This window comes from Chiloscyllium punctatum, chromosome 41 (genome assembly GCF_047496795.1).
Source record: "Chiloscyllium punctatum isolate Juve2018m chromosome 41, sChiPun1.3, whole genome shotgun sequence".
Lineage (NCBI taxonomy): Eukaryota > Metazoa > Chordata > Chondrichthyes > Orectolobiformes > Hemiscylliidae > Chiloscyllium > Chiloscyllium punctatum.
The window spans coordinates 18,531,847-18,668,717 of NC_092779.1; the positions used below are offsets into that span (position 1 = coordinate 18,531,847).

Here is a 136,871-nt window from a genome sequence, read left to right on the forward strand (position 1 = left end):
ATTTGGTGTTGGAGAGACTGTTAGGTCTGAAGGTTGATAAGTCCTCGGGGCCTGATGGTCTACATCCCAGGGTACTGAAGGAGGTGGCCCGAGAAATCGTGGATGCTTTGGTGATTATTTTCCAGAGTTCGATAGATTGGGGATCAGTTCCTGCGGATTGGAGGGTGGCTAATGTTGTACCACTTTTTAAAAAAAGGTGGGAGAGAGAAAGCAGGAAATTATAGGCAGATAGTCTGACCTCAGGGGTGGGAAAGATGCTGGAGTCTATTATAAAGGATGAAATTACGACATATCTGGATAGTAGTAACAGGATAGGTCAGAGTCAGCATGGATTTATGAAGAGGAAATCATGCTTGACTAATCTTCTGGAATTTTTTGAGGATGTAACTCTGAAGATGGACAAAGGAGATCCAGTAAATATAGTGCACCTGGACTTTCATAAAGCTTTCGATAAAGTCCCACATAGGAGGTTAGTGAGCAAAATTAGGGCACATGGTATTGGGGGCAATGTACTAACTTGGATTGAAAGTTGGTTGGCTGACAGGAAACAAAGAGTAGTGATAAACGGCTCTATTTCGGAATAGCAAGCAGTGACCAGTGGGGTACTGCAGGAATCAGTGCTGGGACCGCAGCTTTTTACAATATATGTTAATGATATAGAAGATGGTATTAGTAATAACATTAGCAAATTTGCTAATGATACTAAGCTGGGTGGCAGGGTGAAATGTAAGGAGGATATTAGGAGATTACAGGGTGACCTGGACAGGTTAGGTGAGTGGTCGGATGCATGGCAGATGCAGTTTAATGTGGAAAAATGTATGGTTATCCACTTTGGTGGCAAGAACAGGACAGCAGATTACTACCTAAATTGAGTTAATTTAGGTAAAGGGGCAGTACAAAGAGATCTGGGTGTTCATGTACACCAGTCAATGAAGGTAAGCATGCAGGTACAGCAGGTAGTGAAGAAGGCTAATAGCATACTGGCCTTCATAACAAGAGGGATTGAGTATAGAAGCAAAGAGGTTCTTCTGCAGCTGTACAGGGCCCTGGTGAGACCACACCTGGAGTACTGTGTGCAGCTCTGATCTCCAAATTTGAGGAAAGACATTCTGGCTATTGAGGGAGTGCAGTGTAAGTTCACGAGGTCAATTCCTGGATTGGCGGGACTACCTTACGCTGAAAGACTGGAGCGACTGGGCTTGTATACCCTTGAGTTTAGAAGACTGAGAGGGGATCTTATTGAGACATATAAGATTATTAAAGGATTGGACACTCTGGAGGCAGGAAACATGTTTCCGCTGATGGGTGAGTGCCAAACCAGAGGACACAGCTTAAAAATACGGGGTAGACCATTTAGGACAGAGATGAGGAGAAACTTCTTCACCCAGAGAGTGGTGGCTGTGTGGAATGCTCTTCCCCAGAGGGCAGTGGAGGCCCAGTCTCTGGATTCATTTAAGAAAGAGTTGGATAGCGGTCTCAAGGATAGTGGAATCAAGGGTTATGGAGATAAGGCAGGAACAGGATACTGATTAAGGATGATCAGCCATGATCATATTGAATGGTGGTGCAGGCTCGAAGGACAGAATGGCCTACTCCTGCACCTATTGTCTATTGTCTATCCTTTGGAGGACAGTTCCAGATTTTCACCATGTTTTCTGTAAAGAGGTATTCTCAGACTCTCCTCCTAAATGACATAGCTCAGATTTTAGGATTGTACCGTCTTTTTCAAGAGGTCACCCCAGCCGAGGAAATCGTTTCTCAGGGTCTTTCCTATTCAATTTCTGATCTCCTACCTTATAGCCATTTGTAGCTTCTTTTCAAAGCTCACCCAGCTGACTGGATTTCAATCTTCCATTCCAGTTTTATGAGCCTTTTAATTTAGCTTGATGCAGTCTTTTTCCTCATTATTCACTGCAGTGCATTAACTACACAGGTAGAACTTTTGCCCTGTAGCACAGCTGTAAAGGACATGTTGCTGGTACAGTTGTTAGCACTGCTACCTCACAGCCCCAGGAACCCAGATTCAATTCCAGCCTCAGGAAAACATATGTGTGGAGTTTGCACATTCTCCCCAAGTCTGCATGGGTTTCCTCCCACAATCCAAAGATGTGCAGGTTGGGCGAGTTGGCCATGCTAAATTGCCCATAGTGTTAGGTACATTAGTCAGAGGGAAATGGGTCTGGGTGGGTTACTCTTCAGAGGGTTGGTGTGGACTGGTTGGACTGAAGGGCCTGTTTCCACACTGTAGGGAATCTAATCTGCAATAACCTTTTTGAGTTCTTTCAGATTGACACTGAAAGTGGTTGAGGTCAAATCATTGAATATTTTCAGGAAGGAATTAGATATAGTTCTTAGGACTAAAGGGATCAAAAGTTGTAGGGAGAAAACGGGAATACGATACTGAGTTGAATGATTAGCCATGATCATATTGAATGGTGGAGCAGGCTTGAAGGGCATCTAATTTCAATGTTTCTATGATTGTCTGAGGCCTTGCCATGGAGAAGGCAACTGCCATTCTAAATCCCCAGGTAATTCAAAAAGCAACCTGTTCCTTGTTCTCCTGTAGTATACATTATTATGATCATTTGAAATTCAGCATTCTTGCATTTGTCATAACAAGTGCAAGACAAAAAGTTCTAATAACGTGCCTCTCTTTTTGGCAACAATTAAATTCTGTGCTCCCTTTGCCTCTTAGTGTCACACTGGTTCTTTATTGAATAATTTATATTTGTACAACTAATTCTTTGAATACTTCCCATTGTTGATCTGTAAATTACTCATTACAGTATTGCTCATCTTACTGTGGTTATAATTGATTACTCATCCCTTCAAAGATTGTCTCACTTAAATTTTGATTTTGTGTATGAATCTTCCTTCTCCCTCAAGCTTGATATCAAATTCACTCATGTTCTGGAGAGTATTTGCATGATGTTCTTATACTGTCAGATTAAAGAAAGCAAGTCTTGCATCTATAGCATCTTTATGATTGCAAGATGTCTAAAAACACTTAACAATCAATTAAGTACTTTTTGAATGTGCTAGTCAATTTGCATACAAGTTCCCACAAATAAGCTATGTGACAATGGATAGATAATCAACTTTTTGATACTTGCTGAGAGATAAAATGGTCAAGACACTGGGGATAGGTTCATGGGATCTTTTACATCAATTTGAGGGGATAGCTGGGACCTTGGTTTAATATCTCATTTGAAAGATGACATCTCTAACAGTGCAGCACTCTCTCATTGGAGTGTCAGTCTTTACATTCATATCCCAGCCTCAGAGTGGGATATGAACCTGGAACTTGTGAGTCAGAGTAGTGCTATATCCAATAAGACCCATATCCACCAGTTCTAAAATGAATTGGAATGGAAATTGCTGGATAGTTTCTGAAAGTCTTTGCCTTTAACACTTGAGCTGCTCCACTTGTACCAGGAGGTGGGGATACTGAAATTTCGCATCACTGCTTTGTTCTTGCGACATGTCTCCCTGATCACTGCATTCAAACATCTCTCACTGCACACCAGCACAACTGTAGGTAACGCATAGCAGAGTACGGCAACTTTGCTCTTCATTCACTCAATCCATGGGTTACCTTTGTCTGGCCGCTCTTACTGAAGTTCTGTATTTTCACAGTGGTAATTTGTACCTATTGATCCTCTTTCTTGTTTCTTCCCTCTCCTGCCCCTCTGGAAGATATTACAGCCTGTGAAGTTACAACTATCACTCTCTCTGATAGTTACTAGGTCAGCAGGGTGGGTGGAATGCACAGCTTCTCAGGTATCACGGAAAATGATGCTGGTTCTTGCATCCCTGTAATAAAGCACAGTGTATAATGCCTCACAACTTACTCAACTTTGCTTCTTTCATTTCCTCATATCCTACATAATGAAGCGCAAGAAAGAGTGAAGTTGGAAAAACTGAACAAAGGCAATCTCTGGTGCTCAATGTACTGACAAGAGCAAGTCCAGAGCAGAGACAGCACTTTGAGTAATCATTCAGGGAGATTGCTCAGCAACTTTTCTGCCCACAGCCAGACAATTGTGCTGATGGTCGGCTCCATTTGAGCAGTATTGCAGGCTGGCAGCTTCCATCGAGAATAAGAGGGTACCAAAAGCTTTAAATGGTGCCTACCTTTTTGTTCTGCGTGGCCACTCAAGCTCTTGGTTCCTGTGAGACTGAATCAGAGCAGGACGGTGGGATGTGTCACTGTCTCTGAACTTGCACAGCAGTTGGGATAAGCCTAAGGTTACAGCTTATCCAACGTTCTGGGTGCAGTCAACTCTGCCTGCATTCCCAACATCTCATGTGGAATAAGTAGTATGACACTGGTGGAAGTGTGGTGCTCTGAGGAGAGCACATCAAAGCCCAATCTGTTTCATTCTGTCATTCAAAACTGCAACTTCCTTACATTGGTAAATGAATAAAGTGACCAAATTTAAATGATTTCAGTCTTTATAGTGCATGAGCAATATAACAGGAAATTTGAAGTAGTCAGGATTTATTATTTACATTCATTATTAATGTTACAACATGCCCTGATTTTTTTCCCCCCAAACCTTGTATTAAATCAGAAAAATAATGATCACCCCACAGAATCAATTTTATTTCTTGGCAATTCAATATCATTAAACATTTTCATTTATTTCTCCAGTAAAAATCTGTCAAAGTCTCATTCGAGTTTTTAACCAGTTTTAAGGGCAGAGAGAAAACTACGAATCTGTGCAAATGAATCTCTACCTCATAGTTTGATTTCTTTCACACAAACCCAAAATGGCTCCATGGTTGTAACATTGGTTATTTATCAACTTGCATCAGTAAAAAGCGAAAAAAAAGACAGAAGTGTTAGCTTCACTTACAAAGTGGAAAAAGACATCCATATTCAATAGTCATCCACACAAACTGACGTGTCACACCAGATCAGTAACACATTAACCATTCAGGTCATGCATGCCAAGACTGTTTATTGAAAGCTTCTGGAGAAAGTTGGTGTAAGCTGTGGTTCCATTCAAAACAGGAGTGTCCACAAATTGCACAGCACAGACTGTGTTATGCTCAGCTCCACACGGTGCATTCTCCAGCTCCAGCAATGTGACGTTGTTAACTGCAGAGGTGCTGAGAATATGAGCAGGAACATACAGAGTGATTTGGGGTCCCCTGGCTGGCCAGTAACGACCTAGGTTAAAGCCGTTGATCCACACTTGACCCTGGGGCAAAACCAAATAAAATCAATTACGACAAACTTGCAGATCAACAGCCTTACAATCCAAAGATTCAGCACTAATTTTATTACTAAGGCTGGGGGAAGAAATATTTGATTATTTCATTGCAATCATTTCATGCATTTCATTCATGTTGAAACGATTGTCACAGATTTGAAGGACATTATTCCTATCTTGTCACAGAAAACCCAAATTAAACCACATTTTACACAGGAACAGGAGTGGGCCAGCACACTGCCACTGATTTAGCTGGCTATCAGTATGGCTGCACTGTTTCCAATTCTAGGTAAAAGCAATGACTGCAGATGCTGGAAACCAGATTCTGGATTAGTGGTGCTGGAAAAGCACAGCAGTTCAGGCAGCATGCAAGGAGCAGTAAAATCGACGTTTTGGGCAAAAGCCCTTCATCAAGAATACAGGCCTATATTCCTGATGAAGGGCTTTTCCCCGAAACATCGATTTTACTGTTTCCAATTCTGGGCACTCTCTCTAAAGGAGAGACATGGGAGGTTGAAAGTGTCATTGCAATGTTCAGTGCACAGCTATGAAATAGGAGCAGGTTATGTGGCCTTTAAAGCTTGCTCAGCCATTTAATAAAATCCATTACCTCAGCTTCATCTTCCTGCAGTATCCCTTTCATTCTCTCAGCACCAAAAATATTGACCTTTGCCATTAATACAATCAACTATTGAGCATCCTTTCTGAGGTACATAAATCCAAAGGTTATGACTCAGAGTAAAGAAATTCCTTTTCCTAAATGGTCAAATACTCATTCTGAGGCTATGTACCACATGCTCAGCTCTCCAACCAACAGAAATACTTACTTAGCATCTACTCTGTTGAACCCCTTAAGTTTCAGTGAAATCAGCTTACATTTTCCTCAACTCCAGGGACTATGGACCAGTTCCTCTCACTCCAACAATCACTTCAGCGAACTTCCACTGCACTCCCTCTTGGACAAGTTACATCCTTATTTCAGGAAAAAAAGGACCAGAAGCTACACACAGTACTCCGGATGTGATCTCATCATAAGAACATCCCTGCAGTCTCTTTCTGCTCTCCTTACCACGTATTTTCCAACATAACTTTACACCAAATTTGAATATGCTACTCAATTCCCTGATCTACATCACTAATAGAGATGGTAAATGGAAACAACTCTGGACCAAGTACTGCTTCCAGTCTACTTATCAATCTTCAGCTCTTGTCATTCTATTAGCCCCCCCCCCCATTCTAAAATATCCTAATTCTGTGCAGTAACTGCTTGAATGACACCTTATCGAATGCTGTTTTAAATCCAAATAATTATAACTTGTGGGTGGGTCTTCATCCATCTTACTACTTACCTCCTCAAAAATACATTAATCAAGGGTTTGTCAAATACCATTTCTCTGGTCATAGATCTTTGTGTACTCTGCTCAAAGATTCTCCTTAATTATAGTGTGTGACATTCTGCATGCTGCTTATGTTAAGCTGACCAGTTTAGAGTTTTCTGTTTCTTCAGTTCTTCCTTTCTTAAATAGGGAGGTTCCATTTACTACCTTTTAATGTTTGGGAGCAGTCCAAGTAACAAGGGAGTTCTAACTGATCAGAAGCAGTACGTCAACTCAATCTGCAGCTGCAACTGCAGTTAGAAGATTTATAAAACAAGTCCCACCTCTTTTCTCAGCATAACATACATTCTTGCCTAGCTTTGTATCATCTCCAAATTTGGTCCCCATATACAAATCACTGATATACATTGTGAATAGCTGGGCCTCAAGTACTGATCCTCACGGTACCTCACTAGTCTGCCAATATGAGAATGACCCATTTACTCCTACACTGTTTTCTGTCAGCTAATCAACTGTAACCCACTGCTGAACATTATCTCCTATCTCACCTATTTTTAATTTTGCAAACAAAGCACCTTCTAAAAGTTAAATATCCTATATCCATTGACTGTCTTTTATTGAATGTGTTAGTAGAACCTTCACATTCTCCACATGTCTGGATGGCTTTCCTCCGGGTGCTCTAATTTCCTCCCACAATCCAAAGATGTACTGTTTCGGTGAATTGGCCATGCTAAATTATCCATAGTGTTCAGGGATGTGTATTAGCCTGGTGTAAATGTAGAATAATAGGGTAGGGGAATGGGAATGGGCGGGTTATTCTTCGGAGGGTCAGTGTGGACTTGTTGGGCCAAAGGGCCAGTTTCCACACCGTAGGGATTCTATTCTACTCTCTCTCAACAAAAGACCATATTAATCCAGGGAGTCATTCTGCCTGTACAGAAATGACTAATAGTTGGGTCTGTATTTCACTGTGGAGCTAGTCACTGAAACCCGCCAATTATTCAGCCTTAACGCTAACCTCTGAATGGCACAAGTACTGCATTGTCACTGACTGTGAAGGTAACCATGGTTATGAACTTTAACGTTTCTGTCTTCTGGGCTGTTGTGGGTGACATTAACAATGCATCACAGTTTGCAGTGCAATGCTCTACGTGGAACTCTATAACACAGGCTTTATGTTCAGAGATATAGAACCCAGAAACAAAACAGCAAGAATGTTTAGATTAGTGAAGACCGAAAAGATAAACTGACCCAAATAAAGTGTTTAATGCAAAATAAGCGCTATCACAAAATATCACTTGTACATTGACACTTCTTCCCAACACAAAGCATTCAGCCAAACAGCTCTCATTTGTGGCTTCAAATATCAATCATAGAGTTTGAAACGTTCACTTGAAAGATTTTCTGAAATACCCTAGCAACACGATAGCTGAGATAGCATTAAGCATTAGGGCGGAGAAATTGAGGTATGACTAATTTCCCCCCTCACACCAAAGGCAAAGCAAACTGAATCAGGCACCAATTAGGTACTCAAATGCCAGCTGGCAATTTTCTCATCCAACGAGGAGACCTGACACTGAAGTGCAATGACAACTAGTCAATCAGAGGCTATAGCCACTGGGAGCTGAAGAACAGTCACTTTGGGCCCAGACTATGCAAATACAAAGAGCTGTGTCAGTGGGTGTGCATTCCTGGGGAAAGGGAAATTACAAAAGGGGAGGGGGAGGGAGCTTTGAGGCGAGGGTCAGACTTGGCTTTCATCAGTCATCCCTCTACATCAACCACTGTCCCTCTTCCCCAGCCTCAAAACTCATCCCTTCCTAAATTGGGGCAGATTAAGGGCCACCCAATCACACCCTCCAAAGCAGCTGGCAGGTTGCCTCAGCTTTCCTGTTGGAAGCCAGAACGGTAGCTGATCGAGGCTGGTGGTGAGTCAAAGCCCTAAAATCGCCACTAATGGAACACCCTAGCACTTCAACTGGTGACGGGTCAGAAGCATGCCCCAATACATCTTCTCTCTCACAGTTGAATTGCCAAGATGGAGGGACGGGCATGAGCATCTCCCTAGGGCCAATATTTTGACCCCTCCACCATTTCCAGTGAGAAGTAGATCATGCCCCATGCAGCTGCATAGTCTGTTAACCACGTGCAATTGAGACAGGATGAGCATTTGACTGTAATATGTACACTCTGAAAATTCACAATTCTTCAACACTAATTGTCCCTTTACAGAACTCACGACAGAGGGGGAGTTGTACGTGAGAATTTCCGCTAATCTAACATCACTAATGGAAGTCAAAGAGGCAGATTTAATCACCTGTAACAACAATGATGTGGATGGCGAGGTTGCATAAAATAAAGTCAGAAGATTTCCCCCTTTCTATTGGCTTAAGGGCTTTATTGTACCCTCTTTCTGGGTTCTTTGATTTCCACTCACTCATTTACAGGTTAGCAATGGTGTTGCAAAGTGCATTAATGTGGTAGCAATGTGTGAAGCAGCTTTCTCCACCTGTTTCATTTCTGCTTCAAAACAAAGCAGTAAAAATAACAGCTCACGAAGAAAGTGTTCTGAATAACAGTTATACAGGACTCAAAACATTAACTCTATTTCTCTCTCCACAGAAGCTGTCAGACTTGCTGAATTTTTTTATTCACTTGAGGAACGTGGCTGTCACTAGCTGGGCCAGCATTTATTTCTCGTCCCTAGTTGCCCTTGAGAAGGTGGCGATGAGCTGCTTTCTCAAACTGCTGCAATCCACATTCTACAGTTTGATCCACAATGCCCTCTTGGGAGGGAACTCCAGGATTCTGACCCAGTGACACTGAAGGAACAGCAAAATTATTCCAAGTCAGGATGGCGAGTAGCTTGGAGGGGAACTTCTGGGTGATAGTGCTCCCTTATATCTGCTGCCCTTGTCCTTTTGGATGGAAGAGGTCATGGATTTGGAAGGTGCTGTCGAAGAGTCTTTGGTGAATTTCTGCAGTGCATCTTGTAGATAATACACACTTGCTACTGAGTGTCAGTGGTAGAGGCAATGGATGCTTATGAATGTGATGTGATGCAAGTGGGTTGCTTTATCCTGGATGGTGTCAAATTTCTTTATATTTTTGGAGCTGAGATGATACCACTGTGATAGACAGTTGAGAGGGATTCCCCAACATTGACTGTGACCCCAAGAACTCTCATAGCAACAGGTTTGGCTCACAATGGGAAGTAACATGTGCATCACACAAATGCCAGGTTACAGCCATTTAACAATAAGATACTATGAAACCACTGCCCCTTGACATTCTATGGTGTTGCAATCACTGAATCCCCACTATCAACTTTCTGGGGGTTACCATTCAGCAGAAACCCAGCCAGGCTCAACGTTAGACAAGAACTTTCGAAAGCTGATTGGGCACAGATGTTCACAGGTAAAGGGACGGCTGGAAAATGGAAGCCTTCAGAAATGAGATAACGAGAGTCCTGAGAAAGTATATTCCTGTTAGGGTGAAAGGAAAGGCTGGTAGGTGTAGGGAATGCTGGGTGACTAAAGAAATTGAGGGTTTGGTTAAGAAAAAGAAGGAAGCATATGCAAGGTATAGACAGGATAGATCGAGTGAATCCTTCGAAGAGTATAAAGGCAGTAGGAGTATACTAAAGAGGCAAATCAGGAGGACAACAAGGGGACATGAGATAGCTTTGGCAAATAGAGTTAAGGAGAATCCAAAGGATCTTTACAAATACAATAAGGACAAAAGGGGAACTAGGGAGAGAATAGGGCTCCTCAAAGATCAGCAAGCTGGCCTTTGTGTGGAGGCACAGGAGATGGGGGAGATACTAAACGATTATTTTGCATCAGTATTTACTGTGGAAAAAGGACATGGAAGATATAAAATGTGGGGACATAGTTGATGACATCTTGAAAACAGGATAGGCCAGTATCAGCAGCCCTGGAACAAGTCTGCTGAGGCTTTATTACACTCCCTCTATGCCAATAACCTTTTTAAAGTAAGGGGTCCTTATCTTCTCCATGCACGTGGAGAAGGAAATGTAGCTATATATTCCGAGTACAAGTCATAATGGCAATTTCAGCTATTACGTTGATAAATTCTGAAAATTAAGAGGGTGGGGGAAAATTGACAATTCCTAGGACTTTGAGTTTGACCTTAGAAACAAAAAAATCAAAAAACGTGGTTCTATAGTTAGACAATTACAAAAATAGCGATTTCCTGAGTTCTACACAGATGCTAGACTGAAATGCAAAAACAAAATTAGCCGCTAGTACCAATTTCTTTCATTCAAAATGACTGCTTTTAGAAGAAAGCTGCCTTCTAAGAATGAGTGAAAGTCCAAGGTTACATGAATATTCAGGTCAGTCACAACAGGAAAGATAGTTCATTTTACCAGTCATCATGATGGTGGCCTTTTAAACTTGTGTAAATTAGGTTACGTATCAGCCTGAGTCTGTGTAAGAGACCATGTGACTAAGTTCCTTCACGGATATTGAGCATGTAATTCAGGCTGCGTATCAACACAGCCTCCTGAGGTATGATTAGAAACAACTTAAACTGCTAGCCTCTTTCTGCACTGTGACAATTCTGTGATTTATTTTTATTTTCCTGGTCAATAATCCACCTTTGAGCAATGCTACAGAGAAACAAACTGTGTGTAGGATTGTGCTAAACATTATTGGTTGAAGTTTCTAACCTCACTAAAAAAAGACAGAGAGAGAGAGAGAGAGACAGAGAGAGGGAGACAGAGAGAGACAGAGAAAGACAGACGGCGAGAGAGAGAGAGAGAGAGAGACACAGAGAGACAAAGAGAAGGAGACAGAGACAGAGAGATTGACAGATTGCGACAGAAAGAGAGAGAGAGAGAGAGAGAGAGAGAGAGAGAGAATTAAAGAATCACAGAATTATTACAGATCAGAAGGTTCAGCCCCAGTGTACCTGCAACTGTTTTATTATTTAGTCCATTCATAGAGTCATAGAGATGTACAGCATGGAAACAGACCCTTCGGTCCAACCCGTCCATGCCGACCAGATATCCTAACCCAATCTAGTCCCACCTGCCAGCACCTGGCCCATATCTCTCCAAACCCTTCCTATTCATATACCCATCGAAGTACCTTTTAAATGTTGCAATTACACTAGCCTCCAGCACATCCTCTGGCAGCTCATTCCATACACATATTACCCTCTGCATGAAAAAATTGCCCCTTAGGTCTTTTTTATATCTTTCCCCTCTCACCCTAAACCTATGCCCTCTAGTTCTGGACACCCCCACCCCAGGGAAAAGACTTTGCCTATTTATCCTATCCATGCCCCTCATAATTTTGTAACCCTCTATAAGGTCACCCCTCAGCCTCCAATGCTCCAGGGATAACAGCCCCAGCCTGTTCAGCCTCTCCCTATAGCTCAAATCCTCCAAACCTGGCAACATGCTTGTAAATATTTTCGGAACCCTTTCAAGTTTCACAACATCTTTCCGATAGAAAGGAGACTAGAATTGCACGCAGTATTTCAACAGTGGCCTAGCCAATGTACTGTACAGATGCAACATGACCTCCCAACTCCTGTACTCAATACTCTGATCAATAAAGGAAAGCCTACCAAACGCCTTCATCACTATCCTATCCACCCGTGTTTCCACTTTCAAGAAGCTATGAACCTGCACTCCAAGGTCTCTTTGATCAGCAACACTCCCCAGGACCTTACCATTAAGTCTATAAGTCCTGCTAAGATTTGCTTTCCCAAAATGTCGCACCTCGCATTTATCTGAATTAAATTCCATCTGCCAATTCTCAGCCCATTGGCCCATCCGGTCCAGATCCTGTTGTAATCTGAGGTAACCTTCTTTGCTGTCCACTACACCTCCAATTTTACTCTCATCCACCAACTTACTAATTATACCTCTCATGCTCACATCCAAATCATTTATATAAGTAATGAAACGTAGAGGACCCAGCACCGATCCTTGTGGCACTCCACTGGTCACAGGCCTCCAGTCTGAAAAACAAGCCTCCACCACCACCCTCTGTCTTCTAACTTTGAGCCAGTTCTGTAACCAAATGGCTAGCTCTCCCTGTATTCCATGAAATCTAACCTTACTGACCAGTCTCCCACGTGGAGCCTTGTTGAACACCTTACTGAATTCCACATACCACATCTACCACTCTGCCTTCACCAATCCTCTTTGTTACTTCTTCAAAAAACTCAATCAAGTTTGTGAGGTATGATTTCCCACACACAAAGCCATGTTGACTATCTCGAATATGTCCTTGCCTTTCCAAATGCATGTACATCCTGTCCCTCAGGATTCCCTCCAACATCTTGCCCACCACCGACGTCAGGCTGTCTGGTTTATATTTCCCTGACTTGTCCCTACCACCATTCTTAAACAGTGGCACCATGTTAGCCAACCTCCAGTCTTCCGGCACTATACCTGTGACTACAAATATCTCAGCAAGAGGCCCAGCAATTACTTCCCTAGCTTCCCACAGAGTTCTAAGCTACACCTGAACAGGTCCTGCGGATTTATCCATCTGTATGTATTTAATGACATCCACACTTCCTCCTTTGTAATATGGACATTTTTCAAGATGTCACCAACTATGTCCCCACATTTTATATCTTCCATGTCCGTTTTCCACAGTAAATACTGATGCAAAATAATCATTTAGTATCTCCCCCATCTCCTGTGCCTCCACACAAAGGCCAGCTTGCTGATCTTTGAGGAGCCCTATTCTCTCCCTAGTTCCCCTTTTGTCCTTATTGTATTTGTAAAGATCCTTTGGATTCTCCTTAACTCTATTTGCCAAAGCTATCTCATGTCCCCTTGTTGCCCTCCTGATTTCCCTCTTTAGTATACTCCTACTGCTTTACACTCTTCGAAGGATTTACTCGATCTATCCTGTCTATACCTTGCATATGCTTCCTTCTTTTTCTTAACCAAACCCTCAATTTCTTTAGTCACCCAGCATTCCCTACACCTACCAGCCTTTCCTTTCACCCTAACAGGAATATACTTTCTCAGGACTCTCGTTATCTCATTTCTGAAGGCTTCCATTTTCCAGCCGTCCCTTTACCTGTGAACATCTGTGCCCAATCAGCTTTCGAAAGTTCTTGTCTAATGTTGAGCCTGGCTGGGTTTCTGCTGAATGGTAACCCCCAGAAAGTTGATAGTGGGGATTCAGTGATTGTAACACCATAGAATGTCAAGGGGCAGTGGTTTCATAGTATCTTATTGTTAAACGGCTGTAACCTGGCATTTGTGTGATGCACGTTACTTCCCATTGTGAGCCAAACCTGTTGCTATGAGAGTCTTGGGGTCACAGTCAATGTTGGGGAATCCCTCTCAACTGTCTATCACAGTGGTATCATCTTTGCTGGGTTTGTCTTGTCACAGAGCCAGGATGTGTCCAGGGATAGTGATGATGGGGTGTGTAAGGTATGATTCTCTGAGTATGACTAAGTCAGGCTGTTGCTTGATTAGTCTGTGAGACAACTCTCCCAAGTTTGGCACTAGCCCCCTCGTGTTAGAGAGCAGGATTGACAGGACTGCCTCTGCTGCTGTCGTTTCCAGCGCCTCAGTCAATTCCAGGTGATCTGTCTGGTTTCACTCCTTTGTTGAGACTTTGCAGTGATTGATACAACTCAGTGTTAGGCTATTTCAGAGGACAGTTGAGAGCCAACCATAATGCTGTGGGTTTGGAGTTAAATGGAGCCAGGCCAGGTGAGGATGGAAGACATTAGTTAGCCGGATGAGTTGTTACAATGGTTTCATGGTCGTCAGTAGATTCTTAATTCCAGATTTTCTTTTGTTGGAATCAAATTCCACAATCTGCCATGGTGTGATGTGGATCTGGGTCCCAGAAAATCAGCTGAGTTTCTGGACTAATATTTGCGCAATAATAGTAATAGATCATCATCTCTGCCCATTCATATCTCTAGTATTCTCTGTGTTTGATTCAGATGTCCAGCATCCACACAATTTTGCTTTTGTAACAACTCTTAAAGGTTGGGTTAGCCAACCAAAGGTTCTCGCATCACTGCATCCTGCACCTCAGCTGCTGCAAGTGTGAGAAAAGGTAACTTCACTCTGAGGCGTTTAGACTCAGATTGAGTGAATGGAGGTACAAAGTGAAAGGGGTAATGGAGGATTTTTCCACATCAGGAACATTTGTCAATTTGGATATCATGGATCCTGCTACTAAATACCTGCTCAATAACACATGGTGACAGTGCTGAATATTTTGTGGCATTGTGATCTCCCATTGAACAAGCGAATCTGCAATCCAGCCCTTATGGTAAACAGGAACATTGGAGAGGCCGTTCAGCCCATCAAGCCTCCTCTGCCATTCAGTTGGATCAGGGGTGAGCATCCAGATCTATGCAACTTTCTCAACAACTTCCTTTATACTTTTGTGTCACTTGTTTCTATAAATCTGTCAATCTCTACTTTAAATACACTCAATAACCTAAGCTTCTTCAAACCCACTGGGGTTCAGAGTTCCAATGACTCACAACTCTGAATTGAAAATAAAATTTCTCATCTCAGTATGGTCCCAAGTGACTTCCCCCTTATTTTGAACTGAATCCTCTGACTCTAGTCTACGCAACCGGGGGGAACAATTTACCTGCATCTATCTTGTCTATTTGCTTAATATTTTATATGTCTCACTGAGATCACCTTTTATTCTTTAAAACTCCAGAGAAAACAGGATAGGCCAGTATCAGCAGCCCTGGAACAAGTCTGCTGAGGCTTTATTACACTCCCTCTATGCCAATAACCTTTTTAAAGTAAGGGGTCCTTATCTTCTCCATGCACGTGGAGAAGGAAATGTAGCTATATATTCCGAGTACAAGTCATAATGGCAATTTCAGCTATTACGTTGATAAATTCTGAAAATTAAGAAGGTGGGGGAAAATTGACAATTCCTAGGACTTTGAGTTTGACCTTAGAAACAAAAAAATCAAAAAACGTGGTTCTATAGTTAGACAATTACAAAAATAGCGATTTCCTGAGTTCTACACAGATGCTAGACTGAAATGCAAAAACAAAATTAGCCGCTAGTACCAATTTCTTTCATTCAAAATGACTGCTTTTAGAAGAAAGCTGCCTTCTAAGAATGAGTGAAAGTCCAAGGTTACATGAATATTCAGGTCAGTCACAACAGGAAAGATAGTTCATTTTACCAGTCATCATGATGGTGGCCTTTTAAACTTGTGTAAATTAGGTTACGTATCAGCCTGAGTCTGTGTAAGAGACCATGTGACTAAGTTCCTTCACGGATATTGAGCATGTAATTCAGGCTGCGTATCAACACAGCCTCCTGAGGTATGATTAGAAACAACTTAAACTGCTAGCCTCCTTCTGCACTGTGACAATTCTGTGATTTATTTTTATTTTCCTGGTCAATAATCCACCTTTGAGCAATGCTACAGAGGATTGTGCTAAACATAATTGTGTGTAGGATTGTGCTAAACATCATTGGTTGAAGTTTCTAACCTCACTAAAAAAAGACAGAGAGACAGAGAGAGAGAGAGAGACACAGAGAGAGAGAGAGAGAGAGAGACAGACGGCGAGAGAGAGAGAGAGAGAGAGAGAGAGACAAAGAGAAGGAGACAGAGACAGAGAGATTGACAGATAGCGACAGAAAGAGAGAGAGAGAGAGAGAGAGAATTAAAGAATCACAGAATTATTACAGATCAGAAGTTTCAGCCCCAGTGTACCTGCAACTGTTTTATTATTTAGTCCATTCATAGAGTCATAGTCATGTACAGCATGGAAACAGACCCTTCGGTCCAACCCGTCCTTGCCGACCAGATATCCTAACCCAATCTAGTCCCACCTGCCAGCACCTGGCCCATATCTCTCCAAACCCTTCCTATTCATATACCCATCGAAGTACCTTTTAAATGTTGCAATTACACTAGCCTCCAGCACATCCTCTGGCAGCTCATTCCATACACATATTACCCTCTGCATGAAAAAATTGCCCCTTAGGTCTTTTTTATATCTTTCCCCTCTCACCCTAAACCTATGCCCTCTAGTTCTGGACACCCCCACCCCAGGGAAAAGACTTTGCCTATTTATCCTATCCATGCCCCTCATAATTTTGTAACCCTCTATAAGGTCACCCCTCAGCCTCCAATGCTCCAGGGATAACAGCCCCAGCCTGTTCAGCCTCTCCCTATAGCTCAAATCCTCCAAACCTGGCAACATGCTTGTAAATATTTTCGGAACCCTTTCAAGTTTCACAACATCTTTCCGATAGAAAGGAGACTAGAATTGCACGCAGTATTTCAACAGTGGCCTAGCCAATGTACTGTACAGATGCAACATGACCTCCCAACTCCTGTACTCAATACTCTGATCAATAAAGGAAAGCCTACCAAACGCCTTCATCACTATCCTATCCACCCGTGTTTCCACTTTCAAGAAGCTATGAACCTGCACTCCAAGGTCTCTTTGATCAGCAACACTCCCCAGGACCTTACCATTAAGTGTATAAGTCCTGCTAAGATTTGCTTTCCCAAAATGTCGCACCTCGCATTTATCTGAATTAAATTCCATCTGCCAATTCTCAGCCCATTGGCCCATCCGGTCCAGATCCTGTTGTAATCTGAGGTAACCTTCTTTGCTGTCCACTACACCTCCAATTTTACTCTCATCCACCAACTTACTAATTATACCTCTCATGCTCACATCCAAATCATTTATATAAGTAATGAAACGTAGAGGACCCAGCACCGATCCTTGTGGCACTCCACTGGTCACAGGCCTCCAGTCTGAAAAACAAGCCTCCACCACCACCCTCTGTCTTCTAACTTTGAGCCAGTTCTGTAACCAAATGGCTAGCTCTCCCTGTATTCCATGAAATCTAACCTTACTGACCAGTCTCCCACGTGGAGCCTTGTTGAACACCTTACTGAATTCCACATACCACATCTACCACTCTGCCTTCACCAATCCTCTTTGTTACTTCTTCAAAAAACTCAATCAAGTTTGTGAGGTATGATTTCCCACACACAAAGCCATGTTGACTATCTCGAATATGTCCTTGCCTTTCCAAATGCATGTACATCCTGTCCCTCAGGATTCCCTCCAACATCTTGCCCACCACCGACGTCAGGCTGTCTGGTTTATATTTCCCTGACTTGTCCCTACCATCATTCTTAAACAGTGGCACCATGTTAGCCAACCTCCAGTCTTCCGGCACTATACCTGTGACTACAAATATCTCAGCAAGAGGCCCAGCAATTACTTCCCTAGCTTCCCACAGAGTTCTAAGCTACACCTGAACAGGTCCTGCGGATTTATCCATCTGTATGTATTTAATGACATCCACACTTCCTCCTTTGTAATATGGACATTTTTCAAGATGTCACCAACTATGTCCCCACATTTTATATCTTCCATGTCCGTTTTCCACAGTAAATACTGATGCAAAATAATCATTTAGTATCTCCCCCATCTCCTGTGCCTCCACACAAAGGCCAGCTTGCTGATCTTTGAGGAGCCCTATTCTCTCCCTAGTTCCCCTTTTGTCCTTATTGTATTTGTAAAGATCCTTTGGATTCTCCTTAACTCTATTTGCCAAAGCTATCTCATGTCCCCTTGTTGCCCTCCTGATTTCCCTCTTTAGTATACTCCTACTGCTTTACACTCTTCGAAGGATTTACTCGATCTATCCTGTCTATACCTTGCATATGCTTCCTTCTTTTTCTTAACCAAACCCTCAATTTCTTTAGTCACCCAGCATTCCCTACACCTACCAGCCTTTCCTTTCACCCTAACAGGAATATACTTTCTCAGGACTCTCGTTATCTCATTTCTGAAGGCTTCCATTTTCCAGCCGTCCCTTTACCTGTGAACATCTGTGCCCAATCAGCTTTCGAAAGTTCTTGTCTAATGTTGAGCCTGGCTGGGTTTCTGCTGAATGGTAACCCCCAGAAAGTTGATAGTGGGGATTCAGTGATTGTAACACCATAGAATGTCAAGGGGCAGTGGTTTCATAGTATCTTATTGTTAAACGGCTGTAACCTGGCATTTGTGTGATGCACGTTACTTCCCATTGTGAGCCAAACCTGTTGCTATGAGAGTCTTGGGGTCACAGTCAATGTTGGGGAATCCCTCTCAACTGTCTATCACAGTGGTATCATCTTTGCTGGGTTTGTCTTGTCACAGAGCCAGGATGTGTCCAGGGATAGTGATGATGGGGTGTGTAAGGTATGATTCTCTGAGTATGACTAAGTCAGGCTGTTGCTTGATTAGTCTGTGAGACAACTCTCCCAAGTTTGGCACTAGCCCCCTCGTGTTAGAGAGCAGGATTGACAGGACTGCCTCTGCTGCTGTCGTTTCCAGCGCCTCAGTCAATTCCAGGTGATCTGTCTGGTTTCACTCCTTTGTTGAGACTTTGCAGTGATTGATACAACTCAGTGTTAGGCTATTTCAGAGGACAGTTGAGAGCCAACCATAATGCTGTGGGTTTGGAGTTAAATGGAGCCAGGCCAGGTGAGGATGGAAGACATTAGTTAGCCGGATGAGTTGTTACAATGGTTTCATGGTCGTCAGTAGATTCTTAATTCCAGATTTTCTTTTGTTGGAATCAAATTCCACAATCTGCCATGGTGTGATGTGGATCTGGGTCCCAGAAAATCAGCTGAGTTTCTGGACTAATATTTGCGCAATAATAGTAATAGATCATCATCTCTGCCCATTCATATCTCTAGTATTCTCTGTGTTTGATTCAGATGTCCAGCATCCACACAATTTTGCTTTTGTAACAACTCTTAAAGGTTGGGTTAGCCAACCAAAGGTTCTCGCATCACTGCATCCTGCACCTCAGCTGCTGCAAGTGTGAGAAAAGGTAACTTCACTCTGAGGCGTTTAGACTCAGATTGAGTGAATGGAGGTACAAAGTGAAAGGGGTAATGGAGGATTTTTCCACATCAGGAACATTTGTCAATTTGGATATCATGGATCCTGCTACTAAATACCTGCTCAATAACACATGGTGACAGTGCTGAATATTTTGTGGCATTGTGATCTCCCATTGAACAAGCGAATCTGCAATCCAGCCCTTATGGTAAACAGGAACATTGGAGAGGCCGTTCAGCCCATCAAGCCTCCTCTGCCATTCAGTTGGATCAGGGGTGAGCATCCAGATCTATGCAACTTTCTCAACAACTTCCTTTATACTTTTGTGTCACTTGTTTCTATAAATCTGTCAATCTCTACTTTAAATACACTCAATAACCTAAGCTTCTTCAAACCCACTGGGGTTCAGAGTTCCAATGACTCACAACTCTGAATTGAAAATAAAATTTCTCATCTCAGTATGGTCCCAAGTGACTTCCCCCTTATTTTGAACTGAATCCTCTGACTCTAGTCTACGCAACCGGGGGGAACAATTTACCTGCATCTATCTTGTCTATTTGCTTAATATTTTATATGTCTCACTGAGATCACCTTTTATTCTTTAAAACTCCAGAGAAAACAGGATAGGCCAGTATCAGCAGCCCTGGAACAAGTCTGCTGAGGCTTTATTACACTCCCTCTATGCCAATAACCTTTTTAAAGTAAGGGGTCCTTATCTTCTCCATGCACGTGGAGAAGGAAATGTAGCTATATATTCCGAGTACAAGTCATAATGGCAATTTCAGCTATTACGTTGATAAATTCTGAAAATTAAGAAGGTGGGGGAAAATTGACAATTCCTAGGACTTTGAGTTTGACCTTAGAAACAAAAAAATCAAAAAACGTGGTTCTATAGTTAGACAATTACAAAAATAGCGATTTCCTGAGTTCTACACAGATGCTAGACTGAAATGCAAAAACAAAATTAGCCGCTAGTACCAATTTCTTTCATTCAAAATGACTGCTTTTAGAAGAAAGCTGCCTTCTAAGAATGAGTGAAAGTCCAAGGTTACATGAATATTCAGGTCAGTCACAACAGGAAAGATAGTTCATTTTACCAGTCATCATGATGGTGGCCTTTTAAACTTGTGTAAATTAGGTTACGTATCAGCCTGAGTCTGTGTAAGAGACCATGTGACTAAGTTCCTTCACGGATATTGAGCATGTAATTCAGGCTGCGTATCAACACAGCCTCCTGAGGTATGATTAGAAACAACTTAAACTGCTAGCCTCCTTCTGCACTGTGACAATTCTGTGATTTATTTTTATTTTCCTGGTCAATAATCCACCTTTGAGCAATGCTACAGAGGATTGTGCTAAACATAATTGTGTGTAGGATTGTGCTAAACATCATTGGTTGAAGTTTCTAACCTCACTAAAAAAAGACAGAGAGACAGAGAGAGAGAGAGAGACACAGAGAGAGAGAGAGAGAGAGAGACAGACGGCGAGAGAGAGAGAGAGAGAGAGAGAGAGAGAGACAAAGAGAAGGAGACAGAGACAGAGAGATTGACAGATAGCGACAGAAAGAGAGAGAGAGAGAGAGAGAGAATTAAAGAATCACAGAATTATTACAGATCAGAAGTTTCAGCCCCAGTGTACCTGCAACTGTTTTATTATTTAGTCCATTCATAGAGTCATAGTCATGTACAGCATGGAAACAGACCCTTCGGTCCAACCCGTCCTTGCCGACCAGATATCCTAACCCAATCTAGTCCCACCTGCCAGCACCTGGCCCATATCTCTCCAAACCCTTCCTATTCATATACCCATCGAAGTACCTTTTAAATGTTGCAATTACACTAGCCTCCAGCACATCCTCTGGCAGCTCATTCCATACACATACTACCCTCTGCATGAAAACATTGCCCCTTAGGTCTTTTTTATATCTTTCCCCTCTCACCCTAAACCTATGCCCTCTAGTTCTGGACTCCCCCACCCCAGGGAAAAGACTTTGCCTATTTATCCTATCCATGCCCCTCATAATTTTGTAACCCTCTGTAAGGTCACCCCTCAGCCTCCAATGCTCCAGGGATAACAGCCCCAGCCTGTTCAGCCACTCACTATAGCTCAAATCCTCCAAACCTGGCAACATGCTTGTAAATCTTTGCTGAACCCTTTCAAGTTTCACAACATTTTTCCGATAGAAAGGAGACTAGAATTGCACGCAATATTTCAACAGTGGCCTAACCAATGTACTGTACAGATGCAACATGACTTCCCAACTCCTGTACTCAATATTCTGACAAATAAAGGAAAGCCTACCAAACGCCTTCATCACTATCCTATCCACCCGTGATTCCACTTTCAAGAAGCTATGAACCTGCACTCCAAGGTCTCTTTGATCAGCAACACTCCCCCGGACCTTACCATTAAGTGTATAAGTCCTGCTAAGATTTGCTTTCCCAAAATGTCGCACCTCGCATTTATCTGAATTAAATTCCATCTGCCAATTCTCAGCCCATTGGCCCATCCGGTCCAGATCCTGTTGTAATCTGAGGTAACCTTCTTTGCTGTCCACTACACCTCCAATTTTACTCTCATCTGCCAACTTACTAATTATACCTCTCATGCTCACATCCAAATCATTTATATAAGTAATGAAACGTAGAGGACCCAGCACCGATCCTTGTGGCACTCCACTGGTCACAGGCCTCCAGTCTGAAAAACAACCCTCCATCACCACCCTCTGTCTTCTAACTTTGAGCCAGTTCTGTAACCAAATGGCTAGCTCTCCCTGTATTCCATGAAATCTAACCTTACTGACCAGTCTCCCACGTGGAGCCTTGTTAAACACCTTACTGAATTCCATATACCATATCTACCACTCTGCCTTCACCAATCCTCTTTGTTACTTCTTCAAAAAACTCAATCAAGTTTGTGAGATATGATTTCCCACACACAAAGCCATGTTGACTATCCCGAATATGTCCTTGCCTTTCCAATTACATGTACATCCTGTCCCTCAGGATTCCCTCCAACAACTTGCCCACCACCGACGTCAGGCTGTCTGGTTTATATTTCCCTGACTTTTCCTTACCACCATTCTTAAACAGTGGCACCATGTTAGCCAACCTCCAGTCTTCCGGCACTATACCTGTGACTACAAATATCTCAGCAAGAGGCCCAGCAATTACTTCCCTAGCTTCCCACAGAGTTCTAAGCTACACCTGAACAGGTCCTGGGGATTTATCCATCTGTATTTATTTAATGACATCCACACTTCCTCCTTTGTAATATGGACATTTTTCAAGATGTCACCAACTATGTCCCCACATTTTATATCTTCCATGTCCGTTTTCCACAGTAAATACTGATGCAAAATAATCGTTTAGTATCTCCCCCATCTCCTGTGCCTCCACACAAAGGCCAGCTTGCTGATCTTTGAGGAGCCCTATTCTCTCCCTAGTTCCCCTTTTGTCCTTATTGTATTTGTAAAGATCCTTTGGTTTCTCCCTAACTCTATTTTCCAAAGCTATCTCATGTCCCCTTGTTGCCCTCCTGATTTCCCTCTTTAGTATACTCCTACTGCCTTACACTCTTCGAAGGATTCACTCGAACCATCCTGTCTATACCTTGCATATGCTTCCTTCTTTTTCTTAACCAAACCCTCAATTTCTTTAGTCACCCAGCATTCCCTGCACCTACCAGCCTTTCCTTTCACCCTAACAGGAATATACTTTCTCAGGACTCTCGTTATCTCATTTCTGAAGGCTTCCATTTTCCAGCCGTCCCTTTACCTGTGAACATCTGTGACCAATCAGCTTTCGAAAGTTCTTGTCTAATGTTGAGCCTGGCTGGGTTTCTGCTGAATGGTAACCCCCAGAAAGTTGATAGTGGGGATTCAGTGATTGCAACACCATAGAATGTCAAGGGGCAGTGGTTTCATAGTATCTTATTGTTAAATGGCTGTAACCTGGCATTTGTGTGATGCACATGTTACTTCCCATTGTGAGCCAAACCTGTTGCTATGAGAGTCTTGGGGTCACAGTCAATGTTGGGGAATCCCTCTCAACTGTCTATCACAGTGGTATCATCTTTGCTGGATTTGTCCTGTCACAGAGCCAGGATGTGTCCAGGGATAGTGATGATGGGGTCTGTAAGGTATGATTCTCTGAGTATGACTAAGTCAGGCTGTTGCTTGATTAGTCTGTGAGACAACTCTCCCAAATTTGGCACTAGCCCCCTCGTGTTAGAGAGCAGGAGTGACAGGACTGCCTCTGCTGCTGTCGTTTCCAGCGCCTCAGTCAATTCCAAAGGAGTGTCTGGTTTCATTTCCTTTGTTGAGACTTTGCAGTGATTGATACAACTCAGTGTTAGGCTATTTCAGAGGACAGTTGAGAACCAACCATAATGCTGTGGGTTTGGAGTTAAATGGAGCCAGGCCAGGTGAGGATGGAAGACATTAGTTAGCCGGATGAGTTGTTACAATGGTTTCATGGTCGTCAGTAGATTCTTAATTCCAGATTTTCTTTTGTTGGAATCAAATTCCACAATCTGCCATGGTGTGATGTGGATCTGGGTCCCAGAAAATCAGCTGAGTTTCTGGACTAATATTTGCGCAATAATAGTAATAGATCATCATCTCTGCCCATTCATATCTCTAGTATTCTCTGTGTTTGATTCAGATGTCCAGCATCCACACAATTTTGCTTTTGTAACAACTCTTAAAGGTTGGGTTAGCCAACCAAAGGTTCTCGCATCACTGCATCCTGCACCTCAGCTGCTGCAAGTGTGAGAAAAGGTAACTTCACTCTGAGGCGTTTAGACTCAGATTGAGTGAATGGAGGTACAAAGTGAAAGGGGGTTTTCCACATCAGGAACATTTGTCAATTTGGATATCATGGATCCTGCTACTAAATACCTGCTCTATAACACATGATGTCAGTGCTGAATATTTTTTGGCATTGTGATCTCCCATTGAACAAGCGAATCTGCAATCCAACCCGTATGGTAAACAGGAACATTGGAGAGGCCGTTCAGCCCATCAAGCCTCCTCTGCCATTCAGTTGGATCAGGGGTGAGCATCCAGATCTATGCAACTTTCTCAACAACTTCCTTTATACTTTTGTGTCACTTGTTTCTATAAATCTGTCAATCTCTACTTTAAATACACTCAATAACCTAAGCTTCTTCAAACCCACTGGGGTTCAGAGTTCCAATGACTCACAACTCTGAATTGAAAATAAAATTTCTCATCTCAGTATGGTCCCAAGTGACTTCCCCCTTATTTTGAACTGAATCCTCTGACTCTAGTCTACGCAACCGGGGGGAACAATTTACCTGCATCTATCTTGTCTATTTGCTTAATATTTTATATGTCTCACTGAGATCACCTTTTATTCTTTAAAACTCCAGAGAAAACAGGATAGGCCAGTATCAGCAGCCCTGGAACAAGTCTGCTGAGGCTTTATTACACTCCCTCTATGCCAATAACCTTTTTAAAGTAAGGGGTCCTTATCTTCTCCATGCACGTGGAGAAGGAAATGTAGCTATATATTCCGAGTACAAGTCATAATGGCAATTTCAGCTATTACGTTGATAAATTCTGAAAATTAAGAGGGTGGGGGAAAATTGACAATTCCTAGGACTTTGAGTTTGACCTTAGAAACAAAAAAATCAAAAAACGTGGTTCTATAGTTAGACAATTACAAAAATAGCGATTTCCTGAGTTCTACACAGATGCTAGACTGAAATGCAAAAACAAAATTAGCCGCTAGTACCAATTTCTTTCATTCAAAATGACTGCTTTTAGAAGAAAGCTGCCTTCTAAGAATGAGTGAAAGTCCAAGGTTACATGAATATTCAGGTCAGTCACAACAGGAAAGATAGTTCATTTTACCAGTCATCATGATGGTGGCCTTTTAAACTTGTGTAAATTAGGTTACGTATCAGCCTGAGTCTGTGTAAGAGACCATGTGACTAAGTTCCTTCACGGATATTGAGCATGTAATTCAGGCTGCGTATCAACACAGCCTCCTGAGGTATGATTAGAAACAACTTAAACTGCTAGCCTCCTTCTGCACTGTGACAATTCTGTGATTTATTTTTATTTTCCTGGTCAATAATCCACCTTTGAGCAATGCTACAGAGGATTGTGCTAAACATAATTGGTTGAAGTTTCTAAACTCTCTAAAAAAAGACAGAGAGAGAGAGAGAGAGAAAATTAAAGAATCACAGAATTATTACAGATCAGAAGGTTCAGCCCCAGTGTACCTGCAACTGTTTTATTATTTAGTCCATTCATAGAGTCATAGAGATGTACAGCATAGAAACAGACCCTTCGGTCCAACCCGTCCATGCCGACCAGATATCCTAACCCAATCTAGTCCCACCTGCCAGCACCCAGACCATATCCCTCCAAGCCTATTCATATAGCCAACAAAAATGCCTCTTAAATGCTGCAATTGTACCAGCCTCCACCACATCCTCTGGCAGCTCATTCTACACATGTACCACCCTCTGTGTGAAAAGGTTGCCCCGTAGGTCTCTTTTATATCTTTCCCCTCTCACCCTAAACCTATGCCCTCTGGTTCTGGACTCCCCCAACCCAGGGAAAAGACTTTGCCTATTTATCCTATCCATGCCCCTCATAATTTTGTAAACCTCTATAAGGTCACCCCTCAGCCTCTGAGGCTCCAGGGAAAACAGCCCCAGCCTGTTCAGCCTCTTGCTATAGCTCAAATCCTCCAAACCTGGCAACAACCTTGTAAATCTTTTCTGATCCCTTTCAAATTTCACAACATCTTTCTGATAGGAAGAATTGCATGCAATATTCCAACAGTGGCCTAACCAATGTACTGTACAGCCGCAACATGACTTCCCAACTCCTGTACTCAATACTCTGACCAATAAAGGAAAGCATACCAAACGCCTTCATCACTATCCTATCCACCCGTGTTTCCACTTTCTCTACCTGTGACTCCACTTTCAAGGAGCTATGAACCTGCACTCCAAGGTCTCTTTGTTCAGCAACACTCCCTAGGACCTTACCATTAAGTGTATAAGTCCTGCTAAGATTTGCTTTCCCAAAATGCAGTACCTCGCATTTATTTGAATTAAACTCCATCTGCCACTTCTCAGCCCATTGGCCCAACTGATCAAGATCATGTTGTAATCTGAGGTAACCCTCTTCGCTGTCCACTATACCTCCAATTTTGGTGTCATCTGCAAACTTACTAACTTTACATCTTATGCTCGCATCCAAATCATTTATGTAAATGACAAAAAGTAGAGGACCCAGCACCGATCCTTGTGGCACTCCACTGGTCACAGGCCTCCAGTCTGAAAAACAACCCTCCACCACCACCCTCTGTCTTCTATCTTTGAGCCAGTTCTGTATCCAAATCCAAATTCCATTACCTGGTGCCAATCTCCTGCCTTTTCTCCCATATCCCTTCATACCACTTCTATCCAATTAATCATTCACTGCCCTGGGGTGGCATGGTGGCTCAGTGGTTAACACTGCTGCCTCACAGCACCAGGGTCCCAGGTTCGATTCCAGCCTTGGGCAACTGTCTGTGTGGAGTTTGCACGTTCTCCCCGTGTCTACGTCGGTTTTCTCCGGGTGCTCCGGTTTCCTCCCACAGTCCAAAGATGTGCAGGTCAATTGGCCATGCTAAATTGCCCATAGCGTTAGGTGCATTAATCAGAGGAAGTTGGTTCTGGGTGGGTTACTCTATGGAGAGTTGGTGTGGATTGGTTGGGTTGAAGGGCCTGTTTCCACACTGTGGGGAATCTAATCTAATAATCTACATTTTGCACTCTAAACACTCACTGTATGAAAAAATATTTTCTCACATCACCTTGCTTTACTTGCACATGCTTTAATACCTATGCCCTCTCATTCTTGTACCGTTTATTATTAGAAACAGCTTCACACTATCTATTCTACCTAGCCCACTCATGTTTTTGGGAATCTTAATCAGATCTCCTTCCAATCACCTTCTCCCCAGGGAGAACAGTCCCAACTTCTTCCACCTATCCTCAGAGCTGATGCTACTCATGCCCAAAGCCGATCGAGTAAATTGTTTCCATACTCTTTCCAATGCATTTACATCTTTCCTATAATGTGGCATCCAAAACTGCACACTATGTTCCAGCTGAGGTCTAAGGGGTATCTTTTAACATCACCTCCTTGCTCTTGTACAATATGCCTCTATTAATGATGATGATAACACTATCATTTACTAACTACTCTCTCCACCCACCCTAGTTTCTTCAATGATTTATACACTTATGCATCTCGGTCCCTCTGCTTCCGTACCCCCTTTAGAATTACATCCAATATTTTAAATTATCTTTCAGGATTCTTCCGATCACGGTGCATTACCTCATTTCTCTGCATTGAACCTCATCTGACACTTATCTGTCTACTCCACCAATTTGTCAATGTCCTTTTGGAGCTCCATACTGTCGTCCTCACAGTTTACAATTCCTCCAAGTTCAGTGTCATCTGCAAATTATCGCTTGCACACCAAGACCAAAATCATGAAATCATCAGGGAAACCAAGGAAGCCAGTACCAGACCCTAGAGAACTCAACTTCAAACCTTCCTGTCACCCAGAAAATATCTTTTGACAATTACGCTTTGTTTTCTATCACTCAACCAATTTTGCATCTAAGTTGTCATTGTCCCTTTTAAATTGTGACCTACAACTTTCCTCACAAGTCTGTTATGATGCACTGCATCAAATACTTTCTAGAGATCCATATATACATTATAAGTATTACTCTCATCAAATCTTATTGTTACCTCTTCAAAAACTTCAACAAATTAAACACAATTTCCTCTTTAGAAATCCATTTTGATTCCTCCTAACTAATCCACCTTACTCCATGTGAATACTAATTCTATCCTGAATAATTGTTTCCAAACATTTCCCCACTACCGATGTTAAATTAACTGATCCGTAATTATCAGGATTGACCTTACAATTTGTTTTGAATAAGGATATAATGTTACCAATAAGCACATCTTTTCTTTCTAATCTTAATTTCTCCCTCCTTTGTCATCCAGGAGACGGCAGCCTTGTTAGAAAGAAGGACAGAAACATGTGAAAGGAGAGAAAGAAAATACATACACAGAAAGGGGAGGCAGAGATAAAGAGCAAGACAGATAAAGATAGAGAGAGATAAAAAATAGAGTAGAGCGAATGGATTTAAAAGATAGGGCCCGGAGTGGTCCTTTGTTAAACCTTAGAGGGATTTTATCGTCCAGGTGGAAGGACATTGAAATCTCAGAAACAAAGGTCAGACAGGCCAGATCCCATTATCATCTTTTTAAATGGGATGCTTTGCTTAATTTTTTTGTACTTTTGTACACCCCAGACTTTCTTCTGCTTGTTATGGTTGAGGCGTGAGGTAGAATTAACCCCACCATGTTTCATTTCTGTGCAGGCAATTCTATGTTTGCACTTAGCTACTTGAATCAATTCTTCAAAAGACCCAGGACTTCCCACGGAACATTCTGTGAAATGTCTGAACTAGAGAAATGATTAAATGAGTCAATCAGACTGACTGTGACCTTTAGGAAAGACTTTCTAGACACACAAACTGCTGACTGTCTGGGCCTGGCAATTTTTCTCAGCATACTTGGGTAATGGAAGAAACACAATTAATGAGCCTCATACTTTAATCTCACATTCCTCTGGTGCTACCAATTAATGGATTCCCAATTTTAACACAAATTCAGCACAATATTCAAACAATAACTTATATTTCCACATGCTCCAATTTGCTTCACTGTTGTATTATTGAATAACATTCAGCACCAAGCCAGATAAGGAGTTGCAAGGACAGATAACTGAAAACTCAGCGAAAGAGGGAGCTTTTAAGCAGCACACTTAAGGAGGAACGAGAAGTCAAAACCTTTGGAGAAGTACTTAAGGCATGGCGGCAGTGGAATGACTATAAGATCGAGGATGCTCAAGAGGTCAGAGTTGGAGGAGTGGAGACATTGGAGGGTTATAGGTCAGGAATGGATTTAAAAGATAGGGTCTTGGAGTGGTCCTTTGTTAAGCCTTAGAGTAATTTGAAAACAAAAGTGAGAATTTAAAAACCAAGGCTTTGCTTCACCGGTAGTTAATGTAGGTCAGGAAACATGGGTGTGAAGGGACATTTCAGCAAGCTTAGATAGGCAGCAGAGATTTGAAGCTTGTGGAGGATGGAAGAAACGTGAGGTTTGCCTAGAGTTTGAGGACAGAATAACCTCGAGGTAAGAAAGGCAGGTTTGAGGGTTCGTGTAGCAATTAAGCTGAGGTACAGTGGTGTTCCTCTCCTTGTCTGTCTGAAGGCAGGACCAACTCTCAATGCCATGTCTTCCACCCTGGGTATGGCAAGCAGGCAGCTGCTGAGTCCACCCGGGCCGGAACAGGGACTGAAACTGGCACCGATCTGATCCATGTGTGCTATCCAGCCCCCTGAGTCAAACTAGTTTTTCCCAGGAGTTTGAATTGCTCACTTTCCATCCAGGCTGCGGTCTGGAGCCATGAATAGTGATGTCAGAAGCTGCGATTTCTTTCCATCAGATGCCACTCTTACTTTGTGTTGGAAGGATTTGCAGATCGATAGTCGATCTGTACGATTGTGTTAGTAATGTATCTTTCTTGGCTATCTTCCTGGAGTACATCTTCAACCTAGAAGTCTTGGCTCGGGAGCAGCGATGTTACCCATTCCATCCCAAGACTTCCCTTTGGGGTTGGAGCAGGTGTACAGAGGTAGGAATGGGCACTCAGCGATGTTGAGGAGGCGTTGTCAGAAGCTCAACTCAAGGTCAGACTTGTGACAAATTTGTGAACATTCTCCTTATGCATCAAAGAGCCAGCTGAGAAAGGAGTGGAGTACTTGGCTAGGATATGGAGCCTGTGGTCGGGGCTGAAGATAGTGGTACAGAGATAGTGTCTCCATCTGCTGTGCTGTATCTGAAGGCCCTCTCATCCAGCACCACACAGTATATAGTTCAGGCTGCCAGGAATGTGATCCTAGATCCAGGCCCCGTGCCTCATGAGTCCTTCTGATTCCAGGAAAATCTGGCTCTAAGTCTCCAGCTATCTCCTCACATCTCCAAATGTGTCCATTTCAACAAAGGTTATGAGGATTAGTGGGACAGGCCTTCTGGCTGAGGTTTATAGTTGATTCCGGTCTATATTAGTACTGGTGAAGCAATGTCTTGGCTTTTAAATATCACTCTTGTTTTCAAATTAATCCAAGGCTTTAAAAAAGGCCCACTCCATGGTCCTGTTACAGCCCCATGACATTCAGCTGTCTCCACCCCTCCAACTCTAGCCTCTTGAGCATTCCCAATGTTCTGGTCACTCCTCTGTTGCAACGCCTCCAACTTTCTGGGACCCTAAGTTCTTGAATTCCTTCGTGCGTAATCCTTCCTCTGCTCCTTTAACGTGTTGCTCAAATAAATCTGAAACTATTGAAGACAATGACTGATACTACTAGCCTCCATGCAGATTCCATTTTCTCACTAGCCTTGGGTATTCATTTGGAATTTCATTCCAGCACAGGGATTACTTCTAAACACTCACAGCCTAAATTTAGGCATCGGGCTGGATCCATGCCCCAGAGGAGAGAGGAAGGCAAAATACAGGCTTTGTTTATTGTACCTGAAACTTCTGACCTCCAAACGTTGAACGTAATTCTAATCTTTCATTCTTCCAAGCTTTCTCAGTCATACTCAAGCCACAGATAGATGCAGTACAAACATCAAATGGTGACTGGTTTATCATTGTTTGACATCCAATACACATACCAAATCACTCAGTTCTGCAATGTGCAATTCTTGATTAGTACACAATACACAATGACCTTTCTGGGTCATCAACATATATCAAGCAGATCACTGCTGACATGTCACGGAACAAAAAGTGAAGGATGTTCACTGGGTAAAAATCTTCGAGGAGAAAGTGAGGACTGCAGATGCTGGAGATCAGAGCTGAAAATGTGTTGCTGGAAAAGCGCAGCAGGTCAGGCAGCATCCAAGGAACAGGAGAATCGACGTTTCGGGCATCAGCCCTTCTTCAGGAAGAAGGACTGATGCCCGAAACGTCGATTCTCCTGTTCCTTGGATGCTGCCTGACCGGCTGCGCTTTTCCAGCAACACATTTTCAGATGTGCACTGGGTAGCAACATATTGTACAGATGAAGGTTTCGCCAAATACAGTTTACTCAGGAAATTGGAATATACGAGGGTGCAAGGGATACAGAGGGGCCTCGATGATCTGAACATGATGGATGAGTACTATTTCATTCAGATAATTGATTATTTGGTTAATTGATTATTTGGTTAATTGATTATTTGGTTAATTGATTTCCGCTGGGGCTCGGAGCTTTCTGTGAAGTCTGATCCCCATTCAGGAGACTAAGCCACATGCGAGTCCACACGCCACCCCCATCCAACCCTCCCCAACCCCTCCCCACAACACCGCCTGTCCCCAAACCACCCTACGACCGCTCCCACAACCCCGTCCGCCCCCAAAACACTGCCTGTCCCCCGCCCCCCCACACATAACACCACCCACCCCGCTCGCTCCTACAACCCTGCCCACCGCCACAACCCCACCCAGCTCCCGCCCGCCCCCACACAACCCCACCCACTCCGCCTGCTCCTACAACCCTGCCCACCCCCACAACCCCACCCACCCCCGCCCGCTCCTACAACCCTGCCCACCCCCACCACCCCACCCACCCACACAACCCCACCCACTCCCCACACAACCCCGCCCGCCCCCCAAAGCCCTGCCCACCGCCCGCCCCCACAATCCCACCTGCGCCCACACAACCCCGCCCAGCCCCCACCCCCTTACACAACACCGCCCGCTCCCCACAACCCCATCCGCCCCCACACAACACCACCCACCCACCGCCCGTGCCCACACAATCCCACCCACCCCCCACACAACTCCACCTGCCCCACACAACCCTGCCCACCCCCACACAACCCTGACCATCCCACGCCCGCCCCCACACAACCCCGTCCACCCCCGCAACCCAACCCGCCCCCACAACCCCACCTGCTCCCACAACCTGTGTGGGGAAAGAGAGAGAAAAAGAGGACAGGAGGTCAGTCATTTGGAGATGGTGCCTGGATGTCCAGGACTGTTCTCAGCAGCATTTCAGTGAGCTGAGTTTGTTTTTACTCATTGTACTTGTAAACAAAAGACACCATCAGGGTTGAAACAGCTCTTTGACTTCATGTTTCTATTGGGACCTTGAGATCTCCTTTGGATAACCCGCCATTCAGATAATTGATATTTCGATAATCGAGGTTCCTCTGTAGTTTGTTGACTGGGTATAACATCTATAATTATTCAATTTGTGTCGACAGAATTATGAACCATGCTATTTTTATGTACGTTTTGAATAGAAAAACATTCACTGTCTCTTCCTCAACTATTGTAGAAGTCAAGTTAACCAAAATGTGTCAAAATGCATGGAAGCCCAAAGGAACTGTAATATGGACATCTACTTTACTAATTAATTGATAACAAATGATTAGTTATGTCAAGAATAAAAATGAATAGATCCTACCTCAATCAAGACTTTTTATGCTATGTAAAAGTTGTAATATATAAGGTGTCACTATGCAGACATGTATAAAACCCAAATAGTCAGAGGTGGTGAGATGGTGACAGATTTAGTTCCAAGTATTTGAAAAACATCACAGTTTTTTTTAAAAAATGAAATGGCTTTCTTTTAGAGAAGAAAAACTGCAATTTTACACAGAAGAAAAAACAAGTGCACTTTTTCAGAAGGCTGGGTCCAAAGGTTGTGGCTTTAACTGATTGAAGGTGGGTCAGCCTGACCAATAGGGTGGGACTGGTGAAGTGGTTCAAAAACAGTGAGGAAACACTCGGAGGTGTTTCTAACAAAGAAAGGTGGCCATTTGGCCCATTCCTTTTTTGCTGTTTTTCTGTTTGAGCATTTCAACAATAATCCAACTGCCTCAGACGTTCCCTGCATCTTCAACTTTGTTTACCAGTTTCTCCCTTACAAGGTGCACTAGGTTCTGCACCAGCTAACTGTTCCCCTTACACTCTGTGATTACTGAATTGGTTAGCCCTTGATACTGACTTCTTAATAAGTCCTACTTTAGAACTGAGATGAAGAGAACTTTCTTCACCCAAACAGTAGTGAGCCTGTGACATTTGCTACCACAGAAAGCAGTCGAGACCAAAGTATTGTATGATTGTGATGAGGGGTTGGATTTAGTCTCTGTCGAAGGCTAAAGGGGTCAAAAGTATATGAGGTAAAAATGAACAGGATGCTGATTTAGATAATCGCCCGTTGTTATAATGAATGATGGAATAAGTTGAAAAGGCCAAATGGCCTACTCTTACTCCTATTTACAACAGCAAATTCCTTCATCAATTTTAAAATCCTGAATTTTTTTTACAATGATATAAACAATCCAAGGTATATAACAGTTTCATCTGTCAGGTGGTAGAATTCTCTGGTCAAAGTCCCGTGATTTGATTCATTATTGTCCTTTAGGGAAGGACATTACCTAACCTGGGTCTCATCTATTTGTGATTTACAGACCCAGTAATTACAATGCTGTTAAACTTTTAACTTCCCTCTACCTGCCTAGCAAGCCACTTAGTCCAAGAGCAATTAGGAATGGCAACATATGCTAGCAAAGCTGACATCACCCATACCATCTGGCGAATGACCCATTGACCTTTCTGGAAAGAAAATGGTAGATTTGGGCAATATCTGTCCATCAGCCACACCAAAGACAGATTATCTGGTCCTTATGACAGCTTGCTGTGCATTCATTGGCTGTCAAACATCTGTGCCAGAACAGTAATTGCACTTCAAAGATCCTTTCCTAGGTATAAAGGTGCCTTGGAACATTGGCACGTCATGAAAGATGTTATTGTTAATGCACAGTTTTATTTTCTCTTTCTCAGCTAAAGAAGTAAAGCTGGCATATGACAGTGATTGGTTAAGTGGCTGATCTGTGGTCTCCTGGAGCAAGACTGTATAGAGTTTAGACCTGTGACCAGAGAAGTGTGCACAGAGCTAGTCTGTGTTATGGGACTCAGTTTCCAGTCTGGTTGCAGGAACAAGCAGCTTTTTATAGCTCCATAAATAAAGCACAACATTCCAAGTCTGACCTATACCTGAGGCAAATCCCGTGCTCCACACAAAGTTCAAATTTCTGACATTTGTGTTTTTCTTAACACCCACCTATGTGTGGGTGTATATGCATAAGCAAACTGGGGTAAACAAGCTCCAGTTAGGTACTTGAACCCCACGTACATGTGCCAGTCTCTTTTTGATGACAAAGATATCACATGGACCCTGGAATATTTGAACTACTATGTTCAGTTGTACTCTCTATAGCACAACTTCTCTACTCAGAAGTTAAAGGTCTACTGTCATTATTTGAGAAGATTCGTGCATCTTGGCAAATGAATATGATAACGTGATAACCAGGTAATAGCTAAATAAGAGCAAATTTGTAACTGTCCAACAACATGAAAGAAGTGAAAACTTCTTTCTGAACAACTCCGATTGGAGGCCACGATCAGTTCTTTCGTTCCCACAATGATGCGCTATGTTTTCAGGATTGGTTCTGTTTCAGGACAGTACTTCAAGCACATGCAATCACTATAGAAAAAAAAAGTTACTGCTTTGCTAAATCAAAATACACGAGAATGCATTTCATCATGAAAGATAACTTGAGTAGCTAAACTACTTTTAGAATCCCGTAATTCTAAAGCTGACGTCTGGATTTGAACATTTCTGTGTGCAGTCTCACTGTTGAGCTGTGTAGGCAGAAAAAATGTGAACTGCAGGGAATGCAATATTAAACTTCAAAACGACCAAATACAGCATTACCTTTCCCAAACACTATGGAGCTTCTGAAAAATGCCACAAACCTTATCTCCCAAATCAGTACATAAACCCGTTAGCCTCTCGACACCTTGAAGGCACAACAAAGATAACATCTCTAAGCTTGCAACCTACTGTAAAAAAGATGTTTCAAATTGAATCTTTTTGCATTTTCCTCTACCAGTCATCAAGTTAATGCATTGAGTCAGAACTTTCTATTCTTTGTCGTTACTGTCAATAAGAATCTCACTCATACACCATCTGTCCAATTTTAGTCAAAGAGAAGCTTGATGAACCTACAATGTTAAAAAGGGGAAAAACAATTGCTATTTCACATATTAGAACTCATTGTCAATAACAGAAATGATTAGGTCTGACGATTGTGTCTAGAAAGATAAGAGTCCAACAAATAGAGATTCAAAACTTAGATATATGCCCAAGACAACATGCTGCAAGGCACAATGTTGAGAATGCAGAACTGTATGTGTTGGGTGAGGTACTATTGGTCACAGTATACCTTCACTGACATGCACTCAGCCCTGGCGTAACTGGAACTTGAAGCTTGTTCGTGTTTCATCATCAAGAATTCATAACCCACAGGTAAGACTGCGGCGAAGTTGCAAATTGGAGAGATAGTCTAACACTTCAAAAGCCATCAAGTGCATAAATAAAATACTGCAGGTGCTGGAAATCTGAAATAAAAACATCTAGTGAGAGGTCACAGGCATGAAATGTCAACTCTGTCTCCACAGATACTTGCCTGACCTGCAATTAGTTTTGAACATTGTAATCAGGATGAACTGGACAAGAATTGAGGCCTGAGAGAAACGATTGATTGTTTTTATATTTGGTTATATAAGACCTACACTCAAATTTCATATCTTAAAATCATTTTATATTTATGTTTTAATTCAATTGACAGAAACAACAGAATTGTCAGCAATCCCCAATGCCATGCTAATGATAAGGAGGTCATTGTCCACATTGGAACCAACGACATTGGATGGGAAAAGGTTGAGACTCTGAAGGGAGATTACAGAGAATTAGGCAGAAATTTAGAAAGGAGGTCCTCAAGGGTAGTAATATCTGGATTACTCTCAGTGTTACGAGCTAGTGAGGGCAGGAATAGGAGGATAGAGCAGATGAATACATGGCTGAGGAGCTGGTGTATGGGAGAAGGATTCACATTTTTGGATCATTGGAATCTCTTTTGGGGTAGAAGTGACCTGTACAAGAAGGACGGATTGCACCTAAATTGGAAAGGGACTAATATACTGGCAGGGAAATTTGCTAGAACTGCTTGGGAGGATTTAAACTCATAAGGTGGGGGGAGGGGTGGGGGGGGTGGAGTGGAACCCAGAGAGATAGTGGAGATAGTGAGGAAAGAGATCGATCTGAAACGGGTACAGCTGAGAACAGAAGTGAGTCAAACAGTCAGGGCAGGCAGGGACAAGGTAGGACTAATAAATTAAACTGCATTTATTTCAATGTATGGGGCCTAACAGGGAAGGCAGATGAACTCAGGGCATGGTTAGGAACATGGGACTGGGATATCATAGCAATTATGGAAACATGGCTCAGGGATGGACAGGACTGGCAGCTTAATGTTCCAGGATACAAATGCTACAGGAAGGATAGAAAGGGAGGCAAGAGAGGAGGGGGAGTAGCATTTTTGATAAGGGATAGCATCACAGCTGTGCTGAGGGAGGATATTCCCGGAAATACATCCAGGGAAGTTATTTGGGTGGAACTGAGAAATAAGAAAGGGATGATCACATTATTGGGATTGTATTATAGACCCCCTAATAGTCAGAGGGAAATTGAGAAACAAATTTGTAAGGAGATCTCAGCTATCTGTAAGAATAATAGGGTAATTATGGTAGGGGATTTTAACTTTCCAAACATCGACTGGGACTGCCATAGTGTTAAAGGTTTAGATGGAGAGGAATTTCTTGTGTGTACAACACAATTTTCTGATTCAGTATGTTGATGTACCTACTAGAGAAGGTGCAAAACCTAACCTACTCTTGGGAAATAAGGCAGGGCAGGTGACTGAGGTGTCAGTGGGGGAGCACTTTGGGGCCAGCGACCATAATTCTATTTGTTTTAAAATAGTGATGGAAAAGGATAGATCAGATCTAAAAGTTGAAGTTCTAAATTGGAGAAAAGGCCAATTTTGACAGTATTAGGCAAGAACTTTCAAAAGCTGATTGGAGGCAGATGTTCGCAGGTAAAGGGACGGCTGGAAAATGGGAAGCCTTCAGAAATGAGATAACAAGAATCCACAGAAAGTATATTCCTGTCAGGGTGAAAGGGAAGGCTGGTAGCTATAGGGAATGCTGGATGACTAAAGAAATTGAGGGTTTGGTTAAGAAAAAGAAGGAAGCATATTCAGGTAAAGACAGGATAGATCGAGTGAATCCTTAGAAGAGTAGAAAGAAAGTAGGAGTATACTTAAGAGGGAAATCAGGAGGGCAAAACGGGGACAGCTTTGGAAAATAGAATTAAGGAGAATCCAAAGGAGTTTTTACAAATATATTAAGGACAAAAGGGTAACGGGAGAGAATAGGGCCCCTCAAAGATCAGCAAGGCAACCTTTGTATGGAGCCACAGAAAATGGGGGAGATACTAAATGAGAATTTTGCACCAGTATTTACTGTGGAAAAGGATATGGGAGATATAGACTGTAGGGAAATAGATGGTGACATCTTGCAAAATGTCCAGATTACAGAGGAGGACATGCTGGATGTCTTGAAACGGTTAAAGGTGGATAAATCCCCAGGACCTGATCAGGTGTACCTGAGAACTCTGTGGGAAGCTGGAGAAATGATTGCTGGGCCTCTTGCTGAGATATTTGTATCATCAATAGTCACAGGTGAGGTGCCGGAAGACTGGAGGTTGGCAAACGTGGTGCCACTGTTTAAGAAGGGCGGTAAAGACAAGCCAGGGAACTATAGGCCAGTGAGCCTGACCTCAGTGGTGGGCAAGTTGTTGGAGGGAATCCTGAGGGACAGGATGCACATGTATTTGGAAAGGCAAGTTAGGGATTAGGGATTAGGGATAGTCAACATGGCTTTGTATGTGGGAAATCATGTCTCAAACTTGATTGAGTTTTTTAAAGAAGTAACAAAGATTGATAAGGGCAGAGCAGTAGATGTGATCTATATAGACTTCAGTAAGGCGTTCAACAAGGTTTCATATATGAGACTAATTAGCAAGGTTAGATCTCATGGAATACAGAGAGAACTAGCCATTTGGATATAGAACTGGCTCAAAGATAGAAGACAGAGGGTGGTGGTGGAGGGTTGTTTTCCAGACTGGAGGCCTGTGACCAGTGGAGTGCCACAAGGATCGGTGATGGGCCCTCTACTTTTTGTCATTTACATCAATGATTTGGATGTGAGTATAAGAGGTACAGTTAGTAAGTTTGCAGATGACACCAAAATTGGGGGTGTAGTGGATAGCGAAGAGGGTTACCTCAGATTACAACAGGATCTGGACCAGATGGGCCAATGGGCTGAGAAGTGGCAGATGGAATTTAATTCAGATAAATGTGAGGTGCTGCATTTTGGGAAAGCAAATCTTAGCAGGACTTATACACTTAATGGTAAGGTCCTAGGGAGTGTTGCTAAACAAAGAGACCTTGGAGTGCAGGTTCATAGCTCCTTAAAAGTGGAGTCACAGGTAGAGAGGATAGTGATGAAGGCATTTGGTACGCTTTCCTTTATTGGTCAGAGTACTGAGTACAGGAGTTGGGAGGTCATGTTGTGGCTGTACAGGACATTGGTTAGGCCACTGTTGCAATATTGCGTGCAATTCTGGTCTCCTTCCTATCGCAAATATGTTGTGAAACTTGAAAGGGTTCAGAAAAGATTTACAAGGATGTGCCAGGGTTGGAGGATCTGAGCTACAGGGAGAGGCTGAACAGGCTGGGGCTGTTTTCCCTGGAGTGTCGGAGGCTGAGGGGTGACCTTATAGAGGTTTACAAAATTATGAGGGGCGTGGATAGGATAAATAGGCAAAGTCTTTTCCCTGTGGTGGGGGAGTCCAGAACTAGAGGGCATAGGTTTAGGGTGAGAGGAGAAAGATACAAAAGAGACCCATGGGCCAACTTTTTCATGCAGAGGGTGGTACGTGTATGGAATGAGCTGCTAGAGGATGTGGTGGAGGCTGGTACAATTACAACATTTAAGAGGCATTTGGATGGGTGTATGAATAGGAAGGGTTTGGAGGGTTATGGGCCAGATGCTGGCAGGTGGGACTAGATTTGGTTGGGATATCTGGTCGGCATGGACGGGTTGGACCAAAGGGTTTCCATGCTGTACATCTCTATGACTCTATAACAGTCTAATCTAGTCTAAAATAATAGTGTGCATCTCCAGCTGCTTTTGTACGTTTGTCATTACCTACAGCCTAGCTTGGAGTTCAGGCTGACCATAAGATTTAGGAGCAGATTTAAACAATTTGGTCCATTGAGTCTGCTCTGCCATTCAATCATGGCTGATATGTTCCTTAACCCCTGACTTCTCTGCTTAAACTTTGATCTCCTTACTAATCAAAAACATTTCTATCTCTGTCTTCAACACAGTCAATGACTTGGCCTCCACAGCCTTCTCTGGCAATGAGTTCCACAGATTCCCCAACCTCTGCCTGAAGAAATTCTTCCTCATCTCAGAACTAAAAGGTCATTTCTTCACTCTGTGGCTGTGCCTTCTGGTGCTAGTCTCTCCTATAAGTGGCAACATATTCTCCACATCCAATCTATCTAGGCCTCTCAGCATTCTGCAAGTGTCAATCAGATCCCCCTCAACCTTATAAACTCCATCAAGGAAAGACTCGGTGTCATCAGTCGCTTCTCACATGTCGAGCCCTTCATCCCGAGGATCATTCTTACAAACCTCCTCTGCATACCCTCCAAGGCCAGCATATCCTTTCTGAAATGAGGACAAAAACTGCTTACAATTTTCCAAATATGGTCTGACTCAGCATTAGACAGCCTCACTAGTAGATCTCTGCTCGTGTATTCCAGCCCTCTTGAATTGAAAGTAAACATTGCATTTGTCTTCCTATCTGCCAACTGAACCTGCATGTTAACCTTGACAGAATTCTGAATCAGGACTCCTAAGTTCCATTTTTCTTCAGATTTCTAAAGCCTTTCTCCACTTAGAAAATAGTCTCTGTCTCTTGTCTTCCTACCAAAGCGCATAATCTCACACATCCCCACAACATATTTCCATCTGCCACTTTTTTGTTCATTATCCTTGTCTATCCAAGGAGCCACCCCACTTCCTCAGGACTACCTATCTTTGCGTCATCTGCAAACACAACAACAATGCTCTGTGTTCCTTTGGCCAGATGGTGAATATATAATATATAATATGAATAGTTGTGGTCCCAACAACGACCCCTGTGGAACTCCATTAGACACTGGCTGCCATTCAGCCTCCCTATCTTATGTCAATCAGTCAATCCCCAATCCATGCCAATACCTTGTCCCTAACATCATGGGCTCTTATCTAATTTAGCTGTCTCCAGTATGGCACTTGTCAAAGACCTTCTGGAAACCCAACAGTTCATGTTCACTGCCTTTCCTTTGTCTAACTTGCTTGGTACCTTCTTAATTAATTCTAATAGATTTGTCATACATGACCTCCACTTGATGAAGCCATGCTGACTCAGCCCTATTTTAGCACGCATTTCCAAGTACCCTGCAATCTCGTCCTTAATGATGGACTCTAAAATCTTATCGAAAACTGAAGTTAGGCTAACCAGCCTAAAATCTCCTGTCTTGTGTCTTCCTCCTCTCTTAAACATTAGCCATTTTCCAGTCCTCTGGAACCCTCTGTAACTCTAGTGATTCCTAAAAGATCACCACCAACTTCTCCACAATTTCCTCAGCCATCTCCTTCAGAATCCTGGGGTATAGCCGATCTGGTCAAAGTGATTCTTAACTAGCTACCTTCCTATTTCATCTTCTCCCCTCATTACTTTTTTTAGTTGTCCTCTACTGTTAGAAGACCTATACATAACTCTCATTGGTCCTCAACTCTACCTACACAGATACTACACCCCCTGACTCTACATTGCTTCTCTCTACCAATTTAATTTCACTTCTTACTAACAAGGGAACCCTGCCTTCTTCTGCCCAGCTGCCTGTCCTTTTGCAAGAATTAAAATCCTTGGATATTTAGTTCGCGGCTGATCCCCTTGCAGCCATGACGCTGCGATACCCATAACATCATACCTGCCAAATTTCAATCTTCGTTATAAACTCATTTACTTTGTTTTATATGCTGCATGCATTTAAGCACATCATCATCAGTCCTGTGTTGACCACTCCTTCTCATAGTTGTCCTCTAATCTACTGTGCCTGAAGGTAGATTCCTGACCCTTTCCACACTCTCTTGAGCTAGTGGTTCATCCCTTTTACTTGGCCTTTCATTCTCCTATACACTGAAAACTGATATTGTAAGCTCTCACAACGTCAGACATTAAATGTTCTGTTCTTTTATACTCAATTCTATAATTATTTCTTGAATCAGCTGTGCAGTTTCTGTTGTGTCTCCATGCATTGTGATGAGTGGTTGGTCACAGCACAGGGCATACCTCCAATTGCTGGTTCTGCAGTGTCTGTGATGTAGAATATTGGTAACATCCAGGTTGGTTGTTATCACTTGCCCTACATATTGAATTAGTGAACTGTTGTATACTGGAAGGTTTTCCTGACACACGCCTCACAAACTGAGGTGAAAACTGGGCATTTCCTTGGGGCATGCAGAAGGCCACATCTTTCTGTGTTGCTATGCTTACTGTCTCTATCAAATTGAGTTTGTAATTCGAACCTGTAAACTTTGCTAATCTGAGAGGACTGCATCATACTTACGTCCATCCTTCAGTTTGTCTAATAAATCTTTCTGATTAACTTCTATGGGGTAGGTGCATTTACCAATTCAATAATTCTTTTACTCGTTCTCCATCTAGAAATCCTTCCCTTGCATCAGCTAACAAAGTGGTCCAAGCATTCTGTATGTTCCTGTCTTAATTACATGAATTCTAGTGGATGAGTATGGAAGTTTAATCAGACCGTGATTAGGTCTTCTAATGAGATCCATAAATTTCAGGATCTTTTGGCTCTCTGACTGTTAATCCCTACATGTTAAGTCTTTGGAGACCTCATTCCCAATTGCTAAGCAAATCTTAATGGCTTGTATTGCAACATGCAAATCAAGAAATCAATGTTCCGAATATTGTTTAAACATTTTGAATTCTGGTCTGCTGTGTCCCAATTTAAAATAGGGAATTTTGCATTTCAACAATGTGCCTTTGACTTCCCTTGCTTGCTATCCGACTGGCACACACCCTGATTAATTGCCTTTCTCAAGTAAGTTAAACTGGCCTCTTGATATGAATGTGTCTGCTTACTAGCAAGCTGTGTTTTCAACACTGACACTTTAATGAAAGAAAGACATCAAAAGTTGTCTCATGCACTTTATGCCCAATTAAGACCATTGACCATGAGCTGTACATGTAGATTAACTTGCTTGCTGACTGTTCAAGTTTGATCGCTCTCATCAGTATGATATTTTCCACCATGGTTCATCTTGACATTAATGGTAACAGTCTAATAATGGTTGCTTATCAGGGATCGATTAACTCCACGGGTTAGTTCATTTAAAACAGTAAAACATGTTACAAGTTATGAATTAGGTGTTACAACAAACAAATTTCTGAGACTGTGTGCTGCTTACAGCCACATAGGGGACTAACTGCCAGGCAAAGCCACAACAAAGCAAGGTACATATACAACATTCACCATCCCTACAATCAAACTATATTATATCTTGGCCAGCTAACATCTTGAGTACACTTCTAGTTGCTGAGAACGAGACTTTGAAGTATTCACACTGTGAAGCCAGACTAAAGAAACTCAACCTGAGAAGATACCTAAAACGGTAACTGCTCTAAAAAGGCAAATCCAGGAAATTATGCTGCATTAAATTAAACTGAGGACAAAGAGTTACAGACTCAAACTATAAAATACAAGTCTGACGCAAGCACCTATTTACACACCCATACTCAGGCAGAATGATTTAACATGTGGCATGGCCTTCTGATAGAATAATTGAGGCAAAAATTGCCTCTGTTCTGATTATGTCATTTTCTATACCATAACTCTCAAGATGTCTTCCTTTCATGGCAACCAAGGATTCTCCTCGTCTGCCACTGACAAAGCCCTTGGTCACATCCACTTCCATTCCCAACAATCGTGTTCTCACCATTCCCCTGACCATAACAGTTTCCTTATCCTAAACCTCTGATCCCATCATCTTCCAGTGAATCATCCATTGTCCATTCTAATGTGATGCCATGAAACACATGCTTGGCCACCCTCTCCTTCAGCTACATCTTGCACCACTCCTCAATCGACTCCAACACCACCTCCTGTTCCCACTGAGCTTTTCCATGTAAAACCAGGTGATGCAACGCCAGCCTTTTCACCTCCAGATTCCTCGTCATTCAGGTGAAGCATCGATTTACTCGAACTCACTTGCGATTTCGTACACAGCATCCTCTACAATAAGACCAAATACAGATTGGTTGACCTCCTGTCAAAACCATTTCTTCTTTGTCTGCAGACCTGACCCAGAGCTTCCATTACCTGTCACTTGAAGTCTTCACACCACTGTGACTCTGACCTGCGAAGCTGTTCTACGAAGCTAGACAGTCGCTGGAGCAAGAAAACCTAATAATTACATATTTTACAACCCTCTGGACTTAACAGAGTTCAACAATTTTAGAACAAAATCTGTGACCTCATTAGTTTGGGCAGCAGCTGATGACAAGAATTATACTTTTTCCATTTCCACCTTCTCTACACCCACCTTCTGTTTCCTTCTCTTTTCTCATTATCTTGCCAAATACTATCACTGCTAAATTCCACTCAGTTTCATATTTTCATATTTTTTCTTCATCCCTCAGCCCTTGACCTGGCTCTATGCTTGCTTTTAACCTCTGTAATTCTACTTTTTTCGAATTCTACTAAAAGGTCTCCCACCCGAAAATCTACTCTATTTCTCTGCCCCTGTAGATGCCGCTGAGAATTCCCAGCATTTTTGGTTTTAATTCCATCGTTCTCATTTGCTTTACCAACTTTCTATCTGAGCTGCTACTGATAGATGTCATGAACGTTGTCAAATGCAATTTGAAAGTCCCTGGTCATTTAAGGAACAATTAGATGCTACAATAGGAGGAAACTGCGGGTTCTTTATTGACAGATAAATTACAATGGAATGAATGACTTTCCACATCCAGAACTCCTGCATTATATCTTGTGAATTTTATAATCAGCCAGCACCCCTCAAATATTCAATTACAAACGTGATTCTTCTTTTGATATTTTCAAACTCAGTGACATCAATTGCCTCCTTATTGCGAATCAATCTAAAATAAACAGCATCAGAGCAGTTCAATAGAATTTTAATATCTGCTGCCTCAGATCTCCTGATTTCAGTTTTATATGTAACAGCATTTAAAAATAGCCCTTATTCAAATTGTTTCTTCAATGAATAAATCCAGACTATGACATCTATTTCTCTGACATCAGTTCACATCAGTGTTGTGCTCCAGTTAGTCCAAATCGTTTACATATTCTTAGACTTAGACTTGACCCCTGGGGTTCATCAGTCCCCACTCTTTCTGAACTTCAGCAAAACACAGTTATGCTATCCTTTGGCTTCCAGCTTGTCAGAGTGAGAGTGAGACACAAGATGGTAGCTCAGAGATAATATCACTGGGCTAATAATACAGGTGGGAGAAAGTGAGGACTGCAGATGCTGGAGTCAGAGTCAAGAGTGTGTTGCTGGAAAAGCAAAGCAGGTCAGGCAGCATCCGAGAAGCAGGAGAATCGACGTTTCGGGCCGGAGCCCTTCTTCAGGAATGAGGGATTTTCCAGCACCACACTCGCGACTCTGACTCCAGCATCTGCAGACCTCACTTTGCCCTAGTGATTTCAACCCGAGTGCGAAGCCTCTTCCAAGGATGCCTACCTTGAAGAAGTTCTCCGCCTCTCTCTACAAAGATCTCAGTGAGTCCCTCTCTCACTGTACTCCCCAAATCCACCCTCATTCCTAATAATACAGGTGACCAGGCTAAGGCTCTACAAGGATGAAAGTGTGGCGCTGGAAAAGCACAGCAGGTCAGGCAGCATCCAAGGAGCAGGAGAATCAACGTTTTCGAGCAAAAGCCTTTCATCAGGACTCTCCTGCTCCTTGGGTAATACCCGACCTGCTGTGCTTTTCCAGTACCACACTCTCGACTCTAATCTTCAGCATCTGCAGTCCTCACTTTTGCCTAATGATTGAGAGACACATGTTCAAAATTCAACACAGCAGATGGAGGAACTTAAATTTAATTAATAATTCTGGAATTGAAAACCAGTCTCAGGAATGATGACCATGATATCTTGGGTTGTCATAAAAACCAACTGGTTTGCTAATGTCCTTTGGCACCTGGTCTGGCCTACATGCGACTCCAGATCCACAGCAAAGTGACTGACTCTTAATTGCCCTCTGAAGTGGCCCAGCAGGTCAATCAGTTCAAGGGCAATTAAGGATGGGCAACACATATTATCTGACATCCATTCAAAACATGTGGTGGTCTCTCAGAACAAGAACGACACTTGTTTGAAATGTGTTACATTCCATGCTCATGGTTATTACTCAGATGTAATTCAAATCTTTCACTTACCTTAGTCCATCCAGGAAATTTAAGGTATGTATCTTGAGGTAGATCTGGAATACCATTTGGAATCACAAAGGTACCTAAATAAAAGGCTGGCACACTCGCATTAACCTCAGCTGGGGCTTCTGGAGTCATCCTCTGGAATTTGTTTAAGTAGCCACTTGCCACCACTTCGTCAATATTTAATGAATAGATGGTCCAGTTGGTCAGGATGTTTGAAGCCAAAGTTAGATTTGTTACCAGTCCCTGAGGGGGGAGAGCAAAATAAAGAGACATTTTAGACAATTTGCCAGCAGTTGATACTGATGCTGCTGTTGCTGTTGCCTTGCCATCTGTCAACCAACGAAATAACCTCAGACACCCAAATACACAAAAGGAGGCAGTGCCTTGTATTGAGAACAGGGTCAGATATGGAAATGCATGCATGACCAATTCCCGTTTGCCTTTTGAGATATAAATGGGGCTCAGACCTTCTCTCTTACTGGGGGCGTTCTGGATAAACTTCTTGGAGAAGCCTATGAACAGTCCCCTTTATCAGGCCTTCAGCACATGGGGTCACCGGGAGGTACCTGGTAGGTCTCAAGCCCATTGCAGATGTTTGGAGGCATGAAAGAGCAGAAATCTGAGAGCTCCAGGATGAGGACATGGTCCTGGCTCCACTTGAAAAAAAAAATTTTCCACACCACCCAACTTCACAGTGAAGAAGACTGAAACTGGAACACATGTCACTCAACTAATTAAGAAAGCTGATGCAGAAGGAAACGAGGGATATGCTATCAGGAATTTACTACAGGCTGTAATAAAAGGACTGAGTGACTGAAAAAAGTTCAGCTGGTCAGATCACCAGTATGGATTTGTAGAGGACAGAATACACCTGACAAACCTGATCATATGAATACACAAACTAGGAGCATCCTGCCAAACCATTCAGTAAGATCGAGGTTGATCTGTTTGCGTTCAAAATCCCACATGCCCATCTCCTGCTGACAGATTCATGTTAGGTCAGGAAATCCAAAGCTATCTACAATGGTCTTAAAATTATTCTGAGGTGAAGAGCTGGAACGTTGCAAAACTCTCAGAAAAAATGTTCCCCTCATCTCCATCCTAAAAGGATGACCACAAATTTTAAAACAGTGACCCCTAGATCTGTAATGACCCAAGGTTAAAGTGTCTATCCCATGTACACCCTTTTAAGATCATTTAGGACCTTACATACTTCAATCAAATCTTCCTCTACTCTGAATTCCTTACCTTTCCTCCGACACCATTAGCTTCTACTTTGCTCAATGACCTTTTACGTGGAATCTTGTCAAATACCTATTGGAAATCCAAGTACAGTATATCGGTGGGTTCCCCTTTATCCAGAGCACATGTTACTCCCTCAAAGAATTCCAATAAGTCAGCTATGATTTTCCTTTCACAGGATTATGCTAACTATTCCTGATTAAGTTGTGTTTTTATAACTTCCTCAATGATCGATTCCAAAACCTTCCCACCAACAGACATCAAGATGACTAACCTATAGTTTCCTGTTTTCTTGCTACTTTCCAGTCTGATGGAACCTTTTCAGAATATAAGGAAAGTTGAAAAGTCAACATCTAAGTACTGATTATCTCATTTACCACAGGAAATCCAAGGTTGTCAGCAGGAGATGGGCATGTGGGATTTTGAAGGCAAACAGATCAACCTCAATCTTACTGAATGGTTGAGCAGGATGCTCCTAGTTTGTGTGTTCATAGGATCAAGTTTGTCAGGTGTGATCTGTCCTCTACAAATCCATGGGTGGCACGCACGGTGGCTCAGTGGTTAGCACTGCTGCCTCACAGCACCAGGGTCCCAGGTTCAATTCTAGCCTCGGATAACTGTCTCATTTTGCACATTCTCCCCATATCTGTGTGGATTTCTCCCACAGTCTAAATGAATTGGCCATGCTACATTGCCCATAGTGTTAAGTGCATTAGTCAGAGGGAAATGGGTCTGAGTGGGTTTCTCTTTGGAGGGTCGGTGTGGACTTGTTGGGCCGAAGGGCCTGTTTCCACACTGTAGGGAATCTAATCTAATCTCTTTTAAAACCCTAGAATGAAGTTAATCTGGATGTGCAGACTTGTAACTCCATCAGTTGGCTCATAACCTTAATGATTATAACTTCATCAAGTTCCTCTCTTCTTTCCACTTCCTGATTTACAAATATTATTAGAATTTTATTGGTATCCTCTAAGACAGAAGCAAAATACGTATTCATTACGTCCGTCATTTCTTTATTATCCACTATAAATTGCTCACTCTAAAGCTCCAAATGGCCTACACTCACTTTACCTACTCTTTCCCTTTTTATATGGCAAGAGAAACTCTTGCTATCTTTTTATACTTTTAGCTATTTTGCTCTGATGCTCTAATTTAGTTAATCATTCTCTGCCATTCTTCATCTTTGAGCAATGATCTGCTTTGTCCTTAAGTTTTTGAATTGAAGATCTTAACTTCATTAATTAATCCTAGCTTTTTTTTTCTTAGGAATGTACTTTTTTTTTTGAGTATTCTGAAATGTCCCTTTAATATTTGCCATTGATTTATCTCCTAGCCCAGTTTACTTCAGTTGGCTGAGCTTTAAGGGTCACACAATTGACCTTAATTAAGCATAAAATACTAGTCTTGGATCCATTTTCCCTCTTTCAAACTTGATACAAAATTCAATCATATTATGACTAGTGCTACCTGGATATGCCCTTACTCAGAGGTCATTACTTAATCCTGTCACATCAAATATTTTGAAGTTGTGACTAAAGTAGTGGCATGGGGAATATTTATAGATTTTAACTTATTGGACTTCCAGGCAGCATTTAATAATGTTTCTCATCCAAGGCTGTTAGTTAAAGGTGGTGAAGTTGAAGATCATGGAAGTAAATGGTTAAAACACAGATTGTGGTCTATGTTTAGGCTTATTTCTAAGTGAAATAGTTTATTTTGGACACAAAAAGGAATAGGACAGGATAATTTCTAAACAACGAGAAGCTTGAAACTGTGGACTTCCAAAGGCAATTAGGAACCTAGGACATAGATCAATACAATAGTGATTAGTTTATGGCAGGTAGGGGAGAGAATACACATCAATAACGTCTACAGCCCAACGAAGTGTCTGAAGCCAGCCACCACTTTCAATGGAAATGTTAACTACCTGAGACTGCTTGTGTACAAGTGTTAATACTTCAGATCTGCCGTAATGGAAAACAATCTTCCTTCTCAGGAAGAACAATCACGACCACTGAAACAGACAATGATTTTGTAATATTTTCTGTAAACAAACCATGCTGTACAAACAAAGACTTGAACTATTGTACCACAAAATGTGTAAAATATCACGACACGTGCTCCGAGAGTGAGAGGAGACTCGTAGCTGACAGCCGTGCTGACGAACGTCTCTCTCTCTCTCCATGGAGTTCCGGTTTCTTTGTACAATAAACTCTATCGTTGAATCCAAATTCTGACTTCGAGACTGGTGATTTTCCCCACAACAATATGCAGACTGGGTGACTGCTTTGCAAAACACCTATATTCTGCTGGTAAAAATGACAGGGCTTTCAGTTGCCTGCCACTTCAACACACCACCACGTTCCCATGTCAACATTTCTATCACAAGTCTGCTGCAGTGTTCCAGTGAGCCTCAGCATAAACCTGAAGAACACCATCACATTTTTTGCTTGGGGACCCTGAAGCTACTAGGACTTAACATCAAGTTTAATAATATTAGAAAGTCTGATTCTATCCTCCTATTTTTTTTGCTCATCCCTGCAACCCAGTGTTGTTATAACACGGATTGTTTTAGAATAGCCAATCCATTTTCACCTACTTTCAGGCCTATTATCACAGTACAGTATATGGTTGGCTTTCAGCACAACGACCAATTATCTGCTCCACTCAGCTCTCATTTATCACTTTTGCAGCTTCTCTTCTCTCCTGGCCTACCATCCATAATCCCCTCATTTATTTACCCCGTTCATATCTCTCTCTCTCTGGGCTCCAAATCCACCTATCACCTCAGCTTTCCCTTCCCTCACCATTCCCCCAAACTCACCTTCAGCACAAATTCCAGGTTTCCCTAGTTGCTATCAGTTCTGATGAAAAGTGAACGATGGATTTGAAACATTAACTCCACTTTCTTCCCACAGATACTGCCAGTTCTGCTGAGTTTTGCCAGCAATTTCGGTTTTTGTTTTGAATATCTAGCATCTGCAGGTCTTTGTTTTATTTTGAAAAAAAAATGCGCTGCCCTTAATGGTGAACTGCCTTCCTGAACTGCTGTAGTCCATGAAGATTATAGCTTTTGCCAAAGAGCAAACTGCTATAGTTGGGAGTTGCACAAATGCCACACTGGTTAGGGACAATTAATTTATTTCCCAAAAAGGACATAAGTAATCCTGTTGGAGTTTCAAATCCTGTCTTTCAGTTCTATCCAGTATTTAGTCAGCACAGGCAGACACATCTAACTGAAGAATGACCCCCCGGTCTAGCTGACCTCTATATTTATACCCAGACACATTTCAGATGATGAAAGGTACATCATCAACTCTATAAGTTTCAATGATTGTGCTCCCCACATATTTTTGGTCAATACGTATCTGTCAGAGTCTACATAAATATATATCAGTCAATCCTTACACAGGAGCAGAGTTGTTCATTTTAACAACACGCCAACACTGTCTCCCAATCCTACCCTGAGTGACAAAGGCAGAGGAAGCATTAAACACCTCACACCTTGGAACAATACCACCGTTCCTTCAGTGTTACTGGATCAAGATCCTGGAACAATTTCCTAACATCACTGTGGGCGCCCTTACACCACATGGACTGAAGTGGTTCAGGAAGGCAACTAGATTTGGGACTGCAGATATAGAACTGCACATTACTTTCTCCTCTTATTGGTTTTTCACTAGTAAAAAGGTCCAAAATTTGAAAGTGAGCTGATGGTATCTAGCAGTCATAATTTTAGTGACTTTGAAATCCTCAAAGATTCGGTTAACACCTTCCCATAACTCCAAAAGTAGTATTGCTGAACTCCCAATCTATAGTTGTCTTAGGTGAAGAATTATTGCTTACCAAACCAGACACTGCTCATGTTTCTAGATAAGATAATGGCTTCGTGGTGTCAACTTTGTAGCTAAATTTTATTGGCCAATTCTACTATTGCACGTTTAAAACGTTCAGGTTTTACTGGGACACTGCCAGCATAGATGCATCTTCATCACAGCTGCAGCTCAAGGAAGTGGCTCACAACCACCTCCTCAAGAACGAGATGAATAATGGCCTAATTGGTAATACCTACATCCCATAAACCAATTTTTAAAAAAAGTGATTAATTTTGCCGACCTTATACCATTTAAGCTAAAGTTACATGTTTGGGTTTCAACTATATGTGCTACTGAAATGTTTGATGTGTATGTTTATCCTTATCTGTGTAGGTCATGTCGGATATTTGTGCTGTAGTTTTACAAGATGTTTGAAATTTGACAATGTGCTGGTGGTCAAGTGCCCCTTGTTACAAGACAATATTCAGAGAGAGTGAGTGAAATATCAACCCACCCTATGGTTATATTTGGGCATTCAACATCTACAAGGGAACATGAAGAATAGTATAAATAATAAATAAGAGTATAATAGATTGAAAATCATGGGCTGAAGCCAATCATTGAAACAGACCTTTGTTCTTCCAAGTCACATTTTTCCTGTTTTTAAAAAAGTGACTGAACAAAGTAAACAAATTTAATTTCTACGACAAGAATGTAGTCTTTTTTTTGCTAGGTTCAAGAGCAAGATTGATGATAATAACTTCATTGTAATAGCAGGCAGATATTTAATCTAGGCATATGACATTTTAACACTTTTATTCTTTTACTTTATATTAATCTTGTTAAGTCATGTTGAAGTTCTATAATATCCTCCATGTAAACTATCTGTAAGATTTCCTATTTTCTTTTGGAACGGTAGCAGCACAGTGGGCTCCAAACATACCAGAAAATTCTCCAAAAGAAACACTACTTTTCAAAATATCTCTACAGCAAGTAACCGCACCCGAGATTAAAAATTGAGTTCTCCAAATCCACAACTATGATAAACTGTGCTTTGCAGACTTTGGGTTTCCTCCTGCAACCAGTCTCAACCTCAACATCTCAATTAATCAGAGATAACCTTATATTCTCTTCATTATTAATTCTGCCTATAGGTGTTAACACAAACTCACTATAATGCGATTGATGAATTGGGGACACTGTTTCTAAAGTGTGAACTTTTAAAGAGTGTATTAGTTATAATGCAATTCTGGCCCCATTAAATGGTGCTGCTGTTACATGATTTTTATATAACACTAGCATGAGAATGGAACTATCATGTTATAGCAGAAATGACTGTATTTCCATCACTTTCCCTGCCTCAGCTCATCTACTGATATCCTCTCTTTCTCTAACTACCACAGTGCTTAAATTCTGATTTTGCATATACCCTGGTTTCTTTCATCCCACCATCAGGCGCTCAGCTCTATATTCTCTTCCTATACCTCTTGGCATCTCTCTCCTCTTTTACGAGACTGGGTAAAGTCTAACTCTTTGGTCGTGCTTTTCATTATCCATCTTGATAGCTTGGGTGTCAAACTTGTTCTGATCATGCTCCTGTGAAGTGTCTTATATACAAACGCGAAGTGTGGATGCTGTTGATGAGTGCAGACATCTGCATGTTGGTGGTGGGAGCAGAGGTCACACACAAGGAAGGCAGCTCATGTTCTGAGACAGCTTCACAGCCAATGATGTGTCTATTGTTTGTGTTTTGTATAAAGTTCATGAAAGCATCCAAATCTCAAATCCAGCTCAGCCTCCTCCTCAGGTTCTCAACATCAGCCTTGAACAATTCAATTCACTCCATGCAATATCTAAAAATGGCTGAAGGCACCAAACAATGAAACATCTATGGGCCCTTGCCAACATTTCAGCAATAGTATCAAAAGCTTGTGCCCCAGAACAAGGCACATCCTTACTCAAGCTGTTCCAGGTCAGTTACAGCACAGACATCTATTCGACTTGGAACTACATTACTATTCTTTCATACATGCCGAGTTAAAATCCTAAGATCCTAACAGCACTGTGGCTGGAGCTACAGCCCAAAACATCAGCTGGAAAATTCAGCCTAAAACAGTGGTAGAAAGAAATTCCATTGAATCCTCAGAGACTACTGGTGGATTATCTGAAGATAAAAGTTTTGTAGGGTTATGGGGAAAAGCCAGGGGATACGAATGAGATGAACTCTCTTGCTGAATGGCCTCCTGTACGATAATCATTCTATGGTTTGATTATTCCAAATGAATAGAAGAGTAATACATACTGTAATGTCTACGAGCTAAGAATCATTGATAGAATGATTAGACCAATATCGGATTTGTCCACGTATGTGCATACATTCAAACTAGGAAGAGTAGACCATTCGGTCCCTCAAGCCTGTGCTGCAACATGTAATCATAAAGTTACATTTCTTCAATACTGTGGAATTGGTCCAAACCAGCAGAAAATTTAAGCCCTTCCTGTAAAACATCAGAAGTTCAGTTCAGGTACAGGCCGCTGTGACCAAGTGAACTCCTGGAGATATAAAGTGGATACAGGAGTGCACTCAAGAAGGAAGTCAGGAGGGCAAAAAGAGGGCATGAGATAACCTTGGTTAAGAAGATTAGGGAGAATTCAAAAATATTCTTTAAGCATATTAAAAGGAAAAAGAATAACTAGAGACAGAATAGGACCTGGACTGGCATGGTGGTTCAGTGGTTAGCACTGCTGCCTCACAGCACCAAGGCCTGTTTCCACACTGTAGGGATTCTATGATTCTTCATTAAAATGTATAATGAATACCTTGAAATCATGGATGCCTTCCCCATAATTTATTCTTCCCATGTTTTCTAATAATATGTCAAGTCTTGAACCAGCCTGTCCAGTGATGTTGATTGTGTTGATTTTATTTCTCTCCAGAATCCCTTGGAAAACCTAATGAACAAACATATAGTCACAATTAAGACACATAAAACATCGCACAAAAACAGGAGCTTGAGCATGTGCAGCCAAACTGATATTATAAATAAAGCTGCAACCTTGGGTGCAGCAAGTGCTGACTGTCAGTAGATTGTTTTGTTCGAGACAGTCTAGGGTCCTTTGAAGCCTATCAGGGGTTTTGTGCTGGACGTGTCACTTTTCAATACAATGGTCAGTGTGAGGTTTACACAGCTGTAGTCATTTTGTGACGCAGAAATCTTCGTTTTGAGAAAAATTGAATATAGTTAAGATTGCTCTCTTTGAAGAGGAGCAGTCAGTGGCCAGAACGAAGTTTTCAACATTATCTAAGACAGAAAATTGGCCAAGCTCATTTTTTCCCAGTGTAAATTGCTTGAATCATGGGAGAAACAAAATTAGCTATTTGGAAAATAAGACTATGAATGGAAGTCAATAATCCATGTGGGCACTGATAATGTGATTGTGAGCATATTGTTACTCATATAGATTCTGAAGACCAACTGCATTCCCAAAACTCTCTGTGTACAATGTGAACTTGGGTACAAGGTTCATTACATCGAAATTCACCTAGTGAATTAACCCAGAAGTAAATTTTAACCAGTATTAAATATTTTCACCCATTATGGATACCTGGTACTGGCACCTGATTCCACAAATATCCAGTCTTAACTACGTCTTCAAGTTGCTTGATGACTTGTTCCTCTCTTATCGTCATAAAGTCTCAGTCCTGCAAGCCCCTGAAAATTCTTCATTTCACAATCTAGTCTTCAGCCAAATAACCGCTAGGCTCTGGAATTTCAAACCCATCAGGCTCCCTACCTTTGTCCCCTTGTGAAAGGGGGTGTCTTCGAGTCACATCTCGTTCTTTGACAGGATGTTTGTTTTGTGGGTGTGAGCACAACACCAGGTGTACGTTTGACTGGCTGGCTAATTAGTGGCCAGAATGTGTGCTTCTCACTAAGATTGACAGGCTAGCCAGGCAATAGGAGACCTAGTGACTCCACTATCAGCTGCTGAGCTAGCTAGAAGGGTTGGTGCAGCCCATGAAGAGCTTTTCACAGTGGCGACTCTCATACTGGTTACAAATATCTACACTGCTCCTTTGGAGGGGGAGCCACATCCATAGACGCTGCCTGTGACCACTGTTGTGGCCACCTCTCAGGTGCAGCCACATCTTGCGTTGGGCATGTTGAGGTAAGAAGTAAGTGAAAGGTTTGGATGAAACACTGGTCTCTCTGCTGCTAGAAGGCTGCATCCACTCATTGGTTGGGTTTCAGCCTCAGTGCAAGGATCAAAAATTCCAATCGCCATCTACACTGTATCCTCAATGGGGGGGGCTGTGATTGGATAACGACCACATGGAGCACCTCCACTAACCATCCATCTCTAAAATGACTCTGGTTGGAAATAAGCCAGGAAACTGCACCATTCACCTGTTCAATTCACTTTAACTCAAGCTAGTATCTTCCCATTGTGCCTCTCCTCAATATCATTTTCTGCCCCAAAGCTGATGCAATTTGGTAACTTTTGCTACATTGAGCAACTGAAGTTTACACTTTTTTTCTGCTCAATATTTGTAGCATTTTTGTGTTTACTTCTCTTATCTCGCCACACTTTGACTTCAGTGTGGTGTGTCAGGCAAAGGTAGAGAAAAACAAGGTTTAATTTCATAGCCACTCCAGGAAGTGGTCAGTCAGTCAAAATTTCAAAGCAGAAAGTTTGGTGTTAAAAAAAGATATTCAAATCAAAACATGTAAATGCCGGAAAAGTAAAGTAACTCACATGTGCAGCTAAACTTTAAAAATAATGTCATATGAATGAATAATGCAGCTGCATTATGTTTCTGTTCTTCAAGCAGTGACATTCATCGAAAGCTAATCAATGCAGATTTTTGTTAACTTTAAACTTTTGCTGTAATCATTCATATAAAAAGCCACAGAACTTGGTGCTGTTGCCCAACATCACAGCTATTTTCTTTTCAAAAAAAAAACTCAATTTAAAACATTAGGAAAAGTCTGGTCTGTACCAGATACCAATATCAGAACAATCTTTTTCAATAACAAATACTCATATTTGTATGACACCTTTAACGGAATTGTACATTCCCAGAGGCTTTACTCAAGCCTTTATAAAATAAAATCTGACACCAAGTCATACAAGGAGATGTTAACTCACAAGCTTAGTCAAAAGAAATTTGTTTTACAAACTGTCCTCTGGATAAAAACAAGGCACAGAGGTATTTAGAGAGGGAACCTGGGAGTTTGGAGCCGAGATACTGAAAGGCACAACCAACAATGGAGGAGTGATTAAATTAGCAAAATGCAAAAAGCCAGAATTAGATTTCTTTGATATTGTTGTAAGAATTTATTCATTTTTTTTTCCATAACTGAACATCCATTAGATCCTATTTGTCATATTTTGATTGGCTGCAGTTGTGGAAACTTAAGTATGCAAGTACGCTTTTTATCATGACTGAAGGATGTGATGGTACTGTCTGATAAACTGCACGCATCACCATCATAGACTGACTCATGGTACATTAAAAATAAAATACCTGGCCATGCATCTCCATAGTGAATTCCTCTTTGTACTTTTAGGATGGACAGCCTACGGAGAACATGTACATCTTAAGCAGTGAATTTGCTGCTCTTTCAGCCTTGATAATGCTGCTTGTTCAATTTTATGAAATTGGTTTTAAATTGTTTGGGGGTGCAAATTTTGACTTAAATTTCTGTTTATATAAAAAAGAGGCCACATAATTATTGAGGGGGAGATGGGGACGCAGACTATCTACTATCTATCCCCACCTATCCTGAACGTTGTCCCATGCCTCTCTTACCTACCTTGGCCCCTACATACTACCTGTAGCTCCCAAACTCCTCACTCCTCCATACCCACCTTTAGTTTTATTTCCACCTGCTGTGTGCTCCTGAGCATCCACTCCTTACCTATAAATTCATAGAATCATAGAATCCCTACAGTGTGGAAACAGGCCTTTTGGCCCAACAAGTCCATACCAACCTTCTGAAGAGTACCCCACCCAAACCCATTCCACTACCCTACAACTGTATATTTTACCCCTAACTAACACATCCCTGAACACTATGGGCAATTTAGCATGGCCAGTTCACCTAACCTGCACATCTTTGGACTGTGGGAGGAAACCAGAGCACCCGGAGGAAACCACATGGAGACAGGGAGAATGTGCAAACTCCATACAGTCACCCAAAGCTGGAATCAAACCCGGGTCCCTGACGCTGTGAGGTAGCAGTACTCACCACTGAGCCACCAAATCAAAGCTCTTTTCCACAGCTCCATAACAATGCTGTACTTTTGACCAGCTTGCCTTACCTGAAGTAACTTCACACTCACTCCTTCCCCCCATCTTAATTTAGGGTTGCACCTGTTCACGTTTTTTTTTAAATCAAGGCTGAAAGAGCAGCAAATTCACTGCTTAAGATGTACATGTTCTCCGTAGGCTGTCCATTCTAAAAGTACAAAGAGGAATTCACTATGGAGATGCATGGCCAGGTATTTTATTTTTAATGTACCATGAGTCAGTCTATGATGGTGATGCGTGCAGTTTATCAGACAGTACCATCACATTCTGCTTATCACTAATGCCTTTTTTCTCCTCTTCTACATCAATCTTTCATCCTTTCTTCTGCTCTTCTGTATCTATTTCTTTTGGACAGAATGGAGATTGTGTGATGGGGAAATGGACTAAACAGTTAAAGCTTGTTTTTGAAAGGAAGGTAGCATCCACTGATTCTCTTCCACATAGATGGATTTCCCCCAAACTCCTTCGCCATTATCTGACACCCCTGCTCTCCTCTCTCAAAAGCTCTGATCCTCCTTTCCTTTCATAGCACCCTTTCCTAACAATTTCCCTCAAAGAGAATTAGTAAGCTTTCAAAATTTTGTTAAATAATCAAATGACAGTAACAAGGAACTGTCTACATGGCTTGTTGGCTAGTTTTGCCCTTTTCTTTCTTTGTGTTTGTATTCTATCATAATCGGGAATCTCTTTTCAATGGTGTAAGTGATTAACATTTAGATTGCCTAACAAAATTCAGGGGACATAAATTGGTCTCTTTCAAAAGCTAACTGGCAATGCTTCAAGAAACCCCCAGACAGAGAATGTATTAAGTTATTGAACATCTTTAAATTTTAACAACTCTGAATGTACACATAGCTCGCTCAAACCAAAAATGTCATATGAAAACAAGATTAAATATTTAAACAGAATCTCATATAAATTTCTAGGCTTGCACATAACCACTATTTTCTATAATACACTATCAACAGTTCACTGGTGGCATATTCGTTTGGTTATACATAGCTTGAATATTACTGATTTTTGTTGTGAAATATTTAGAATTCTCAGACTAGCGGAGGACTTCAAGTAAAAGCTTATAGCGATCGGACTAAAGTAACTCTTAAATGCATAAATGCACTGTGAAGCAGGCAAATTAAAAACAGAAAAATAACTTTGGTCAAAAGAATTAAAAATGACAGGTTAAGAAAAGTTTCACTAAGCATTTCAAGTTATTTATGTGAACCTGGAGATCAAGTTCTGCACAAAGAGCGACAAAACTGACAAACATCAGAACTGATATTCATAAGACGTGTTTCAAATGTGGCAAGCAGACAGGAAGATAATAGAAAGAGGAAGAAAGACGCAGGATGGAGATAGGAATCAATTTCTTCCCCGGACAAATTCTATGACATAGCTCTTCTAAAGGAAACGAAAATGTTGCAATTATATACTAAGCTGTTTTGTGTGGTTCTTTTTCCCAAAACCTTTTATAATTGTAAGAGTTATGTACCTGAATCGCCTGCGAACGTTACTTGATCAGTTTAATACATTTCAGCAAATGCTGGATACTCTCAGCGGTTTATGCAATAAAAGTATTCAACCGGAATTGCCCCATGCTAGTATTCAGGTCCCAGAACAATCTTTTTTCACTTCTCATCAGCTAACCATATCAAGACATCTTTGACTCTTTTCTCTTTCATGTGTTTATCTAGCTTTCCTTGAAATAAATCTATGCTGTTTGTTCGAAACCTTGCTGATAATTCATTTTTAAAAATACTTTATTCTTTTATCAATTTCAGTTTGGAACTGAAGTTGACTTGTGGACTTTTAAATGGCTTGTGGGAAAGGAAAAGGTCAGACCAAACAAGCTTTGGTTTTAGTTATAAGGACAGACCTGGAGGTTAGTTACAGGCTGAGTCTAGATTAAAAGGATTCCTAAAGATACAACAACCCTGGGAAGAGCATTATATTTAAGCAGATAGCAAAAGTTGACTACTGAAAGAAGTCAATGTCTAGGAATTGGTTTCAGCAAGTCTGGAAGAGACTAATGCTCTAGCTGATGCTGAATGGTAATTGAGGTCTTGGGAAAAGATGATTGGATTTTGTAAACTATATTTTCTGGGGAGATGAGCTTGACTGTTATGACACAGCAGGGAGATTTGAGAACTCTGTGCCTGATTTCCCTCACCAGCTTCTGAAAGCCCAAAGGGCAGTAAGCTGAGTTAGAAGGATTGTTACCTGTATGTAAGTGAACTGAAAACGTGACCCTGATCAACGCTTCAGAAAACCAACCATGGAGTTCATTTCTATGCCTGTGAAAGAATGCATACTGTGAAAAACATTTAATTAATATGGCCAGTTTTGTTATTTTCTTTATCCATTAACTATGTTTGATTGTCTGTCTGTCTGCTGAATGAATGGATGCTGAAAAAAAATGTTTTGAGTTTCAAGCATAGACATTGATCAGATTACCATGTTGTTTCATTTCTCACTGCTAACGGGTTTGGGTATTTAATAAACCTTTAATTCTTTTCAGATATAAAATTGGTGTCTGGAAATTAATTATTCACAAAGTGTGGGATTGGTTACTCAAAAGTCTGATGAGGAACTACTGCAGTAACTACTGGGTGTCTTTGACAGTTCACTTTTACTTTAGAAGTTTGACTGTCTGATTCCTAGTTTTATCTCCTCAGTACTTTCTCTTCATCCACCCTATTAAACCCCCATACTCCCCACCAGCACATAATTCTAAAGTCCTCTATCAGGCCACCCTACAGCTTTCTCTTTTCTAAATAAAATAGTCCCAACTTGTACAGTCTTTACTAATAAATATATCCATTCAGTGGGGATCACCTTTGTAGCTTCTGCAATTCTTCGATGTTCGGTTTATAACATGGAGACCAGAATAGTACATAGCACTTTTAAGTGTGTTGTCGCCTGACACTGTACGTCTCTGAAAACAAGTAATCTACAATCCAGCCAGTTATATTTGAGAGTCCTTCACCCCCACCCTTGCAATCATAGAGTCATGCAGCACGGAAACAGACACTTCGGTCCCAACCAGCCCATGTCGACCATAATCCCAAACTAAACTAGTCCCACCTGCCTGCTTCTGGCCCATTTCCCTCTAAACCTTTCATATTCACGTACTTATCCAAATGTGTTTTAAACGTTATAATTGAAACCACATCCACCATGTCCTCAGAAGTTCATTCCACATGCAAACCACCATCTGTGTACAGAGGAACCTCAATTATCCGAAGGCCATGGGCAGGGAATACTTTGTTTGGTTAACCGAATGCTGGATAACAATTTAGCCATGCATCTGGACCTTGCGATCTTGTTCAGATAATCCAAAATTCGGATAATCGAATGTCGGATAATCAAGGTTTCTCTGTGAATACTTTGCCCTCATGTGTCTTTTTAAAATTGCTCTCCTCTCACCTTAAAAATGTGCCCCCTAGTCTTGAAATACTTCATCCAAGAGAAAGATACTACCATTAACTTTATCTATACCCCTGTCAGTGGAAAAGCCTCCAGCTTACATAAGGCCAAATGCACACTCCTGCCACAACAATGACATTTCCACTGCCTGATGACCAAAGGAACTTGAAAAAATATGACTACGTGCCCACAGTCGTCAGTTCCCAAATATCCCTAGCCTGCAAGCACTGGCTATATCCCCATTCAAGCCTGTGTAACCAGGTCCCTGCAGTTAATGCATTGAACTCCCAAAGATATTCAGGCACAGTACTCCACCAGTTTTACAATTCACAAATACTACTCAATACTCCAAAACACTCTGCAATGCTCTACTACTCCGTCATGTTATGTAATAGAATCAAACATTGTGGCGCTAGGGAAGCACTGGTCAGGCAGCATCTGAGGAGCAGGAGAGTCAACATTTCGGGCAGAAGCCCTTCATCAGGAATGCATCAGCAGTTGTCACTTTCTCTATGTTATGTAATGCTCAAATAATTTAATATTCACCTGGTTGATTCAAGTCATTAGGTTTGAGCAGATGAAGAAGTTAAGTTGACATCAGGAAGGAGGGAAATACCATTTTAGATAATAATCAGGTACACCAATAACTAGCTTACCCCATCCACCATGACGTAGGCTCTGTCATGGATACCATTCTCAGGCGATGCCAGTGGGGTACCCTCAGTGCAATTTATTGGCAGGGTATTTCGATACAGCATATATCCAAAATACTGTAAGGAAATGAAAACAATACAGTGTAATCAGTAAGAGTTTTAGGAAATTGTCCTGTTGCTTTATGACTAAGAGAATGAGCTGGATCTGGTGCAGGCAGACACTTCAAGGTACAGGACATAACCATGGCCAGCATCTCTATGCACATTTGGGGCAATCAGCGGAGGGACCTGCAACACAAAACATCATGAGCCAAGGCTATAGTAAACAGCTAAACAAGTGTCATTGACCCAATCGAGAAAGGAAACAATTAACATTGTAAGCTGAGTGATAGAATTGCACTCATTTGAATACACTTGTAGCTGGGTGTAATCTTGCTGATGCTAATAGAGATCAAAACCTAGAAAGAGATCAAAATAGATGAATATAGAAGATCCAGAGCAAAATAAAAGTATCTTACACTTTTCAGCTGAAAATGCAGTTTAAAATTACTTACTTGGAGGGGAAGAGAATCAGCTTGTGAAATGCAAAATAGAGCCAGATCTGAGACATAGGGTTCAATTTAGTAAATATAATTTTCTTCAAAAGAAAAAATGAAGATCGTCCAGAATTTATACATGGATATTTAAAACAACATTAAAGTAAACGCAAGTGGCATAATGTTAGAAAAGTTACCTACTGTGTGAGAAACTGGGTTGTGTATATCGGTGACAGGCAAGGTCTAATGCTGCAAATAGTAACAGCGCCAGCTACAGGTAGTTGAATGTTTCCAAGAACTGCACATATATAAAAGATACTGACTTTTTAAAAATCTGATTAGACCCTACAACTGTTGAATGCACAGATGAGGTTGAGGTAAAGCACAAAGCACCATGTAATCTTACTAAGAAGGGTACTGCAATACATTCTGCTCAAATGTCAAAGTTGTATGAATGATGAGGCAGTCATATTTAACACAATTTTTAACGATTCATTTTCCAATAGTCTTTTAGTACCACCTTTTGTTTTTAATCCCTCTTCAATTGGAGAAAAAGCAGGCTCTCATTATGGAAATTATATTTCAAAAGGTATTCGCTAAAGTATCCTCCATACACACGTCAGCCAAATTGAAGCGCTTGGGGTTACAGGAGCAATAGCAATGTGGATACTAAATTAGCCAAGAATGGAAAGTACAGAGTATTAATGACCAAATGTTTTACTGACTGCAGAGAAGTATTCAAAGAAACATTCGAGAAAAGGAGCAGTAGCATTCCATTCAGCCCTTCAAGCCTGCTCCTCTAATCGATATGATGCTGGCTGATCATCCAACTCAGTACCCTGTTCCCACTTTCTTCCCATACCTTTGGATCCCTTAGGTCTAAGGACTATATCTACTTCTTCTTGAAATCATTCAATGTTTTGGCCTCAACTGCTTTCTGTGGCAAAGACTTCCACAGCTCACCACTGCCTGGGTGAAGACGTTTCCCCCATTTCAGTCTGAAATGCCCTACCCTGTGTCCTTAGACTGTGTCCTCTGGTCCTGGACATGCCATTCATTAGGAACATCCTTCTTGCATTTACCCTGTATCGTCTGATTAGAATTTTCTGGGCTTCTGTAAGAACTCCACTCATTGTTCTGAACTCCAGTAAATATAGTCCGAGCTGATCCAGTCTCTCTTCATATGTGTTTGTCCTGCCATTGCAGGAATCAATTCTGGTAAACATTTGTTGCACTCCCTCCATAGCCAGAATACCTTACCTCAGTTTAGGAGGCCAAAACTGCACATTCAAGCTGTGACCTCACCAAAACCATGTACAATTGCAGCAAGACATCCCTGCTCCTGCACACAAATCCTCTCACTCTGCAAATGTGGCTTCAGTGCCTGCTGCATCTTCAGCAACCTGGTTTAAAAGGTCACACTGTACCTCCCTCATGCCCAATCTATCACCATTCAGATATTAATCTGTCTTCTTGTTTTTGCTATTAAAGTAGATAAGCTCACATTTATTCACATGATGCTCTATCTGCCATGCATTTGCCAATTCACTCAACTTATCCAAATCACACTGATGCATCTCAGCATCCTCTTCACGGTTCACCTTCCTACCCAGCTTTATCATATAAATCATTAATTAATATTGTTCAAAACTGGGGTCCAAGCACTTAACCTGCAGTACTCCACAGGTCATTGGCTGCCATTTGGAAAAAGATCTGTATATTCTTACTCTTTGTTTCCTGTCTGCCAACCAGTTCTCTATTCATAGCAGTACAGTATCCCAATCCCATGTGCTTTACGCTTACATGCTAATCTCTTATGTGGGTCCTTATCAAAAGCCTTCTGAAGATTCAAATCAATCACATCCACTGCCTTTCTCTTATCAATTCTACTGGTGATATCCTCGAAAAATTCCAGATTTGTCAAGCATGATTTCTCTTTCATATAGCTATGCTGATAGAGTGATTAGGTTAGACTCTTTGAAGTGGGACTGTGTATTCTAATGCTCATTTTTAGAAAGCAATACAGGAAACTAAATGTAGTCAAGAAGTTCTCTTTAATAAGTGAGAGAATTTTGAGTTGGAAGAATGAATTAATCAATAGTCACTGAATAACATGCAGTTATTTCATCTCAGCAAGGAGTCCTGAACTCTGCCCAAAGTGGACACTGGACATGTTGGTACAGCAGGTATAAGGGCTATAAACAGACTGGAGGGACATAGGTCACCATTAAATCTGTGAGGACCTTTAGGGTGGGTAGACGGTTACAGGTTGACCTGAAGGACATGGGATATGTAGAGTGCATGAGGAGACAATAGCTTGGAATGGAGCGCCCATAAGAAATGTGTGTGGGGGAGGTGGGAGGGGATGAGGGCAAGGATTGGAAAGGGTTGTTTTTTTTATTGCTTCAATTGATGATCCGCTTTTCTGCTCCAGATTTCGGATCTTACTATCTATCATCCCTGGGAAACCAGGGGTCAAAAAATATCAGGATGTGGTTCCGACATTTCCCTGAGTATTTTACTCTCCGTTGTCTCTCTCCAATCCCTTCTCCCCCACCCCGACCCCATTTATCATAGAGGAATAATGTGACAAATGTTCGCAAAACTGCAGCTTACTCTATTCATGCATCACGGAGTTGCAGTGATCTTGGGAATGTGCCAAGAGTTTTATTGTTCACTTTGTGACAGTAAGAGCATGTTGGCAAGAGAGAAGTGAGTTGAAAGTTGTTCAGATTTGCATGCAGTTAGCAGGAACAAGCATGCAGCAGGTTAGCAGACAATGAATCTCAAAGTGTGTGTGCTGCACAAGAGACTAAACATTATTGGTGAGAAGGGGCTTCTTAACACAGGACCTTCCTTATGTATCTCTAATGGTCCCCAGAGCCTGTAGGGCATATGCACAATACTGATAACAGCCATCATATTACACTGCTCTGTTTTAGGAATACTTTCCTGGAATTTCACACAGAATAAACCTCCTTATGCCTATCTCTCCACTCCTACAACCAATCCCATTTTACTCTACTGTTTCCTCATTTTGCCAACCACTTCCTTTGGTTCAGACACTGAAATGACTGAAAAATAATCAGTTCCCTTCCATGATTGCTCAACCTCAAGGGAGCTACATCCATTGAATGGAAGCTGGAATTTAAATATGAAATGTGAGCTGGCTGGGTAACACGGTGACACAGTGGGTAGCTCTGCTGCCTCACAGTGCCAGAGACCCGGGTTCAAGACCCGCCTCAGGAAACTGTCTGAGTGGAGTTTGCACGTTCTCCCCGTGTCTGCGTGGGTTTCCTCCGGGTGCTCCGGTTTCCTCCCACCGGTTTCTTTAATCTGCTCAAATATGTGCAGGTTAGGTGAATTGGCCATGCTAAATTGCCCGTAGTGTTGGGTGAAGGGGTAAATGTAGGGGAATTCGTCTGGGTGGGTTGCTCTTCGGAGGGTCGTTGTGGACTTGTTGGGCCGAAGGGCCTGTTTCCACATTGTAAGTAATCAAATCTAATATCGGACTCCTAGGGCTGGAAAAGTGCTTGTGTCCACTCAAAGAGCTGGGACATACAAGTCAATGAACCGGAGCAAGAAATTGGGGTTGGGCTGGATGTTCTTCACTGAGTGATACAGACACAAGGAGCCAACTAGCCTCCTTCTGCATTGTAAATTTTCTAAGATTTCCATGAAGTAAAACAGTTTGGTACTAAGTCATCTGTCAAATTATTTTAAGCCTTTTGAAATCGTGTGAACTAGTTCGTCATTTCAAGATGGGAGTCCTTAAATTGTAAGATTATTCCCTTTACCAGGCACATTTTCACAGTAATTGGAAGCAAGTCTTTGATTTTAAGTTTCTATTTCATTGAATATGGGAGATGACAGGGTGATCTGTTTGAGCTGTTTAAGATGATGAAAGGATTTGATAGAATGAAGAAGGGGCAAAAATCTAGAACTGGGGAAAATAAATCTTAATGGACTTGGACGATCAGTGAGATAGCAGAAAGCACTTTTCCACACACACACAGGGGAATGGAAATTTGGAAAATTTCTGAAATGCCCAATTAATTTGGTCCCAACTATCTCCCAAAAAACTGTTCAGGCAGAGTAAAACTTCAAAAGGGTGATGAATGAATTTTGTTTTGTAAGTCAAAGATATCAAGGGCTGTAGAACCAAGGTGGGTAAATAGAGACAAGATAAAGAAATGTAGAATTGTGCGATTAATATCAGAAACATACATAAGGATAATGGTGAATGTTAGAGTAACATGATTAACCACAGAGAGCTGGAAGGAAGCAGAAGCTCTATCCTAGTGTAAAGAAAAATAGATCATGCAATAAATAAGAGTTCCAGTAGAAAACATTTTATGGATTCCAGCTGCACTACTTTGGAAGATGAAACAGAATTAGACCCCAAACAATGCACCTTCGTCAGGATCCAGTTCAGGGAGAACAGGTTTAAGGCAAACACAGAGAATGCTGGAGAAAGGCAGTAGGTCTATGGGAAAAGAAACAGAGAGCCACCCGTTACAGAGTTAACTTTGTTTCTCTCTCCACAGAAGCTGTTAGACTTGCTGCCTTTCTTCAGCATTCTGTGTTTGTTCCAGATTCTTACTATCTGGAGTTATTTTGTTTTTACATATAAATAGGTTTGAGGGGCTGAATGGCCTACTTTTGCTCGGAACATTGTGAGGGCAGAAGGGGTAAGACACAATCCACTTATCTGTTCACTCTGATAAAACATGAGGTAGCCAATATCCACACCCCCCTCCCAAAAATTATAGTTGATGGTTCATAAATATTTTTATGAATTACTTATGTAGCATTGTCAGTACGCTTGGGAAACTCGCGCGAGGTTTTCAAATAGGGAAAGGAAAAGAAAACTAAGTTTGTTTGGGAAATGTTCCTTAAGCATACTTTGCAACTGACAGAAAATTATAAAGTTGACAGACAGCGCATTCAATAAATACAGTGCAGGCTGTTTTGCTTCACACAATAAAGAATAAATTCTTGAACCAAAGGCAACTATAGTGTGCTTGTCTTCTCAGAACTGAGCAGCCTGATAAAAACAATTAGTGCAATCAGCCAGAAGGAAAGAGGTAACCCGTGCAGTCCAAAGATGTGCAGTGTAGGTGGATTGGCCATGCTAAATTGCCCTGAAGTGTGCAGGCATGTGCAGGTTGGGTGGGGTTAGCATGGGAAATGTGGGGTTAGAGGGTAGGTCTGGGTGGAATGCTCTTTGGACAGTCAGTGCAGACTGGATGGGCTGAATGGCTTCTTTCCAAGTTGTGTGGATTCTATGATTCTAGATGGGGAGTGCGGGATCATCTTGTTAGATGTCCCTCTATTCCAGAAAGGCATTTCCAGGTTCTTGCTGTGAGTTTGTTGTGACTGATTTAGGTGTACAGGACATTCCACAATATAGTAGGATCCAAGCATATGATTTCTGTCAGTTTCTTTCCTTCTCTGCTGCTGCTCTGCCTCATCATTAAGATGTCTCGACTTGAAGCACAGTGCAGATTTTGGATTTTGAACGGGATTTGGCCATGTTGAATGACTGCTCCTCACAGTTGTTCATGCCAATGTTTGCGACATATCAAGGAGAGCTTCTTTCATAGAACCATCGAATCCCTACAGTGTGGAAACAGGCCCTTCAGCGCAACAAGTCCACACTGACCCTCCAAAGAGTAACCCACCCAGACTCATTCCCCGAACCTATTACTCTACATTTACCCCCACCTAATGCTCCTAACCTATGCATTCATGAACACTACGGGCAATTTAGCATGGCCAATTCACTCATCTGCACACCTTTGGACTGTGGGAGGAAACCGGAACACCCAGAGAAAACCCACGCAGACACAGGGAGAATGAACAAACTCCACACAGACAGTCGCCCGAGACTGGAATCGAACCCAGGTCCCTAGCGCTGTGAGGCAGCAGAGTTAACCACTGAGCCACCATGCCGCCCTAATATACACAACTCTGTCTGTACTCTTTGTAACTTTGTTTTGTTCACCACACAACATTGGCCACGTGAGAGTCAAGGAAACAGTACTCAGTGGGGAGACTCATTTCAATTGTCTGAACATGGTGTCCAGTTCATCAAACTTGCAGGAGTTTGCTTGAATGCTTGCAGAGATGGCTTCGGGAAAGACACATTGTTTGACCATCTTCCAATTGCAACCGGAGGACGCAGTGCAATAATTTTTGATGGAATTTCTCTACATTTACGTGTTGCTGACACAGAGTCCAGCACTTACAACAGTGCAGAAGTGTGATAAAAACCCACTTCAGTGATTCATGGAGGAGACTGATCATCACCTTCTCCAGGACAATTAAGGTTGGCCCAGCCTGTGATGCTCACAGCATATAAATTTTGCATATGTTTGAAAACCTAATCAATCTGCTATGCTAAAACTTTATGTACTGTCAGCCAGGACACAAATGTTTGGTTAAAGGGAACGCAATTGTGTCGCCCAGTGTTATGACTATTGCTCTTGTGGGATATAGGTAAAGCAGTCTTACTTCTGCAATCATAAATTGCTTATGCAAGGTAAATGAACTCACACCAGTGTATAATTGTTTCAGCCAAGAGCTGAGTTAACAAAAATGAAAACTATGTGAAGGAAATATATAATTGCTTTTGCATTAGCTAAAATGTGCATACAAGAATGAAATGTGCCTGCAAACAATGGTAGATGTTACAGACAAATCGATAAGGTGCTGTGAGGGGAGGGAGTGTAGGTTAAGCTAGATATGCCTGTACAAACAGTTACAAGCATCTGTTTCCCACCATCAAGGCTCTGTGTAAATAAAGAATAAAAGGAAATATTGCTTTGGCAAGCAAGGGAAACAGATGGTAGTGAAGAAGGATATATAACAATAAGACCACAGAGGGATGTGGTCAAATGGCTTTGTGAGGCCAGAGATAAACATTTTGCCACGGACAAGGCCGGATGAGTTCAGAGATAAACAAGAGTAGTGGGCGTCAGGCTCAGAGTAGTGGGAAATGTAAACAGGGGAGAAGCAATGGGAGGAGGGAAGAGAAACGAATTACATAAATATTGTCTTACTCGTTAAACTCAGTGTGTGTGTGTGACTGCCTTTGTAAACAGTAGACACCACACCCCTCTTGCAAGAGCATAATAAACAATACTACTGCTTCAGATCTTGTCTCGGACTGATATTATCGAAGTGAGTGAGCTTCGTTTCTCACACTCTTTATTTTGAAAGGTCTTCATACTTAATGTAGAATGTGGAGCAATGAAATGTTTGTGTCTAATTTGATCTGTAACACCACCTAGAATTCTCACCTGCTTCATTTCCACAAACGTCAGTGGGTAAACAGACTTGACTGGGCCAGAGAACGACAGCAAGTTAACCAATTCTACGACACTCTGCAACTGTAAAATGTTCCCAGTCATTGATCTCACACAATCTAAAGTTTTCTTTAGAAACACAATTCTTATTAAGAACTGAACAGTAGTAAAACAGAAACAAAATACAAAGTGGCATTTAGGAAGAAGGATTTGATGAAAGGAAGTTTAGGGCAACTAGAGATGGGCAATAAATGCTGGCCAGCCAGCAATGCCCACGTCTCACAACTGAATTAAAAAATTGCAACAGATCTGTTTATTCAATTTTCACACTAGGTGTTAAATCATCTCACTGAGATATCAACTGAAAATGAAGAATTTGGGGACCAATTTTGACACTTTGAGAGAAAACTTGGGCAAACACTAAATTGGGTGGTAGACTTTGTATCAACACTGTTCGACTACCATTGGTCCTGAAGAATATTCCAGAATCAGCCACATTAGTGTGACCTCAGGGACTGCTTGCTGAACTCCTCTTTACTCCAAAGTGGAGTCATGCTCAGGTCAAGCAGGCACTGAATTAAGCTGAAAGGAAGAGGGTTATTTTCTGACAAAATTTCGAAGTTTGCCAAATTGCAGGATTGTAATTGTTTGCCCATAATGACAATGATCCTTCTTCCCACCTCTCTGCTCCAATACTCCTTAAAGCAAATATTCATGAGTAACATTATCTTCACTTCCAACATCTCCTTACGTGGATGTTTCAAATTTTCTTTTATGCTGCCTCTGGGAAAGCCCTGAGATGTTTAATTATATCAGAGGTACAATATACATGTAAACTGTTGATCTTGTCTTCAGAAGCTTACATCTTTGTTACCACTGCAAAATAGGCCATCACAAGCTTGGAGACATTTTTTTGTGCCAAAGCTTTTGATATTAAATGATGGAATTTCGCAGTCTATTTAGAAGATTGGGATAATGCTGTTTTGGGAAGAAAATGGATAATACTGGATTGGTTTCATTGGGAAAGGAGATTGGGCAGAGTGTAAAACAGCTGACAATTCATTTTTGCTGTGACTCCCTTGACTGATCTGAACCCATCACGTTTCTATCATCATAAATCATTCCAAGGCATCTCTCAGGAGAGACAGTAAAGACAAATTTGACACCCTGATTGACAAGATTCGATGATATCAGGATAGATGATTAAAAGCTTGGTTGAAGAGGTGAGCTTTAAGGAGTTGTTGATGAGATGGCTTTCAATGGTGGCTCAAGTGAACTTGGAAAAACTCAAAATGCCAGACTCAGAGGAGCGCTAACATCTTGATCATTGGGCGAGAGAAGATTATAGAGATAGGGAGGAAGCAATGGGGATGAAAGATTTGCTGCAATGAAGGAACCTCTGCAAGTGAGCCGCATAAAGCAAATTACCACCTACAACAATGAGATCTTCACCAGATCGGGTGTTAAAGACGATTGGTGAGAGATTAACATGCTCAGGGAAACTCTGAGAACTCCTCTCCTTCAAACATTGTAGGATCCTTTATACCTAGCTAAGATGGTAATCAGTGTCTTATCAAAGAGTCAGAACCTCCAACTGCTTAGTACTGCCTTGAACCCACGCCCTTCTGACTCTATGTCTCAGCAATGGCTGGAACCTGTCACTAATTCAGTCACCAAATGATAAACATTTATTTCAAAGAAAAAGAACATCATAAACCTTATACAACCCAAGTATAACCTATTCTTACCTTTTTAACTTGTATTAACCCATATGCAAATTTGGGGGTCGCAGGAAGTACAGGACCGGCAGGTAACGTTTTGTACTAAGGAAGAAAAAGAAAGTGAAAAACCATTGAGATTTTTATCTCCTTAATAAATCAAAAATATTCCAAGCCTGATTACCATCACAACTGGCCCATCACCACTGAGAATGAACTGTGCAGATGATCTTCTTGCAGCAATGTTCACCGGGGTACTGGGGGAATAACGCAAATTTTACCATCCCACAAATCTGCCTGCTGACTCCGGCACCTCCAAATTTTCCAAAATGTCAGACTCAAAATGGGATCTAAGTCATCATTCCTTCACTGTCGCTGGGTCAAAGTCCTGAAATTCTCTCCCCCAGTAACTCGGTGGCTGCCCCTACACCACATGGATTATAAGGATTCAAGGCAGTGATTCGTGACAAGGACGTGGACAATTAGAGGCAGGCAACAAAAGCTGGCCTTGTTCCTGATGCTCAACCTATTTAAAAATCTAAAGTAAGGTTGAGTACATACTCAAGCAATCAAAAAGTGTGATGCTGGAAAAGCTCCGCCGGTCAGGCAGCATTCAAGGAGCAGAAGAGTCCATGTTTTGAGCATAAGCTCTTCATCAGGAATGAGCTTATGCTCAAAATGTCAAGTCTCCTGCTCCTTGGATGCTGCCTGACTGGCTGTGCTTTTCCAGCACCACACTTTTTGACTCTGATGTCCAGTATCTGCAGACCTCACTTTCTCCTACATAAGCAAGCAATTAATCTAAAAACAATGACAAAAATAATACATATGAAAGAGAAACAACATAAAATGTCAGGAACATCTTCATTGTTTGCTATGGAAGACTACTGGGTGCAGGACAGGTTTTCTTATTCATTGAATGCTGTTAAGTATCCACAAGTCTTCAGAACAGTTTTGTCCATTTGAATAAGGAAAAGATCTCAAGGCAGGGATCCTCTCAATGTTCATGTTTTCCTTCCTGCAACTCTCACCAGCAGATCTTGCTTTGTCAACTGCTTCCCGAAGACAACATCCTGGTTTTTTTCTCTATTAAAATCCAACATGAGGGGGGAAACCCTTGCATATTATTCCCTAATGGCTAAAAGGATGCTCCAAGCAATATGTGCAAGATTAACTTTGGTCATTGAATGGAATTCTTGACCCATACTCCTTATTCTGGTAACCTACATTAAATAAGACCATAAGATGGAGGAGCAGAGGTAAGTCAGTTGGCCCATCAAGACTGTTCCACCATTTGCCAGGTGAATTGGCCATGTTAATTGCTCATAGTGTTAGGTAAGGGGTAAATGTAGGGGTATGGGTGAGTTACGCTTCGGCGGGTCGGTGTGGACTTGTTGGGCCGAAGGGCCTGTTTCCACACTGTAATGTAATCTAATCTAATGTAATCTAATCTAATCTAATTTAATGAGGTCATGGCTAATCTGATCTCAGCCAATGCTATTTTTCTGTCAGACCCCATAATTCTGGATTCCCTCACTGATTAAAATTTTGTCTATCTCAAAGTAGAGTATACTTAATGACCCAGCCTTGTGGTTAAGAATACAGTGAACAGGTTTCCAGTTATAACAGAAAATCGTGTGTGTGTGACTCAAACCAGAGATTAATATCAAAGTTGACTGATGGTCTCCAACTGACAAAATGTCATCTTACAAAAGGACTGCAGGAGAATGAGAAAACTTGTAGAATGGGTGGATGTTGTTCAATGTAAAAACATGGTCAATTAAAAGCAAAGAACAACATCTTAAATTGTAACATTTTCAATGAAGAGCAGGGGAAATGTGAACTACAGATACATGAGGTTTTAAAAGGTTTCAGTGCAAGTACATGGTATTATCACAGAATTATTACAGTGCACAGGCAGGCCATTTAGCCCATCATGCCTGCAACAGCACATGGAATTCAGGGAAACTTGGCAAGAGGGATCAGAAACTGACTTAGTAATAGGACACAAGGAGTAATGGTAGAAGGCTGTTTGAGTGACCAGAGGCTGGTGTGCAGGAGGGTATGACAAGGAGCAGTACTGGACCCTTATTGTTTGTTATAAACATAAATAATATAGATAAGAGTGTGGGGGCAACGTCAAGTAAGTTTGCAGACAACACCAATACTGGAAGAGGGATTAATAATGGAGAAGATGGTTGTGCGTTCGAAGCAGGAACGATTCCTCCCTCTCATTCTGTCCACCCAGCTCATGATCAGATTATCTCTCAGACCTCTTTCTAAGAACAATCCCAACTTCAATCTATCCTCAAAGCTGAGCAGATGATTGAAATTGTAGATCCGACATCTAGTGCGGAACTCGTGCAGCATCTCAGGCTGCACTTGGCCTACTGTACAGTTCTGGCATCCCTGTTATTAGAAGGTTATGAATTTAGTGGAAAAACTACTAACAACAATTCTACCAGGGTTGAAGAATCACAGAAGCAGAGTCCCCCACAACACGAGAAATCTGAAATTAAAACAGAAACCACTCGAAATACTCAGCAAGTCGGGTAGAATTTGTGGAGAGAGAAAGAATGTTAACAGACAGCATTCTTTCTTTGTTTCTGATCTCAGTCACCAGGTCTAAATGGGGGGGGGGGGCTGGTGAGAAGGTCACACTGTGTGAGAGACCCCGGTCCACTCACTGCTGGTTTCCATGAAGAAGTCAACTATCGACCAGAGGGAAGGCTCTCTGCCCTTTGGCTCTCAAAGCTGGAAGGTCAATTCGATGCATGAAAGCAACAGCAGGATACCATGCAGAAGTTTAAATATTTTAAGAAAGGGCTCTTTTTGGCAGCCAAACCAGTGGATGGGGGCTGTTGAGGGCAGTTTGGGCTCAGGTTGCTGGGGCAGTGCAGGGGGATCTCTTGAGTAGGAGGGCTGCAGCTATTGCTGCATCCACACAAGAAAGGAGGGCCTCTTAGCTCAAGTGGCCCTAAAAGTACAGTGTCTGATGGAAGGCCCCCCCGCAAAATGCTAAACTCTGTTTCTTTTCCCAATAGCAGACCTGCTGAGTACTTCCAGCAGTTTTTTGCTTGTACTTGACAGGTTTGGAATTATGAAGGCAGACTATGATGAGATTTCCTGAAGAAGGGCTCATGCCCGAAACGTCGATTCCCCTGTTCCTTGGATGCTATCTGACCAGCTGCGCGCTTTTCCAGCAACACATTTTCAGCTATGCCGAGATTAAGGATGGTTCATTGGAACTGAGGCAATGTTTAAGAGTATGAGGGACCGCTGGTAAAAGACTGAGGGCAAGCGAGTAATTCATTTTGCAATAAACCCCAAGCAGTTTTCATGGAGGTCATAATTATGTTTAAACCTAACCTTTCTCACATATTTTATGCACACTCAGAAACAGATATGTTTGCTGTACAGACACAACAGACCCATTCCGTGCTTTGCTTGCCCTAAACACCAGCGTTCCAGACAATGAAATAAATATTGAGAGAGCTTGGAACATGTTGGTAAAGACTGGTATGAGCTTGTGATAAAGTGAAGCTTTAAAATTGAGAAATATGATTAATAAATTTAGAAGATGAGAAAATAAAAGATCTATAAAGTCGATCTCAGTGACAGTAACATAATGTTCTCCAGAAAAGCACCACCATGCGTTGCCTGAGACTATGTTCAAGTAGCATTTAATAAACATGTTGTGACCCTTGCATAGAGAGCCTTTATTTGTCGTACATGGATAGAGATTGCAGGCTTAGTGTATCCTTGAGGCTATTTAAAGCTAAACAGAAGCATTTTGTTTCTGTTTGTTGGCAACAAGTATATTGAGCCCATTCCAATAAAGCAATTCAAAGTAAAGGGCAGGAAACATGTCCTTACAGAGAGGGCGATTCGAATCTTGTTCTGCAAAATGTTATTGAAACCGATGCCATATTTCTAAAAAGTAATCCTGTGTTTTTTTTAGGAAAGAATATTTAAGGGTGCGGAAAGCAAGAAGAGGATGGACGTAGGTTAGGTGACTCTTAGACAAAACAGATTTAACAGGTGAAATAGCCTTTTATGTGCTGGAATATCCCTGGATTTTATTTGAGCAGTGGACTTCCTTCATAATATTTGCTACTTCTGTTTTGCTTCATCCCTTACCTTTCCAATAACTTGCCGAACACTGAAGTATTTGTCAGTCGGGTCTCCTGCTTCTGACAGGGGGGCGTCATAGTCATAACTCGTTGGCTCTGGCCAATAGGGAGAGTTTGCTCCTACGTCAATTATTAAAAAAATGTATTTAAAGACAAATACACAACACCCTTTTTTCACAAATACTATGGGCAGCATGGGAGACTTGTGCAAGATTTAACGCAAGAACATTATACCATGTGAGTGGTTGAGAAAATGGAATACTTATTCTCTAGAATTTAGATGTGGGAGAGGCAAACCCTTTGAAACAAACAGGATTCTGAGGGGTTGGCAGGATAGGCACAGAGATCACTTGTCTTGGCTGGAGAAGCTAGATCACAGGAGGCGCAGGCTCAGGAGAAGGGACGGTCATTTAGGATGGACAGGAGGAGAAACTTCTGCACTTGAACCTGCGTATTCTCTAGCCAACAGGGGTTTGAAATATATTTAATTCTGAGATAGTCAAGACATTTGGTGTGGCAAGGAGTCAAGGGATATGGGGAGCAATGTGGTGAGGCATGAGCCACCAAGTTCCGTGTTTGACAGCAGCCTCTGCAAAGGGAAGCTATCCTTTGCCATGCCGAGTGTCTTGTGCCGAACTTGCCAACAGCTGAAAGGGAATGTTAATGGGGAGGGAGCAGACATGTGGCAATGAAGCCCAAGATTAGCCATGATTAACGTGAATGGTAGAGAAAGCTCAGGTGTCCATAGAGTGCCCTTAATTCTTATAAAAAGTAAGCAGCATATCCAAGTTACAGCCAACCAATAAAGCATCTTTTGAAATGTAGTCCGTGCTGTAATGTAGCATGTGTAGCAGCCAATTTGTACACAGTAAGCTTCCACAAGCAGTCATGTGATAATGGCAAGATATTCTGTTTGTGTGAAGCTGGTTCTGAGGTAAAGATTTTGAACAATGCTCTAATAATTCCCCGCCTCTTCTATCAAAATAGTAGCTCGGGATAATGCCCAAAATAGAGCCCTTTTACATCTGCTGCAGCAGGGCCTGACTTTCTCATCTAAATGACGGCACCTCTGACAGTGCAGAACAACTTGTGGGCGGCACGGTGGCACATTGGTTAGCACTGCTGCCTCACAGCACCAGAGACCCGGGTTCAATTCCTGCCTCAGGCGACTGACTGTGTGGAGTTTGCACGTTCTCCCCATGTCGGCGTGGGCACCCTCTGGGTGCTCTGGTTTCCTCCCACAGTCCAAAGATGTGCAGGTCAGGTGAATTGGCCATGCTAAATTGCCCCTAGTGTTAGGTAAGGGGTAAATGTAGGGGTATGGGGGGTTGCACTTCAGCGGGGCGGTGTGGACTTGTTGGGCCGAAGAGTCTGTTTCCACACTGTAAGTAATCTAATCTAAACTTTAGTACTGCACTGGAGTTTCAGACTTGACCTTTGAGCTGAATCCCTGGAGTGGGGCTTGAACCTGGAATCTTGTGACTCAAGAAGCTACCAACTGAGCCATGGCCGACAGCAAGCAACCTGATAATTTAGTCAGCACAGAAGAGTTGAGAGTGTTAGTGGTGAGGTAGAGCTGGGTGCTGTCAGTGTACACATGAAAACAGACATTCTGCTTTCAGATGATGTCATGGGAGACCATGTAGACAAGAAACAGGAGCCAGCTAAGGACAGATCCTCTGCAGGAGCAGAAAAGAAGTCATTGCAATTAATCCTCTGGCTACAATTAATTTGATGTCCTCGTGTATAAGTAATTATCACGAGTAGATTAATTGTTAAATGCATACTTGCATCAGTAATTAGTGACTGGTACAGTGGACATTACTGTTACCAGCTCAATGATTAGTGCTAGTACAGTTAAAGTTGAGGTTATAGATTCATTCGCCAAGCTGATGTGGTTTCCGGGAGACATTCTGTTGCCTTGCTAGGTGACATCGTCAGTGCATCTTCAATATGGTGTTGTCCCTCATAGGACAGATAAATGCCAGATGGGACAAACCACCAACATCATATCGAGGCAACAAAACGTCTGCTGAAAACCACACCAGCTCAGTGAATGAATCTATGCCCTCAACCACAACCTGAGCTACAAACCTTTGCAAAAATCCGAGACAGTTCAAGTTATTAAACAGACTAGTTATTCCAGCAAGGTTAAAGTTACTGATAGACTCACCATTCCAGTAGGCAAAGTTTGTTCCTCCTACAAACATGTACCTGATGATATTAAAACAAAGATTACATTTCAAGACAGAATTGCAACATTACATTATGGAACATCAGAAACTCATTAAAAATACGTACATATTGACATTGGCTCCAAGGGCAAGGATTTCATCCAATGATTTAGCAACGACTTCTTTTTTGATCACAGAGTGTTTCTTGCCCCAGTGATCCAACCATCCTGTGTAAAACTCAGAGTTTACCTAATATAAAAAAAAGCATCCAATTCATCGACTCAAACATTTAATTTGTATTTTTTACCCTGAAAATATATCTGAACGATATATCATTTGCAATGCATTCCAAATTACATCCAATTAATTGCTCGATCTTTCAATATTTACATTGTAAAAGGCTCATTGCAGGTTGGAAATGAACAAGGTGTTTCTTCTCAAGGTGAAAGTTGGAGTTCATCAGTATTCAGGTAGTTACAATTCTCTGCATCAACTGTCCCACTTAGGAAGAAACCTTTAATGCATTGGACCAAAATACCTTTCTACATTGAGAAACTTGAGTCAATGTTAATATCGTGTTTACAATTTTTCATGCTTTTCCACATGTTAAATGGTATAATTTCTATCCGATAAGCAGTGTACAATATGCTAACTGGATCCTAGCCATGTAGTGAATCAGGAACCATGAGAGCATATCCTTAGCAGAACATCAGTCTCTTACATCATCTTACAGATCTATTACCTCCAGGGTCCTCACTGTCCCATCTTCAGCCTCAAGATACATTGGACTCAAAAGGTTAACTCTGTCTCTTCATAGATGCTGCCAGACCAGCTGAGTTCCTGTTTTTATAGCTACTTAAATCGATCTGTTCAGAATGTTGTTACACTGTCTGGAGAGGGTGGGATTTGAACCCAGGCTCAAAGATAGGGACATTGCCACTGCAACACAGGAACCCCACTGCTGGTGGGGCTATTTTAATATGTTCAGGAGAATAATACCAATATCTGTTTATCCCACACTATAACAATGTGATTGACATGACATTAACCTGCAGTTATATTATAACAAACTAATAATTCTACCAAGTTGCATTCTATCTCCTTCTAACTGCCCAGCTGCTCTTGCAGTAAAATTGAATTGGCTGAAAGGATGTCAGTTGCTAGGTGCTTACCAGTGGTCCATGAGGCTCTGCATATCTTTGAGCTTCAAATGATTTTGTAGCATTTCCACCTGTCAACAGAAAATAACACTGCACAGAGTAAGGACAGAAAAAGATGTGTTGTCCAACTAATCCACATGACTCAATGCTTCAAAGTTAGAAGCATAATCCCCATTGTTTATAGCAGGCATGTTCCTGTTAAGTGGACTGAATTTACTCAAGGCAGAGTTAAATCATTTTCAGATCCTCAAGGGAGTCAACGATGGGGGAGATAGGAAAGAGGAATTGAGACCAAACCAGATCATTACAATCTTATTGAACAGAAAAATAGATGTGACATTCCGAACTGCTCCCAATGTTCCCTCTAACCGCAATGTCTGGTGCAATGTGGTCCCTCGACTTTAGTTGCCAGCTTAGGAGTGATCTTATAGAGGTTTAGAAAATCACGAGGGGCATGGATAGGATAAATAGACAAGGTCTTCTCCCTGGGGTGGGGGAGTCCAGAACTAGAGGGCATAGGTTTATGGTGAGAGGGGAAAGATTTAAAAGGGACCTCAATGGCAACTTTTTCATGCAGAGGGTGGTGTATGTATGGAATGAGCTGCCAGAGGAATTGCAATGTTTAAAAGGCAGCTGAATGGGTATATGAATAGGAAGGGTTTAGAGGGAAATGGGCCAAATGTTGGCAAATAGAACTAGATTGGTTTAGGACATCTGGTCAGCATGGATGAGTTAGAATGAAGGGTTTGTGTATGTGCTGTTCAATTCATTGATTCAAAGTCAAATTTCTTTTTCACTGTGAATAAATATGCATTTCTCAGTTTTCTATCATTCTATATTGTCCCTTCTCCAGGACTAGTAAATTCCCAGTACAGGTTAGGCTCCCTCCTAATTACACAAACTTTGCTGTCACTTTTTGGGTCAGGATGATTGAACCCCCAAGGCCCGGTTAGCTCTCTCAGAAGCAATGCTAGGTCCCTCACACTGCTTTATATTTGTGTCGATTTTAAGCTGTCCTCATTTGCTGTATTTTGGCTTTTGGAAGATTAGTGATGGGGGGAAAAAATCAGTTTATGTGAAGCTCGGTTTTCTAGATCGATACCTGGAATGAGTAGGTTGTCCTATGGAGCTGACTGGATTGAAATATGTATGATCCTGAATGGGTCCTGACAAGCTGGACAAGGAAAGGAAATTTCCTGTTGCGAATAAGCCCAGAGCAGGGCAGCACTGTTTAAAATTAGGGTTCACTCTTTTAGGGCTAAGATTAGGATTTTTTTTTCTCTTAGAAGGTTACATTGTTATGGAACTTTTGCCTGAGAAGTTGGTGGGCCTGCTGAGTTTCTCCAAAACCTTGTATTTCTTTAAATTTTAGATTTCCAGCAACAGCATTACTTTGCTTTTATTACGCCTTGCTTTATTGATGAGAGGTCCAAACTGAAAGAAATCCCTTAACCTATTAACATTCGAAGAATTGAAAGCCTTTGAAATAACTAAACACGAGCATACCTGGACCAAAATCCACTGTAGCATATAGCCCTTGCAGTGCACCACACTTCAGGAACCCTTTGTCTGCACCATCCGTTGTAAACAAAATAACTTCATCTCCCAGATGATACCGAAAGAGATTCAGTAGGTATCGTAGGTAATCATAGTCACAAGCAAAGTAGCTACCATATTCATTCTCCACCTGAAACCGCACAAGAATTCTTACACTTACTAATTATGCAGTTACATGTAAAAAAAAAATCGACCCAATTGCAAAACAATTCTCAATAGCTGAAAGAAAGAGCAAGATGTAAATTTGTATGGCACCGTTCAGAATCACCAGGGACCTTTACAGCCAATCCAATGAAGCTGACACGCAAGAAATGTCATGGCCAATTTGCACACAGCAGTCTCCCAGAAACAACAATGGTATAATGGTCAGATAATTTATTTTTGTGATACTGATGCAGGAATCAATATTGAATGAGAGTGGATGGATAATTCACCTGCTCTTCTTCAGAAAAGTGCACGGGATACTTTACATCCAGCAGAAACTGGTGGGAGGGAGAATCCCTCAGTTTATTGCCTCACATGAAATGTGGCACCTCACTATTCTGTCAGTACTGCAGCCTTACACTTGGGTTTTGTCCTATGATTCTGGAGTACACCTGGAACCTTTTGACGCAGAGGCTAGAATACCATCACTGAGTCACTGTTGACACTTGCTACCTACTGGCAACCTCTAATGTTAAACCTATCTCTCTCTCTCTACAGATACGGTCTGACCAGAGTATTTCCAGAATTCTACCAGCATTCTTACTGCGGTTGATAGTTTACCTGTTGCTTAATAACAAATACAACAGATGTCAAAAGAAATGCATAGCGGTTCAAAGAATCCTCTGAAGAATACACCTTGGCTCAAATACTGTAGTGATCCACGGTATCATATTTTGGCAGGGTGGGGGGGTTTGCAAGTAGAGATGTTCAGCTGTAATCCCACAGTTGGTAGTTCTGGCTACTCAGCCATATGCACGAAACAAAAAAGTCCAAACGTATGAAAAACCATCCAACAAATACTTAGAAAATCATCAAAACAATTGTAAAACCCAAGCCATCAGCAGCTGCTGCTGCAAATTAAGCCAATTCCTGCAGCCTGTTTTCGGCTGTGCTATTGCTTTTCTTTCTTCAGGTTGAGTATATACTGGTAAAAAGAATGCTTGCTATAACCCATGGGCTGAATCATAATCCTTCTGCATCATTTTAATTCTGTGCAGACATGTTTTGGTCACATTTCAGTTATCGCCTTCTGCTATGTAACATAATTTCACATGAAGGAGCCCTGTGGAACACACTTCAAGCACTGAATTCTTGTCTTCCTTTCCTCTTTACACAGTAGAAGATTATCTTGAAGCTTTAGATGCTAAGTCAGTGTTTCCTGACATTGAAACCTGGCCAGAATATTACAAACTTCAGAATAAAAGCCTCAAACTCAATTAATTCGGCAGCGTAACTCTGTTTGCTCTGCAACAACGGCATAAGGTTGGTGCCGAATCTTCCAGTTTTTTTTTTGTCCATCCTGCCCAACAATTCGCTTATTTTAACACATTAACACTTTGCAAGCGTCTGGGTGGAAGTTAATCTCTCAGAGCTCCGTCTACTTGTGAAAGTTTGTCTCTGCTCTTCTGCTGCCATTCATTGACTCACTCGAGCTCTGAGGAATATGTGGTTTATATAACCCTCATCCCTTATTTTCAAATCCCACTATGACTGCTCCCTCCCTTTCCCTGTGATCTCCTCCAGCTTGAAAACTTCCCAAGAACTGTGTGCTTTCCTTCAATTCCTGCTTTTCACACATCCTTATTTTCATTTACTTCATGACTGGTGGTTGTGCCTTTAGCTCTCTGGGCTTCAAGTTCTGGGATTCCCTCCTTAACCTTCACTGTTTCTCAACTGCGCTATCTGCCTTAAAGATACTCCTCAAGATCTACTTCTTTCACCTGTTCCTGTGTTGCACTTGGCTCAGCATCAAATGCTGTCTGACAATGCTCCTGTGAAGTACTTTGGGTCATTTTTACTGCATTAAAAGATGCTACACAAGTGCAAGATATTTTTGCACACCCATGGATTATACCCCCACACCCATCCAATCAAGAAGATTAATTATTGACTGATTATTTGGACCAGTTCATTCATCGATTTTAACATAAACACTTTGTACCTGTACCGCAATGATTGGTCCATTGTTCTGATACAAAAAGGGTTTGATCTTGGGAAGTAAAACATCCATCCATTTATGGACAAACTGGAGATAATCTAAGACAAAAGCAAAAGTATCAGACACTGTAAAGAATAAGCCTTACTTCTGTTTAGTTGCAGGATTTGGTATTGTACGGAGAAAGGAAGATCACCTCAAATTTGCTGGTCCCTAATTTTAGTAAGGTGTACTTTTTTTTTGTTATTATTCATTCTCAAAATGAGGGCATCATTGATGGGCCACCATTTATTGCCTCTCTCTAGATGCCCAAGTAGCGACTAGTGGGCCTCCTTTTTCAACCACTGCAGTCCATGCTTCGGAGATAGTGCCGAAACGCTGTCAGGTAGGGAGCGCCAGGATTTGTACCAAGTAAACGATCGAATGATAAAGGTAGAGGGATGGGTGTATATGTGGCTGGATGGTGCAACACTTAAGAGGTGATGCTCTCAAGAATATGCTGTCCTGGTATTTCTAGGAGGTGGAGGTCATGGTTTCGGGAGGTGCTGTCAAAGAAACCTCAGTGAGCTACTGCCATGAACTGTACTGGTGCTGCACTGTACCCAATGTTGGCACTAAAGTGTGCCTGTGCATGAGCACACAACACCCTCGGAATACCACACAATGTTCTGTATTAGTTTTCTTTTGCTTGCATGGTATTTAAGATACGATGCTTTGAAAAAAAAACTGGCTGTGTGTATCACCAAAGGTTTACAAAGAAGAATGACTGCTGCCACATATTGGGAGGATGTGGATCCTTGAGAGGGTGGATGATGTGGAGTTTGAGTGTCGTTGCAGCTGCACCCAAGCAGGCAACTGGACGGTATTTCATCACACTCCTTCTACTGATGCCTTTAAACAATGGTGAGGATGGAAGTTACTTGCTGCAAGACCGCTTTGCTAATTGCAGCATTTCTGGAACTGGTTGAGTTCCTGGTCAGTAGCCACATGCAGATTCGGTTGTGTTGAATCCTGAATGTTGAATGTCAAGGAGTGGTAGTTGGAATGACTCTTTTTGAAGTTGCCTATTGGCTGACACGTATATGGCTTAGAAGTTACTTGCCTCAAGCCAAGTCTGGATGTAATCCAGATCCTTCTGCACATGAGCATTGGATGCTTCATAATTTGAGGAATTCAGAGTGGCAATGAAAAATTGTGAAAACGTGTACACTGGGCAAACTGTGTTCACCAGTGATCAGCCCAGCTTCTGAACTTATAATGATGGAAAGGTCATTGAGGAACCAAGTAGTGAGAATGTGTATTGCTAAAGAGAGAGTGTAATGTAAGTAGAGTGAAAATTTTAAACTAAGATTGAGCTAAGTCTGAGAATTCATTGGAAGTCATGAATAATCAGGTCGTTGGGTGTTCACATAGGAGTGACAGCCACATTCACACTAATTTTCACAAATAATAAGTCTGCTCTAAATACTCTCTTGGATAAATAAGCAGATTTCATTCCCTAATGCTTAAATGTTCCCCAGCAACTACTTAACATCTAGGGCCATAGTTGTATAACATGTTGCTCCAGAGCCATTCAGTTGGATACACTTGCTTTACCTACACACTGATATGTTGCCTGTGGGTCTTCATTCGCTGGTTGACTGTCAGAGATGTGGGTTTTGTTTGCCAAAGCATCCACCAAGTTCACTCACTTGCTCACTTGCACACTCACTCACCCTCCTTCACCTTCCTTCAAATTAATTTCATGCAAAACTCAGCATGGAGAGACAATCCAACCTCATGGAACACGCTCTTGATCTGCTAGCCCCAGTGAGCAAGCAACAATTAGCGTTTCAGTGGTTAGTTTCAATGGTTCTGCTCTAGCATACCTCATTCAAGGTATGGTCTGAGGTTTAGATGCTTGTTTTAATAGTTACAAAAGCAATGCTTCAACAGGAAATTGGATCTAAGTTTTTCTTCTTGGCAAACTGGTCAAAACTTCCTGAGAAAGCAAACATCTGACACAATGCTTAAAGCTCTTTCTTCTTTGGGTTGAACAACAATAATAATTGTTCGCATTTGCTAATTACTTCCCCTCGAGCAAATTATTAATTCTGAATTTTCAATCTTTCACTTTATCAAAGCAAAATCAAATCTACAATTTTACATCTCACCTGGATCTGCAGATCGAAGGACGACTGACTTCTTCTGTAGCAGCCAGGCAGGGAGACCACCCTTTTTAAGAAAAAAAAAATTTTAAAACACTCCAGCTTTATGAACAATTTGTTTTATAAATTTGAATTATAATTTCTCAATTGAATTTTATTGCACTCACCATGTCCCACTCTGCACAAATAAATGGCCCAGCTCGTAAGATGACCAGCAAACCGATATCATTGCACAACTTTAAGAAGGATTCCAAATCTCTATCTCCAGTGAAGTCATATTTGCCAGATTCGGTCTCATGATAATTCCACGGCACATATCTGTATAATTTAAATAGGATCTGGTTTATTGAACAACTGATGCGGATTAATGACAGAGAACATTAGAACAACTGCACATATGGGCTTCCTCATTCTTTAAACCATCCTTTTGTCTATATGCACGAATATAACAATGAACAAACTGTGAATGTTAACTGAGTCACTAGCACCAGAGCTTAAAGCAGCTGCTGCTGCTCCTGAGCTCCCACATTACAAGAACAATTGCATGTGCATAAAGAAATGCATATTATAAAATGAAGTGAGTGCTGTAGGTGATAGAAAGTCTAAGTACATAAAGCAAAGCTTTAAAATAGAAAAACACAATTTGCATGAATTAACCATTTTCACAAACCAGTTTCAAGTCAAAGAAGAACTTACATTTGGGAAGTGCAGCCACGGTTGTCTTGGAGGAAGTGTGCTAACTAATTTGCCACAGTTATAACACTAAGTGCTTTATGTTTCAACCTTTATGCTTGAACGACATTTAAAGAACGAGTACGTTAACTGCAGTGATAGTTTGACATCTTTATTCCCTAACCCTGGCTAAACAATCAATTAATTTTAAGTGGTTGAGCAAATGTCAGCTGGCTGCAGGGGTTTTGGTTTTGGAAGGGGGATTGGGAGGGAGTTGAGGTTAAGAAAGTGGACCATGCCAATATTTGTATCTCAGGCCTGCTGCAGTGCTCCAGTGAGGCTCAACACAAGCTGCAGGAACACCACCTTATCTTCTTTGTAGGCACCTTACCTGTTTATCTGGCTGTAATATTTATCCCTTTAACTTTATTTCTTACTTTTAAAACTTATACTATGAATCACTGTAAGGTAATGTAACTTATTTTTTTCCTTATTTCTCTATTTTGTATCTAAGACTTGTACCTAGGTACTTTGTACATAAGATTTCTGTGCTGTACATCTCTGTGACTCTAAAATGGTGCCATGGAGTTTGACATTGAGAACCTTTCACTGTACTCGAGTGTATGTGATAATAAATCTAATTCTAATGAGTTTTCAGACCACAACACTGAGTTTAACCATTTCAGAATGGGCATACCCTCCTCCATGTTCACTAAGCCCCCATACTTCCACCCGCCTCTATCTCACACACACGCACAACCACCCCCACTCCTCATTTTGTATAAGTTGTCCTAACAGAGTGAGCTCATTTTCAATCATTTATATTTCTTGTTAGCACAGTACCTAGCATTTCTCTCAGCAGCAACCTCTTTGTTTGCCTGTCCCTTTCCCTGAATCCCATCACCATGTAACCTATCCATCAGCCCCCAACTCCTGCTGAGTGCTTCCAGCACTTTCCGCTTTTGTTTCTGATTACCAGCATCTGCCGTTCTTTGTTTTTATTACACAAATGCAAATTCTGTGGTATTGTCTTAAATCAATTCGAGAAGACACAAATAAACATCCACTGAGAGTGAGTAGTCTGTTGACTGTACTATGGATATAATTATTGGAGTCAGTGAACAGATCTCTTTTTCAGAGATGACCCTAGTCCCGTATCTCTCCAACACATTTGACATTTCAGAATTAACTACTTTACATAAACATTCATTACGGAGTCACAGTCATACAGCAGGGAAACAGAACCTTCGGTTTAACTCGTCCATGCCAACCAAGTTTCCCAAACTAAACTAGTTCCACTCGCCTACATTTGGCCTATATCTCTCTAAACCTTTCCTATTCGTGTACCTATCCAAATGTATTTAAATGTTGTAACTGTACCTGCATCTATCACACCCTTCAGTAGTTCATTCCACATCGGAACCACCCTGTGTGTGAAAAAGCTGCCCCTCAAGTCCCTTTAGATAAAGCTAAACTGACTGCAGACATTTAATTACATTAACCTGCAGCACAAGTACTTTTTAATAACATGGGTCTTATTAATGGTTCCATCAACTTTTCATGTACTGAAAATTATCCAGTTCCAGTATACAATCATATTTAAATTTTTCAGGTAGTTTTTGCTGAAAAGTCAAACTTTGTTTTCTTTTAAATTTTCCCTTTCTGATATTTTTACGTTTATTAATCAAATATTTTATTTCCCTCTTTACCTCTCTTTCTGCACATGACCTGACATTGAATTCATCCACCGAATACTGTGTAGCTTTCTTCACAGTCCTGGCTATGTCTTATTTCCCACTGACTGGTTAAGGAGGTGGCCTGTTGGTTGCTCTGGGCTGTTATCAGTCTACAGTTCCAGCAAATTGGTTATCTTGAGTTGCAGGAGAGAGAGGCCTGCCAGCTTCAGATGTCCTGGAGGACTGAAGTGTGACCCTATTGTATTTGATATTGTAGTGCATTACATATAGACTGTCCAAAATATTATTACTCTGTGGACAGTCATGTTTCACAAATAGGAATAGGGAACATGACCTGTTAACCTGCAATGACTATCTTGACCAAAAAATAAACACTAGCCAAGAACTCTGAAAACTTAAGCTCATCTAAAACTCTGCTTCCTGGTTCCTTATTTACATTCACCTATCACCCCTGTGCCTCACTAACTTACATTAGATTACTTACAGTGTGGAAACAGGCCCTTTGGCCCAACAAGTCCTCACTGACCCACCGAAGCGCAACCCACCCATACCCCTATTTACCTAACACTATGGGCAATTTAGCATGGCCAATTCACCTGACCTGCATATCTTTGGACTGTGGGAGGAAACCGGAGCACCCGGAGGAAACCCACGCAGACACGGGGAGAATGTGCAAACTCCACGCAGTCAGTCGCCTGAGGCGGGAATTGAACCCGGGTCTCTGGCGCTGTGAGGCAGCAGTGCTAACCACTGTGCCACCGTGGATCCAGAAGGTAAAAAACAATGACTGCAGATGCTGAAAACCAAATACTGGATTAGTGGTGCTGGAAGAGCACAGCAGTTCAGGCAGCATCCAACGAGCAGCGGATTTCGCTGCTCGTTGGATGCTGCCTGAACTGCTGTGCTCTTCCAGCACCACTAATCCAGTACATTGGATCCAGGTCCAGCAACATCGCAATTTCAAAATTCACATCCTCGTTTTCAAATCCCTTCATGTCTGCCCAACATCTAATCTGCTTAAGCCCATGCTCCCAAAATATCAGGAGTTCCTCTAACTCTGACTTCTTTGCGCACGCCTGAATTTAAGTTTTCCACCAGTGATGGCTTTGTTTTCAACCACATTAGTCCCAGGTTCTAGAATTCCCTTCCAAACCTCTCCATCTCTTTCACCTTATTTCAAATGCTTTTTAAAGCTTTACCTCTCTGACAAGCCCTTGACCTTCGGCCTTTGATTCCAAATTTTGTTTCAAAAAATGTCTGCGTAAAGTTTTAAATTAAAAGTGCGAAATAGATACAAGCTGTTTTGCGTCTTCGAACGGTGGCAAGGTGTCTTACATCCACATGAACAGGTAGGGAAGGCCTCTGTCTCTCCAGAAAGACCAAAGATTATGTAGTAATAGGTCCCAAGACCACGCCTAGGACAACTAGCAACCTGGAGGCAGACAATGTCAAAAAAAAAAGAGACCAATAGATGTAATTCTAAAGCAAAGCAGAAATTGCTGGAAAATTTCATCAGATCTGGCAGCATCTGTGGAGAGAAATCAGAGTTAACGTTTCAGGTTCAGTGACCCTTCTTCAGAACTGATGGTAGGTAGGAAAAGGATCATTTTATACAGAAGATGGGGTGGGGGGTTGTAAACAATAGGTAGAGATAGAGCCCAAACAGAGAGAAACCCAGTTGGATAAATAAAGGAGTGGTTAAAAGTCAATGTGGGGGAATGAATAGCTGCTTAAGGGGACAATTAGTGGCTGACAATATGTAGTGTGTGGTGGCAGCTGTGTAATGACAAGCTTGTTGATATTAAGTCCAGAAGACTGATTGCAATGTGGTCTCCCTACATTGGGAAAACCAAGCACAGAGTGGGCCACCACTTCACACAATACCATCGTTCTGTCTGCAATAAAAGAGCTTCCAGGTGCCTGCCACTTCACTACACCACTGTGTTCGCTGGCCAACATCTCTGTCTCCGGCTTACTGCAGCACTCCAGTGACGCTCAGCCCAGGATGAAAGAATATTACCTCATTTTCAATTTGGGAAAATTGTAGGCTTCTGGACTCAATATTGAGTTCCACAATTATCAGGCTTGAGTCGATAAATGTGGAGCTGGAGAAAGCACAGCAGGTCACGCAGCATCAGAGGAGGAGAGTCGACATTTTGGGTAGGACCTTCCATCAGGACTGGGAGGGAGAAGGGGGCTGAGAAATAAATAAAGGGAGTGGAGTAGGGCTGGGGGAAAGGTAGGTGGGATAGCGATAGGTGGATACAGGTAGGAGGTGATTGAGACTGGTCAGTGGGAAAGGGGGAGTGGATAGGTGGGAAGGAAAATGGACAGGTTAAATCAGGTCAAGGGGATGAGGTAGAGAAGGAGGGCCGGACCTGGGATGAGGTGGGGAGATTTGGAAGCTGGTGAATTCTATGTTGAGGCCATAAGGTTGTCTTGATGAAGGACCCTGCTCCTCTCCTGCTGTGTTTTTTCCAGCTCCACATTTTATCAACTCTGACTTTCCAGCATCTGCAGTCCTCACTATCTCCAAATGATAGGCCTTGAGCACCTTTCCCCCAACCCAACAAACCCAAGCCTATTCAATCCAATATCTGCATTTCTTTCTGCTTTTTTTCCCAGACAAAATTATAAGTTGTCACACTCACGTTTGAATTGCATTCAATCCCGCCATATACATTTTCATAAGGCGGTCCTTCCAGTAGTAACGAGGTACACGAGAGTAGTGTATGCTCCCCGAAATGTAGCGAAAAGTTTTGCCATCCTTTCGGAAACAGTCATTGTCATAATCAATTTGGAATGTTCCAGATGAACTCTGAAAAAAATAACACAAGTCAGCTACGATCAGATTGTCAGACTCTCACTTACAAAAAGCATTTGATAAAAGCCAGTCACGTTGAGGGAACGGTGTGTAGAATTGTAATCTGCCATGGAAAGGTCGGGATGTGATGTGACGTGGGCTCCCTTGCACTGGTCGCACAGGAGCAAGTGTAGTGCAGAGAATCAGCATTTCTCACAGAGTACCAGTTAAGTACTGAGGACAAAACATGCAGGAAACTTCAGTGTTGCAATTTTATCTACGCTTTTTCCTTCACCTTTCCAGATTACACAGTTGACTGACTGATGAACAGTTCTGGGGCTGTGTTGTTTGGATCCTTTTATTTCATCATTCCTTAAGTTATGGACACTTAAAGTCAAAAATATTATCCCATGAATTATGATCGCTTATTTTGTTCGCTTGCTCCATTACTCAGCAAGACTGTGGCCAAACTCTAAGTAGTCGGCTTTGCTCAATATACCTCTGTCTTGAGATAACCAAAATCAATCGATTTAAAATCTAAAATTAACAACTGATCTAGCATCAACTTACATTTACAGAAGAGAGTTCCAACATTTCCAATGTGTTTTGTGTAGAAATATTGCCTAATTTTATGCCAGTAAGATCTGTTTCTAATTTTTAAAGACTCTGCCCTCGAGAATTAGACACCCGAAGCTTCTTAAAAAATAGTTTCCCTCCAACTGCTGCGCTAATTTCTTTGATCAAGTCGCATCTTCATCTTCTGGATTCCAGAGTACACAGCCTCTGTTAACTAAATCTCTCATTAGATTTTAATCATTGGAATGAAGGTATCATTCTGGTTAATCAATGCTGCACTTTCTCTGGGGCCAATTTGTATGGTATGATAGAGTCGATAAATTGTGGAGCTGCAAAACGCACAGCAGGTCAAGCAGCATCAGAAGGGCAGGAGAGTCCTTGTATCAGGCAGGACCCTTCATCAGGAGCTCCCTTCATCATCCTGATGAAGGGTCCTGCCTGAAACATTGTCTCTCCTGCTCTTCTGATGCTGCTTGATCTGCAGTGCTTTTTCTAGCTCCACATTTTATCGACTGACTTTCCAGCAACAACAGTCCTCACTATCTCCAAGTGGTATGATTGAGTGTCTTAATAAAGCTGAAATAGGACAAACAGGAAGACAGCTAACGATCCGTATCCATGAACGCCAACTAGCCACGAAACGACACGACCAGCTTTCCTTAGTAGCCACACACACAGATGACAAGCAACATGAATTCGATTGGGACAACACTACCATTATAGGGCAAGCCAAACAGAGAACAGCCAGGGAATTCCTAGAGGCATGGCACTCATCCACAGACTCTATCAACAAACACATCGACCTGGATCCAATATACCGGCCACTACAGCAGACAGCTGGAACTGACAACCGGAAGCGGCAGAGACAGGCCACTATAAATGCCGGAGGAAACATCACAGAAGCGCTTCACAGGAGGCTCCCAAGCACTGAGGATGTCACCTAGACAGGGGACGAAACGTTTGCAAGACAAATTCCCAGCTCGGCGAACAGAACCACAACAAAGCTGAAATAAATAAGTGTCTCCAATTCACTTTTAAAAACAGACATATCTGACTTCATAGCCAGAAATGGTGCTTGCTTTCAACACAAGGGCAAAGCTACAAAAGTAGCTGCGTATTAACCTGATAATAAAATGCACTGGAAAATATAGAAGTCGGTGCACTGCTGTTCTAGGGTAAAATGTCTTGCACTAGGGCACAATCTAAGCACCTCTTAGAGGAAACGATTCTTGTCTAAACAAAGCTTCTGCACCTGTAGATGACCTTTTGGAACCTGGAAATGCTGCCTTATTCACTGTTGCCAGCATTTTCTGTTCTTGTTTTGGATCACGAAGGAACATACTGGATGTTGAATACAGAGAGACAGACAAACACTGAGGGTCTAAAGCAAAATACCACAAATACCAAAAATGGAAAACATTAAACAGAGAATGCTGAATACATTCCATTTCATGTGTTGAGAAATAAAAACCTTTCCAGTCAACGGCTTTTCATCAGAACTGGAGGTGAGGTTTAATGAGGACTGAAAAGTTGCAATAATGAACTTAAAAGAGGCTTTCAGTAAAACATTCAATCACTTTACATTTGGTCTCCCTGATATAGAGGAGGCAACACTGTGGACAATGAATACAGTATCAGTATACTGAACAGAAAGGTGGGTGGGAAAATCTTTGGTTCACCTGGAAGGAATGGTTTGTGTCTGCCAGCAGAGAGAGGGAGAAGTGAAAGTTGTAAATTCAAAAATTAAGGAACTTGGTGCTGAATACAGGGGACGGGCACGCTCTCTCCAGTGTTGGGGACAGGGTCACTGGTTGGAGCAGAGAGACAGAGGGTCACTGCAGGGGAGACAGAGTGATAGGGTTTGGCTGCAGGGAAGAGAGCAAGCATCTTATTCGGCGGGGGGGTCTCTCGGCCTGAGAGAGGAAATGAGAGGTTGGGGGGAGGTCACTGGGGAAGAGGTAGAGGGATCGCTTCAGGGAGGTCTCACTGCAGGAGGGATGGGGGGAGGCTGTCACTTTACAGGGAAGTGAGAGAGGGGGTCACCTGGGAACAGAATGAGGGAGATCATTCCGACTGAGAGTGCGTGTGAGAGGATACTCTATCACTACAGAAGAGAGAGGGGGGAGTGGGGGTTCGCTGTGGAAGGGGAGAGAGAATGAGCGAGGTCAACCCAAGTGAGTGAGAGGGTGAGGGGGTCTCGCTGCCCAGTCCAGACACAGAGCAAGGAGGACTTAACTTCTCATACACGGAATGCGGGGTTGCGAACAGAAGGACAATGATGATAAAATTAATCACTTACTGGCGAAATTAGACAGGAACTAAGAGCCAGCAACAGCCACACACCCGGTCCCATGCTTCCTGGTGCTTGCTGCATCAGCTGATGGTAACGTTAAACCATCATCACGTTGTTTTGCTGCAGTGACTGACAGCTGAGGAGCCCAGTGTTCATGCTCTGCTCAGGGCCAGGTCCCTGCTCCCGGTTGGATCCCTGCTCCCGAGCACGGGGTTGCAGATTCTCAGGGATCGCGATATCCCCGAGGATCTCAGTACCGTCCTTTCGAACAATCCGCATTGAAATTTTAACAAAACACCACATGGATCAAAACACAACATTGCAAGCCTCCTCCCTCTACAGCGCTTCAATGGAAGTGTCTGATCACTTTCCCGTTCCTTTGGCTTAAAACATCAAGAACCACAAATAGTTTAATTATGAAGAGTGTAGCTGATTATTTTTTTGGCTTCAGTTTGTATAAATCATGGTAGAAGTGAAAATGTTCATGTACTAATGGAGATATTGAAAACCCGACTCGAGCAACCCGTTAAATCAATGCACACTAAAAGGATGTGTTGTTGAAAAAAGTCATATTGCAGATTCTCTTGCAATACCAGACATTTTTATTTAGTTCTTTCATGGGATGTGGGTAATGCGTTAATTTGCTCCCCAGACATTGTTGATGTGTTGGGTTCTGGGTGGGTGAGGTACACTGCTGCCACAACCCTTCTTTGTAACTATTTTAAAACTGAACCAAAAAAATTCGTCCAAACAGTCCCTAAGGACACTACAATGAAAATCAGAATTCCAAAGAAAACACTCTTAAGATGCAATTTCATGGGTTACGGTATAATGCACCCTCAACCCTGTGGTGCCCATTGTCCACAGAAGGGCATCAGTGGTAACCGTGTGCTTCTCTTCGGAGATGCCCAAGACACGGAGGTGATCACAAAAGAGTGGCAGGCAACTGATGCCTAAACCCTGCAAAATCTAGACCAGTTCATGTCCAACTTGGTCAGACTCTAAAGCAGACCCTTGAGGAGGTCTTCTCACCAGCCCACACCTTTCTGCACTGCATATCCAAAGATCAGGAGCATGGGGAAGAAGTGCAACCAAAAATTAAATGAAATGAGGGAGAGGTGCTTGGTTGCCTCTGGCAATTAATATAAACATGATCCACAGACTCCCCAAAGACAGCAAGAGTTACTGGGGTTCTTGAACCGATACAACCTCTGATTGCACGGGCCTGCTGCATGCAACATCCTCCAACCAGGATCCCCAACAGCAAGGAGGAGGACTCCCTCTGAGAGAACTGGGGGACTCCACCGATGCTGATAGAATGATGGAAAGCCAGGTCATGTCCGAATGGTAGACCAAGGTAAGGAAGCGAATAGTCGGTGTACTGGACTTGCAGTTGGTTTCTCTCTTCACAGATGCTGCTAGACTTGCTGAGTTCCTCCAGCATTCATTGTCGTATTCAGGAAGTGAAGATAACCCATGCTGGAAATTCCTCTATGTCAAATGGAAGAACACGGAGGGTATTTCCTCAAGATGGTGCAAATTGTCCCTGAGGGGAGTTTTGGGTCCTTCGGCCAATTAAATATTTGTCCAGACGAGGGTAGTTCAGGTGGAAACTCACTGCACACTTGAGCTTCCTGAACCTCATAAGTATCTTCAGAGCTGAGTGTCACTGTTTTAGGGCAATGAATGGCTTTGGCCACAAACTGGACTGACTTTGGCAAGTTCCTCCATCACCCAGTACACCCCTGAGCGACGTCACCCCAGCAGATCAAACCCTGTCTTCTGCTGGCCACTTAGAATCTACACAGGTAAAAACAATGACTGCAGATGCTGGAAACCAGATTCTGGATTAGTGGTGCTGGAAGAGCACAGCAGTTCAGGCAGCATCCGAGGAGCAGCAAAATCGACTTTTCGGGCAAAAGCCCTTCATCAGGAATAAAGGCAGTGAGCCTGAAGCGTGGAGAGATAAGCTAGAGAAGGGTGGGGGTGAGAAGAAAGTAGCATAGAGTACAATAGGTGAGTGGGGGAGGGGATGAAGGTGATAGGTCAGGGAGAAGGGTGGAGTGGATAGGTGGAAAAGAAGATAGGCAAGTAGGACAAGTCATGGGGACAGTTGTGAGCTGGAAGTTTAGAACTAGGGTGAGGTGGGGGAAGGGGAAATGAGGAAACTGTTGAAGTCCACATTGATGCCCTGGGGTTGAAGTGTTCCGAGGCAGAAGATGAGGCATTCTTCCTCCAGGCGTCTGGTGGTGAGGGAGCGGCGGTGAAGGAGGCCCAGGACCTCCATGTCCTCGGCAGAGTGGGAGGGGGAATTGAAATGTTGGGCCACAGGGTGGTGTGGTGTGGGCCACAGGGAGATGTTCCCTAAAGCGCTCTGCTAGGAGGCGTCCAGTCTCCCCAATGTAGAGGAGACCACATCGGGAGCAACAGATGCAATAAATGATATTAGTGGATGTGCAGGTAAAACTTTAATGGATGTGGAAGGCTCCTTTAGGGCCTTGGATGGAGGTGAGGGAGGAGGTGTGGGCGCAGGTTTTACAGTTCCTGCGGTGGCAGGGGAAGGTGCCAGGATGGGAGGGTGAGTTGTAGGGGGGTGTGGACCTGACCAGGTGGTCACAGAGGGAACGGTCTTTGCGGAAGGCGGAAAGGGGTGGGGAGGGAAATATATCCCTGGTGGTGGGGTCTTTTTGGAGACAGCCTCCTCAGGAATGGTTCCCCAACTGGCAGCCACTATTCCTGAAAAAAAGGGGACCTTGACTCTGACGTGAGGGAACCATGTTCCATATCCAAATTAGATCCTGGTAAAAGACAGACAGCTACCCTCAGGAGTTTGAAAGAGTAGATTGACTTAGAAACAGGAGCTGCTTGTCATAATCGAAGCTGTTTGAGCCGAAGGGCTTGACAAATTATCAGTGGTAGAGAATAAGCCACTGGTGAGTCTTAACAGAAAAAGACACATTCTATGAGGTAGTTTATTGCATGATAGCAATAAGTACTAGTTACATTTATTTGATAGGCATAATTATGCCAGGCCATCAGGAAGTAGCGATGACAAATCTGACCCCATTGGAATCGTATGTAGCCCAAGTCATTAGGTTAGGTGGAACCCAACATGACTTCAACATTCATTATTTCAGAGCCTTTAATCATGTACAACATTGTCCCTCAAAACTTTCCCAGTAATTAAAATTATTAATTTTTGTAAATAACAACTTTCACATTTTTAACTGCCATCTATCAATAAGTCTCAGTTTCACAAGGCAGCCTGAAGGTTGCATAATTTTTCCAAAGAAGAAAATTTGGTTCATTAGTAAAGATCCATTACATTATGGCTGTATCTCTAAACTGGGGCTTTCCATGCCCACCTCCACCAATCCCCTTCCCCACCACCACCAGCACCATCCCCCCCTCCCCTTTATGGTCAAAGTTTCCTCCCTTAGAAACATAGAATCCCTATAGTGTGGAAAGAGGCCACTTGGCCCATTGAGTCTCCAGTGACCCTCCAAACAGCATCCCACCCAGACCTAACTCCAGCCCCGATCCTATTACTGTAACCCTGCATTTAATATGATCATCCACCTGGCTTGTATATCCCTGGATGCTATGGGACAATTTAGCATGGCCAATCCACCAAACCCACATCTTTGCATTGTGGGAGGAAACCAGAGCACCTGGAGGAAACCCGTGCAAACAAGGGGCGTACATTCAAACTCCACACAAACAGTCGCCTGAGGGTGGAATCGAACCTGAGGCAGCAGTGCTAACCACTGAGTCACCATGCTGCCCATAAACCTTGTAGAGAGTACGTTCTGGAGGATTTTTGCCTTCTGCAGGAAGGATGTTTGCCAAACAAACAAAATCAGAAATTGCTGGAGAAACTCAGCAAGTCTGGCTGGTCCGAAAGTTCTGAAGGAGGATTACTGTATTTGAAACATTAACTCTGTTTTCTGCACCCACAGATGTTGCCAGACCTGCTGAGTTTCTCTAGCAATATCTCTTCTTATTTGTTTCAGATCTCCAGCATCCGCAGTCTTCGTTTTATTTTAAGAATGCTTCATTTCTTCATGGGTAAAATGAATACCTTCTCATCTTTCACAACAACAAACACAATGCACACACCTTGCACATTTTTTTGGGAATAAACTTGTGTGGCCTGCTGAAATTGTGGTTTAAGTCATTCATTTGCCAATTGTATAAATGCCTTAAGATTCTTCTAACTCACTTCTTACATTACAAATATTTTAAATTTGCCTTTTTGTCCTCTTAAACAAACAGTGTTTTCTGATAATGCAGACTTGATATAAAGTTATTTTCTGGCCTTTGATTGGGCTACTGTATCCATACCTTGTGGAGACAATTCATGACGTGGTGACAATGCTTATGGTGAAGGATAAGTATTGCCTGTCCTTCTCAGACTGGTCTTGAGCATTGTCATTGTAAGTTTTCTCACTTGTGCCCTCAAGGATCTCCCATTTACATTGTGAGTTCCCGTTCCCTCCCACAGTGCATTCTTCTCTGAGAACATTCTCTGTCTTTCCTCAGTGGAACTTTTATTCTCTTCCACACGTGCAATGTTTGCCTGCATCTCTTCAGCCCCAAAGAGAAAGTTTCCTTCTACAGTGCTGTTTACAGCTCGTTGTTGTCCCCAAGGGTCCTGAGGTGATTTTTTTTCTTACTTCCCCTGTTCAGAGTACCGAGACTTCAGGGGTTAAGGAACGAGGAGAGATTACTCAAATTAGGCCTGTTTCCTCTAGAATTCAGAAGGTTAAGGGGGTAATATGATAGCAGTCTTCAAGATATTGTGCTGGGGTTGGAGGGTTTGAGCTACAGGGAGAAGCTGAATAGGCTGGGGAAATTTTCCCTGGAGTGTCAAAGGCTGAGGGATGACCTTAGAGAGGTTTATAAAATCAAGAGGGGCATGCATAGGGTAAACAGCCAAGTCCTTATTCCCAAGATAGGGGAGCCCAAAACTGGATGGCAAAGGTTTAAGGTCAGAAGGAAAGATTTAAAAGGGATCTAAGGGGCAGCTTTTCACGCAGAGGGTGGGGCGTGTATGGCATGACCTGCCCAAGGAAGTGGTGGAAGCTGGTACAATAGCAATATTTAAAAGCATCCGAATAGGTGCATGAATAGGAAGGGCTTAGAGGAATATGGGCCAAATGCTGACAAATAGGATTAGATTAATTTAGGATCTCCAGTCGGCGTGGACGAGTTGAATAGAAAGGTTTGTTTCCATGCTTTACAACTCTATGTCTTTATATTAACAGGAAAAGACAAAGTAGACAAAGATAAACGGTTTCCACTGGTTGGAAATTCTAGAACTTGGGCATATTCTAAGAATTAGGGCCCGACTATTTAGCAGAAATGTTACGATGCACTTCTACACACTAGATGTTTTAAATTTTCTTCCACGAGGCATAAGGGCCAAAGGCAGGCATACAGATTTAGGCCACAGATCAACTATGATCTCATTGAATGGTAGAACAGGCTCGAGAGGCTGAATGGCCTACTCCTGTTCCTATGTTCCTAGTTGTTATTACTTAGTGCTGGAACAGGTGGAGCTTGAACCCAGGCCTTCACATGAGTCCTGCTGACAGTTTACACGTTTCAGCTGCTAACTGAGTGTGTTTCTTTTATTCATTCATGAAATGAATGTGGATGGGGCAGCACTTATTGCCCATTTATAACTGCTTGTGAACCGAATTGCTTGTTAGAGCTATTTCAATGGACAGTTCAAGCACATTGCATCGGTCTGGAGTCACATGTAGGTCAGACCATGTAAAGATCCCGTCCCTAAACGACATTTGTAAACTAGATCGGATTTTACAACAATCAACAACAATTACATGGTCATTATTAGGATCGGTGAGAAATGTAGTTCCTGACTGTCATTGATCCAAATTTCATCACATGGCACTATTCTACCCACCCTCCCCCCACTTCAATTACCATCTGCCCTCCCCTCACCCCCCACCATCTTTTTAAAGCAGTCATATACGTAAACCCACGTGTCTTCAGTAGACAAACAGGAGGCTGGAAGAACACAGCAAGCCAGGCAGCATCACGATGTGGGGAAGTCAACATTTCAGGTATTAACCCTTCTTCAGTACTAGTGTGGGGGTAGAGGGAGCTACAGATAAAGTGGGGAGCGTGGGATGGGGTGAGTAGTGGAATGGTCAGGTAATGATGGGTGGACACAGGTAGTGGATACAACCTGTTTGGCCAATGGGAGGGATGAATGCAGTTGGTAGCTGGAAGGAAAGGTCTGTAGGTGGAACAGAAGAGAGTAGGCATGGTTGGAAAGGATGGGTGGGGAAGTTATTTGAAATTAAAGAACTAAATGTTAAGTTCTCCGGTCTGTAGGATGACCAGGCGGAAGATATGGTGTCTTCAGAACTTTTTTGCCCGGTTGGATTGATTCTCTCCTTTGTTGTTACCTTGGGGTATTTCGACAATGGTGCCCTGTCAAATTGGGTTCTGAATAGTTCAGGAAAAATGTTGCCACAAATTTACCTTTCACAGAATCCCTACACTGTGGAAACAGGTCATTCAGCCCAACACGTCCACACCAACTTGCCAAAGAGCATCCCACCCAGACTCACCCCCCACCCTACCCTATCCCTGTAACACTGCATTTCCCATGGCCAATCCACCTAGCCTGCATGTCTTTGGACTGTGTGATGAAGCCAGAGCACCCAGATGAAATCCACACAGACACGCAGAGAATATGCAAACTTCGTACAGACAGTCACCCAAAGTTGGAATTGAACTCGGGTCCCTGATGCTGTGAGGCAGCAGTGCTAAACACTGAGACACCATGCCTCCCAATGCTGACCCTAACGGCCTGTTTAAATTATCTGTAGTGGAGAAGAGGTTAGCTGGTAATTCTCAGCAAGAAGAGGCACTCATCTTATACATATTAGTCTTATATATTCAGACTATTAGGAGCCAGAGATGACACTGCTGACCCCATCAGGATCTCATGCAAGACTGCCTGTGTAACATTGCCAGATTAGGTGGAGTCCAATGCAATGCCAACATTAACTCTTTCAGAACCATCACCTTATCCAATAGTTGAAGAAGAAGGTTAATAAAAACCGTGACATTCCAACATCAATTATGGGTACATGCCAAGGATTTATAATTTGATATAAAATTAGTAAGCAAATTGAAATTCATGTGTTGATCACAGATTGTTAAAACAAACTTTGGTTGACAAATTTAACGAGGCATTCTAGAGAAGCAAATCAATTTCTAGATAAATGAAATACAGTCATTTCAGTATATAGGGATTTCTAACAGAAATCTGATAAAGTGTTTCACGATGCAATGTGGCATGCATAAACAGAGATCAAACATAATATGAAAAGAAAATAAGTCTTTATGCTAACAAATTGGTCATAGGACCGGAAACAGTTAAAACAAAAAGATGCTGTTTCTTTGAAGAAAGGTTATCACGGAGGTCAATACTGATCTGCTTTTATTCTCTGTGTTATACAGATGGATCAAGTTACAGTAAAATATCAAAACTTTCTGATTTCTTAAAAATAGACAATTTTAAAATGTGAGAAGGGCTGTGACAAGCTTGCTGATGATACACATTGATCAGAAAAATAGGCAGATATGTGGTGAACTAAATTTATTGTAGACAATTGTGAGATTGAGAGGCAGTACTCTTTGGAAGAGACAACAAGTTTGGAAAGATTTTGAAGTACATGAATAAACACAGACACATAAAGTTTAGCCATTATTTATTGAAAATGTCAATGTTGATAGATAATTCCATTTTAAGGAAAGGTTTGCACAGTGCTGAACTTCATAAATAAGTCCATAGAGTACAAAATATTGGTTGTCCATAGCTGATGTACAATTGTCAGTATTGAGCACCCCTTTATAGAAAATACATTAAAGCCATAGAAAGAGAGCTCTTAAAGCAGAATAACTATAATGGAAAATTATAATCCTGTGAGGAAATATTGAAGCTACTTCCTCTTGATCAGAAAATGTTGAGAGGAAATTTAATAGAGATTTTAAAATGATTAATAGCTTTGAGATGATCTTTTTCACAGTAGTAATGCAGATATTTGTTATATGTCAGTAAAGAAGGGTTCATTGCTTCAGGTGAGAGTGATGATGTGCAAATGGAAGGACCTTCCTCTCTGCATCTTAAAGGAGGTGTATAGGAGGGAAAGACATCAAACAGAACAGACTTCACTTAAAGGAAGGGTCATGTGATGGTAACAGCAGGGTAGGAAGTGTTTGGGCTCTCTGCAACTCCCACTCACCTGGACGGCCGCATTCTCTTTTTTTACTGTTTTGTGTCTTCATTCTCTTTTCTATCAAAGTTCATATTTTTCCAGCTGCGGTGGAGGAAGATGGTAGCGAGGGGATACAGTGTGGTGGATCTGGAATGTCCATTCCTTGTGGCCATCGTGCCTGCAGCTTTCTCGGAGGCTTCATCAGTGGTGGGTTCTGGTCCGTTCCTCCTGGGGAGCAGTGCGGTGGTTTCAGTGGTAGCTATAGCGGTAGCGGCATGGTGATTCTGTTTTGTTCCTCATGGCTATGGTGACAGTCTGGAAGATTTGGAGCAGATATGAAGACATCTAGGGGAAAGGGACCGAGGGGAGTGCAGCAGGCAAGGGCACTCCCCTACTACGTTGGGCATTACCGCAGCCATTACCTCAACTTCCGTGGCGATGCCCTTGAGTTCAGTGGAGCTACAGAATTTACTCACAGATATTGCAAAACTCCTTGAAAAAAATCGAGGGAGCGCTGGAACTAATTACTGCCATGCTGACAACACATAAGCAGGAGATCAGGACCTTGGATCAGTGTGTGGAGGCAGTGGAGCAGAGGACCATGGTCTCGGAGGTCGCGACGGAGAGCTCCAGGGGGGAGGGTGGATCCTAAACTTGGAAGGCCAGGTTTGGGCCCTGCAGAAACAAGTAGACGACCTTGAAAATTGAGGTTGGCGAGAAAATCTGCGATCTTAGGCTTACCTGAGCCTGAATAAGGTGAACACCTCGCTGATTGCCTGAAGAGGTGGCTTCTGGAGTTGCTGGGCCTGGAGATTGAGTCGGGCCGGGTGAGTGTGGAACGGGTCTACCGGATCGCAATGCACAGGTCTGGGCCTGCCCAGTGCCCCCACCCGGTCCTAGTGTGACTCCAGCATTACAAGGAAAAGCATTTACTAATAGAAACAGCCAGAAGACTGGGAAGAGATCCACAGGTTTTGGCTTATACAGCTTCCAAAAAAAATGTTTTTTCATGACTTTTCTGGGGTCATAGTTAAGAAAAGGAAAACCTTTGATGAGGTAAAGAAAAAATTAAGTGAATTAAACATTCAGTACTCTCTGAGGGACTTGGCAGTGCTACGTTTCAATTATGAGGGAACTGTCTACAACTTCTACTCAGCGGAAAAAGTAAAAGAATTTTTGAACTCGCTGAAATGATAGACATTGGCCGAGGAGAAAGGAGGAAAAGAGTGTACAGACAGTGGCATAATATAACATCTTTTGTATCTTCTCTCTTTTTGTTCTTCTCTGTTTTGGGGTCTTGGGCTTTATAGGTCTGGTGTTGCTTTAGGGTAAAATCCGGTATGTTTTACATTATATCTGGTTTGAGGTTATTGGTTAATTTATTGTTCTGTTTTGCTGGGTGAGGGGTGGTTACTCCTTTGATGTAAAGATGTATGGGGTTGAGATGAGGAGGAGGGGTGGGCATCCATTGTTAACTTGTCAGAGTATAAATAATATGTTTTCTCCACCATTGGGGCTCGGCCTTAACTGGAAGGTGTGAGGATGGTTGTGAGGTTGGGAGTTAATGCCTCCTATGGGCAAGAGGCGGGGATCTCTGGGAAATTATGCTTTTTGTGTTTATTTGTTTAAGTTAGGAGTAGAGGTTAGTTTTTTTAGTTTCAGTAGTTTTGGTAGTGTTGGTAGGAATAGTCTTTAGATTTGATAAAGTCTGTTTTTTTCTACACTCGTCACACACTGAATAGGCTTCTTCCTCTTGGGGAGCCACGGGCTGCAGTGGGTGGTCATGGCGAGTGATTTGTTCAGGTGGAGCATCGGAACATAAAGGGGAGCCATTCCCCCATTAAAAGGAAAAAGGTATTCTCAAATCTCAGGAAAGGAAGGGTTGACATTGCGCTATTCCAAGAGACTCATTTGACTGATGGGGAACATCTGAAGTTATAGCAGGGGGTGTTCTTTTCGTCCTTGAACTCCAAACGCACGGGAGTGGCCGTACTGGTACGAAAGAAATTCCCATTTCAGGTGACAGATCAAATCAAGGATGAGTATAGACGGTTCGTCATTATCAAGGCACTGATACACAGAGAAGAGTATGCCATCCTGAACGTTTACTGTCCCCCGCCGCACCCTCTCAAATTTTTAGTTGATGCAGTCTCTAAATTAATGGCTCTTGTGGTGCGCTGTACGATTATAAGATGGGACTTTAATTGTCTCACAAACCCTGGGGTAGACGGAATGCCAAGAGGTCTGTAGGGTACACCCCGGCAGTTTAGACAATTGGTGGGCTTGTCTGAGGAGTTGGGGTTAGTGGATGGGTGGGGGTGCATCCACCCAAATGGGAGGGACCTTACCTTTTACTCCAACCCGCACAAGTAACAGACAAGAATTGATATGTTCTTTGTTCTGTCAGTTTGTTTGGTCTTGGTGTTAGCCTGCAGGATTGGGAGCATAACTATTTCGGACTATTCGGCAGTATATTTGGATGTTAAGACCAAAGGTGGTAGAGTAGACACACAGCAGTGGTGCATGGTTCGGTTTCTGTTGAACGATGGCAACTTTCCACAGATAGTACAAGGGAGTTCAGAGCTTTATGGGACATCAGTCAGGGTATGGCCAATCCATCCGTGCTCTGGGAGACCACCAAAGCATTTCATACTCAACAATAAGAAGGAGGCAGAGAGGGGAGCAGCAGTGGATGTTCGAGGCCCGGCTGAAGGTAGCTGAATCAGCGTATTATACCAGACCATCTGTGGTCAAATGGCAACGGGTCACAGCTCTCCGGGCTACTCGGGACTCTGTGCTCACACAAGAGGCGAAGAGAGGGGTCTCCTTTGCAAAGCAAAGGCTGTTGGAATATGGGGATAATCCAGGTAGATAGGAAGAAAAGTGCTCCACAGTCCATTGTGTCTGTCAGGGAGAGAACTGGTAATGTTACTCGTGAATTGAGGAAGATCAATGTGAGATTCCGAGAGTTCTATGCAGAGTTATACCGGTCGGAAGGCTGTGGGGAATTGATATGCGAGGATGGACTCCTTTTTTGAAAGCTTAGACCTCCCCGATATAAACGCAGATCAGGCCTCCCTTTTAAATGCACCTATGGCAGTACAGGAGGTGCAGGAGGAGGTCAGGCCGTTCCAAGGTGGTAAGGCACCCAGCCCAGAGGGACCTGAGTGCATTTTACAAGGAGTCCAAGCACATGTTAACTGAACCACTGGTGAGGATGTATAGTCATTCATATAGCCAGAACTGTCTTCCGCCCTCTCTCAGAGAGACTAATATCTCCCTTATCTTAAGGCAAGGGAAAGACCCCGAGGATTGCGCATCGTATGGACCCATCTAGTTGTTGAATGTGAGTTTTAACATTCTGTCAAACGTGTTGGTTCTGAGACTGGAGAAGGTGCTGCCTGTTATTATAGAAGAGGATCAGACGGGTTTTATCAAGGGCCACAGCTCCTCCAATAATATCAGGTGGGTGTTGAATATAGTGCAAATATGTCAGCAGAGAATGATTCTGGGTTTGGTGGTCTCCCTGGATGCAGAAAAGGCTTTAGATCGGGTGGAATGGTCGTATCTCTTTGCTATTCTAGATTGTTTTGGTCTGGGAGGGGCCTTCGCCAGGTGGGTGGCAGTGTTATATAAAGACCCCAAGGCAGGGGTTATTACAAATAGGGTTAAATCGAGCAATTTTGGTGTGTGGGGGGGCAGCTGACAGGGATGTCCCCTGTCACCGCTACTGTTTACCTTGGAACTAGAACCACTGACGAAGGCTATCTGAAAAGACCCTGAAATAATGGCACCGAAGGTGGGAGTTGGGAAACACAAAATCACTCTCTATGTGGATGACGTCCTTTTGTTTTTGGCTAACCCCGGCTAATACAAAAAAAATTATTCAGTAGCTTTTCGGGATATGATAAATTTCACAAAATTGGAAATCATGCCCCTGGAGGGGTTGGTGGAGGTACCGAAACTGGAGGACGGAATGGAGTTTTCTTTTAGATGGTCACAGAAAGGTTTTCTCTATCTGGGAATTTTTATTATCCCTTGGTTCCAGCAGCTGTATGGAGCGAACTTTGTGCAGCTGTTTGAGAGGATAAAGCAGGATTTGCAGCGATGGGAGGAATTCCCCATATCATGGCTTGGCCGTATAGCCTTGTTTAAAATGAATGTTCTTACTCGGTTGTTATATCCTAGAGGATGCTCCCATTGTTATTACCCAAACAATGGAGGTTTGCAGGATGGCTTGGATCATTTATTTGGTGCCATAAGCGCCCCTTAATTAAACTTACCAAGTTGCAACTTCCGCAGGATATGGGGGGGTGGGGGTGGTGGATCTCCCAGATTTGAGGAGATATCAAATAGGCACCCTGTTGTCATATGTAGGCAAATAGATATGTAATTACTCAGAGTCGATATGGCTTGATGTGGAGGCCTCACTGGTGAAATATCCCCTCATAAAATTACCCTTCATGGATAAGATGAGGTCAGTAGTTGAGCACTGTGAAAGTCCGACTATTATAAATATGGTAAGAGCATGGAGGACAATGTGGCAGGGTGAGGCCAATTTGCTTAAGACTTTGTCGTTCACCCTGTTAATGGGAGCCCCAGGATTTAGACCAGGGGCAATGGACACCAGCTTTAGACCATGGGAGGATAAAGGAATCTCTTGTCTGGGAAATCTATTTGAGGGAGAGGTCTTGACGTCAGTGAGGCCAGAATTACGGAATCCCTAATAGGGACCTTTTCCGATATTTCCAGGTTAGGGATTACACACATAAGAAGACCAGGCTCTTGACCCAGCCCTACAAGTCGGGTATAGAACATAGAGTGCTCCGATGCAGGGGGCGCTCTCTCAGTTAGTACCATCTATGATCTGCAGAGAGGGAATGCCCTGAGGGATACGGAGAGACTCCACAGATTTGGAATCAGGAGTTAAGGGAAGAAATCTCATTAAGAAGGTGGGATATATGGGGGAATGTAAAGAAGATTTCAATATGCAATAGGACACAAGCAATGCAATTGAAGATCCTCCACAGGGCCCATATGGCACCAGAGAGGTTAGCAAAGTTTAAGAAAGGATCTTCCCTGACATGTTCCAAATGTAAAAACAGTATTGGCGCCCTTACACCTTGCTTTTGGTCCTGTTACAAGATCCGGGATATTGGAGGGCCATAGTGAATAAGCAGGAGAGGATCCTGGGAATGGAAGTTAGGGAGGATCCAGTGTCCTTCCTTTTGGGGCGACCAAATCTTCCCTTTTTGGGCGAGTACAGGAAGAGGTTATTCAACATTCTTCTGCACGGTGCGAGGAAAAACATCCGAATGAATTGGATATCAGAAAAGCCTCCAGGTTTTGCAGGGTGGCGCAGATGGAGCACATCCCTCAGGATTATGTGACAGGTATGGTGCACCACGGAATGGAGCAATTTTATCAAATATGGCGGCCCCTTCTAAGTTATGTAGACATGGATCTGCGGGTATTGATTAGGGCCTTTATATAGTCATGAGGGCTGTATATAGCAGTCTGGGGACTGGGGGTGGGAGCTGGTAAATATGGGTATAATCACTGTTGCTCCTGTGGACAGGAGCCTTGATGGAGGTGCAGCAAATAGAGTTATGTAATACTGGACAATGTAGTGTAATTTAAGTTTAGTGGATTGTAATTAAATTTAATATTATTTTATTTAATTTGAGTTTGTGCTAATTTGGTTTAAGTAAATATGAGTTGACTGTATCTTAAAAAACATTAGGCAGTTTATTGTTAATGTTACTGTAATATAATAGTACGATACTATTTCTATTTTTCTGTACTTTTGTACTTCTATAACTTTTTTTGTTTTGTATTTTTGTTAAAAAAGATTTTTTTTCAATAAATATATACATAAAAAATGTATATTCCAGTCAAAAGCAAGGACTGTAAGAAAAGGAGTAGTCTGCCAGGGGTCCCTGAGGAAATAAGAGCTGCCTGACACAACATAAGTTAAGATTATGACAAAGGTCAAGTCTTGCTAACCTCAGCAGGACTTGAAGCCGACTGAGTCCACATGAATCTTTAACCTTAGTGGACAGAGCTTGGTCAGGCTGGCTCCACATATATCCTGGGACATGGACTTAACCCAAATAAAGACATTCCACAAGGACGGAATTAGGGGTGACGTATGTGGCACCAGTTTTGGAGGTCAATATGATAAACCTCTGAAGTAATAACCCAAATCATATTTCAATGTACTGGTCTAATAGATGACTAACCTCTAGTGGTAGTTACTGATAGCTATTGATTGGTTTTAACTATAGGTATTCCTGCTTGTTTCTCGGTAAAGTGCGAACTTGTGAGAGAGACAGAGAGCTGAGCAGTCCTCTCTCTCTTCCAAGTTTTGCCTCCTGCATGCAGTACTGTTGTCAATAAAGACTGATTGTTGTCGGAACATGCTGTTTTGTGAGTCATGTTGATTTTAGCTCTCACAGACCAGTAGCTATTTTAATCCAATTCCACATTTGGCACTGCGAGTAAAAACCAGATCTCCTGTAAGTGAATTCTGTCGGGGACCGAAAAAGCAATTGAGCCACAACCCATAGGTTAGAGATGGACAGGCGCCACAAGGTAAGCTTTAACCTTGGGTCTCTCTCTCTCTCTCTCTCTCCCTTGGCTGGGTGCTGCGACCCATCGTTCCTTGCAGAGAACACTAACAGGTGATGACTTCCGAGTCTAAATTCTAAATGTTTACAGTGGACTATAATTTGAGCGCAGTCGAACAGAGATCTAGATGTTGGCTAGCCAGGAAGTGCACGCATTCCCATTCAGATTGGGTGTGGGACTTTGGCTGCTTTTGGTACCAGGAATAATGAAGCACGGTAGACTATAGTATTGGGATTAGTGGTGCTGGAAGAGCACAGCAGTTCAGGCAGCATCCAAGTAGCTTCGAAATCGACGTTTCGGACAAAAGCCCTTTATCAGGGGCAGGCTGTGGATAAGACCGAGGGTAATTCACCCTTGTCGTAAATGTGTTCTAAATATCCTGAGCAAGCACGTAACTTACGCCATCTTTAGCATTAAACAATAAATGGGGTAAAGACATTTGGCGACTCAGGGGCAGTTGGGACCTAGAAAACTGCAGAACTGCTGAAAAAGCTATCTGGGTGCAAAATGAAGGTACCTGGTGGAAAACATTGATTTCAGATTGGACAAAGGAATCGACTGCGTGCCATAAAAACTCGCAGTTCATGACTTGGAGGAATAACGCTCGTAAGCAGGCAATTGACAAGTGTGCAAACGGTGAAATGAAAGATTGGGACACTTTGAAATTTGAGTGCGCACTATGGGATTTCAAAAATCAAGACCTGAAACAGACAGCTGCAAGTGACAGGCAGGCAGTGCTAACCCAGCAGGTTCAAATAAAGGAGGACCCTCCCAGTTGCTCTGGCATGCCAATGTTTCCCGATTCAAGTGATATGGACGAGGAAGAAGCTTTTCCACACCCCGCTACCCCCATGGTCCCAGTCCGACCTTCTACTTCTGATTCAGCTCCCGCTAACCCTGCTTCTTCCCACAATAAGCCCCGTGTTCAACTCCCTTCAGTAGAAAAGCCTTCTGCCTCCCTTGATCAGTCTCCTGCTCAGTCGTATTTCTCTTCAGCCTGCGGATGAGGAGCTCCTCCCTCCATTTAGCAATCCCAGAGCTACTCGAGCTGCCCAAGGGGACCAAGTTCATTGAGGTCTGGTAAGCCTTTAAACCCCAGGGGCTGTGCTTAATCATGGCCCACTGTCCGTTTTGCAAGGATGACCCGGAAGGGTTTACTGAATATTTGAGATGCACTGCAACCATGTATGGTGCTACCCCTCGGGGCCAATATTCCCTTATTTACGCCTCCCTTCTGCCTGAACCAGGGGAGAAATGGATGGCTGAATTGGGAGCAAACAGGGATACATGGGGTGCGCTTAGTGCCGCGCACCGTGATGTGGATGATCAGCATACACTGATGTTCACGGCACTGAAATGCGCACTCTGTAAGCCCATGGACATCTCCAAATTCCTTGACTGTAGACCTACCCCAAAGGAGGACGGTACTTCATTTTTTGACTGCTTCTGTGTCCGCTTACTTCCTCTATTCTGGGGATACCGCTTTTACCGAAGGGAGGCCGTCTCCTCAGTTCAACGTGCTGCTGATGCAAGCCTTGCCTGACCAGATAGCATCCTGTATAAAAAACTACTAACATGGACTGGTCAGATAATTCAAGGTCCCAAATGCGACGTGCGGTGTCCTACTACTGAAGCGATAGCTGTGACTGCTTGGTGGGACTGGACACTGCACCCCACATTAAGTCTGAGTTCGTACACAGACCTGCTCACCGCTGTTCTCCTAGATCCACAATGGAACAGGGACACCAGACTGACTGGCTCAGGTATAGGTCATTTCCTACTGATTCCCGCGTTTCAACACTGGGGTTCCTTTCCCATGATGCTTGTTTTAACTTGTCGGCTGGTGGGTCACTACACCAGGACTTGTCCGTTTCCCCACAAACAAGGCCAGGGTTCTCATCATAAGCACATACCCTTCACTACCTCTAACCCTTTGCGACTAGTCCGCGCTAATTACCTGGTCCTCTTACAAGACCACTCTGACAAACCCACAGCTACAACTAACATTGAAGATATCCCTATTCCCTTTCTGATGACACTGGTGTGATTCATTCTACGCTGGGTTTGGCTTTGGTTCAAATGTATAACTTTCCCCTCTCTGGTAAGCATGTGGAAGTTTCTGGTTTCATGAGTGAAAGTGCTGTTTACCCGCTTACCAGCGGCTCACTGTCCAGTTTGAGGGCTGTGACTGTTGTATCCCCTTCACTGTTACTCCGGCCCGAGGTGTTAATCTGGCTGGACGCGATTTACTCTGCCCTTTGCAGGTGGACATTGTGTGCCTTGATGGAGACATATCAATATCTGTTGTTCCACATACCCACCCTCGCAACTTCCCCCTCTTTGCTAATCCATGGTGGTGGTCGGTTGATTTTGTTCCCCCTGACTTTACCACTCCTTTAGATATTCCTGATCCTCATGTCACTCTTTGCTAAGATCACACAGGCTGCGCTGCTGAACTACAAGATGTGTATCAAGCAGCCCTCGGTAATCCTCAGACTATAACATTTATTGGCCTAATTGAGGGGTGGGAGGGTTCTGCCTCCCTTGTCCAGGTGCCCCCAGAACTCTGGCGTCAGTCGGGACTTGTGGCCCCTCTCGTGACTCTCACTGTTCATGAAGGCTACAGTGCCAAATCCCGAGGAGTTTTAGCTGCAACTCTGCGTGAGCAAGCAGATACTTTCGATACTCAGTGACAGGCCTTCCCTCAGGGTTCCTTGGAGTGTTTTCCCCAGCCTTTCTGCGTGACTGGCATGCTGGCCCACCACATCACCAATAAGCCTCCAACCTCAAAGGTTCCTCCGGACTTATGGGGAGTGTGGGCTCACTAATGTTCCCCCAATCCATATTAAGGTAAAACCTGGTTTGTCCTTGCCCTCAATTCCACAGTACTCTTTACGTTCAGAGGCTGACGAGGGACTCTCTGCCATGATTCAGTCTTTCCTTCGACAGGGAATTTCAGTTCCATGCTGATCACCTTGCAACACCCCAATCCTCCTGGTTTCAAACACTGGACCACCATCTGAATGATGCTTGGTGCAAGACTTCCACTGTATCAATCAGATTATGGAACCTTTGCATCCCATTGTACCCAACCCAGCGACAGTTCTTAGTAGCATCCCACCTGAAGCGTGTGTTTTCACCCTTGCTGACTTACAGCATGCCTTTTTTGGGAGTCCCCTCGTCCCTGACTTGCAGTATTTGTTTGTCTTTACATTTACACTTGGACATGACTCCCACAGTGCTTCATTCATTCTCCTACCCTCTTTTCGCAGGCACTACACCCCCAGCTGGTGATGCTAATGCCCCCAGTGGTTCCACGATCATTCAATACGTGGATAATTTGCTCCTTGCTAGCCCTGATTTGGTTAATAACCAGCAGGGCACTGTTTACCTCCTCACGCGTCTCCATTCGTGGGGCTATGTGGTCCCGCCCACTAAGGTTCATAAAGGTCAATCGCAAGTTAAATTTTTGGGTGTTCTGATCTTCATCCCATCTTGCAAACCCCACCCTCCCACCTCCCCCAAGCAGATGAGGGCCTTTTTTGGGACTGGTGAACTTTTGCAGGCAGTGGCTTCCAAATGTTACAACTCATACTAAAGAGCTTACTTCGTATTCCTCTCTGAATGCCCCTCTTTAGTCTCAGCTGTCCGATTCAGCAAAACAATCATTTTTTGCCCTGCAAGGTGTGTTCGCTACCACCCCAGTGCTAGAGCACCTGCTGCATGACAGACCCTTTCAGTTGTATGTTAATGTACTGGATGAATGTGCCACTGGTGTCCTAACTCAGCAACAGGGCGACCGCTGTCACCCAAATTAGATCCTATTGCTGGTGGCCTCTCTCCCTGCACCCAAATCCTTGCTGCTGTCCACTTAGTAGTGCAGGAGGTTTCTAATCTGACCGTCCATGAGCCTGTACAGGTGTACACCTCGCACTCTGTCGTGGCCCTCCTAACATCTAAGCAGACCCAGCACCTGACCCGAGCTTGTCTGAGCCGCTACGAGGTCTCACTATTACAGAACCCTTACCTCTCATTTCATTACTGCTCCACTTTAAATCCTGTTACGTTCCTTGTGCCAGCCCCCTGATGACCTTACTGACAGTCCGCATGACTGTTCGCATAGGAATCATTTCCTTCCTACACCTCGCTCAGATTTGAAGGACCTGCCAATTGAGAATCCAGACCTTATATTTTATATTGATGATAGTTTCCTCGGTTTTCCTGGATGATATCCTGCAGACAGGTCATGCTATTGTTCCAACTGAAGGAAATCAGGCTCTAAATCAAGTGCCCACTTTAGGGACGAAGGGGCATGTCAGATCTAACAGCAATTCAAACTTTACAGAGTGACGCCTCTGAATCTGAGCGTACACTTTGGAAGTCGATGGGGTGTTTGCACTCCTTGACACGACATCACTGGCTTACTCTGGTAGGTCAAGTTGGTATTCCTGATTCTTTATTACCAGTGCTTATTGATTACTTGCATTCTTGTACTCATACTGGCAAAGAGGGAATGGTACAGCTACTTTTAAAAACCTGGTGGCACCCGGATTTGAATATAGCAGCCCAAATACGGCTAAATCGATGCTTTATCTGCATGAAATGTAACAAGGGTAAGGGCATTAAATGCCTTTCTGGGACCAAACCCCGGCTAGATGGTCCTTTTGCTTGTACACAGCTTGATTTTACTGAATTACCTAAGGTACAACGCTATAAATATTGTTTAGTGATGATTATATATTTAGCAAATGGATTGAAGCCTTCCCCACCACTAATTGCACTGCACATACAGTGGTGAAAATATTGTTAACTGAAGTTATTTCCCGCTTTGGATTACCTACAATGATAAGCTCAGACAAATGACCACATTTTGTGGATCGAATCAGTACTGTGTTATGTGACTCACTCTCAATTAAACAGCAACTGCACTGAGTGTATCACCCGCAGGCAGCAGGGATTGTGGAAGGGGCCAATGGTACTTTAAAAAAATTATCTAAATTAGTTGAAGAAATGGGGTTAAATTGGCTCAAAGTATTCCCATTGGCTCTATTTCACATGCAAGTGGCTCCGCATTCGCAGACCACACTGTCAGCTGCAGAGATAGTTTATGGTCAGCCAACGAGAACTCCATGGGACGCTCATGATAAACCCCTAGAGGGCATAGACCTCCGTGTAATGGGTGAGCAAATGCAGAACTTCTTGAAACAGTTAACTCTTTCTCTGAGGTTTCTTCACCCGCAGGCCAGTCACATTGCCCAGCTAAGGGAGAAACAATCGCCTCCTGGGTAAACCCAAGGGATCACGTGTTGGTCAAGAATTGGGAAAGGAAGAAATTGGGGTAATGTTGGAGTGGCCCCTTTCAAGTCTTACTAACAGCACCAACCTCAATCAAAATGGAAGGATGCTCGAACTGGGTCCATTTATCTGATTGTAAGAAGATCACTCCTTGGCCAGAGAAGACACAACATGAAGATCTTTTTGATATTCTTTGGACTTTCTGATTTCTTTTATGTAGGTGTACTTTTGATATTGAAAAAACAACCAACCCGGGAACTGCAGATTTACAGATGTCTTACGTATGCTAAAAATTGAATGTAAGTAAGTGTTGGGTTTGTACTCTTGTCCCCATCCATTCAAGGGAAGAAATACCTCTCCAATCCCTCCCTTTCTATACAGCAGAAACAGTTGAATGGATGTTTCGTCAGAATCAAACAGGGATTAATGGGGATATGAGAATATGGGGATCTGCAGATTATGAGATGACTAAATTTTCAACATGGTATCAGCCCACATATAATCGCAACTTCATTCCCCTTTCCCTTACAGTCCCTTCGAATAATGCTACAGCCTCCCTATGCTTTAGAAAATCAGGAAAGAGAAAATTGACAGGGCAAAGTAGGTGTAACCTGACATTTGACTGGGAAGGCCCAGTAGTAAACATTACTGATAATGGGATGTTTAATTGTAATTGGTCCAGAGTATGGAATATAACAATTAATAGTCCATGGGCCTATTCCACCCTGTAACCTTAGATGACATTGGCTAATGATTTTACAGATTATAATTACATATACTTTATATGCAGCACCAGAGCGTACTCATGGCTTCCAAACTGTTGGATAGGAGCCTGCTATCTGGGTTATGTTGTGACCTACATACATCACCTGACCTCCATTAAGCACTACTATCCATGAGTCAAATGAGCCATTACCAGAACAGACCAGTTCCTCGTGATGTCCTTTCCACTGTATGGATGAGGCTGGGCATCCAACGAATTGATTTACATGGTCTCAACATTGGCACACCTGGCAAATGAGGCAGCTTTAGAAGCCAGGGCAACTGGACAAGCACTGGCTGAGGTTTCAGCTTAGCTGGTGGTTGTACAGACCATGGCACTACAGAATTGACTAGTTTTGGATTTTCTGCTAGTCTCACAGGGAGGAACGTGTGCTGTTGTAGGTCAGCAGTGCTATACTTACACTCCACATGCCTCTGAGAATATCACCAATCTGGCTGACCATATTAAGCGACATGCTAATCAAATACAAACGATTGGCAGGAAGTTCCATGATTATAACCCACCGGATTGGTTGGGTCACAAAATGTTTGATTGGATCTTAAAGGCCTTTTTACTTATATTACTATTGCTGGTAGGAATAGGATTGCTTACTTGCTTAAGCCAATGTATTTTCAATTGAATTGTTAATACACCTGTAAATCTGATTGTCATGATATGACAAAAGGATGGAATGTGGCATTGTGTGAAACAGACAGCTGCATGATGGGAAAATTGGCCAACCCCTGGTTGTAGCATACCCTTTGACTGTCTTTTGTATGACCCCAGAGCTGCCTGACACAACACAAGTTAAGATTATGACAAGGTCAAGTCTTGCTAGCCTCAGCGGGGCTTGAAGCAGACTGAGTCCACATGAATCTTTAACCTTGATAGACAGAGCTTGGTCAGGCTGGCTCCACATATATCCTGGGACATGGACTTAACCCAAACAAAGACATTCCATGAGGACGAGATTAGGTATAACGTATGTGACACCAGGTTTTGGAGGTCAGTGTGAACAACCCAGGTCATAATTCAATGTACCAGTCTAACGGATAGTTACTGATAGCTATTGATAAGTTTGAAGTATAGGTATTCCTGTTTGTCTCTGTAATGTGTGAACTTGTAAGAGAAACAGAGAGCTGAACAGTTCTCTCTCTCTTCCAAGTTTTGCCTTCTGCATGCATTACTATTGTCAATAAAGACCGATTGTTGTCAGAACATGCTGTTTTGTGAGTAATGTTGATTTTAACTCTCATAGTCCTGTAGTTATTTTAATTCAATTCTACACAAGGATAAACAAGTCTCCTGGCCCTGATGGAATGCATGCCAGGATACTAAAGAGATGGCGGGAGGAACAGCAAGTGCATTGACGGTAATTTTCCAAAATTCGCTGGACTCTGGGGCAATTCCAACAGATTGGAAAACAGCCACTGTTTAAAAAGGGAGGTAGACAAAAGATGGGGAATTATAGACTGGTTAGCTTAACCTCTGTAGTGGGAAGATACTTGAGTCTATTATCAAGGAAGAAATAGCAAGGCATCTCGATAGAAATTGTTCCATTGGGCAGACACAGCATGAGTTCATGAAGGGCAGGTCATGCTTAACTAACCTTTTTGGAATTCTATGAAGACATTATCAACACGGTGGACAACAGGGACCCAGTGGATGTGGTGTACCTAGATTTCAAAAAGGCCTTCGACAAGGTGCCACACAAGAGACTACTGCAAAGGGTGAGGATACATGGCATTAGGTGTAAATTATTAGCATGGATAGAGGTTTGGTTGACTAACAGAAGCAAAGACTAGAGCTAAATGAGTGCTATTCTGGCCAGCAATCAGTATCCAGTGGTGTGCCTCATGGATCGGTGTTGGGACTTCAATTATTTACAATTTATATAGATGATTTGGAGCTCGGGACCACGTATAGGGTGTCAATGTTTGCAGATGATACTAAGATGTGTGGCAGAGCAAAGTGTGCAGCGGACTGTGAAACTTTGCAGTGAGTGGGCAAAGGTTTGGCAGATGGAATACAATGTTAATAAATGTGAAGTCATCCATTTTGATAGGAGTAACAGTAAAAAGGATTATTACTTGAATGGTAAGAAGTTACAGCCTGCAGCTGTGCAGAGGGACCTGGGTGTCCTTGTGCATGAATCACAGAAGGTTGGTCTGCAGGTACAACAAGAAATTAGGAAGGCAAATGGAATTTTGTCCTTCATTACTAAAGGGATTGAGTTTAAAAGCAGGGAGGTTATGTTGCAACTGTACAAGATGCTGGTGAGGCCACACCTGGAGTACTGTGTGAGTTTTGGTCTCTTTACTTGAGAAAGGATGTATTGGCAGGAGATTAGGTTGATTCCAGATTTGAGGGGTTTGGATTATGAGGACAGACTGAGTATACTGGGATTATATTCAGTGGAATTCAGAAGAATGAAGGAGGGCTCTTATAGAAACATACAAAGTTATGAAGGAAATAGATAAGATAGAAGAAGAGAGGATGTTTCCACTGGCGGGTGAAGCAAGGTCAAGAGGACATAGCCTCAAAATTAGAGGGAGCAGATTTAGGACTGAATTGAGAAGGAACTTCTTCACCCAGAGGGTTTAGTTTATGGAATTCCTTGCCCAGAGAAGTAGTTGGCACTACTTCAGTAAACGTTTTTAAAGCGAAGGTAGATTTTTTTGAACAATAATGTAATTAAGGGATATGGTGAGAATGTGGGTAATTGGATCTGAGTCCACAAAAAGATCAGCCATGATCTTACTGAATGGCAGAGCAGGCTTGAAGGGCCAGATGGCCTACCCCTGCTCCTAGTTCTCAAGTTCTCATGTCCCAACTTTGTCTCAATTATTATTTTTTATCATTTCTGTAATTAAAATGGTGCCAAATTGTGGTGACCTATACACGTCTCACTTTATTTTCATGAATACAGCAGCCAATAAATTGCTATTCTGTTCTAAGGAAAGATGTACAGGCGTTGGCTGCAGTCCAAAGAGTGTTCACTAGATTGATCCCACATAGAGCGTGATTTTCTCATGAGGTTAAGTAGGTTGGGCCTGTATACTTGAAGTTTAAAAGATAAAGAAGAGACCTCGATGAAACATGTAAAATTCTGGAGGGCTTCACAGTAATTATAGAGAGGTTATTCCCCCTTTTGGAGAGTCTAAGACCAGAGGATGTAATCTCAGAATAAAGGTGAACTCACAACAGTCCCAGACAACCACAGGGCTGCTCTCTCAATAGGAGGCAACCAGTGATAATTTAACCAGAGGCTCACCACACCTTGATGAGGAGTGAAGTAATCTCAGAATGAGGATCACCCATTTAAACAAGGAGGAGTTTGTTTTCTCTCACTGGGACATGAATCAATGGAATTCTTTACCGCAGAGGTCTGTCACGGCTGTGTCACTAAGAACATTCAAAGCTGACACAGATTGATTTGCCAGGTCCACAGGGGCCAACCAGTCCTCCCAGTCACCACCCGTTTCAATTCCCCCAGTCACTCCCTTTCTGACCTGACCATCCTTGGCCTCCTTCATTGCCAAAACAAACCACAGCTCCTATTGGAGGAACAACACCTTGTCTTCTGCCTGGGCACCCTACAGCCCAGAGGATTCCACAATGAGTTCTCCAATTTAAAATAACCTCCCTCCCATCCCCGACTCCCTTACCAGCCCCTCCCCCTCCCTTCCAATGCTCCCTGCCATCAATTTGATTCATTCCTCCCACTGACCAACCAGGTCATACTGTCTCCTGTCTTCCCCTATCCCCACGTCACCACCCTGCCCCACTACCCCTTTATCTGCAGCTCTCCCACATACCCCCAGTCCTGAAGAAGGGTTACACCTAAAACGTCAACCTGTACCTCCTGATGTTGCCTGGATTGCTATGTTCTTCCAGCCTCCTGCCTGTCTACTACAGGTAGATTTTTAAACAGTAAGGGAATCATCAGTAATGATGATAAGGCAGGAAAGTGGAGTTGAGGATTATCAGATCAGTCATGATCTCATTGAATGATGGAGTTGCCTCAATTGGCCAAGTGGCCTATTTTCACTCAAATGTTTAATGGTCCTTTAGATTTAAACTAAAGAAGGGTCAGACAATATCTACCCTGAAGCTTTTAATAGGTGTTCACTCACCAAACAAACTTATTTCACAGGATCATATGTGGAACTGGTCACAACCAGCTAATGGGTGCTGCCACCAATCCTCCTTCCTTTACTGACCTATTTGACTAACAGTGGTAGAGGATGAACCACTAGTTCATTTTAGCAAGCTATGGCTTAACAACAAGGTGCAGTTAATGGTATGATAGTATTAAGTGCCAGATACATTGGCATGTTAGATAAAATATCTATAAGACAATCAGGAGCCATGGCTCATCCCATTGAGATCTTGATCAAGACTTCTCATTCTTTATCATGGCTGTACAGCATCATTAGATTGGGTGCAGTCTAACTCAGTCTCCAACATTAACCTTTTCAGAAGCATCATCTTACACAACAAAATGGGGCTCGAAACATTAACTCTCCTTCTCTATCCACAGATGCTGCCAGACCTGCTGAGTTTTTTTTTAGCATTTGGCGTTTTTTTTTCAAAGCTACTTTGCACCTGTCAGTTCATATTTGTCCTGTCACCCTCAATCCCAAACCAGGGTTTTCATAAAGTCACTTCTCAAGAGGGAGTTTAGATTTTCCATGTCTTCGTTTCAAGCCCCTATACTCCCCTGCCAGCCAAACTTGAAAGAAAAAATATCTGAAACTCTATGTCTACACACATTAACTTCATGTGATAATCTTTTCTAATGTCGCATGTTTCTAATATCACTTGTTATGCATGTTGAAATATTTTACTGCGTGATACACAATATATAAGTGTAAATTGTTGCTTCTGTTGCCATTTTCTAAATGATAGAAAATGTATACTGCTATCATCCAATGTGTAGATCACTAAATTACTTCCTGGACTGAACAACCATTGTTGAAATGGTAGAGGGAGCACCGTTTTGTTTGAGGTTTATTGACTTCAAGGCCCAACAAATTTGTTCTCCTGGCCTAGAATTCTGAGAAAGATAAAAAAATTCCACGTATGTCTTTTAATGGCTATAGTTTCCCTTACTTCCACTGGCAGTAAAACTTGCAAGAAGATGAGCCTGGGTTCTGCCATTCAATTTGATTGATATCTGAACTTCATTTATCTGCTTTGGTTCTGAAATAATTCCACAGAGGCAGTATTGCATTACCAAGTCACCCTTTATTTACTTGTGCATAGTACTTGACTTTGGTCCAGCTTTCTCAGAACCAGCTCTTAGACTGAACAGGACCCTTGACAGTCCAGTTTTTTTTTCTTTTCTTTTTTTCTTTTTTTTCTGTTTTTTTTCTTCTTTTTTCCCCAGCACACATGGTGAGTGTGCAGGTGTGAGACACAGTGAGAGACACAAGGTGTATGAAATTTTATTCAATTTCCACCACCAGGAAGATAGGAAAACACCTGGGTTGCCAGTGACAAGCACTGCCCTTCACATCAAAGGGCAATGCTGTGTGATCAAAACAGTGAAGGGGAGGGTAGGGATTAAATCAAAATAGAGTTGGAGGGGAACAGTCCTGTTTATATCTGTCAGCCAAGACTCCCTGATTGGGCCAGACTAACAGCCCCAATCAGGGAACCCATATTCTATGATGTCCACCTGGCTGACCTCATGACAATCACTGTGGGTTCCATATCCAGATCCCTTAAACGATTGCCTAAGAAAAATTTGAACTGTCAACTTGTGAGCACATGAGGCTACCTTAAGTACTTCAAAGTTTGCATAGCAATTGAGGGCAATGGAAACTAATTACAGCCGATTAGTGGCGGATAAAATTTCCGCTCTGCCATTAATCTGTCAATGTGAGTACCCAGGGAGATGCTATTCAAGTATATCTGCCTGGGAGAAAGCATATGCATCAAGGGAGAGAAATATCTTGTGTGAAAAGTCAGGAGACAAGAATACACAATTCATCTGAGTAACCTCCTAGTCAACTCAGAAATTGCACTGTCATTGTTTCCTATAAAATAGATGCATGTGGTGCCAACATTAGTTTGAAATTAATTTAGACAGGATTTCAGACGGCCTTTCCCTGCCAAGGCCAGTGAGATAAATAAAATATTTTCAATGTAAATTCAAAATACCTTCAAAACTGGCTGCAAAATTATTTTCTGGCTTTAAATTATACACTGATGAAAAACAAACAAAATTCCAATGGAACTAAATTGGCAGCATGGCTCGTAATAAGAATTAATTAACAAAAGCAAGTATTTTTGTTAGATATGAAGGACAAGGGAAAATCACAAAACAGAAACAGAATCTACCAATAACACGCTGCGATCAGTATTCTATGTTTGAGGAATATCTCTGCATTATCTTAAATCATGTCTCTTGAGCATCCCCATCTTTCAACTGTTCCACATTGATGTCCATGACTTCAGTTGCCTAAGTACTAAACTCTGAAATTCCCTCCCGACATCTCACTACCTCTTTCTTCCTGTAAGGCATCCCTTAAAATCTTGATGGGCCAAATGGCCTCTATTTGCACTGTGAGAATTCTATGATGATTTTGTAAAGATGCAAAACAGCAATTGTGGCCTAACTTTATGTTAGAAAGAAAGAACTTGCATTTGTAGAGATCATTCACCCTTAGGTTGTTAACCTATTGCCCATAAAAATTAGTTGATGATTTATCCTGCATGCTCGGACATGAACACATACCTTCACTGGACATTACTGCTCTGCTCCCTAGATCTCACCATAACTGCTCCTCTACCAACTCTGCACACATAATACTTGCTTCTTGGTCTTCCGCTGAGACTAATGCTCTCCAAAGTTTATAGTCATAGAGTCATACAGCATGCAAACAGACCCTTCTGTCCAACTAGCTCACACCGACCATGTTCCCAAACTAAACTAGTCCAACCTGCCTGCATTTGGTCCATATTCCTCTAAACCTTTCCTATTCACGTACCTATCCATATGTCTTTTAAACATTGCAACTAAATCTGCATCCACCACTTTCTCTGGCAATTTATTCCACATACTAACCACTCTCTGTGTAAAAGAGTTTCCCCTTGCGACTTTTAAAATCTTTCTCCCTTCACCTTAAAAATATGCGCCGTAGTTTTGAACTTACACCCCCTAGGGAAAAGTCATTTGCTATTCACCTTATCCATGCTCCTCATGATTTTATAAACCTCTATAAGGTCCAGTGAAAAAAGTCCCAGCCTATCCAGCCTGTTTTAATCACTCAAGCTCTCCATTCTCAGCAACGTCCTGGTAATTTTTTTCTGAACCCTCTCCAATTTAATACTATCCTTCCTGTAACAGGGCAACCGGAACTGCACAAGTAGTCCAGAAGAGGCCTCACCAATGGCCTGTATAACCTCAACATGACATCCCAAAGCAGTTGAGGTCAATGTATTGAATGTTTACAAAAAGAAGTCAGATATAGCTCTTAGTACTAAAGGATCAAAGGAGAGAAAGCGTGGGCAGGTTACTGATTTGGATGCTTAGCCATGATTATCTTGAATGGTGGAGCAGGCTCAAAGGACCAAATGGACCACTCCTGCTCCAATTTTCTGTGTTTCTATGTTTTACACCTCAATTATCTGCAATACCAATTATTTGCAACATTTTGGCTACAGAAAAGCCTCGTGAAATATTGCTTCACAATACAGCCCAGCGGCAGCAAATGTCCCAATTTAGTTTCAACCTTGCAACTTGAATATTAAAGTTATTTATATAGTTTATTTAATTCTAGTCTTCGTGCAGTTTCCACAATGTTGACAGACTCCATGAGTCAGTCCAACAGTTTGAGATTCAATTTTTGCCACGTAATGTAATTATTCACTAAGCAATAGGCGTGTTCCTCTTCATTACAACAGAACATGATAGTTCCACTATTCCGACTGATAATAAATAGTATATACAAGATAACACTTCCGTGGTGTTCAATGGGAAAGGGTTGACAATGACAGCACCGACAAACTTCTGCAGATTTGAAAAACCTGGAAATGGTTAAAATAGTTTGTACAAATTATTAGCTTGCCAGAGCTTAGGATCACTTGTCACACAGCAAAAATATGGAAAATAGTCAGGTTTAGTCAAAAGTATTTGCTTTATCAGAATATTCTCAGAACAAGTTTCCACATGCATGATAGAGACAACTTATCTGATTTGACACCACCTCTACCCCAACGTACCACAAATGCTGTTCTGGAAGAATCTACCTCCATATGATTGGACATGGGTGAAATGGGGAAGCCATAGGGGGTTGGCCAGGGCAATTCAATTCCCATCACCGACCAACTCTCCTTCTGAAACTCTCCCCTCACCTGAGGTATGGTGGCCCTCAGATTAAATTACTACCAGTTGTCGCTCTCTAATGAGGCTGGCTTTATTTTTGCCCGAAATGTCAATTTCGCTGCTCCTTGGATGCTGCCTGAACTGCTGTGCTCTTCCAGCACCACTAATCCAGAATCTGGTAAGACTATGGCAACGCAACAGCTGCCTTAGTTCCAGCTTTAGACTCTTCAGCCATCTAGTGGCTACCTCTTCTACTACATAGTCTGTAACTCTAGCATCCTTGCCCTTCTAAAGGCTCACAGCCCATTGCAGCTGTTTCTGCTGTTGAACTCTACATGACTTGAATTCAGCAACTTATACTGTCTCTCCACCATGTAGCAGCTTCCTGCTGATATCCACTAGGTCCTGGGCTGATTTAATTGCTCCTGCATTAGTCCTGAACCAAACTCTGCTTCTCTGCTAGCTTCTGATTTATAATTCAGTCTTACAGTGGAAATTTTTCTTCTCTAACACCATTGGACCACTGAGAATGGACCACATCTCTGCTTGCTCCTCGCCAATATTTTGCTCTTCACAAACTGAACCTTATTTCACCACAGCTCTCAAGTGAGATTTTATGCTTCCATTGACTTCTAACCTGCAACTCCCCCCTTCAAGGGATATCTCAAGTTATTGGATTGTTTACTTTCTGGCATTAATATAAATATGAATTTTTCTTAACATCCTGAACATTTTGTCAATGGCTCATGGAATCTATAAACTACTGTGGTGATTGTAATGAGATCAGCCAGCTGGGCACCACAGAATATGAGTTCCTTAATTGGGGCTGTTAATCTGGTCCAATTAGGGAGCCCTGGCTGACATAAAAGGAAGAATGTCAGGGATATTGAGCCCTAGAATGCCTGACTCAGTGAGAGACGGTGTTATCGTCAAAGGTTATGTATTTATAAATGAAGGGCGATTGGTGATGGGATGCCGGCCTCTGAAGAATTATTTCACCTACATTCAAATTTGTTCATATTCTGCCATTCATCACTCAGACCCTTCATTGCCCTTTTGCTTCATCCATTTCCAGCCCATTTGTGCTCTTTATCTCCTCTTTGGAACTCACTGACCCAGAAGGCTGAGGAGGCTCTATTGTTGAGCATGTTTCAGACTGAGATTGATTGATTTCTATGTTGTAAAAACATCAAGGGCTGTGGATAGTGCAGGAAGATGACATTCAAGTAGAAGAGGAGCTATGATCTTATTGAATGGAGGAGTGGGCTTGAAGGTTAAACAGCTGGATGGATAGAGCAAAAGGGCAGTGAAGGGTCTGGGTGATAAATGGTAGAATATGAACAGATCTGAATGTAGGTGGATAATTTCTATTTCGTATTCTTCATCTTTTCCAGTTAGACTGTTCTTTAATCTTCTTCTCCAGCACCATGTTCTAGGCAAACTTTCTTTTCATAATAGAAAATGCATTAGTCTAACATCTCTCCAGATTTTCACGCCTTCTGAATAAATGTGTGGTGTTGAAATGCTCAACATTTGGTATTCTCCTCTGTGAGCATTATGAAATCCATTGCAAATGCCCAGAATGGATGCTCCAACAGCCTGATACCCTGTTCTCAGAAACCAAGATTATGCGTTTTTGGCTAATACTTCTAAAATCCTCCCTATCCATCTTCCACTGGTTTTCCATCTGATCTGACAAGTGTCATAGAGACATACAGCATGGAAACAGAACCTCCAGTCCAACTAGTCCACACCAACCACATTCCCAAACTAAACTAGTCCCTCCTGCCTGCATTTGGCCCACGTCCCTCCAAACCTTTCCTATTCATCTACTTATCCAAAGATCTTTTAAATGCTGTAACTGTACCTGCATTCATCACTTTCTCTGTCAGTTCATTCCACACACTAACCACTCTCTGTATAAAAAAGTTGCCCCTCATGTCCTTTGTAAATCTTTCACCTTCCAACTTAAAAGTATGTCCTCTAATTTTGAACTCACCCACCAAAGGGAAAAGACCTTTCCTATTAGATTTAAAATAGTGATGGGAAAGGATAGACCAGATCTAAAAGTTGAAGTTCTAAATTGGAGAAAGGCCAATTTTGATGGTATTAGGCAAGAACTTTCGAAAGCTGATTGGGGGCAGATGTCGCAGGTAAAGGGACAGCTGGAAAATGGGAAGCCTTCAGAAATGAGATAACAAGAATCCAGAGAAAGTGTATTCCTGTCAGGTGAAAAGAAAGGCTGGTAGGTATAGGGAATGCTGGATGACTAAAGAAATTGAGGGTTTGGTTAAGAAAAAGGAAGCATATGTAAGCATATACAGGATAGATCGAGTGAATCCTTAGAAGAGTATAAAGGAAGTAGGAGTATACTCAAGAGGGAAATCAGGAGAGCAAAAAGGGGACATGAGATAGCTTTGGCAAATAGAGTTAAGGCGAATCTAAAGGGATTTTACAAATACATTAAGGACAAAAGGATAGGGAGGGAATAGGGCCCCTCAAAGATCAGCAAGGCGGCCTTTGTGTGGAGCTGCAGAAAATGGGGGAGATACTAAATGAGTGTTTTGCATCAGTATTTACTGTGGAAAAGGATATGGAAGATATTGACCGTAGGGAAATAAATGGTGACATCTTGCAAAATATCCAGATTACAGAGGAGGAAGTGCTGGATGTCTTGAAACGGGTAAAGGTGGATAAATCCCCAGGACCTGATCAGGTGTACCTGAGAACTCTGTGGGAAGCTAGAGAAGTGGTTGCTGGGCCTCTTGCTGAGATATTTGTATCATCGATAGTCACAGGTAAGGTGCCAGAAGACTGGAGGTTGGCAAACGTGTTGCCACTGTTTAAGAAGGGTGGTAAGGACAAGCCAGGGAACTATAGACCAGTGAGCCTGACCTCGGTGGTGGGCAAGTTGTTGGAGGGAATCCTGAGGGACAGGATGTACGTGTATTTGGAAAGGCAAGGACTGATTAGGGATTGTCAACATGGCTTTGTGCGTGGGACATCATGTCTCACAAACTTGATTGAGTTTTTTGAAGAAGTAATAAAGAGGATTGATGAGGGCAGAGCAGTAGATATGAGCTATATGGACTTCAGTAAGGCATTCGACAAGGTTCCCCATGGGAGACTGATTAGCAAGGTTAGATCTCATGGAATACAGGGAGAACTAGCCATTTGGATACAGAGTTGGCTCAAAGGTAGAAGACAGAGGGCTGTGGTGGTGGAGGGTTGCTTTTCAGACTGGAGGAGTGTAACTAATGGAGTGCCACAAGGATCGGTGCTGGGTCCTCTACTTTTTGTCATTTACATAAATGATTTGGATGCGAGCATAAGAGGTACAGTTAGTAAGTTTGCAGATGACACCAAAATTGGAGGTGTAGTGGACAACGAAGAGGGTCACCTCAGATTACAACAGGATCTTGATCAGATGGGCCAATGGGCTGAGAAGTGGCAGATGGAGTTTAATTCAGATAAATGTGAGGTGCTGCATTTTGGGAAAGCAAATCTTAGCAGGACTTATACACTTAATGTTAAGGTCCTAGGGAGCGTTACTAAACAAAGAGACCTTGGAGTGCAGGTTCATAGCTCCTTGAAAGTGGAGTCACAGGTAGATAGGATAGTGAAGAAGGTATGCTTTCCTTTATTGGTCATAGTATTGAATACGGGAGTTGGGACATCGTGTTGCAGCTGTACAGGACATTAGTTAGGCTACTGTTGGAATACTGCATGCAATTCTGGTCTCCTTCCTATCGGAAAGATGTTGTGAAACTTGAAAGGATTCAGAAAAGATTTACAAGGATGTTGCCAGGGTTGGAGGATTTGAGCCAGAGGGAGAGGCTGAACAGGCTGGGGATGTTTTCCCTGGAGCGTCAGAGGCTGAGGGGTGACCTTATAGAGGTTTACAAAATTATGAGGGGCATGGATAGGATAAATAGACAAAGTCTTTTCCCTGGTGTTGGGGAGTCCAGAACAAGAGGGTTCAGGGTGAGAGGGGAAAGATATAAAAGAGACCTAAGGGGCAACCTTTTCACACAGAGGGTGGTATGGGTATGGAATGATCTGTCAGAGGATGTGGTGGAGACTGGTACAATTGCAACATTTAAGAGGCATTTAGATGGGTATATGAATAGGAAGGGTTTGGAGGGATATGGGCCGGGTTCTGGCACGTGGGACTAGATTGGGTTGTGATCTCTGGTCGGCATAGATGGGTGGACCGAAGGGTCTGTTTCCATGCTGTACATCTCTATGACTCTATGACTATATGTTATCTATGCCCTTCATGATTTTATAAGTATCTCTAAAGTCACCCCTCATTTCCTATGTGCCAGTGAAAAAAGTCCCAGTCTTTGAAGTTTATTTTTATATCTGAAACCCTCAGTTCCAGGCAATATCCTAGTAAATCTTTTCCGAATCCTCTCCAGTTTAATAATATCCTTCCTATAACAGGATGACCAGAACTGGACACAACACTCCAGAAAAGGCCTCACCAACATCCTGTGCAACCTCAACAACCCCTATACTCAAAGGTCTGAACAATGAAGGCAAAATAGGTTGGGGCTGTTTTCCCTGGAGCGTCAGAGGATGAGTGGTGACCTTATAGAGATTTATAAAATCATGATGGGCATCGATAGGGTAAATAGACAAAATCTTTTCCCTGGGCTCGGAGAGCCCAGAACTAGAGGGCATAGGTTGAGGATGAGAGGGAAAAGATATAAAAGGGACCTCAGGGGCAACCTTTTCACGCAGAGAGCGGTGAGTGTATGTAATGAGCTGTCAGAGGAAGTGGTGGAGGCTGGTACAATAAAAACATTTAAAAGGCATCTGGATGGGTACACGAATAAGAAGGGTTTAGAGGGATATGGGCAAAGTGCTGGCAAATGGAAGAAGATTAGGTTGGAATATCTGGTCGGCATGGATGAGTTAGACTGAAGTTAGTCCGTGCTGTACATTTCTATGTCACTATGACTCTAATTACCTGTTGCACCTGCAGACCAACCTTCTGTGATTCATGCACAAGGACACCCAGGTCTCTCTGCATAGCAGCATGCTGCAACTTTTTACTATTCATTTAATAATAATTTTTACTGTTACTTCGACTGAAATGGATGACTTCACATTTATTAACATTGTATTCCATCTGCTAGACCTTTGCCCACTCACTTAATGTATCTGTGTTCCTCTGCAAAGTTTCACAGTCCACTGCACACTTTGCTCTGCTACTCATCTTAATATCATCTGCAAACTTTGACACTGTACACGTGGTCCCCAAATCCAAATCATCTATATAAATTGTAAATAATTGTGATCCCAACACCAATCCCTGAGGCACACTACTAGTGCTGATTGCCAACCAGAATAGTACTCATTTATCCCCACTTTTTGCTTCCTGTTAGTCAACCAATCCTCTATCCATGCTAATACTTTACCTGTAATAGTATGTATCTTTATCTTATGCAGCAGCCTCTTAATGCGGCACCTTGTCGTAGGCCTTTTTGAAATCTAGATACACCACATTTACCTGTTGTCCACCTTGCTCATAATGTCTTCACAGAATTCCAAAATATTAGTTAAGCATGGCCTGCCCTTCATGGACCCATGCCTTGCTATTTCTTCCTTGGTAATAGATGCAAACATCTTCCCATTACAGAGATTAAGCTAACCAGTCTATAATTCCCCATCTTTTGTCTACCTCCCTTTTTAAATAGTGGCATCACATTTGCTTTTTTCCAATCTGCTGGAACTGCCCCAGAGTCCAGTGAATTTTGGAAAATTACCGTCAGTGCACCTGCTGTTTCTCCTGCCATCTCTTTAGTACCCTGGGATGCATTCCATCAGGGCCAGGAGACCTGGTTATGCTTAGCTCCATTAGCTTGCCCAACACTAACTCTTTCGTAATAACGATTGCTTCCAGGTCCTCACCTACCTTCGTCTGGCATGTTATCCATGTCCTCCTCTGTGAACACCGACACAAAATACCTATTCAATGCCTCGGCCATTTCATCATATCCCATAACTAAATGCCCCTTCTCATCCTCTAAAGGACCAACATTTACTTTAGCCACTCCTTTTCATTTTTCATTTTATATATTTATAGAAACCTTTGCTATCTGACTCACCATCCAAGTGCACTACACAAGGAATTCCTGGGCTTTCTCATCTGAATTCCCATTGGCACTGTCTAGTCAATGATGCAAGATGTACAAATGGGGGGAAAGAAAGAAACACTTGTTTTTGTATGGCACTTTCCATGACCATGGATATCTTGAGCCACTATACAGTTAATGAAGTACATCTGAAGTACAATCACTGTTAAAATCTAGGAACACGGGAACCAATAGCTCCACAAACAGCAATGTGATGCAGATTAAGGAATAGATACCAGCTAAAGCACAGGGATTTTAAATCCCCTGTTCTCCTTCAAAGTAGTGTCATCAGACCTTTTACATCCATTCAAGCAGTGTGCCTTTGGTTTAACAGTTTATCCTGAGGAAAACATCTGAAACAGGATTGCTTCAGAACTGTAGTGGAGTGTCAACTTCAGTCTTTGTGTTCGTGTCATGTATTGAGAAATGAGTGTGGAATTCAGTTGATGTTTCAGGCAGCTTTTTTTCCCAATACTGTTCAACCTACAAATTTCTGCATCAGACAGCGATAAGCTTAACCATGCTAAGATGGTTGTTATTGTAAAACTCCATTGCTCCAGTTCAGGACATTCTGAAACACAGGGCATGCTTTGTAGTTTAAGTGTCACCTGAGGATCTAATTTCCTTCCCTGACATATGCAAATAATGCAAGTGGAACGGTGGTCATAAAAAGGCAAAAGGAGCAGAACAACATTGAGGAATGATTTGGATATACTCCACAACCTGATGAAGGAGCAGCACTCCGAAAGCTAGTGCTTCCAAATAAACCTGTTGGACTATAACCTAGTGTCTTGTGATTTCTAACATTGAGGAAAGCTTACTTCATGCATTGCAAATGGTGAAATTTTCATGCAGTTTGACTGCAGCCCTTTGCTTAGCTCCGCAGATGGCAAATTGTTTGGAAGATCCCAGTCACACCAGACAGTGGATGGTAGAGGCCTGTGACCAGTGGTGTGCTGCAAAGATCGATGCTGGGTTCACTGTTTTTTTGTCATTTATGTAAATCCTTTGGATGTGAATATACAAGGTATGATTAGCAAGTTTGCAGATTACATCAAAATTAGTGCTATAGTGGACAGCGAAGATTACCTCAGGGTATAATGGGATATTGATCAGATGGGCAAATAGGCATAGGAGTGGCAGATGGAGTTTAGTTTAGTTAAATGTAAGGTGCTGCATTTTGTTAAAGCAATCGCGGCAGGACTTATACACTTAATGGCAAGGTCCTGGGGAGGGTTGCTGAACAAAGAGACCTTGGGAAGCAGGTTGATAGCTCCTTGAGAGTGGAGTCATAAGTAGACAGGGTCATGAAGAAGACATTTGGTACTCTTGCTTTCATTGGTCAGTGCATTCAGTACAGTAGTTGGGATGTCATATTGCAGCTGTAAAGGACATTGGTTAGGCTACTTTTGGAATACTGTGTTTAGTTCTGGTCTCCCTGCTATAGAAAAGATGTTGTGAAACTTGAAAGGGTTCAGAAAAGATTTACAATGATGTTGCCAGAGTCGGAGGTTTTGAGCTGTGAATATACTGGGGCTGTTTTCCCTGGAGTGTCAGAAGCTGAGGAGTGACCTAATAAAGGTTTATAAAATGATCAGGGGAATGGATAGGGTGAATAGCCAAGGTATTTTCCCCAGGGTGGGGTGGGAGAGTCCAAAATTAAAGAGTATAGGTTTAAAGTGAGAGGGGAAAGATTTAAAAGGAACCTACAGGACAATTTTTTTCACACAGAGGGTGGTGAATGTATAGAATGAGTTGCCAGAGGAAGTGGTGGAGGTGGGTACAATTACAACATTTAAAAGGCATCTGGATAGTATATGGATACAAAGGGTTTAGAGGGATATGGGCTGGTAAATGGGACTAGACTAATGCAAATACCTGATTGGTATGGATGAGTTAGACCAGAGAGCCTGTTTCTGTGCTGTACATCTCTACGACTTAATGACATCAACTACAGTGAAATCTTTTGGTTTGTGGTTTGGTTCCACTTTGCATAATATTTAGATAGATAACTTGTGGTCTGTTCAGTATTAGGAAGTTTTCCCTCTACCCAAATGTGATTAAGGTTTGGCTTTGGTGGGTTTCTGCAAAACTTCTTGATTCGCATTATAATATATTCCACACTTAAACGTTTATGCAACTCTCTGGTAGAAATATTTTTATCTTTCTTTCCAGGTTCTAGCTCACTGCTGATGTCACTGTTACTTCACCATATATGTCACAGACTCACTTAAGATCATAAAATCATAAGAAGTAGGAGGAGGAGTATGCAATTTGACCCCTCAAGCCTGTTCTGCCATTCAATTGGTTCATGGCTGAACTGACGAACCTCATGTCCACTTTCCTGCCATTTCTCCATAATCTTTGATTCCACTACTCATTAAGAATCTATCTATCTCAGCTTTAAATATACACAAGGACTCGGCCCCACAGCATTCTGTAGCAAGGTATTCCAAAGATTCACAATCCTGTGAGAGAAGATTTTCTCCTCATCTCAGGCTTAAACTGGCACCTTTATTCTGAAACTATGCCATCTAGTCTTAGACTCTCCCATGAGGGAAAACATTTTCTGTACAACTTCCCTCAAGTATAAAGTTATTTTTTAACATAACATCATTAAGTGATTTTCTTAAACCACTTACTTTTACATCATCTTCCCTCAACGTCTGGATTTCACAAGTCAAGACTTTTTCAGTGTCTTTATGGATATCCTTGGTCTTTTCCTTGCCACCATTGATCAAAGGTCATAGTCTTCAGTTGCTTCACTGGATCACCATTCTGCAAGGTAATTGAGCAGAAATTTCCAGTCATCATCCCAAAGTTATTGATACTTACACTCATTTGCTCTAGCAGTCTCTAATAATATTGGAGCTTTCCTGTTTCTCATGAATGTTTCAAATTAATTTTGGATAAGATACGATTGTGATTGCTTAATTTGTGTAAAGACTGTTTTTCAGATCTCTGATCATGTATCATTTAACCTGGTATTAATATTGCAAAAATCTTTTCTCTGAGTGCAAAAAGATGAACCTTACCTTTTTATCTGAAATGAGTTAATTTGCTCAATATCACTACTGGTTTTTCTTGGGTGGCTGCTTCATCAATTGTAGCTGTAGACAATGTTTCTGCTATGTCCAAGTTCTGCCTGTTACACACAATTTTGAAATGATAATGTGTTAGTCCGAGTCTGAAACACTCTACGTAGATATTTTGATAAACTCTGTGGAATCCAGAAGAATAACCAACAGTTTAAGGTCTCGCCTCAATTTGAAATGGCAACCCAATTAAATAGTTAGAGAATCTCTCACACGCCCATGTTACTACCATTGTTTCTTTCTCTATGGCTGCATAATATTGCTCTGTTTCGATTAAGGCCCTGGAAACAAAGAAGACAGTGGGGGATCTCTCAAAGGATTGGTGATCGTAGCTAAGTTTGGAATCAGTTTCCCAACCCTACTGACCATTCCAAGTAATCTCATTTATAAGCCTAGGTTGTAGAAAATCACTGATGACTTTTTTTTCTCTAAGTGTCAATAATCATGTCTTTTTATTGTTTTGTATGCCCAAGAATTTAATAATAGTTTGTACAAATTCACACTTTTATCTTAGAGTAAGACCTGCTTTTTGTAATGCTTTTGGAACTTCTCAGTCTCTGTGGTCATGCTGCTGTCTTGTAGTTCCATAGGTAAGTATGTCATCCAAATTACAAATTAATCCTTTACTCTCGTGAAGACTGTTTCACTTGATCCATTGAAATACATCTGGAGTTAATGTAAAACCAAATACAAAAGTAGAATTTAAAATTGTTAACATGTTTTTTCTCCTTGTCGAGAGGATTTGCCAAAACCCACTACTAACTTAAAACTTTGTGAATAAGGTGCTGTTGGCAACTTTTACCAATTTGTCAGCCACTGAGGACATAGAATGGATTTCCCTCTGGACTACTTTATTTAGTTGCATCAGATGTACACAGAGCCTCAGTGAACCATTTGGTTTCGGAACTGCCTTGAGTCCCAAGAGCGCAGGGTTGGCTCTGTGATGATGATATAAAATGTTTATGTACATTTTGTCATGTTCCTCTTTAACTTTCTCCAAGAGTGGGTGTGCTACTCACCAAGGAGTGACAATAAACACTAAAATCTAAATCTGGGAGTGTATAGATGCTTAGGCTTAGTATCATGAAACACCATATTACGATATTCATTTTTGACTTTAGCAAACTTCTGAAAGATCTGTGGGAATTATTAGTGGGATTTTGTCCCCCTGTCCTGCTGGCTGCTTTTTTCAGAGAGTACAAGTTGGATACATACATTTTTTGCACAATCAAAAGGTTTTTTGATTGTGCAAGATATAATAAATTTCATTAATCTCTTGTCCTCGTAACCAAGTGCAGTAGTAATCTTTTAATTTGGAGATCTGTGCTGCCTTGGCTTTATAATTTAGTTTTACATGGTTGAATGTCTGCTGCTATGAATCATTTCAAATGGTCATCAATACAATAACATCAGCACCAGTGCCAGACGTGAATGCAGCTTTCAAGCCTTTACTTTCTAAAATAACTGACCAAAACTTTTCTTCTTGATTCTTTAATTCCAAGGATATCTTTAGTCTCACTTGTTTCCAGTTTCCTGGATTGTTGCTTTAAAGAGAGAGACATTCTCTCGCTTTCTTCCTTTACTTGCATACTTAGAATTGCCGAACAATTTGAAGTGTCCTGTCTTTCCTCATTGGAAACACTTCGTTGGACAATCTAAGGCTACAGTTTAGTGCTACAATGTCTACAAATTTGTAGACACTTTAAAACGTCTACAAATAGGACTCCCACTCTTTGTACCCTTTTGGAGGGTTTCTGAATGGATTAAACTACCCCTATGGGGCCCATCCAACAAACAAGTTCACCTAGACCCTTAATATTTACAAGCATTATTGTCTGTTTTCGCTTTGAAGTTCAGCCTGTCTAGTATATTTAGCATGTTTGAGTGTTAGGTTGTCTTTTGTTCGCAACAAATCTGACAACTTTCCATCTCTGCCAATGAATTTGTCACATACGAGTTTGTCTTCCAATGTACCATGCCTGCAGAGCTGGTAGAAACAATTCAATTAACTCCTCTGGTCATTGGTAACACTAATTGCATTCACTCAATTATGAAGTTCTGTTTTGGGCTAAAGTATGTACGAACTGCTTTTATGATGGCTTCAGTATCTAAGATTTCTCTTCTACCCTCATCTCATCAGAATATCATGAACAACGGATCCCACTTGCATACAGGAACATAATAACCTGGTACCTTTGCTCTTTGGTATGCAAGTATATCACTGTTTACTTCCTCTCGAATTGTTTTTCAACATCCCCTAATGCTGATCTCCCTGTGGATGTTTGGGTTAGTAAACAGCTGCAGAAGAGATGACTGCTTGACTAGCTTTGATATTGCTATTGATTTATGTGTCTCAAGTGGTCTTCTTCAGAGTTCTAAGTTTTGTCGATGGCATCTCTTTATCATTAGATTGTTATCACAACCGCTGTTATCATGGTTTCTGGTTGGGTTTCACTTTGCATGATATGTAAATGTCTCATCAGATATAGTGTCATTGAGTTGTGCAGCACAGAAACAGACCCTTCAGCCGATGCCAAACAGATATCCTAAATTAATGTAGTCCCATATGCCAGCATTGCCATAACTGTCTAAACCCTTCTTATTCATGTAAATGCCTTTTAAATGATGTAATTGTACCCACCTCCTCTGGCAGCTCGTACCATACGCACACCAACCTCTGTGTGGAAAACTTCCCCCTCACCTTAAACCTTTCCCCTCTCACCTTAAATCTATGCCATCTAGCTTTGAACTCCCTTATCCTGGGGAAAGAATCTTGGCTATTCACCCTATCCATGCCACCCATTATTTAATAAACCTCTATAAGGTCACCCTCAGCCTCCGACACTCCAGGGAAAAAAGCCCCAGTCTATTCAGCTTGTCTCTAAGGTCAAACCCTCCAATCCCAACATCACCCTTGTAAATCTTTTCTAGTCACGGGTCGGGTGCCGGAAGACTGGAGGTTGGCAAACGTGGTGCCACTGTTTAAGAAGGGTGGTAAAGACAAGCCAGGGAACTATAGATCGGTGAGCCTGACGTCAGTGGTGGACAAGTTGTTGGAGGGAGTCCTGAGGGACAGGATGTACATGTATTTGGAAAGGCAAAGACTGATTCGGGATAGTCAACATAGCTTTGTGCGTGGGGAACCATGTCTCACAAACTTGATTGAGTTTTTTGAAGAAGTAACAAAGAAGATTGATGAGGGCAGAGCAGTAGATGTGATCTATATGGACTTCAGTAAGGCATTCAACAAGGTTCCCCACGGGAGACTGATTAGCAAGGTTAGATCTCATGGAATAGGGAGAACTAGCCATTTGGCTCAAAGGTAGAAGACAGAGGGCGGTGGTGGAGGGTTCTTTTTCAGACTGGAGGCCTGTGACCAGTGGAGTGCCACAAGGATCGGTGCTGGGTCCTCTACTTTTTGTCATTTACATAAATGATTTGGATGCGAGCATAAGAGGTACTGTTAGTAAGTTTGCAGATGACACCAAAATTGGAGGTATAGTGGACAGCGAAGAGGGTTACCTCAGATTACAACAGGATCTAGTTCAGATGGGCCAATCGGCTGACAAGTGACAGATGGAGTTTAATTCAGATAAATGCGAGGTGCTGCATTTTGGGAAAGCAAATCTTAGCAGGACTTATACACTTAATGGTAAGGTCCTAGGGAGTGTTGCTGAACAAAGAGACCTTGGAGTGCAGGTTCGTAGCTCCTTGAAAGTGGAGTCGCAGGTAGATAGGATAGTGAAGAAGTCGTTTGGTATGCTTTCCTTTATTGGTCAGAGTATTGAGTACAGGGGTTGGGAGGTCATATTGCGACTGTACAAGACATTGGTTAGGCCACTGTTGGAATATTGCGTGCAATTCTGGTTTGCTTCCTATCGGAAAGATGTTGTGAAACTTGAAAGGGTTCAGAAAAGATTTACAAGGATGTTGCCACCGTTGGAGGATCTGAGCTATAGGGAGAGGCTGAACTAACTGAGGCTGTTTTTCCTGGAGTGTCGGAGGCTGAGGGGTGACCTTATAGAGGTTTACAAAATTATGAGGGGCATTGATAGGATAAATAGACAAAGTCTTTTCCCTGGGGTCAGGAAGTCCAGAACTAGAGGGAATTGGTTTAGGGTGAGAGGGAAAAGATATAAAAGAGACCTATGGGGCAACTTTTTCACGCAGAGGGTGGTACGTGTATGGAATGCGCTGCCAGATGAAGTGGTGGAGGCTGGTACAATTGCAACATTTATGAGGCATTTGGATGGTATATGAATAGGAAGGGTTTGGAGGGATATGGGCCAGGTGCTGGTAGGTTTGACTCGATTGGATTGGGATATCTGGTCGACATGGACGGGTTGGACCGAAGGGTCCGTTTCCGTGCTGTACATCTCTATGACTCTAAGTTTAACAACATGTTAAAGGAAGACCAGAATTCAACATAGTATTCTAAAAATGGCCTCACCAATGTCCTGTACAGCCACAACATGACTATCCAACTCCTATACTCAATGCACTCACCAATGAAGGCAAGCATACCCAACACCTTACCGTCTACCTGCGACTCCAATTTCAAGGAATTATGCACCTGCATCCCTAGGTCTTTTTGTTTGGCAACAATCCCCAGGGTCTACCATTAACTTTATAAGTCATGCCCTGGCTTGCCATACCAAAGTGCACGAGCACACATTTATCTAAATTAAACTCCATCTGCCATCCTTGGCCCATTGACCCATCTGATCAAGGTCCCATTGTACAGAGATAACTTTCTTCACTGTCCACTATACTACCAGATTTGGTGTCATCTGCAAACTTACTAACCATACCTCCTATATTCACATCCAAATCATTTATATAAATGATGAAAAGCAGTGCATCCTGCACAGGTCCTTACAATATTCCAGTAGTCACAGGCTTCAGTCTAAAAAACAACCCTCTACCACCTCACTCTGTCCCCTGCCTAAAGCCAATTTTGTATCCAATTGGCGAGTTCAAAGAGTGACTAAGAACTGACTCCGGTAGATGTCTGCAAAACTCATGTATTTACACCAGAGTACATTCTATACTTCAAGGTAATGATATCTATCTCTGGTACAGGCTGTTCCTTCTTAGACTATAAACATGACTGCGACAGTCACTGTTGCATAAGCATATGTACATCATTATCTCAATACATCAGTGTGGTGAGGTGTATGGATCCTGAATTAGACTGCTGTCACCTCAGAAAAAGCACTGGAAGGAAATCCAACCTCTGTCACCACAGACATTTATTTATTCATTCGTGGGTGTTGCTGGATAGGTCAGCAGTTATTGCTGTAATGATTGTAATGAGTCGACGTTTCGGGCAGAACCGTTCATCACAGCCAAAACATCGACTTGCCCGCTCCTCTGATGCTGCTTTGCTTTTTCCAGCCCCACATTTTATCGACTTTGACTTGCCAGCATCCGCAGTCATCACTACCTCTGTATTGTAATGAGGTTAGCCAGGTGACCCTCATAGAATATGAGTTCCCTGATTGGGGCTTGTTAATCTGGTCCAAACCAGGGATCCCTAACAGATAAAAACAGGAGTGTCATGGACTCCCGGCCCAACTGCTTGTTCTGTGGCGCTGTGGAGTCCGTGGACCATGTATATATTGGGTGTGGGCGTTTGCACTCCCTTTTTGATTTTCTTAGAAACCTTCTCCTCTGCTTTTGGTTGCACTTCAGTCCCACGCTCCTGATCTTCGGGCACCCGGTACGGAGGAGGGAGGGCAGGTCCGAAGACCACCTCGTGGGTCTGCTCCTGGGCCTGGCCAAACTGGCCATCAACAGGTCCAGGAAGCGGGCCGTGGAGGGGGTCGTTAGGGCCGACTGCCTGCCCCTCTTCCGGGGTTACGTTAGAGCCTGGGTGTCCTTGGAGAAGGAGCACGCGGTGTCCACCAACACCCTGGAGTCGTTCAGGGAG

General features: G+C 42.3%; 1 protein-coding gene across 1 annotated transcript; it reads right to left on the bottom strand.

The window, feature by feature from the left end:
* Window positions 1-4,437: 4,437 nt before the first annotated feature.
* Window positions 4,438-92,583, bottom strand: glb1 (galactosidase, beta 1). Its single transcript, XM_072560493.1, has 16 exons — window positions 92,427-92,583; window positions 89,400-89,566; window positions 84,547-84,697; window positions 84,386-84,446; window positions 82,239-82,333; window positions 80,042-80,222; window positions 78,548-78,606; window positions 77,503-77,624; window positions 77,375-77,415; window positions 75,209-75,321; window positions 71,099-71,173; window positions 69,345-69,434; window positions 61,508-61,621; window positions 53,933-54,064; window positions 46,059-46,298; window positions 4,438-5,207 (listed from the first exon to the last, which is right to left on the bottom strand). The coding sequence occupies exons 1-16, from the start codon at window positions 92,499-92,501 to the stop codon at window positions 4,932-4,934; spliced, it is 1,992 nt and encodes a 663-aa protein (XP_072416594.1). The 5' UTR covers window positions 92,502-92,583; the 3' UTR covers window positions 4,438-4,931.
* Window positions 92,584-136,871: the final 44,288 nt, after the last annotated feature.

What these genes read in the sequence shown, in the direction of transcription:
- glb1 (XM_072560493.1), bottom strand. Translation starts at nt 92,501, where the DNA reads ATGCAGCAAGCACCAGGAAGCATGGGACCGGGTGTGTGGCTGTTGCTG. An exon ending in CGTTTGTGGAAATGAAGCAG is followed by an intron (nt 61,622 to 69,344) that starts GTGAGAATTCTA and finishes ATTTCCTTACAG; the next exon opens with TATTTTGGATATATGCTGTA. An exon ending in CCTACGTCATGGTGGATGGG is followed by an intron (nt 54,065 to 61,507) that starts GTAAGCTAGTTA and finishes TTTGTTCATTAG; the next exon opens with GTTTTCCAAGGGATTCTGGA.